Source organism: Paramacrobiotus metropolitanus, unplaced genomic scaffold (genome assembly GCF_019649055.1).
Source record: "Paramacrobiotus metropolitanus isolate TYO unplaced genomic scaffold, Prichtersi_v1.0 Parri_scaffold0000054, whole genome shotgun sequence".
In the NCBI taxonomy this organism is placed as follows: Eukaryota; Metazoa; Tardigrada; class Eutardigrada; order Parachela; family Macrobiotidae; genus Paramacrobiotus; species Paramacrobiotus metropolitanus.
The window spans coordinates 346,851-486,863 of NW_026570274.1; the positions used below are offsets into that span (position 1 = coordinate 346,851).

Genomic DNA, 140,013 nt, shown 5'->3' on the forward strand with positions numbered 1-140,013 from the left:
TAAATCGATGTGGGAAGTCGCCTTTCTGCACCTCGATTTCCAAGCCAACCGCTTTTGGTAACTGACTCAACTTCAAAGCCAGAAAGTTGAGGGTATCGCGTGACCGGATCCCCAGTTTGCGGTACCGCAATTCCAACAACTGCGTCCCACGCTTGATGACTTCCACTCCTTTCAAACCATTGTCCAACATGTACTTCAGGACAAAATGTCCATCATAGCCTCGAAAATTGTGTGCTACGATAGTAAATCCCCGATGCTTTTCTTGAAACAGCCAGCGCCCAAATGCCTCATCAACTTCCGCATTCATCGGCTGACCATCTTCCGGAAAACGTACTTCCGAACCATCAGCATATTGCGCAACGATGCATGTGGGCACGTGACCATTCACCGGATCGTTGTAGGTTTCGTAATCGAAGAAAATGTATTTCATTTCTTCTTGCTGCCATGGTGGCGGTGCCTTGAGTGGTTTTATGTAGCACAAATGCGTAGCTTGGAGAAAAAACCATTGCACGTGTTGCAATAAATTTCCCCGCACTGGTGTGTTACACGTTTTGCCACGACTGGACAGATTCACAAAACACCGCATGTCTGGCAGATGAACATTTGCTCGCAATAATTCTTTCCATTTTTCCTTTTCTTCTTATGGATATCGTAACACTGTTGGTTGTGGAACCGACGGCTGCATTCAGTGCAGGAGATTGTATTGTCCACCAGACAGTCGCTCTTGTTGCGGTAGCACGACCTACATTTCCCCTCGCAGCGATGACGTTCTTTATGATGATACGGTCGATCGCAATCATTGCAGAAGTAGGGTGAGCAGTAAAAGCCTGTCGCGGTTGTGACCAGGTCAAAATGCTCATTGTCCAGCAACAAAAAAATCTCCTGCATATCATGGGTTTTACGCTCGGGTACCCGTGCAATAATCATGTCGCCTTGATTGGCCGATATAACTTTAATTTGAAACTCGGGAAATTCATTTTCCTGAAGCACGCTTAGGGCATCAAGGTCGCAGTAATGGCCAGGCTGCAGATCGCAGTTATTCATTATCTTAGTGGCCTCCGCTTCCAAGTTCCGACTGCGGTTAGCGCGAATATAGTTTTTCCATTTACTCTTATGCGGCGCAACTTCAAGGTCATGCGTTAGCCGAAATTTCCCAGGAACAACGCGGCGGGCAAGCACAGGTTATTTTCTACACGGACGCTTACAATGGATTTCTTGAAACGATTTCTGTCATGCTTAACGTGCTGATGCCTGAGAAACCAGGATCCACCAGCCGGCATAATAGAGCGCCAGATCCGTATGGTGAAAGAATCGTCAATAACCAACTTTTGGCCGGAGTTCAGAAGCTCAATACGATGCATAAAAGCGGGTATGCTAAAGTCAGAAAGTTTTCGCATGGTTAAATAGAACGCTCTTTCAAGCCCATCCGATTTGAGAGCCACAACAACACGGTCCGTCGGGGCAAATTCTTTAAAGCACAAATCCATTATGACGCGCAAGATTTCTGGCATGATGAGCATGGTTTCTTCTTTTGCAAAAATTCGCGGTAGCGAGGCTATTTGGACACGGTATTTCTGTTCAGTGCTGTTGAAGGTTTTGAAAACGCGTTCCGATTCTTTGACCAATTGGAACAGACCTGAGAAATCGGGCAGCGATTCATCTCGGACCGCATTTCCACCAGCTTGCGGCGCTGGAGGATCTTCATACTGCCAGTCGTCCAGTTGCGCAAGAGCAAGAGCGGCAGCTAAAGATCCTGGGCTTAACCGATCAACCTGATCCAGATGCAGCAAAGTCGTTGCTAGAGTCTGTTCATCATGTTCGTTGAACTCATTGGGATTAGCAAGCATGTGATCAAAAGCTGCTTGATCTTCAGCGGTTAACTGGTACGCATCATTAACTTGCGGCTGCTGCTGCTGCTCATCATCAACATCCATCCACGGCTCACTAAGTATGGCCGCAATAGCCGCATGATCAGAAGCAGATAACTGATAAGTCATTTTCGCCAGTCGTGAAGGATTTAAATGAAGAAAAATCTCGTGCCGCGCGGCTTTTATACACGAGCTGAATTATTGCAGCGTGTGCTTATTGGTCTGATGTTTTCTGTAATGCGATGCAATTGGTTAACAGTGTTTAAGCCACACCTTTGGGCGTTCCAGTGGGCGCGGGTGGATACTTACCGGCGCTAGCAGCGCCGGTAAGTAACCGCTCGGCCTTTTTTTTCGACATGTTTTAACGTAAAAATCTAACGGAAAAGCGCCGCGTTGTATTATTTTCAACAACAACAACAACAACCATCTCCATCGAAAACAGTCTACACCATTACCACAACACTGTAATTCCGCTATTACTGTAACCATTATCCCACGGAATGCGGTATCAAATGAGAGGTATGAAAACTGTACTGCCATTAGCCCATGGTATGTATTGTATGTAAAAACAAAACCATAAAAGAAAAACACTACGACATTTTAGTTTTGCGTGTTCACCTCAGTCTCTTGCTTCTTGGCAGGCGGTTCCTCGGTGTCGTTGTTGTCGTCGTCGTCGTCCGAATGCTTTCGTTTGTTGCCGCCTTCGACAGTGTCCACAAGGCTCAGTGCCGTTCAGGTACTCGTCCAAGTCAATGTCTCCTACCAGGAGAGTGTCGTCCAATTCCTCTTCGGCTTCGGTCTCCGGAACCGCGTCGATTTCTCCTTCTTCAGCTTCAGTCGCCGGCTCACTCTCCAACGTGTCATCCGCGAGAACGTGTTCACCTTCTTCTTCTTCTTCGTTTTCGTCACGTCGCTTTCAGCTTCATCCGACGGATCGCCCTCAAAGAAACCCGAGTCAAGCGAGTTGTCCGGGGCGCCAGCAATGCGTTCGTAGTAGAAGTCGTGCAGCCGCTTCTATAAACATCAAGCATTGAATATAACTTAAATTATGCACAAAAAAGTACATCAACGGCGCGGGTTCTTACCATAAAATCAGTTAGACGGAGAAACAGGAGAAGGACGCCGGCATTGCGGGTGTAACGCTGAAGATCAAACCACATATTCTTGGCCCGCTGATAGTACGTGTAGTAGGTGTGGATCTGGTCAAACTCAGTACGTGAAGCCCAGTCCGAAATCAAGTCGTTGGCTTGCTCTAAAAGGTTAAATATGTTATAAGTATCGGAACAGACAAACACGAAAATCTTGACGAAAATGCAGTGGCTCACCAATGTACTGTGCAAGTTGTGGAAATTCGTCAGGCAAATCCGGAGTGGGAACAATGAGCCGATAGTAGAAATCGTGAAGTTGTTTCTACATGGAAAATTTTGAAATTAGCGATAAATCGTAAACCAAAGTCAAAGGAGAATTAAGAAATGCAAATCTAGGTGAAGAATAAGATTTACAGTGGCTGCTTACCAGAAATTCAGCGACATGGAGAAACAAGACGAGAGCATCATAATGGCGGATGTAGTAAGCAAGGTCAATCCACAACGCATAGGCTAGGTTGAAATAGCCAGAATAACGCCGGATTCTGCGGCAGTGGTTGAGAGCCAACCAATCCGAAAACAATTCATTTGCGATCTCTATAAGAAGCCGAGGTTTTCTTTAGGTCATGGAGCAATAATCGTGTTATAAAGAGCCTCAATCTAACTATGAAAGGTCACCATTACTAATGTTAGAAAAATAAATTTGACAGCTTTTGTAAATACATAAGTTAGCAATACATACTGTTTTAACTTACCAGTGTACTCTTCAAGCAGTGGAAACTCGTCCGGAAAATCAGGAATAGCCATGGGAGATGCTGAAAATCCAGTTGCAGTGGTGCGTAAAATAAAACTGTTCGAATGATTTGATTTTGTGTTAGAGAAATCGACTTATATCCTCTGGCTTGGAACTCAACATTTTTTCTGGTGTGCAACCATTGGCTGCAGGTGATTTGTAAACTCCCACTACCCTTGACCAGACTGATGTGGTCCGAAGCAGAGAATTTTTGGTCTGGTGGACACTGGTTCTCTAACGATGTGGGTTGGGCTGTATGATACGTGAAGCTACCAAGGAAAATTCCTTTTGACCTATTAGGTAAAAGGCCCGAGGAGAACCATTGTAAGAATCCGGAAAAACCGTGTTTTGAACAATGGAAGTCGCGACGGAATCCGGCTCGCAGATATCAAGCTACCAGACCAAATCAAAGGAACGTGTAACCCAGATAAACAGGATTATGTCGGTAGCAAAACAATGCAATCTTGGTCAGTGTCGCGACGAATCCGGGATATTAGCTAGGCAACAGGGTAAATGAACAGGAGAACGACAGCCATTATACCAAAAATCTCAAACAATAGAAACCAGGTCGCTGACGCGACTTATTCAGGATCTAAGATACGGATGCAGGGTAAATCAAACCGTCGCTTGACCCAGAAAAACAAGAACATAATGGCTCTTATCCGGGTCGCGAGACGGATTACTGTTTATTGCTTGCGCTCTAACCTCTTGTCATAGGTCTCCTCTCAACTTTCCTTTACTTCAACACATACCAAAATTCCACAGAAACTTGTCTTTTCTTTTAACATTTGTACTAAGAAACTCAACCGTACGCTTCGTGCCTTGTTGGTTTGAACTTTTCCTTACACGTATGTATGGAAACAGTAAGGTTTAGTCTTACGAAGGAGAAAGAGCCTTAACCAGACCGACTGTAAGGAAACAAAAGAACAAGTACGGTGAAAAATCTGGAAACCAAATTTTCGCTGATATAAACCAACTGCAGCCACAGTTAATCCATCAGTTGCTCGAGCAGCAGTTTTTGGACGCTTCTTGGATCTTTTACTGTTAGCTCATAACAGCGCTGTAGACTTAGTAAGCATCAGTTAACGAGTGACCTTTACATAATGTCTTCCCGAGCAGATTCAGTAGCATCTACCGGATCTTCTTCATCCTCATTGTCCTACGCATCATCCACTTCCTCCGATGGCGAGTATCGCCCATACAACTTGGTGGATCCTGGTTGTCCGTTTGCTAATGCTTGTCTGGAGATTGACCAGTTTTTTCATGTGTTCACTCGCACGCCAACGACTGCAGAGCTGGCTGCCATCTCCAATAGAGCATTCGGTAAGATAATTTTCCAATTGATTTTCTGTCTAATATTACAACAAAATTAAATTAAACAGAAATTGCTACCCGTATACGTCGTGATATGCTGGCCCGGCGTCCAAACGTAAGCGCCATGGATAATCTTCCTGATGCCTGGGTGCATGCTATCCATCTGGCTAATATGATTTTGGTAAGTTCCATGATAGATTTGGTTTTGTTTTTTTGCCCCACCTTCAAAGGAGTGATATTATTTGTTAGCAAAATATATTAGCCGGATTCTTTATATAGTATAGTTGTCTGCCTTTTATAGGGAGACATTCAGTTTTTCCATGACGCCCGTCTTATTTCCTTGGTTGGTCCGTATGGCCCTTGCGCCGCCTACAATTCAGTCTACCAGTTTGGCGTGACCGGCACCGTGCCGTTCATTGGTGAGAACCCCTTACCCGCCTCGCAGCCTTACGCACCGCCAAGCCCACCACCACCACCACAACCAGCTACTGGCTTCTACACTCCAGCCAATGACTATCCTCCAGACAACACCCACCACATCTACACTCCAATCAACGACGGCGGCGTCTATACTGCTGCTTACGGCAGCGTCTACTCTCCGTTGCCTGACGACCACGAGCAAGAGCTAGCATTTTCCCTGCCACAACGTTCTCGCACACCGGAACCGACCCAGATGGTGGAGTACAGTCCTGCTTCTCCTGACATGTCAACTTTGAGCCATTACCTTACGCAGCCAGCACATACCTCTCGTTGGAATGTTGCCCGCGTTGCCCGGGATCGAATGCCTTCACCGATTCGCACACAGCCCTTCAATTTGATTCGCTTGACGTCACCATCTTCTCCCAGCAGTCCATACCGCGCACGTCTTTTGGATGCGCCACGAGGTGGACGCCGCCGCTCTTCAACTCCACCGTCACCCACAATGCCTTCCACGTCTGATGCTTTTACTACACCGACTCGCAATCCATGCCGATCACGCTTTGTGAATGCACCGCAACGCCGCCGCCGCCCGCCAACACCGTTCCATTCAACGACTCCGCGCGCATCAACGCCAGTTCAAGACTATTCACCAGAGGACCAGACCGCCGTTGAAAGAATCAATAGCCTTCTTTCCCAACCTTTTATCCTTGACCAAATTAACCGCATCGCTAACTCACCCAGGGACCATTATCCGGAGGAAATTTACAGCCAGCCGACTACGCGAAAGCGTTCCACCGATTCGCCGAATGAATCAGACCCTCGCCGTCGCCGCTATAATTAATTAGCAATTTGCCTAATTTCTAATATTTCCCGTTTTTAAAAATTGTTTTGTTTGTTAGGAATCTCGGACTTGAACTATTGGTCACTGTCTTGTGTCTTTGTGGTAGAGGTTTAGCCTGGAACTAATGTTGTGGTATGTTGTACTACTGTTGTACTAATGTTGTACTAGCCAACTGTGTTATGTTGTAGTGGGTGGCGATTTGTATTAAACTACGTTAAACACAGTGTGTGGTGCCATGTATTAAACTATGCTGTCTAGCTTGTTTATAAGCACGAAGAAGCTCTGTCTAGCTTAGTCATTAAATCAAGTTTTTAGTCTATCTGTATTGGTTTAATTGTAACAAGGATAGGTCCGGCTGTATAGGTTAAGATACTATTACATTTTGTGCCCATTCATTAAGTAAAAGAATGTCATGATTAGCTCCGGTTAGCTTTCCATGAATACGGAACTACCGTATTGTTTTATGAGATGAGTGGCATCGTTCTTTGAATATTAAATGCTTTTAATCCGGGTTCAACGTGTTTGTAGTCGGGAGGTTATTGTATATCAAATTATACACTAGCGGTCTATGGGTCAATAAAACAAAACCCTTTTATCAACAGAGGTTTCATTAGTATCCGGGTTAATAAGACAGCTAGTGACGTAACACAGTGGTCTGAGCGAAGCGAGGACCACGCGCGCCCTCTCGGTGTGTGCGCGTGAAGCCGATGCCCAATTTCAAGTCTGTGTAATAGCTGGCTGTTGTATCAGTACGCTCGTATTAGTTTAAGCCCACCCACATGGGTTCTCTCTGATATTAGCGCGTTTCAGTCACTCATTGTTTTAGGAACGGTTTTTATTGGTTGATTCAAAACTGAAGTACGCCAACGTAGGTTTCTCTCTGATATTAGCGCGTTTCAGTCACTCATTGTTTTAGGAACGATTTTTACTGGTTGATTTGAAACTGAAGTACGCCCACGTAGGTTTCTCTCTGATATTAGCACGTTCCAGTTACTTTCTGTAATACAAGTAATGGTGGTATTGTTCAGTGAAACGTTACGGTTGGTTACTAGTCTAAACGTCAATTTTTAGTCTGGTCAACAGAGTTCAGTTAACGGGTGGCGTAGTACAAGTAACTAAAACAATAGTTAATACGTTGTTTTAAATTTTGAGAGTTGAAACCTACACTTTTTTGAGTATAAAACCTCAGCGGCCAAGCAAATTTTTTCATTCCAAAGTTTTTTTTAATCCAATCCACCTACCTTGGAATACCTGCCTGGATTTCCTCATATTTTCAGTTAGTTCAGTTTATCTTTTACTCCATGGCTCCCTTCAAGTATCTTGCGGATTATCAGGAGTGGTGCCGCCAGCAATGTGGTAAGTCTTATCCCTTTTTTAAAAATCTTTATAATTTTTTAATTTTTTATTATTAAAACTATTTAATATTATTACTCGCTGCGCTCGGCCGCGGCTTTGGCTTTGCGCGCGCGCGCTTCGAGGGCGCTTTATAATGGACCTATGTTGCACATCATTATAAAGTGCTTTTTTGTGTTTCTGCGACAAATCATTAAACCCGTATATCTATTTTTTTAAAAACAGTTTAATAGACCGACAACAGATTTCATTCAGAGTTCACATCTAAAAGTTATTGTTAACATTTTTCTTAACAACATTGCACCCATCAACCGCAAGTTACATAAAAGCCATCATTAGCAAAATGGTTTAGCTAAGGTAACAACATGAAGAAGAGAAAACAATTCATCAGTCTAAGTAATAACCAAATGCGTTCAACCAGCCCTCCACTTCGGTCATACCAACTGTGTCCTCCATCGCATTGTTGTCCAATGAATACTGAGTAGACGTAAATGGCGGCTCGAATGCATCTTCATCGATGTCTCCCAAGAATCCGTCGTCCATTTCATTACCGCCGTCTTCGTCATTGTCCTCCATGTCGGTATCCTGGCCTCCGTCCAAAACGACCGCTTCACCCCCATTATCCGACTCAAAGCAAAGCGTTTTCATACCTTCATCCGAACTGTCAGAGTCATCCAAAGTAATGACGGGCGGCTCTTCTTTGTCTTCAATGATGATAGGATTTTCGGCACTGCCAAGTGGATCGTCTTTCACGGTAATCACGGTTTGAGTGTTCGGGAACGTAAACTTCTGCGGAACGAGGACGCACTTTTTCACTGGCAATGGCGCCTTGAAGTGTGGAGACGGTGGAGTAGGCATAGTCGGAGGAACAGGCAGGGTGTCTTCAATGGTCGTACCGTCAGCGAACGTTGCCTGGAATGTAATAGTACCCGAGGAAACAATGGCGTGCTGGCTAACAGGAAACTCCATATGCATAGTAGTCGGCTGGTCAGCAGAGACAGATACTGCCAATGGTTGAGTAGGCTCAGTGATGACAGCCGCCGGCAATGGTGGAGTAGGTTGAGGTGGCTCAGTGATGACAGCCGCCGGCAAAGATGTAGCATGTTGTGTTGGCTCAGAGAAGACAGGTGGCGATGGTTGGGGGGTGGGCTCCCGCTGCCGGGTAAAATCGTAACCGCCAAAGTCCGGGGTTGGAGAACGGCTTGACGGTGGAGAGGGTGTTGGTGACTGGATTACCCGCTTGGCTTGGTTTTGCTTCTTCTTCGGCTTGGCTTTGGAAGTACATGGCTTCACTGATGACGAAGACTTGGCCTTGAGCTTCTCTTTCTTCTTTCGGTCACGCTCCACACTGCCTGCCATTATAATGGGGACCGTATCCAGTTGTAAGTTGGTACGACGCGGATCGGGAACAATGTCACAACTCAAGAAGGCAACCGACCACTAAACATATTATACGGATGTACCATTAATTTTGTGAAATGAAATAAAAAATCAATATACCTCCAACCGGTTGACCGCATGTAGCAAACGGTCTACCTCCTTTCCCGGCTTACTCCATGTACAGCTGCCGACAAACTTCTTGACACTTGCACACAGATCTAATAAATTAAATTTTCATTGTTTAAGTTCAAACCTTTTAACAAATAATAACGAGAACGTACCGATCTTATACTGGGCACACTCCCGTTGCTCTTGCTCCGAAAAACCGTCCCACTGGGTTTTCAACCCCTTGATTATACCTAACAATATTTTTTTCTTAGAACAATAATATTAAATAGTTTTAATAATAAAAAATTAAAAAATTATAAAGATTTTTAAAAAAGGGATAAGACTTACCACATTGCTGGCGGCACCACTCCTGATAATCCGCAAGATACTTGAAGGGAGCCATGGAGTAAAAGATAAACTGAACTAACTGAAAATATGAGGAAATCCAGGCAGGTATTCCAAGGTAGGTGGATTGGATTAAAAAAAACTTTGGAATGAAAAAATTTGCTTGGCCGCTGAGGTTTTATACTCAAAAAGTGTAGGTTTCAACTCTCAAAATTTAAAACAACGTATTAACTATTGTTTTAGTTACTTGTACTACGCCACCCGTTAACTGAACTCTGTTGACCAGACTAAAAATTGACGTTTAGACTAGTAACCAACCGTAACGTTTCACTGAACAATACCACCATTACTTGTATTACAGAAAGTAACTGGAACGTGCTAATATCAGAGAGAAACCTACGTGGGCGTACTTCAGTTTCAAATCAACCAGTAAAAATCGTTCCTAAAACAATGAGTGACTGAAACGCGCTAATATCAGAGAGAAACCTACGTTGGCGTACTTCAGTTTTGAATCAACCAATAAAACCGTTCCTAAAACAATGAGTGACTGAAACGCGCTAATATCAGAGAGAACCCATGTGGGTGGGCTTAAACTAATACGAGCGTACTGATACAACAGCCAGCTATTACACAGACTTGAAATTGGGCATCGGCTTCACGCGCACACACCGAGGGAGCGCGTGGTCCTCGCTTCGCTCAGACCACTGTGTTACGTCACTAGCTGTCTTATTAACCCGGATACTAATGAAACCTCTGTTGATAAAAGGGTTTTGTTTTATTGACCCATAGACCGCTAGTGTATAATTTGATATACAATAACCTCCCGACTACAAACACGTTGAACCCGGATTAAAAGCATTTAATATTCAAAGAACGATGCCACTCATCTCATAAAACAATACGGTAGTTCCGTATTCATGGAAAGCTAGCCGGAGCTAATCATGACATTCTTTTACTTAATGAATGGGCACAAAATGTAATAGTATCTTAACCTATACAGCCGGACCTATCCTTGTTACAATTAAACCAATACAGATAGACTAAAAACTTGATTTAATGACTAAGCTAGACAGAGTTTCTTCGTGCTTATAAACAAGCTAGACAGCATAGTTTAATACAAGGCACCACACACTGTGTTTGACGTAGTTTAATACAAATCGCCACCCACTACAACATAACACAGTTGGCTAGTACAACATTAGTACAACAGTAGTACAACATACCACAACATTAGTTCCAGGCTAAACCTCTACCACAAAGACACAAGACAGTGACCAATAGTTCAAGTTTAATACTCCTAGTAATGCTGTACGTGGGGACGACGAATCCGACCCATACGATAATATCGCAGTATAACTAGGGGTTGGACTACACGGTGATGAACCAATAGCTGGCGAGCACACTGTGCTAGGGGTTTTACCTTGAGTTGACACGACTAATAGATACTATATAAACCCTAGCATTTCAGTGCGGCTGTTCAGTTGGTAGCCAAAATGGATATGACACAGATGAGCAATCGCTTCGGGAGTTTTGAAAACTGGCCGGATCAGTCCCTTGCCCCTGAGGAACTGGCAAGCCAAGGGTTCTTTTATCAAGGGCAGCATGACGAAATCCACTGCGCGTACTGTGGCTATATTATGGGTGACTGGGTGAACTCACGGTATAAACCATACTACCGACACCGTTTAGCACGTCCAGACTGTGTTAGGGCTATGGAGGAATCCGGATCAAGAAAACACATTCCGCACTCACCGGCAATGAAAGACTATAAGATACGCTTTGCTACTTACGCTGAATGGCCTGCTAACAAACACCAGCAACCCAGAGATATGGCTGCAGCCGGTTTTTATTATGAAGGCCGAGATGACTGTGTACGCTGCTTTCACTGTGGTGGTGCACTTTATGCTTGGGACAAAGATGATGTTCCGTGGGAAGAGCACGCTTGGACTTACCCGAAATGTCCGTATCTTGTACAAACAAAGGGCTCAACATTCATCAACGATGTTCGTAAAAAACGCCAAGAAGCCGAAACAACCTGTTGTGGACTAACACGAAAAGCTCAAGCACCTACAACTTCTGAAGACCACAAAGAGAAATTACGCTGTAAAGTCTGCTATGAAAATGATTCGGAAATCATGTTCAGACCATGTGGTCATTTAGTTTGCTGTGCAAAATGTTCAAGCAAGCTGCTGTTGTGTCCGATTTGTCGGGGTGTCATTTTCCATAAGTGCTGGGATTTCTTCTGTTAGTTTTTATTGTCTGTATCATGCATGTTCATTCATGTTCATAGAAAAAAGAGGGTGGGGAAAAATAAACCAAAGAAAGGGGAACAACCGATTAAAAACCGGCTAAAAACCGAACCGATCACGAGCCGAACCGCAGACCGGTCGAAAACCGGACCGATTCGGAGCTGACGCTAAACTAGCGCTATATCTTCTACCGTTGCATCAATACAAAAATTTATTTGTGTGACTGTACAGATAAGCTAATGCCCAGGTTACAGCTGCTACGTTCGTAAAATTGCAGTATTATAGATACCCTTTTGAGAAGTTAACAATGTTATCAAGTGGGTCTCGTTTCAGCGCTTCATACGGATTTATAGTGGACTACAGCGATTCGTACCGGCTAACTATAAAAGCAGTCAAATGGGAAGCCGGATCGGATGCCTTCGAAGCTAATAACATATTGCTTAAATGGGACAACGAAGAAGCGCGGAAGAACATTTGAAATTCTGGTTATCTTTGCCAATGAAATAAAAGATGCATGAATGTTGTCATCTTAGTAAACATTTACGGAACGAAAATTCTCTTGGTAAATGCAGCAGTTTTTTTCGCACGACACTTTCATGAGTCGCGAGAGGTGTAATCGAAGTTATCATAACCAGCTGCGAAGCAAAATTGGTGTATACAGATTACAGAAACAGGCAAACCGTTATTTTTTCCAGAACTGGTAAATGACATCACGTAATAACGAGCTAGTAAAAGCAATTCGTGACGTTTCCAGGAAGCTCGTAAGTCAAATCGGAAACGATTTACTGCTTACAAAGTACAACTCAACAAGTGAGCGCATACACTGACAAATACCCTTGCAGTAATTCGCGAAAAAAAAGACTGATGTCAATGGACAAGTTGTATGCTTTTTACTGCTTCGATTTTACCAGTTTCCGGTACGAATGCTTACGTTAATGAAATCACAGCTGGTATTTTGGTTCTTCAATCTTCGATTTTACTTTTTTTTACTACGGACTATGGTTCTTAACCTGTGAGTACGATTGGTTCACAAAATTGGTCTTTTACTTCTTTTGACTTTTATCGTTCATTAAAACTTAAAAGGCATCATACAAGAGCGGCGTCTTCCTCATTACGTATCCAATTCGCGACTGCTTGAAGTTTGAACGGTGCTAATTTCGGATACGATGTCGAAGCGTGAAGATCCTCCTGCAGATGATTGTCCCGCTGACGCTGTCGAGTTTCTGCGCGGACTACGTGATCTGCAGTCGACGGACACCTTCTGCGACGTCGTCTTGAAAGGGAGCGACGAATCCTGGGTCTGCATTCCTTGTCATCGCAGTGTGCTCAGCGTGCAGAGCCCCTATTTTCGCGCGGTTTTTTCTCTGAATTGGAAAGAATCTTCTGAACCGGAATACAAGCTGAAGCCTGAACAACATCGACAACCGCACGTTAAAAAAGTGAGTACCACTGTACCAGCAAGTCAGCAACTATGTAACACTGTTAATTCTGCTAAGTTGGATTAAGGATCAGTCATAAGTCTCGTAACACTACACAGCTGTCTTTAGAATATGAAATTTCCCGGTTTAAATTATGTTTTTCTTGACCCACTTGTGCAGATTGGTGAAGTTTGCTTACACTATGAATCTGAGCCTGAGCGATGACAGCGTGGTGCCCATCTTGATTGCGGCACAGTTTCTGCAGATGACTCCAGCGGCCCGAATGTGCTGGGATTACGTGGAGAAACGCATGTGCCTTGCCAACTGTTTGGCCGTCCACACTCTGGCTTCTCAGCACCACAATCCCCGTCTGGGCGACGCAGCTCTGTGCATGATTTATCCACACTTTCTGCGCTTTTCGCATAGCCACGACTTTCTGCAGATGGACGCGCAACAAGTACATACTAAGTCTGACTGCCTGATTGAAGATGATAATTATACAGTTTGAGACATTACGCGCGCTTTATCTGAACTCAGATTCACTTGAAGTTTGCATTGTTTTCTTTAACCAAAATATGTGGCACCAATGCCACAATTCGAATACCACAGTTCGCATAGGTTCATGAATTTATTTGCAGTTGACTGCTCTGATCGCGTCGGATGACGTAGAGGTATTCAGCGAGGATCACGTGTTAGATGCGGTGCTGCGCAGGTTAAATTACGACCGTCCCGGCCGACTAGCGCACGCGCAGACTGTCCTGCACATGGTCCGTGTTGCCTTTTCCCTCCCTGCCCCCCCTGCCACTCGCGAATGCTGCTCACTCGCGAATGCTGCTCACTCGCGAATGCTGCACACTCGCGAATGCTGCACACTCTCGAATGCTGCTCACTCGCGAATGCTGCTCTGAGCTGGCTGACCGAGTTGCTGTGTAAAAGTCCACCTTACACAGCGGTTATACTAAAATCTGGCGTTTTCTTTTTGAAAACTGCCGTATATCATCTACCAAAATACGGAACCTTTATCTTTTGCCATCAACAACATCACCGGATTGTTTAACCATGAGTGATTCCACCCGAAGTAACGCCCGTCCAATCCGGCAGGAAGAACGGCTGACGCAGTACTTACATGACGTGGTATTTTGTATCGTACAAATTGATTTAAATACTATTATTTCCGCTAATACTTCTCGTATGAAAATACTTCCTCCTAAATGGCATAAGCTCCATCAGTCCGCACCGGTTCGTTTTCACTCTTTTCTTGGCGATTTTTGTAATCAGCTTATTTCAGCATGCGACCGTGGTTTATGGGCAGCCCATGAAATTTTAGAATTGTTTGCATGGGGATTAGCAGAATATGCGTTAACTGTGTTAAATTGCCAACAGTCTACTGGCAAATTTTTCAGTAAGAATGCTAAATTCGCAGTACCAGCAGAATTAATCAGGGAAAGGGAAATGGTGTGCACTGAAATTAATAAGCTTAAAAGGAAAAAGCGTAGGATGAAGGTGTTAGACCGGGAGTTTTTGCTTTCTTATGCAGAGCGTCTCCGTTATTTAAAATCTATCAGGAAGACACTTTCCGCTGAAATCGTTCAGCTGCGTTTTAGTGCCGAGCGATCAGAAAATGACAGCTGGTTTAAAAAGCGCAAGTGGAATTTTATTAATGTTAATGTAAAATCTTCATCTTCAGCTCCTACTGATGCGTTAAAGATGGGAGATATTGAAAGTTATTTCGAGAATATCTGTAATCCGCAAAACCTCTCTCCTCTTGATTTTTCTTGGATAAATAAATTAAAACTCAAACCTATAAACACCGGCTTTGTTGAGGCAGATATTTTACCCGGAGATGTAAAAGCTATTTTATCTCATAAGGATGCATCGGCCGGTTCCGGGTTAGACGGTATTAACTATTCCTTTCTTAAGCCGTACCCGGAGGTTCATAAATGTTTGGCTGCCATGTTCAATCGACTATTGTTATCTGGTACAGCGTGCAGTTCGTGGAAAGTAGGTAAAACGGTCTTGCTATATAAGAAAGGGGACTTCGGTATGCCGGGAAATTATCGCCCAATTACTTTGACTAGCTGCATCGGGAAAGTCTTTCACTCTGTTATCTCCAGTCGCTTAATGTCTTATTGTGTGAAGAACAAAATTATTGACACGGATGTTCAGAAGGGCTTTATTGAGGCCACGAATGGATGTGGTGAACATTCGTTGAAATTGTTAAAACTGATCGAACAACAAGGATCGAAAAGGCATGCAATGCACGTGGCCTGGCTTGACATCGCAAATGCTTACCCTTCTATTCGTAAGGAAGTACTTTTAGCAGCTCTGCGTCGATATAAGGTACCTGAATATATAGTTCAGTATATCGATAACTACTATACCGGCTTTTCTGTTAAAATAAGTTATAACGATAAATTTTCAAAAAATATCCCTTTCACTGTTGGACTGTTTCAAGGTGATACAATGAGTTGTGCGTTGTTCCTTATTATTTTTAATTGTATTCTTGAATTTCTTGAAGAAAATAAAAAATGCGGGATTGCTTTTGATTCTTTACCGGAAAAAAAATTATTGACCTCGCTTTCGCTGATGATTTGACCCTAATCACGAATAACAAATCTAGCATGCGCAGGCTTCTTCGTGAAATTACGATTCGGGCAGAATCTATCGGCCTTAAATTAAATGCTGATAAATGTCGTTGTTTCTCATTATCTGACGGAATTTCTTGTGAAACCGCTTTCGAAATTAATGGAGAAAAAGTTGCGAATATAACCGAAGACCCTATGAAATTTCTCGGTGTTCACATTTTTAATAAAAATCAATCTTCTGCGAGCGGCAATTTAATTAATGCGTCTTTTAATTCTTTGATGGAGAAAAGTTGATCGTCTTAATTTGCGTAGCTTATTCAAAGTTCAAATTTACGATGAGTACATCGTTGCTTGCATGCGTTTTGTTTTGACTATGCATGACCTTTCTCTTACTGCAGTGAACGAGCTGGAGGCTACAGCTAATAAATTCCTTAAGAAATGGCTTGGTCTGAAGCAGCCTGCAAATTGCGATTATTTGTATGTAGGGCTGGAGTTGAAATCAGTAAAGTCGGTATATCAGCAAGGGCACGCTGCATTTATTGCGGATGCGCTGTGTTCCACTGACCTTGTTGTGGCGCAAGTAGCAGGCGACCTGTGAGTTCGGCGTGTTTAAATGATACAGCTGTCGTGGACATAGTCCAGACTACTGTAGCTGCAGGTAGAGAGCGAGGGGCAAATAAATCCGCAATCAGAAAGCTGGTAAACAAAAAAGTCAAGCAACACGTGTCGCTGGCAAAAGAGAACAGGCTAGAGTCGTTGATTCAACAGGGCGCATGGCACGAAGTAACAAAAGCACAGATAGCTGATAATTTCTGGAAATCTGTTTTATATGACTTGGCAGAGAAAGTAGTAACTTTTATGATTGAAGCGGCTCTTAATATCTCTCCCTCATTCACTAATTTACTTAAATGGGGAAAAATTGTCTCTGCTAAGGGTGACTTGTGTGGTGCTGATAAAGGATCTCTCTGTCATATTATTAACAACTGTCCGGTTTCTTTGAATGGTCATCGCTACACCTGGCGTCATAACAGTGTATTGTCTGCTGTATTTCAGTTTCTAACCGGTGTGGCTGATAAAAATAAATGGGAAATTTTGAGCGATTTAGATACTGATAAATACGAGAACCATGTCAGTACTATTCCCTTAGATGTTTTGCCCACTGCTTTGTGCCCTGACTTATGCTGTATTAACCGCATGGAGAAACGTATTGTTTTAGCTGAGCTGACTGTTCCCTATGAGACTGTTAACGGATTCGTCAATGCGGAAGCGAGGAAACGTACACGCTACGCCTCCCTAATAACTGAATTGAACAATGCCGGATGGCGGACCGAGTACTATCACCTGGCGGTAGGCTCGCGGGGAATGGTCGCCCGTGATGCTATGACAAACATTAGTAGAATCGCCACCACCATCCGACAAGCTACTAAAACTCTCCAGCTTAAGCCTTTGTTTAAAAATTTGGCCGCTATTGCGTTAAACTGTACTTATATTATTTTCCTTAATAAATCTAACAAGGACTGGATTGCCCCAGGTCCGAATAAGTTGTTCACGTCTTGTTTGCGTTAGCCGTTTACCTTCCTTGCCGGTCGACCTCAGCACGGTCGATAACGATGCTGTCCTACACTGATGCTCATGTTATCCACTGATGTTGTTATGATATTGATGTTCCGTTACACCTTACCTTATTGCGATTGTTTAGCTATTTCCGTGTTAAGTGGGTTGTTTTGCGGCAAAGTCTGGACAGGCCATAATCTAAAGTTTCCCCGACTTTCCTTTTTGTGGGTTTGTGGGTGGGTTTTGTGGGTGGGTGGGTTTGTGGGTGGGGGGGGGGTGGGTTCAGTGCACTGTGAAAACATTGAAAAAGTTTTGGCATTGCCTCGTGGCGGAGAAAACTCATTATTACATTAAGTATTATGGATTTCAGGTTCCAAGGAAGTGATACTGTGCGTGGGCCGTAGTGCATCTAGCGGTTACGCTGATGCCGCAACCACCGTGGACATCTTCAGCCCATCAATACCGGCCGTGTGGCGCTTGAGAAATCTGCCCATTGGCACGTACGCGACAGTGCTGCTGAATACTGGCACAATCATGATCCCTCACCTTCGTGGCCGCCTTCTCATACACCGCGAAAATCATTACCTGGGTCTACGTGACGTTTGGTACAAGATAGCCGAAATGCGGATACCACGCTGGCAAGAACGTTTTGGCGCGCTAAATGGTCGCATTTACGCCATCGGTGGCTATAGGGATACAAATCGTTACGATGGAATCTGTCCACAAAAACCACTGACATCCGTGGAAGTCTACATTGCCAGGACCGATACCTGGACCGCGGTGGCACCGCTCCCCGTTGCTCTGCTCCGAGTGGGGGTGGTGACGGGTGACGATCGGTTGTTTGTGTGCGGCGGAATGAGCGGCAAGGATGTCAGTAATTATGCTTTCTCTTACGACCCCGCAGCAGATGCGTGGACCAGACTGCGCGAGATGCCGACCGCACGCACCTTTTGCACGGGGTGCGTGGCGGCCGACGGGTTGATCTTCGGTGTGGGTACGGATCGTAACTTGTAAGGACTGCATGGCGTGATTGAATATTTCTTGTGATATTTATTACCAAGGTGGCGAATATGATGCGGAACGGTGTGTGCGAGTGGATGCGTATGATCCCGTCAACGATCAGTGGGTGAGGAAAGGTGCGTATGATTGTCGTCGTAGATTAATAGTGCTTATCGGTGTAAGGGGGTAGATGTACAATGGAGATTGTGATGTCAGACTTGTCAATGTTGCTCTGGATCACAGGTGATTTAATAAGAAGTTGCGATTTTCTCGGATGTGCATGGCTGGATGGAAAGGTGTACGTTCTTGGCGGGGATGAAGAGGAAGGGGACGGTGATGGCAGTATCGAGGTGTACGACGAAGATACCGACAGCTGGGCCCTGCACGAGTGTCGACTGCCGCAGGCCAAGCGTTGCTTGAGCAGTGTTGTAATGAAGTTGAAACGCGGGTAATGCGAAGGTCTCAAGGCCGTAATTGCGTTTTAGACAAAACGTTCCGGTTTTTCTGTTGGAAATTTCTTTGAACTGGATTCTGTTGGAAAGTGTTTTCGACAGTTTGCTGTAGATAGTAATTTTTGCAAAATGCATAAAAAAAGGAGTGAAAAGACGATGCTTTAAACTGGTTTCTTTGTGAAGTGAAAGGAAGGGAAACAGTAAGCTTAGCAAAGACGAGGCTACTCGTAGAAAGCAGTACGACCAATTGCGAAGACGTGCATCAAAGCCAGTATCTGTACAGTTTGGTGCTTGTTCGAGGTACGCACGAAACCCTGCAAATAGCTAAAGCAGCTTTCAATAAAACTGATATAAAAAATCTTCAGATCTAATTTTAATTTTTGACGTTTATTTGCGATACTAGCACGGACGAGCCTCGCTCACAAAAATGCGATCAAATGAAAAATTTGCCCCAGTTGGCACGAGAAGGAACAAACTTTTCAGTCGATGATTCAATTGAATGGTATCACATGCGGATAATAGCCCCACCCGAGGGCGACAGTAACCCCTTCACCGCCGGCATCCCGAATATATTTTCTTCTCGCCGCTCTCCTCATACTTCGACCGAGAAATTCGGTTACCGATTAAATAATTAACTCCAAGTGATTAAACTTAAAAGTAATAACTGAACTATACAAAGCAGAACAACTGTATTGTACAGCGAGTTATTCTTGTATCAAAGACTTACCGGTAATGTTACATAATATCATCACAATTAAAGCCGCATTTTATCAGTTCGCATCAGGCTGATAAAATCAGCGATAATCTTGAGCCGCCATTACAGCATTGCACATATGTGCTGAAAGGCGGTTTGGTTTTCCTTTAATGCATGGAAATATTTTCTAGCACGCCAGTTCAGCCAAAACTGCAGTCGCTGTAGCAGTTTAGGTTGCCGAATACCGGTTAATTTTGAGCGACGATTCTTCCTACTCGTAATCTGTGGGATATAGATATCCCGAGAACTTTCCGCCAAGCGGTTGTTGTGCTTCGAAGTAAACAGAAAAATTTAACATCATTTATTGCTGTTTGCATTTCCGAAAGCAACAACACGGGTCAACAAATTTGACGGATTTTAGAGAGTATTTGAAAGAAATCTTGGCAAAATGGACATGAGACAGGAGCTGTACGAAACCGATATTTCAGTGTTAAAATGCATTTCCATTTCGCAGATCACACTAAGCATCCTCCTTCTCGGCCTCAGCATGTTCAGTAAGTGCTAAAGTCTTAATAAAATTATTGTTAAACTGCTTCGTAGCTTTTAAGTGCAGTCTGTACTGTACATACTCGCATTCTCCTTTCAGCCGCGACTATCGACCTCGTGACGCAGATCGGTCTTGGTTTCGCGTACCTGTTGTGGTACATCCTTCCCGCCGAGTTCATTCTCGGCTTCCTGACGCTCTTCCTCGGATCCTACGGAGTATACATGATCCGCAATGAAGTCCGTATCAAGCGACAGTTCGATATTTTGTCGGTCACCAGCATCATCAACTGCATACTGTGCGTCTTCATCTTGGTGTTTGACGGCTTCACTGTGGCGTTTCGCCTGATCGCCTTTATGCACGGGGTCTACTTGTACGGAATGGCCCGTACCTCGTCGTTTCTGGATATCCTGGTGCAGTCGCTGGCGATTGTCATACTGGTCCTGAGTGCCAAGACCGCGCAGATCACTCTCTTTCATGCCGGCATGCTGGCGGGAGGACCACAGGTGGCCACGGAGAATGTCCGTTATCGCAACGAGAAAGCGTCGGGCGCGGAAAAGCCTCTTCTTGAAGTGCCATAAAGATGAATTAATATCAGTATACGTAAATTTTCTGGGTGCGATTAAGCGAAATCCGTTGCGGTTTTCTCCTTTATTTCGAAAAACCGTGTTTAATAAAAAAGTATTAAAAAAATAACGATAGACAACGATTTTGCTGTGAGCGGATGCTAGTTCATAATAAAAGCAGGATTTATGAGGTCAAGTTAAAGTATCGCGACCGTTTTTTAGAATTTGAACACTGCATAGCGATTTTCAGTTTAGATGCTTTCGCAACATTGTCATATTCTGCTTGTCCCCGGCAACGTCAGTTGCCTCACAATCTGCTTAATTGCTGGTCTTCGATTTCTGTACCCTTCAAAAGCATTTCATCGGAGTTTTCTCGTGCACGCAATTGCAACTGTGGTTTAACTTGTACCGTTTCGGCCGTATCCTCGTTGTTTCTGGATGATACCGTAACATAATACGAACATGTTACTCGTGCCTATGAATTACAGTACTGTCTGTAAATCCCGTGTTGCTGCACGTGAGGATGCACGTTTCCTTCCATTGTAGTCACGACTCACGAGTAACGTGCCAAAGCTGTAACCAACAATCGCATATGCTGGTTGGTCGCGCGATTGCTTCTGCTGTGGTTTCGAAAACATCGCGGGGATTTTACGAGTCACGAATGATGGTAATATGAAAATTATGATTGCATTTTTAGACAAGCTGTTTGGAGTTGATCCCCACAATAGCGATCACCAAAATACCCACCGGAACCACAGAACCACGATGTATGTACGTTTACGTCATATTTTTTTCTAAATCACTTATCACCTTGCAAGCCATAGGGCCGTTGTTGGTCGATGTAACGCACTCATCCCATTTTTTCACAAACCAAGCACACTATTATTACAGTCACTTTTACCGGCACAGTAAGACACTTTCTAGCATAGAATCTTGACCTCTTCTCGTTTAGCGGCCATCCCACTAATATTTCTAGCTTGAACAGCCACGTAGATAGTTATAGACATCAACACTATGGGTGGCAGAAGCATAAGCAGACCGAAAAGCCAGGCTTCCCAAGATAGCGGGCTTCGTACCAACAGTGTGCCCAAACCCAGGATCTGGCAGCCCAGTGCCATGGCCGTCAAACAGGAGCTGATGATATTCAGTAGCGCCAAGATTTCCATGTAGCTGCTGCTCCGAATCCGGCGGAGAAGCATGTGAAAACCGAGAGACGCTGCGGTTATGCTATACAGGCAACTGACCAACAGTAACAGCATCGTGCGTCCAAACAGGGCATACCGAGTGTAGATCCGAGTCAGAATGCCAAATGAAGCACCTAAACAGATAGATAAAAACTTTATACGCAGCACTTTCGGTTACCAAGAAACAGTTTTACCAGTAACAGGAATGAAGAAGCCCAATATAAACTGCAGCACAAGGCAGCTGATTATCGCTTTGGAGGAATTAAGTGTTTGTGTCTCCATCTTCCGCAGGTCTTTTTTTATCCGGACAATCAAATTGCTTGCTTTAACAAGCACAGTGCAGTAATTATACGTTACAGTGTGCGGTGTTTAGTAGCCCAGTTAAAGACTTAAAGTAGGCAATAAAATTCAGTTTGTAAACATATACATCGCGTTGGTTGCGGAGAATCTTTCCCAGTGATTGCATAACGGTTAAATCATCGCATGTCTTTTGCGGTTCTTCACCGAATGAAAGCCGCAGATGAACTGTAATTTTAATCTGTTTAAAGGATCTTCGCTTGAACATCGCGATCTTTAGAGGTACAAAATACGGTGTGCCGGCTTTTATGCAATCATTAATCTAATGTATATTCTACAGTTCTAACCGACATGTACGGTTTTAACAACTACAGTATTAATTAACTTGTAGGTACCATACTTGTGCTTGTAGATTGAAACGTACACTGGTCGTAATCTGCGGATATTTATTTACTTTCGCGTCCCGGATTGTTTGCTTAGAACCTCGAAAGTTTTAACCAATCGCAAAATTTTAACTGTTCTACATCCGGCGATCACTTCTAATAAACTCAAAGAAGTAGGAAATTTGTTAGAATGCAATTACTTTTGATTCTGTTTCTGTCATTCATAGCATAAATCAAGGCTAAAAAACATCAAAATCATGGCACTCACATTTTGACTTAACGAAAAGCCATTTAAATAAAATATCTGCCGAAGCTTTAATTATTAACTAAGAAATAACATTTCGCAGCGAGTGATGAGTTTAGAAAAATCTTTACGGTGCATTAAATAACCACATAAATTCAGCAAGAGGATTCGCGATACTGACTTCTCTGGAAATTGAGAAGCTGTGGCCTTTTTGTTTCCTTTAAGCTTATGGTATTTTGTTGTGTTGAGCTTTTCTTGGGCGGGATGACGGTGTGCTTGAAAGAAAACAATTTCAGAAGCATCACTGTAACTGCATGCCGGTAATCTTTACACATGATGAGGAAAGTCACCTAGAACGATAGAATTTAATTCGAAGGCTATCAAAGACATTCAATAATTACTCGTACCGGTAATCCAGCGCATCCAGTGTAATAAAGCAATCGGAGCCACAGTACAAGGGTTGGATTTTGCGCATGAATTCCTTGAAAATATGTAAGACTGACGATATACGGCAGATAACTAGCTGTGAACCACATCGTAGACGCAAACAACATCTTTACAATTATCAATCGCCTTTTCATAAGCTTTAAATTACCCACTAGGGCCACCTCGTCGCTGTTCCCTACCTTACGACCACCGCAAAACCTGTTGCGAATTTCTACCAACATAATTGTGAAGTAGCACAGAAAGGTCAGGCCAATCGGCAAATATAACCCAATCGTAAACAAGATCATCGAAGCAGCGTTCAACGGATTGCGATAATTACATCCCCGCCATGGGGCAAAGGTCACGACGATCTTTCCAACAATTTCCAGGATTATGGGAAGATTGGCCGTAAAGGGAACCAACCAGCCGAGGACTATAATTAAAATGATAACACGGCGCGTCCTCCAGGCGGCATACCTATGGGGATTTACAATGGCAATAAGGCGGTTCACCGCCAGGAAACACTGCGACCACTGACCGGCATCCACAACCCATAATAATCCAAAGTAAAAATAGGTACATCCGGTTGGACCAATTTGGAGTCCGGGAAAGTACATTGTGAAGGATAGGGTTATGACGAAGCCTCCACAAGTTATAGCCTGGATCAGTAGCAAATGAATTATCAGCACTTGGCAGCCCCAGTGAACTTGTCGATGAAAAAATATCGATGCAGCTAGGATCATGGAGAGAATACCGCCTGATAATCCCACAAACAGATTACTGGCAAACCAAGCCGTAAAGGCTGAGTGATAACGAATCCATGCCGGGGACGCACCGGGAAAAGATCCATTTACAGAAATATTGGAAAAGTTCATGTTAATTGTCAGTTATTACGGACACTTTATAAGGGAAAGAAATCGTTTTTATACCGTAGATAAATGAAACCTCATCTGTAATTCAAAATTATCGGAATAAGTGACTCCGAAAGACACAAAGAGGATGCACATGGAAACTTGAAATTGTATTATATCTGAAGATCTATATTATGGTTGTTGTACTAAATGTCGACCATGACGATAACTGCGAAGTCGAATGGACTGCAAACATGATCAAAATTTGCTACATGACAAAGCGATGAAGCGCGTTCACAATACGAAACGCCAATTAATCACAGGTGTATGTGATTAAAGGATGTTGTTCAAAGTTATTGTACCGTTCATACCTCCTGGAAAAGATTTGTGAGCACAGCTATTTTCTGCGTTCTGGGAAAACTCATTCTGAAATATATTATCCATACGTGGGAGCCGTGATGAAATACGCAAATCCTCGTCCAATACTGTTCTTACGACAAAGAGAAACGAGAAATATTTCTTATAGTCAACCGGCATAGCAGAGACATTTTGATGGAAATCGAGCAGGTAGGCGTTATCTGGTTTCGGAACAACAAGACATACAAAAGCTTGACGTATCTTAAAAAGAGTCTTCTTAAAAATGTGGAATAGGGACCCCCATGGGAGAATCTCCGGTATTTCGGCCACATGTCGTGTGGCCGTCATTCAATTTGTCCGCCAGCATCGGCGTTATTAAAGGAGGTGGATACTGTAATTAGCCATATGCATTACGAGGTGTTTGCGTTGTCTCTTTCAAACCCTTTCGTTCAAACAAAAATCACACAGTTGTATTATTTTATTAAAACATGATGAGCTACTTGGCAACCGCTACCGCCATTAATTTTTATGACCAGCTTCTCTAATGACCTTTCGCAAACCATTCTTGCGCTCCTGATTAAAGGCTTCAGGTTTTAATTACTTTCATACAGCCGCAATGTATTCGTTGTGACCAAAAGCGGATTACCAGGGTCCAGTGTAATTTTGCTCGCTAATTGCGTACCAGCTGGTGGACAAATAGATTCACGTTTGAAAATACGTTCAGTCAACTGCATTCTCGTCGATCTATCGACATTTTACACTATATGGTGAACAGTAGCCTGTCACACAACAGTCAGACATCGTAATTTAGTTACTGTTGCTCTCATTCTTGCTATTTTTTAAAAATTAAAATAGACCAACAGTTACATAGTACGTCATGCAGAAGATAATCTCGAGCAGCCGCAGCGGAGAAAGCGCAGCATGAACTATACCCCTACGTACGGAACGCGGCAACAGTGATGTTAATAATTAATAAAAGTCAAATTAATATATCAAGCTGTTATCAACATTTGTTACTACCTTTGTAATCGGGGTGGAAAAGATTTACGTATTCGAAAAAGATAACAAGAAATCGTGGTGCCAAATTTATTATATTTCATAGCAGTGTTTGCTTTGCATCTTATGTGTATCAATAATGATAATAATTCTTTTTCAGCTTAGAACGCATGTACACCCGGCTAGTACTTGTACAATACCCCATGCCAACACAGGTACAATACATACAAAAACAATGATTGGTCGTCGACAGAATTATCTTGCGCCTTTCTGAAATTTATTCAAGCCACCACTGAAATAAACAATTTCGATAAACAGTGTGTTTTGGTGTTATTTTCGAAAATCATCATCCGTGTTTGATTTAGAGTTCTTTTCAGTTCTTTTCAGTAAACATCTGTACAGAATCGATAGTGTAGTGCTGCATTTTACGCTACCCGTAGGCATTGCGCTATTTTGTTTGCAGTATTTGAAGTACTGCAGCACCGGTGCGGCGGTGGCTATTTCCGGTAAAGGAGAAGATACACGCGTATGCTGCCCCTATGTCCAATCTATGTGTACAGATACATGCGTACTGTATGTGCTCTATGTGCTGCACCGATAACGCTTTGATCGCATGCTCATGAACTGAGACGTAGTGCAAAGAAAAATGCAAGTGCGGCACTTGCCGACAGTACAATCCGCTACAAACAAACTGGTTTTCCAAAAATGAAGTTGTTAAGTTGTTCGTTTTTGAAGTTCTGTGGTACGCTAATCCATCATTATTGTATACACCATAGTTTCTATCCCGAACAGCAATTTTTCGTAAAATAACTTGGTTAATCACAGATTGATGGAAACGCCAAAGATTAAAGCTAAAGTGGTGGTTGTTGGAGCAGGCGCTGCAGGAATCGCAGCTGCTACGCTACTGTTTAAAAATAATTTCGATGTGATCGTATACGAAGCGTCTGATCGTATTGGGGGGCGGATGCGCACTCACAAAACGCCGGAAGGTATGTACTCCAGGTCGTATAAAACTTCTGCAGTACGAGTAGAGTTTGGTTTTAATGAATGAAGTTTTAATGTTTTAATGAATAGAATGTTTTAATGAATGCACTTTGTACACACAGAATAATGCTACTTACTTGTTAGTATTGTACTTACTCGTAGTCTCATACTAACCATTATTCTGTATAATTATAACATCATCCTGTTAATCGCCTGTAAATGCTATTAAGCCTTGAACGGCTCCGGGCTATTCAAGTAAAGAAAAAAGCAAATTTCCTTTCTAAACCTCAGAAAGTTAAAAACTCTTGTTGGGAATACCATAACATTGGCAAAATGCTTGCTAATTAACCAGCGCGTCACAATACTAACTTACAAGTTATTACGGAATAGCCAGCTGTCAAGTACTGCAAGATGCGAGCAAACGTAAGCAACCTTGTACGAATATTAAAAATATTGAATTACAGAGAAGATCGGCCAGTTGACACAAACTCGTAACGGAAAAACTCTTAACTGGTTGGTCTTATGGGTGGGACAAAAGTAACCGCTAGTACAGTAAATTAAAGGCCAGCGTCCAGCAAATTCTGCATGCTCGCTACGTGTAGGGCAGTTTGTTTACTGTTGTGCTATAATAGCAAAGTCTGGAATCTACTGTAAAAATAGAAAAATAGTTTTTCTTGAATTTCTTTGTTTGTGCAATAACTTTTCTGCCGTTTCCCGCGTCATTAATTATCCTTCTCGAAAAGTACAGCAACCTTTATGTAAGTGAACAGTTTATTGCGTATTGTTAGTGCTGCAGCGTGCGATCACCTTTCTTTGACTTTGTTTATCACAGGATGGATTGAACTAGGCGCGCAGTGGGTGCATGGGGAGCAGCAATGGCTGTACGATTATGCTGCTGAGCATGGTCTCCTAGGACGATCGGTTGTGATGGCAGAAGAAAGTGGGATACTTCAGGAAAGCGGCAAGCAGGTGCCAAGAGTTGCCAGATGTTGCCATACATCTCTTTACCGCATTTGCTGTAAAATGAAATCGATGCAACTTTGTAGGTGTCAGTAAGCGATTTCGGCAGGTTGTCAGAAAAGAGCAATGTTTTTGGCGATATGCTGTGCAAGGATGAACTGCGCAAGGTGGACAAACTGCAATCTGTTGGCGAATTCCTTACAAATATCTACTATCAAACCAGCCAGGATCTCACCGACCTAGAAAAAGCAGAGCTGGAATCTGCTTATGATTGGTTTATCCGGTAAGCAACCTGTGGCTGCTACCTGCTAAAGCGTAAACTTGTGACCTTGCTGCGCAACTTAATTGTAACCCAGTAGTCCAACTGTATCAATAAATAAAAGTATAAATAAGGTAGCGAAAAGGTTTGAGTAATAAGCGCGTTTTTAATCGCAGAGTTACGAAAATGGATGCCGGTTCGGATACACTGCACGATGTCAACGTACGCAACTACATTGACGAGACATGTATCGGCAACTACAATCACCAACTGAACATTCCCTTTGCTGACCTGTTTGATCACGTCCGCAATTATCCCAAAGAAGGAAAGGAGTTTCCATTAGAAAGGGTAAAATTCAACACAGCTGTGGCCGCTTTGAAATTTCTACCGGAAAATAAGCAAGTCCAGGTGACCACGGCTAAGGGAGAGGTCATCGAAGCGGACCATGTTATTGTCACGGTTTCTTTGGGAGTACTCAAAGCACACCAGCATACGCTCTTCCAGACACCGCTTCCTGCGAGAACAAAGCTGGCTATCGACCTGCTGGGTTATGGAACAGTCGGGAAAGTGGTGTGTTTCTATGACGAACCGTTTTGGAAAGATTGGAAGTTTGATTATGTGCGGGGTGATGTGAAGGCGCTGTCGTTGTTTTGGAAAGGGGATCTTGATGATTTCCAGAATGACCCGGAGAAGCGTTATGTAAGACTTTTTCTAAGTGCTTCTGCAACGAATTCCATAAATTATTCTGTGAATCGATAGTGCTCATTCCGTATTATACAGATACGATTCTCTAATGTGTGTGCAGTACCAAATTCCGTTTTAGTGTACAATGCACCCCCAGACAAAATCACCGACGTTTTCTGTAGGATAATAAGCCCTGGTACCGAGCTATCCGCAGCTTCGTTGTTGCTCAGTTTCATCCGAACGTACTGGTGGCGTTTTTGGCGGGATCGCATACGAACACTATGGAAAAGTTATCAGAAGACGATGTGTCCAGGGATATAACAGCCCTGTTACGTAGATTTTCCGGCCGAAATGTTCCCGCACCAAAGAAAATAATTCGGTAATCGCTCAGCTGCACGGTACATATTTTTTACAAAATGATACTTCTAGGCATTGTTATTATCGATACGTTGCGTTCATCATCTAACTGCTACGTTCTGGTATCAAGCAGTTCAAACCGATTACTTAATATTATTATTTTTGTGGAATGTGCTCAAACGATGATTCTGTGGATACTGCAGGAGCTCATGGTCGTGTGACAAAAATTTCAACGGAACGTACAGTTATTTGTCACAAGCGGCACGGAAGGCCGAAGTATCAGCCGAAGACCTTGGACAGCCAGCGTGGAAATATGAAAAACAGTTTAATGAAAGAAACGTCCAGGTAACATGCGCATTATTTTGTTTATTACATATTAATTACATGTTTGTTACACCGCGAATTCAAGGTCCCGGGACTCCTCTTTGCTGGAGAAGCCACTCACACAAAGTATTTTTCCATGGCGCACGGTGCGTTAATGTCCGGTTGGAGGGAGGCGCAAAGGCTTATTGACGGCTATTCCACAGTGCACATCTAGCGCAATCCTGCTGGATTAGGTTTTTTAATCGGATTTCCTGGTGAAGGGTGATTTAACACAGAAGGGCGGGTGCTAATGCGTGCTTTGTGATTCGATATCGCTGGAAAGGTTTCTCTTGCGCTAAATTTGTTATTGTTGCGCTAAATTTGTTATTTGCAGATTTTTTATTCAGTAATAAACTATGGTTTACGCGTAATACTCGCACTGTATAAAATATTACAAGCTGCCACGATCTCCCTACAGATACTTACAACAAGAAATTATTATCAGAGTACAATAACTGGCTCCGTTTTGCAAAGTGCGTGTTGTTATCGCCCATGACGGCACTTGTTAGATGTAATCATGTAAAAATATCCGTAATGGTGGCTCTGTTACGGCTGCGATGAAATTTTGGCTCTCTTGCTTTCCCGACTTAATATTTAATTTTTAAGACGGGCGGATGTTTTAATTTAAGATCAGCAATCGTATGTCGTAAAACGTAAACTGGAAATTGTCTGTCGACGTTGTGTACCAACCTGTTGTACTTTATACAGTACGATCAGGTAAAAGTATTGTACAAAGTGCTGCATGGTAGTTTTGCAGATCACAGAATTAAGCGCTGCAATTTTTGTATAAAGTACAAAAATAATCTCACATTGAGATTTACACAATAAACCGATGAGCACGCGGAACTTAAGATTTAACTCGCACATAATCAACATCCTCTTGGAACGATTGTCGCAGATGATGAGCAATTTCCGATGACACGTACGGAGAGATCGGAGAAAACTCGGAGTTGGGATAAAACTTCAAGGCGTCCCGGTACAAGTATTGTTTTGTTCTCTTAAATAACGGCTCGAATGACTCCTCCTTCTCCCATGAGCAGTCATCCAGGGCAAATGAAACACGCTTCCTGCTCTTTAACCACAACTCTGGCGAGGCCGGTGTCACATAATAACACAGATCCTTCAGCGCGACAACGGCAGTTGTGGGCTCGGGCGACGGGCAAGTCTCCGGGGAATATTCAAGGTCATCACGCAGGGTTTCTTCTCGGTCCACCGGATCCAGGTCATCCGGGACGTCCCTTGGATCGGCATTGACGTGGGCGGGATTGACAAAGGTCTCATCATTGTCGCTGGCGCTTCCTGATAGTTTTTGGCCACCTTCCTCGTCAAGCCTGTCTTCTACGCTAAACTGTCGTGATGGGTTAGAGAGAAAGTCATCCGACAGCAGCCTCCGATTACGGGATTCTGCCACAAATAATGCTGCAGCCATGGCCGCATTGTCGTTGGGGCTGGCGCGAATTTCGTCAGCCGTATCCGTAGCAGGAAGTGGCGACTTTTCACTCTCACCTGTAAAATACAGATTACTGCTCTGTAATCTGATTAACCACAGGGACATGCAGAGAGACATCAGAGTTTGAATTGCATAGTGAAATGCAGGAAATTTTGTGACTTCTAGTACAGGATCGAGTAACACCAACAAAATGCATGAAGTACGGTGGTTTTTAGTGGAAGTGTTGAAACAATTCTGACAGCAGTGATTAGTTAATTAATTATAAAATTTAATTACGCCCTTATTATTATGTATATTTCAACGACGACGATAATGAATACGTAATGCACTACACCCATTTTCGGCCAATGCACGTTAAGTTCAGTAATAAAAAATACTGTAAGCGAATAAGTGCAATGTAGATTTTGATTAACACAGTATTGATTAAAGTGAAATGTACCAGATGTGGACATGTAAATTACCATTGTGTCTTGTGATTGTTAATTAGATGTACTCGTATAAATATAATACAATAAGCCATAATCTCATTCCCCTACTACTCGGTAGATCCAGGTTTATTAACACAAATCGCTTATAAACATCATAATTCCTCAAATTTAGTACGAGTACTACTCTTTCATGGTTACACCGGTGCGTTTCTTTCTTACCTGGTTGATAAACATGCGCTTCCATCCAGTCTTCCACCAACGCGGACACATGAAACTGGTCTTTCCCACACGTTTCGCCCACAGTATTTGTTCTGACGCTCGGCGATTCTACCCGGTGATTACAGGTCTCGGATGGCGCGGCCTGTCCCTCTTGACTTTGCGGTGCAGTAACGGGGTTCGCTACGCGATACACGGTGTCTCTCATTAAGACCGGCTGACTTCGTCTGATGACAGATACCTGAGAGAACCGACTACTGATCGCCGCATCATGCTTCAGGGGTATGGCATTAATGTTTCCGGTGGATTTACCAGGAAATATTTGCGGATCTGCTGGCATTTTTCCCCGATGTACGTCATTCAACCTGTTTAGCAACGAGGAATTTTGCCCGTTTTGTCTTTCCAGGAATCGTTTGTCTTCGTTGCTTTGATTGCTGGCTTGGCCACGGAAAACCGTGCTGTACTGCTGTTGGATGACCTTTGACAAATTGCTCCATAATTCTTTATAGCCGATCCATTGGTTTGGCAAGAAATTATTCGGGGTGGTATGGTGTGTTGCACCAATAATAATAACGGAATCATCATCGTCTTTGGCTTCTTCTCCATCCGAGAGTTTCTTAGGAGCGTTGCGTTTCTTCGGAACCGTTTTCTTCTCTGTTCGCCGGAAGGAGAATGCGCTTCGCGGGCACTTTCCACGAGGTACCGGTTTATTGTACAACAGAGGATAAAGATGAGGGTGTTGCTTGATGCACTCAATGTGCTTAATATTCTGCAAGTACCCGTTCCTGGAGAGGGCGGTCTCTGGTACGGTTGCCGCATGCGACGGAATCCGCTTGGGCAAATTAGACGCTGCAGGACTTTTTGAAGGTTCTTCCACATGATTTATCATGGCTCGCTTACGAACACTGGCATTATACTGTTTATGAAAGGTCACCGGTGGCACCGGAAGTGGGTGCTTGAATACCGGCGCTGGGTTGCAAGATTCTTGTGGAGATTGTGGCAGATATCCATCAAACGTTCTGGGAACCGGTTTCAGGCCATCAAAGTTCCTGGCACTATGCGACTGAAATGGAAAAGCGTCACGTGCCGCTCCGGCGTGGACGATGACGGATTTCCTTGCTCCCGGGAAATCATCCATATTATACTGCGTGGGCGGAAGCCCAGTGGGCGAGGAGGGAAAAACAGGATACATGAGAAAAATCTGCAGACAGTAACTTGTTAAAAGAGGATGAAATGCTTTTTTATTGAACCGCACGGCAAAAAGAATGTGCTCGTGCATCTAAAGTAATTAGCATGGTAATTATTGCGTAAGTTCTAAACGCATGTCAGGCGGAAACACTGCCGTTCGATGTATTCATAACGTTGCAAAAAACCGAGCAAAGCGGTACGGAAAAAGCGTTCACAGATTATACAAACAGATACAGATACAATGGAAGTCCCAAGCAGTGTTGTTCTATGCTCGTGTCTCGCTTAGACGATGCCTGGCCCAACTGATTATTGATTACGAGCTTTATGCAACTTGCACCGGCCTCACTATCATAAACCGCAGATTAACGAGACTTCAAAAATTCACCAGAAACTTTCACGTTAGGTAATTTCCCAGAAAACCATCATGTACAAAATCTTATAAGATTTCCGCACCCGTCGACGGAAACAGATCACATAATTTAAAGTGATAAAGTACACGTACGTGCAGGGTACGTACGTGCACGTCACAAGGCACACTTTTACCAACGACATCGATATGAAAAAATCATTTCGGCAATTCTGCCACCGAAGCGGGTGAATATTACAAACATCCAACAGTTTCTTCAAAAGAAGGAAATCAAAGATGATTCACGATGGTGCGTGTTTAATTAAATGCCAACGCATCTGTCTCGGGTAAATGAATAATGCTTTTAACAATAGCACAGTGGTATATGCAAACGATATATAGAGCATGGGTCAAAATATACCGGTAAGTAGTAAGCGGTTAACCATCGCAGAATTAAAACTGACAAACCCGTGTAAACACAGGCATGTCACCGTATATGCAATCTCACTTCAAGTCATAAAAGTGTGGAAATATCCACTGAAGCAGCGTAGATTGCCGCTTGTACGACAATGTACAGTATTTGTACATGCATGGCGTTTCGCTTAGTTTGACAGGCACTACCGTCACAATGCGTAGTGCATTTCTTCGTAATAATCTACGGTAGTAAGATAGAAACACTACACTGTCGACTACAGCACCAATAATTTTTACTTCTCGGTTACCACAATATGTCACACTAGGCCGCAACTGACAGGAAGTAATCTGCCAAAAGTGGACAAAACCCAGATTACAGTATCACAGCTGGTGATTTCCCAAGCTGATCGATCTGTCTGATAAAAACTTTTACGACTGCATATTACCGGTACAGTACCTGTTCAGCTACAGAAACATTCCCCCTTCATAACATGTGATCTGCAAGAATAAAAAATAATTATTACTTTGCCGGAAGGGAAAAAAATATAGCAAAAAAATGTGTTAGTGCAAAATATATCAGTGTTTATCTGCATGCAAAATATATCAGTGTTTATTTACCCAAAAAATTAAAAATTATTCCCGTGTGACATTTCGTATAAATAATCATAAATATGGCATCGCTGTACAGAAAAAGCGACCATGTACAATGTCGTACATCTGCGCGATATCATATCGCATTTCCGCTAATTTTGGTGCAAAGTTTTCTTAGTACATTGGCCTAGATTGAATACACAATTGAATTGTAAAAACGGGCACAATCATGCATATATCGCAATGACTGGAAGTACTGATCGTAGTCTCCTTACCGCAAAACATAATCGGGAATTTCCGTAACAGCGGAAGGAAAGTCTCAACAAAATTTGTGTTAGTTTATGTAAACAGTACAGAAACACCGCTCGTATCCGCCATACGCAACAAAAACATCCGGCGTCGGGAGGGAAAATCTGTCAGTCGAGGGTTCAGTTTTTCCGACTATTTTGCCACATCTCGCAGAAAACGGCTGCTCTTTGAATCATTAATAATCGGTCTTCTACCATGAAACAAGCAGCTAGGGGCGCTTTTACTGTTCTGCTTAAGCAAACCGTACGAGGACCGGCGCTATTTACCGGTTAAGTGAGACAGCTGATCAATAAAATGAAAACAGCACGCAAAGGCTTCGCGTTTTGCGCATACTTCTATGTACAGTACGGTGGAGCCGTTAATACTATGCGGTTTGATTCCACTTGAAGCTGACATATTTTAGCCGAGCATGAAATGCATTCGTTTGTTGGTATATGTGGTTATAAGCGGTAGCAGCTCAAATTTGACAGGTCGCCTTTCCGCCTGGCTTTTGTCTGATAACATATGCAGTATCATGATTTTTAGCGTTGCTGCGTACTCGCAGAATGCCGGCCATGTCATACTGCTCGATAAACGCCGCACGCATTACGGCATGATGCATCAGCTGCCGGTAACAACGGTTACAAAAACAGAAAAATAGCGGTTGTGCTGCACCCCATAAAATAATTCGTTTACGAGGTCGGTAAGCATGGCGGCGACAGACACGGAAAGCAGGGCAGTTGTGGCAAAAATCATTAAATCTTAATTGAGCTGGGTGCAGCGGTGTGTTTTGCATGAACTATATCAGCTGTGTCAAAAGTTGATGAAAGTGGCTCGTAATACAAATTACGATACAGATTGCACAGATACTTATGTATGTGTAGTAAGATGTGACAATCATTTTAGGCCGGGCACGTTTTATGAATGACAAACAAAGATAGTATTACCAAATCGTCCATAATTGAATGTTCCGTAACCGTCATGTCTGTAGTCGTACTGAGAACGTTTTTTATACTCAACTGCATTTCAACGTGTTTATCCCGCACCACGTCCGCTTTCCAGCTAGTTAGTAGGCTGGTCAAGCCGTAAAATTATCAATGCCGACAACTGCAACGAAGGGGCTAACGTCGGACCGTGCATAGAGGGTGAAATTTAATTTCATAAAAATTCCTGGCACGAAAACCTTTGTTAGGATACAAAGGGGTCCGAAACGGCGGGTAACCTTTGGGTTACTCCAGTGGGTGGAAGGAAAACGATTGAGGCACTATATGTTGCAAAGCAGTGGAATTTGCAGGCTACTTTTTATAGGCGCCACTGGATTCGGCTTAGTTCGCTCCGCCACCGCGGCAGCGCTTCCCGATCACTGCGACAGAAAGTGTGATTAGACTCTTCTGGCCAATAATTAACCAATTCTGCGTGCAAAATTATGTTTTTCAGTCGTAACAAAAGTCGCGCGTGATGCAGACAAATGTATGTGTGCGGCGGATAGAAGTGAGTGATTTTAAATGAAAAATTGCGACCAGCGTTACTTTCAAATGAATTCTGACACTGAAATACTTACAAGCATAACAACGGTTGGCCGTGCAAAAGCTATCGCTGCCTATAATTATACACGTATAATGACGTACTTTGCCAGATTTCGTTAGAAAAAACGAGCTCGTTTCCGTGTAAATTCTTGCCGATAAAAAGTTTGCAATCGACTATAAATTCCCCCCGGGCAAAATTCAATCGCATAGCGGTATCGCAAAAACTGCCAGCAAAAGCCTAACTAACATGCCAACGATCAAACCGCACAGTTCAATATACTTCCGGCAAGAAATTTAATATTTTAGCTGATTTGACTTTGGTTTACATTTAAAAGCGTAGTGAGCGCTGAAAATAAGTAGATTTATAGTTTGTTCTTGCTGGGAGCACTCAGTACGCGCGAGCAAAACTTTGTATTTTGCTTGTAAATTTTTATAACAGTAAAACAAAAAAGCCATCTTCGCGTTATCAGATATCGGTCATGGAGCAGCGCACGAGTGAAAATAATTCTCTTCTGTTCGTTAAAAATTTTTTTAGCGGCATGATGTCGCGTGAAGCGACATTACTGCCTCACGAAGTAAAAATGCTGCAATAAATGCCATGATTTTGTATTCTGCATTAAATACGGATTTCTGTACATCTGTCATCTAACGAATACGCTACCATATACCGTAATAATACGGGTACACGTGGCAAAGTGCCCAAAACTGCCGCCGCATTACCACGAACAACCGCAATGCTGAAGCCCTTCACACGTCTTTTAAACACTTCTCCCAAACTAAGTACTGGCCACAACGTACAGTAACCAAGGTGACACCAGCTGCAGGTTATTCGGTCTCTATGGACATTCCCGGAGGCTCCAGTTTACAAGGATTTCCAACGATTTTTCCACTTCATTTCACAGTGCCGCCTCCGTCGCCTTTTACTCACGTTTACTGTGCAAGCAAGAAAAACTTGCATGATGTCCATTAGGCTGCACTTTGTTTCGGCAACTCATACACTTATGCTCCCGGACAAGTCTATGCCAGATCGGAGGCGGACAACTATACGCAGCTGGTACTAGTAATCATTAAGGAAATTCGTATAGGTTGCAAGTGCATTGTTCTAGCATTCTATCCTTGCTAGGTTTTGCGCAACTATGAGGTCATGCTTATCGAGTACGTGAATTAGTATCATAGACTTCCAACATCAGGTGAAAGTAAAGTCTGCAACTCTACACTAGAAGAATGTAGCTTTATACATTGATTTGACAAAGAACGAAAATCATTCTCTGGAGTAACCAAATTAAAGATAATATGGCTAACCCCGCGTCACTGAGCAGGGCATAATCACTAAGCAGTGAGCGTCCTTTATATCCTTTTTTATATCCAAACAAAAATGTATAGCAGACATCAGTTTCATTCCAAATAGGAGAATAGAAGAACACCTAACTTACTCTTAATCAAAACAAAAAAAAACCTGACGTACTCCAAAGGCTCGAGTACTTTCCATTAGAGTGCCGTGTGCTCATAGACTATGAAATTCAACAACATGCGATAATGCTGCATGACCTTGTATTTTTTTCTAATGTGACTTCTACACGTCGTCGTTCTTAACCAAGAATAAAGCCGTGTCCACATCAGTACCCCGCAGGAATGGTCTCCTTCAATTTCTGCGTAAATTTTTGTGCTTATACCAAACAAAAATGGAAGTAGAATAGCATCTCTGATTTAAATTGGCGTTAACGTGCGGTCCAGATGATAACAAGAATTTTCATAATGGCTCGACTTCTTCACAAACCTTGACAATTATCAGCAGTGACAACGTGGTTTTCTAAGTATCGACAATAAGCGTACTGCAGGACGCACCCCCTTTGGAAAGTTAATCCGGACCCATAGGGATTCTTAAGTCAGTATGTGCGCAGATTCCATGCAGATTCCTGCTATGCACTCAAAACGAACACTTTCGTGTTCACATAATTGCGTACAATCATATGGAGTGGGAGTATGATCCGTGTTTTTAATTTTTCCGATTAAACGAATGACATAAAAGCCATAGCGCAATAAAATGTTTCGTGGCTGTTCTCAGCGATTATTACTGACTCAATAATATTGGGTAATACATTAGAAAAATGCAGAATTATAGTTTGGCTATGGCCGAAAATTCGTCTGCGCAGAATTCTAACGGCTCGAATTCCAGCATCTCTAACGCTGAACTTCAAGCCGTCAAAGTCGTGTATCTGTCGCTGAACTATGTTGCGGCTTTGAGTAATGTGCTGATGATCATCGTCATTCTCCGCAGTCAACAGCTGCGCCAAGGCTGTGGTTGGCTGATTGTGCATTGTCTGATTGGCTACAGTCTGCTGTGTGGCGTATGCTTTCCCATCTTGCGCATCCTCCAAGACAAAATATCCGATCACCTCTACAATCCGCCAAGCACGTACTGCAGTAACTTCCTAGTCGTGCAGATGACCGTTCGTTACTCCATCAATATATTCGAAGTCGCCATCAGCTTCAACCGCGTAGTGGCCATTTGTTGTCCCCATCAATATAAAAATGTCTCCTCGCGATTTTTTGTTATCGGACTGATTGTAATGGTGTGGTTGAGTGCGTTCTGCTTGGCGCTGCCGGGTGGATTAGGATTCGGTTTGAAGTTTGTCTTGACTCCTCTGGGCAGCTGCGCGTTCATTCAGCTAAATAATCTTGGACTGGTTAATTTAACTTTGGGTTTCTACTCGCCCCTCGCATTGGCGGCTTTTGGGTATTTTTTGGTTTACGCTAAAATCATGAAGGCAAACTGTGGAAAACCAAGGGTGTATCAGAGCGGTGCACATTTTACTAGAGCGTATAACCGCCGGCTCGCCACGGCCAACATGATGTTTGTTGCTTTTCTATGGAATTCGGTATTTTATCTCCTTATTCCCGTTTTGATGATGACGGCGCCGCAGATATTTTCGTCGGCGCCCAAGCTGCATCTCTGGATTACGACGTTGCAAGTTTTCGGTTACATGCTGAATCCCGTAGGTGCACGATGCATTGTAAACATCACGTTACTGCACCATGGGCTTCTTGGATCCATATTCCAAATTCGTTTGATTTCAGGTCATATTTTGTCTCATGAATCGTGACTATAAAGCGGCTTTGAAGCACTTGCTAACATGCAAGGGCTCCCCTGCATTGAGAGGATCACGATCACATGGCCAGTCGACCCGGCGTTCAGAAGGACTTCCTGTCTCCGGGAAGCCAACAGAAATGTCTGTACGCAGTAAACATTACTGATTCGCAGATCGGTACAATTCCGACCTTGCCGGCAAAGCGGCACGCCGGCTTTAAATAATATTTGTAAGGATATGTTGGGAAGGAGTGATAAGTTTACTTTGTTCATTGTGTTATTACTAGCCCAAGGAGCGTTGTTAGTCTTTAACTACTACCATACAGATAACGGGCACAGTCACAGATCTACCAGTATTTTCAATAAACTGATTTCACTGCTTTATAAACGATTTTTCTTTCGCAAGTGATATTATTTTTTCATAATCGAAAGGTTTCCTGGTATGATCAGCGACCTTTGTTGTAGTTGTTTAAACAAATACCGGTATTTGAAATTGATACAGTACTGTGCGGTACGCACTCACCACTGAGCGATCGAACGTTGTAGGAATTTCTGGATCAATGTAAGAAGTTAGAAAATGATCGAAACTAAAGCAACGATTCCACTAAGCATTCCAATATTATTGCGCGAATTTACAGATATCTACAGTACAAGCAACTATCTTTACAGGATGATTATTTATATTATGCTAACGAGGCTTAATTTTCAAAATATATTGTTTCTGTTTTCTTTTTGCTTTACTAGCATACGTTGCTTTTAACATTATCTTATGGCTAGTACTGTTTTCTCTTTGCGTTAAAAACGTCTGTTAGATTAACTGCACAGAAAACACTTTGAAATTCAGAAACAGTTAGAAGCTAGCTTTTTAATATCCAAAACATAAATGGCTCCCCCATTTTATGAATAATTAAGCATCATGATCATGATAACACAACTGAATGATGCACTACGAATTCCATTTAAATTTTAAATGTCTGGTATTTTCCCCAATTAAAAACAACTTCCATAAAGAGTGTCCAATGTTTATCATAACAGTTCAGAAAGCATTTGGCAAAGTTGTGCAAATATTATTGTGTGGATGCATCAACAGTTCAAGTGACCGATTCTTTTATGGTGGATACCGGGGTCAGTGCCGTTTTCTCTTTGCCAGAATCATGCAGCGATATGACAGTCGCAGTGCTTACAGTTTTCCCCACTTCTTGCTTCCCACCAGTCCCGCCGCCGGGTTTCCCGTTCTTCGCCACCGATGTCGCCGACGAAGGCACGCCTGCTGCTTTGCTCCTATTGGGTCTCACTGTAGTGTTAATCGAATCCGACATGCTCTTCCAGTGCTTCTTGGCCCATGACGGACAAAATATTGGAGCAAAAATGCGCGCGAATTCCATCCGGTACTTTTTGCTAACCGTCAGGTACAGGAAGAAGTTCACTGAGTAATAAAGGAAGGACATTATTTGACAGGGAGCCGTTGCCACCATTTTAGCCGTATAGTCAAAGTTGTACATGTGATAGATGTCGGATATCTCCATGCATTTGTAAACAACGCTAGGAAACCAGGAAATCAAATATAATGCCACACTGGAGAGAAGGAGAACGTTGCTGTTGCGGTATTTTTTGTCGGAATTGGCCCGCTGCGCAGCGCGCATTTTGCCGATTTCGGAGTTCTGTTGGCGTTTGATAGCGGCGATCAAGATTAGATTGATAAGGAGTAGGCCGAAAAATTTTGACAAACACATGATCAGCTGTAAATTAAGTTTCAATGTAAATGCTCGCGTACCTTCCAGCAGTGATACTAAAGGTCATGCTCATTACAAGAGAAAACGTTTACCTCTGCCATCTCCTGAATGGGATACCATTCTTTCAAATACTTGGGCCAATATTTCCGCGTTCTTTTACCATCCTTCACACGGTTTATTTCAAGCCAATACGGAAAATTACAAACGGCAAACATTGCAGCTAGGACGAACAGAATAATGATGATAATTCGGGCTGTCAATGGCCGCTGAAGCCACTTAAAACCAAACGGTCTGATTACGGCCAAAAGACGCTCAATCGAAAACACGATTAAAACCCTGAAAAATCATGCAGAATTTGGCTGTTATCCTTTCAAAACGAATTTTAAATTCTTGGCAAAGGCTTGACAAGTTGACAAGTTAATTGTGATTAATCGTTAAAAATAATTATAATTCAGTTAACTACTTTTGATTTTAAAATAATAATAAATACGTTATAAATTACAATTAACATTTTTAAATTAACTATTCATTAATATTATTTTTTAGTTTTCCCTTTGCTGGTTAATGCTCCTTACTTATATCTATAAAATAATATGTAACCAATAACAGAAGTATGCACATATTTAAAAATGCGCATCATGTTTGTAACAATATTCTGTACAATAATACGGTAACTGAATTATGTACAATGTCAGCATAAGTGTTTAGTGGCTTGTTAACATACCAATCGCAGAACTCCAAACTCCACTCCTGCCCCCATGCCATATATGGTAGCACCGCGTATGTGGTCGCTCTGGTCGTATTATAATATACCGTCCTATACGGTAGTTGAAATGAAGAAGCTGTATTCCACAAATAGAGCGGAAGAGCGAACCATCTGAAATTGTAATTTTGTCACCAAAGTACCATACTCGCGATAACAGACGCAACTGAATGCACTGGTCAGGTGACCAAAAGTAATAGTATGTGTTAGCAACTTAGCATCATCGTTAACTGTTATTTTCTTACAGTAAGACCAAATCGGCAACAGCCACCGCTGTCATGTAGCAGTTCGTGGTCGTTTTTCTCTTTCACTGGCCAGCACAACGAGGTTGAGTCCATTGCCGATGGTACAGAAAGCCAGTAGGATGGGATAGCAGACGACACCGAAAACATATGAATCATGCTGCTGCTGCTCGGTCCAGTTGCCCGACCAGGGTGCGGTTTGTCTCCATTGGTCCGGATCGGCTTTTTGCTTCGTGCCGACCGCCGAAGCTAGCGTGGTGTTGTTTAAAGCCGTTACAACATTCGCCAGCGTTTGGTTAAATAATGAAGTGTTCATGGATGCTGTCGGCAGTCGTAAATTGTTCAAGATTCAGTGGCAGTCGCTAACTTGTAGCCGGAGGAAATATTGCAAGAAAATTCGAGGTTGTTTACAAAAAAACTCTTGTACGAGAAGCTGTTGATTTAGCACTTTCCGATTTCCAGTTATACAGATTGGCTGCGGACCAACATTCTCACCCTGGAAGAAATTTCTAAGCATCACTTGCATCACATGCATTAAAGCGTAATCATAATTTAAGTAGTTTAAGAAATTCCTGGCATATGTACGGATAAGGCATGCTCGTAATTAGGCGTCTTGTTCAATTGCTGCTGATTATTACACTTCAAAATGAAACAATCTAAAACCCTTAAATTTAGATATTGCGCAAAATGCATACGAGTAGTGTTAATAGTACATTTTCTTGCACTGCAGCACATCTTTGCGTAAAAAGTAACAATATTTATAGTTTGAGGATCCGATTTTCAGGATATCAGAAAAATACGTTGTAGTAGACCCGTTAACATTACGACGATTACGTTGACTTTGTCATAACTCAAAAGCATTTGAAAGCTCTTTTTGGTATTAATTATTTTAATAAAATATAAGATTGTAGCTAAAAAATAAATAACTAAAAAAATAATAACTAATAAAATCCATTATAATAATAAAACAGCTTATAAAATACAGGAAGTAACTGTAACTCTGTAAATTAAACACAAAAAAAACACCAAAAATAAACACATTATCAAACACCAGAAATAACTGGTAGAATAATTTGTAAGTTTTTTGCCATAATTATGCAGCTGGTTAATATTTTTACCTATCCCTGCAGAAGACGAAGAGACGAAGGTGGAGGTAAATTGTTTCTGCAACAGTGAATCAGACAGCACTACAGTATTTCCAGCGAGACGTGAAGATGATCCAGTTCCATTACGGCATGTACGTTATGCTTTCACACGCATCTGAAAGTCGACTAACCAGAATGCAAACGTGCTGCTTACTTTTGGTAAAAGAATGTGTGATAATAACAATCTGCAGTACCGTTGAAAATCAACACACAACATAGTATTCTGCAAAAGCATGCTGTTTTGCCTCCGGGGCCGAAAGCGCCGAAGGACCGACAGAGTACAAAGAAAACCGTTATTAAATTTTCATGTATGCTCAGAAAAGGCGCGAAAATGGCAATCTGAAAAAGATTTACCGGCAATGCGACCGGATGTTCATAATAGCCGTATTCTGCACGCAACATCGGCTTAGTGTTTTCTGTAAATTCATCGTCAAATGATGCTGACTTATGCCCATGTATCGGCCGTATAATCGATATTTCGGTTGGTAATTAGACTTATGGTAGCATTATTTGCATTACGTTATGTTTCAATGTGCGTGTTAAAACAAATATTTTACGCAGTATTATTATACGTACTCAATATATCGGCCTGCTTGATTTTTTTTAGGAGACAGAAAACTCTTTGGTAAAATGTTTGTTGCTAATTAGGGATCCAGCGGCAGTTTATCCTGAATAATCATGGGCACAAGCGAGTCGATGATCGATCCAGATATGCAAATTTTAACGGCAAAGTAACAAACCACAATCTGGCTGAATTCAAGGTCAGACGTGCAGACTCGTCTTGATCAAAAACCACAAGATGCATGCATTTATGTAGAACTAAGCCAATCTTGTCCTATTCAAAGGCTTTGAATGAAGGGGCAACGAGATAGTGCACCCCAAGAATAACAAATTTAAATAGTACTCGCTTGGCTTGGTTCATTTGTAGCTGCGAAAACTCGTATATTAACTAAGTAGCTGTATAATTAGGATCATCAATACAGTATATGCGACAAATAATTCCGGATTCTATCCTAAATAATTTTGAGCGCTGCTGAATCACATCAGTAATCCAGATTTCCCCGTATAGTGGTGCCTTTGTTTTTCGGATGGGCTTGTACATGCAATATCCAGTAAAACTGCCAATAGCATACTCAGTAGTCAAGGGATGCGGTTCCGAAACATGCCGGCTTTGAATTTTTCAGCAGAAGTAAAAGACCCACGGGACAGACAGTCTATGAGCGAGAATAAATTTAGCGGTAACGTCAACAATTGCAATAACCGTCATTAATTATATTTTGCGACGCGGCAGTCGGCTGTTGATTGGAATAGAATATGACGCATTATAATAATCGCTGGGTTCTTATAAATAGCAGGATTACTGCCTTTACTGGACCGCTGGCAATAATAAGAGCATCTTGTTTAGGATGCATTCGAGGGCCATCCATTGACACAGCCTTCTACAGCATAATTGAATTCAACTGTTAAACATGCCCTTCATGCATCGACTAGCCTCCCTGCCTTTTCCCTGGATGTAACGATCTGTGCTGCATTAATGGACTTCCAGTAGGGTTCTCCATGGAGCGATTCCCTCAGCTAGAGCAATTGTTAACTAGCCACGAGGCATGCCATCAAGGATGTACTTATCTCTATCTTCCATTATCAGGAATGGTCGGATCCGGTATGACTGTACAGATTCAGCCATGGTGGAATCTTGTTACATTCCTCACTTGTACACTGTGACGCAGCCGTGAATGTTTATTACGGTGGAACCACGTTATCAACGCTGCGGGATAGTTATTGATTGCGATACAACTGGGAAGAGAGGAAACTGGTACACGCTTAGAATTTAGGCCTTTGCCTTTGCCTGTTCTTGCAATAGTAGCATGAAAGGGCTATTGAAATCCGAAATCCTGGGAAAACGTTAGTTTTCTTTTATTAAGTACTACAAGAAGAGCTATTAACGATAAATATGCTGTACGTAATACTCGCAGTGAAGTCTGAGGTCACGCATTGGTCAGCGTTGCTACTGTAGCGTGAAACGTTTCCATTTTAGCGTCAGTTATTTAGCGCGTTTCGATTTTCCCGTCCGGTTCTCTTAGCGCAATAATCCAACCAGCTCAAATTTGTCCTAACCAAATAAACCTCAATAGCTGCTCGTTTTCGGACTTCAACTTCTTTAAGACGTTTCAACCGTGACCAAGCAGCGTACAGATGCAATGCACCGATGGCAGTATCGCAATTTCACAAACACAGTCATAATAAGGGAAGTACTGAGCTTTACGATAAAAAGTGACACCTACCAGAAACTAAAGAAATAGTAACTTCGTGCAACTTTAACTATACATGCTTACTATACTCTCGCTCAGTTATTTCGGCATTTCGGTTCCCGCTATACTGCGTATAATTGCAGTAGTTGACACCGAACAAAAGCACGAGAGCACTGATGCTCTCGTTTTTACCAGTAATAAGTTGCGAGGCTCCAGCATGTTTCTTATGTTTACTGCTAATCTGTGTTTTACACGTTCGGCAAATTTGCGTCGGCGTTTATGGTCTGATTGTTCAAGTTTATCGGTTTTTTTCGCTAGCCGAGCCCCAAGCGCGAGTATTTTTCCGCCTTGTTGAACCGAATAAATGTTTTCGCGGTTGAAGCGATGGTAATAATTGTTTTAAAATTGCAAATGTTTTTACTTTTGTAAAAAAATGAAAATGGCAACGCTTTGCTGCAGTTTGCAAGAAGCCGGCTTGTCAATCATAACCACATAAAGGCGGATTCTTCAGCAATACAGTGCCACATTCTCCACTCGCATATTTTGAAGAATGGACTGATATACAGAAAACTAAGCGCAACCTTGAATTCAACACGAAAAATAAAAGCCTGCCGAAAGAAAATAAAAGCCTGCCGATGATAACAGTTTAATTGTGGTCATAAAATCTACAGATACACAAGGCTACTAAGGCTCAGACACTGCGTTTGTGTTCAACTTCGTTCACAGCCAAAACTGACTGCACCTAAACACAGGTGCTGGATATTTTGCCGACATCTCAACATTATTCTGGATACTACGTACTGTCTGCTCGCGCAGTGCTGCAAGTTTCAGGTTTATGGAGACTGTACGATAGCGAGCCTTTCCAGCAGTAAATGCCTTGACTCAATTTTTATCAACTCCGTGCATGCATCTTTTTATGTGACGGTATGCGCAGAGAATATGGAAACAGAATCCAGTCAATATGCCGACGATCCGCCACCATCCTACGAGGAAGTCATTAAGGACTCCTGTGCGGTCAGACGATTGGAGCAGGAGACAACAGAAGATGACCAGTTAACGACGAATCTACAGATGTACGACGAGGAGGAAGTGTCCAGAAAAATTACAGCTATCGAAACTGTTTGCATTCGATTTCGCATCCTCTTATTACTGTTGATAATCCTGGGTTCTGCATTGTGTGCATGGGATGCTGTATTCCGGTACGATGAAAAATGCTTTGAATGCGACTCTCTCGAAGTTGACGTGTACCTGGCCTGGGCAGCACATGCGAGATTAGTTAGCGGTAGTTTGATCCTTACAATCAGTTTGTTGCTGCTGTTGTTATCATGCTTGTTGTTATCAGATGCTGCTACATCTTGCCTGCATTGTGCGTCCAATAAGTAACGGATGACGACTGCTTGTTTCCACATGAGTCTGGAATTCCTATTACTCTTCAGAAATTGGTTTCCTTCTGACCCTTTTTTGTCTGCATACGTGTTTTGATTTGATATTTAGCAGCGAAATAATTGTTCCGGATTAGTTCATCCACATGTCATTGTTTATAAAAGAATAAGTGGAATAACCACGTTTCAGTGGAATAACTGGGTTGCAACTGGAGCTAAAAAATTCCAGTGAGGGCCTCTATTAATTTTCCAGGCTTTTTCTTGTCTCTGGCAAAAAAATGTGTACCACGGTAGCCAATAAGCAGCATTCGTAAGCAGTTATCCCAGACAGTTTGAGAATGTTTGTGTCGCACAGCGTAGTACAACAAATGTAGTTTCCGAAAATTTCATCCTCAGGAAAGCGGAGAACAAAGCCATCACATACTGTAGCCAAGAAAAGTGCTAGTGGTTAATGTGGTAGCAACATTATACTTGAAAATCAGTTCTATTTTAAATAAACTAAGGTACGCATACTCGTACTCAAAATTTTGCTGCAGTTCAATGATAGTGCAAAACTAAAAACACTGTGCACTGTAAAATGATTAATTTAACCAACCCGTATGAGACGTTCATTGACTCGGGATTACTTATTCTCACTTTCCCGACCATTTTTTGGCACTTCGCTTTAATGTGTCCTGCGCAACACATGATGTTCACGGCGGCTCCGGTCCTTATCTTCCACCACATTGGCGCTCATCATTTTGGTGATTTCGGGCTTGTACACAGCAGCTTGCGGATTTCTGACGGTCGTAACCCAAATGCTGCTGATGTCTCTGTATTTATGTGCGTTTCTCTTTAGCCATTCCGGACAAAAAAACCGGCAAAGAGACAGACGAACTGCACCCTATATCTTTCGCTGACGGTTAAATACAGAAAGAAATTGATAGAATAGTTGACCAAAAGGACGTTTGGCAAAAGGGCGTGGCGAAAGTTTTGCTGACTTGTCGAAGTTGTACAAATGATTGGTTTCGGCAATGATAAGAATCTTGTATACGAGACTAGGTAGCATCGTGAACAGATAGAGGCAGGCACTGCCTATTAACAGATAGTTGCTGTTGCGATAGCGCCATTCATGACCGCCGGTCTGTGCGGCACGCTGCTGCCCAGTGACAAACAGATGCTGGCGCCGGATGGCAGCACGCCGGATGGCAGCGATAACCAGAAGGTTGATGATCAATGAGCCAAAAAACTTAATGAACATCACCACCACCTGCAGACAACAGACAAGGTTTATGCACATACCTGAAATTTTAAAAGTTTTTTCTAAACGTTCTAACGCATCCGAAGCGTGCTTACAGTTCAAGGAACATCTAAAAGTAAATGATGCAGCTGGGCTTATTGCAGTCTAGGCATTAATGCATTTGACTACATTGCACATTTCGGGCAGGTAACGTGTAATTTTGTCAGTGCAACTCAGCCACGGCCCACGACCATTGGAGTAATACAATAGCTCTTCTAAACCAGACAGAAAATACTCCATGAAAATGCCTCATATATACGATTTGGTTTATAGCACCACACCACTCAGCAGGCACCAGCAAAGACACTCAAGCCATGCAAACTGAAACAATTCCGCCTCACCATCAGTGTCTTTGTGCTCCATGCTGCGGTCACGTAATGCAAAGCAGCATGATGAGAAGGTCAGCTGACGGAAAAAATGCTAAGGTAAGCAATAGGAAAACGGTGCTTTGATTACTCAGTTACTATTGTATTGTCATTGCTGGTGATTTTAGTTCATGAGGAGCGAAAGAGTAAAACGTTCGTTCCTTCTCACTGTGACAGTTTTCTAGCCTGACTCCACAGAAACGGCTCAAATTTACCTCTGCCACATCTTGTACATCCGACCAGTTCTGCAGCCATCCCGGCGTCTGTGAGTACTTCCAATTGTACCAACCCGTAACAAAATTGCATACAGAAAAAACTGAGGAAAAGAAAAACAGCGCCACGATGATGAGACGGGCTGTTGCAGCAGCTTGGAGCCGTTTGGTGCTGAATGGTTGCGTGATGGCCAACAATCGCTCCAAAGAGAACACTATCAGAACCCTAAATACCACAGATAAAGACCGCTGATTTCGATCGGCAGTTCCTTATACGTTACAACTAAAAAAACTTTATTGCAAGAGTTTTTGTTTAAGATGCTAGAAAGGTATGTTTTACCAGTCACACAGATGCAGAAATGTTTCTCGTATCCATACAACATACGGCACTACCATAGCCACAATTGCTTTGTTTCCGGGATTTTTGTACGGTAGCTTGAAGTTGACACTCGTGTTCCAGATAAACTGCGGCAACATCGACCACCTGCAAACATCATCGATAAATGTAGCGTTCTGAAAAGAACATTGTCTTAAGGAGTGGCATGGAATATGGTGCCAGTTTCGTGCACAGATATCTGTACATCGATTTCGCCCGTAAATTGCTTAACTTGTAAGCTCACTGTACAGGTCAGCTGGTTGCTCACTCACGTAAAATGGAGTTAATGGACATCAGCACATGGCTAAAGCCGCAAAACCGGTTTTGCGGCTTTAGCCATGCGCACCTGATCGAGTGAGCGGAGACACAGAACAGAGACAGCGGCTGTTGCTGGTGAGCAAGCTGCTGGGCCCGTAAAGCGAGCTTGAGCAATTTACGGGCGAAATCGATGTAGTGCCACTTCCACTTTCACGAACTCCCATACACTTTTTTTACTGTTCCATGAAATACGACAATTGTATGGGACTCAATGACAATGACTTAAGTCCACTGACATGAGAACTGTTTCTGTTGGGCACGCAACGTCCAGTTGGGGTGTTGCGGAGAAATAAAATCCATAAGGTAAAATGGGAATAGGTTTAATTTTCTAACTTGAAAGTTGGAGAAAAAAAACCTGCAACCTTGGATTCCATGAAAAAATTGTGTTTATGCCTACCTGCATCCATGTTCAAATTTTTAAAGCCTCGCTCTAAAGGGAGACTAGGCACATCTGTTAAAGTTTAAAATTTTCAAGTCTTATGTTAATTGATGCAGCTTTCCGACCGGAAGTTGCACGCACAAGCGGTTTTCACCTGAAGCTTAAAGTCCGTTGCCTGCACTCTGCGTAAATGTGTTTGGGAGTGCGTGAAAACAAGCGTTCCTGTGCTGGTACACGAAATACCATTTTCGGCAAACTCGTACAATAGGACCAAGTCGGCAATGGCCTCCGCTGTCATGTAGCAGTTCATGGATGTTTTTCTCTTTTCACTGATGAGCACAACGAGGTTGAGCCCGTTGCCGATGGTACAGAGAACCAGCAAGATGGGATAGCTGACGGCTTCGAAAATATAAGCCTGATATATCTGGTTTTTGGTCCAGTTGCCCGATCCGGATACGGTTTGTCGCCACTGGTCAGTATCAGCCTTTTGCTTGATAGTGACAACCGAAGCAAGCGTGCTGTTGCATAATAGGGTAACGACATCCGTCAGCGGTTGGTTAAATAAAGAACTGTTCATGGATGATGTCAATTGCCAACAGTTTATGCGGCACTGCCAAAGATACGGTTGCAGTTCCCTGGCGTATCGACTTATTGTACGAAAGTTCGAGGTTGTTTACCAAAAACAGGTTGACTGTTGTCGTGGTCAGCTTTCTATCCGTAGTAGCACAGAATGGAAGTCGAGCAACAGTTTCACCTTAAAAGAATTCAACTGCATCACATAAAACGTACACTACGAGTACATTGACGTCGACTCGAGTCTCGGGTAATTAAAATATTAATATTATTAAAACTGTCTAAAGGTTTAAGAAAACTTTTGCACTCACGTTTATTGGAGTGACACAGTAATAAGATGAGAATTAGGATAAACTAATTCTAAACAACGTCACACTCGTTGTGATGTTAACGTTTTTTTATTAATTATACTTATTATCAATGCTTTGGCACGGCAAAAGGCTGCCAAAGTATTTTTACAAACATTATACTGTTATTTAGATTTCAGGATCTTATCAAGCAGTAAGTATTTTATAAGATTTCTTATCAAGCAGTAAGTATTTTATAAATCATAAAAGCCATGCTGTAGCAGATGCGCTGACGTCAGGTCGACTTCATCGTACTTGAAAATCTTGGCAAACTCTCTACAAAATTAAAAAAAAAACAAAATTTACAGACGAAAATTCTGCTGCTTATCAAGGCTATCAAGCCACAAAAACGATAGAAACCTAATTCATCAATCAGCCAAGCAATTCGCAATAAATGAAATGTATTTTATTTTCTAAATTTAAGAATGAATGTCGTACAAGAACGACTGGTAAAAAGCGCCATTTCGAATAATTATTAACATCGTTAGCCAAAATTAAACGACTCCAGTATGATAGTACTTTTACATACCAACCGATGATGGAAATAATGAAAATGAAGCTCAGTTATTATGTACTTCTTTAATACTATGAGTACAGCAGCCAACATCACATTAGTTCCAATGGAATCTACAGTAGCAGAGATCCTCTACAGTCCAAAGACAGAATATGCCGTAATATTAAAGATATAAAGTAGCATGGAAATCCACACGCACCTACCACTCTGTTAAAGCACGCTGTTTTGCTTCTGGGGTCGAAAAGCCCCGAAGAATCGGCGCAAAGTAATCAATTCAACGTGAATAAATTTTGACGTTTATACCCAAAATTTGCCGAAAATGCAAGCAATAAATAAAGGTTTACCGGCAATTCAACCGGTTTTACCTGCTTAGATTTTTTTCAAAAAGATTTTGCAACACCAGTAGGTTTTTTGATGAATTTGGGAAAAGTCGTTAACTGGTCGCTAATTTAACTGTTTGTGAATTGTGATTAACTTGATAACATTTTAATTACATATCATATACGCACATTTCTTGTGTAGAGCAAAAAATGCATTGTAAGGTGCTGAATACTTTCAAACGCCCCTTTTGTTCGTTTGTTCTCTTTAAAAATTTGGAATAAAATAAAATGCATTTTGGCAGAATTCTAGTGTTCAACTTCGAAAAGTGTTTTATTTCAAAGGAGAGAGGCAATACAGTACAGTATATGGATGGATGAACCGCTAGAAACTAAGTCTTAACGTGTTTGTTAAGACTAGAGCACAAAAACACAAATTAAAACAAGCATTGTGCATAGTAAAAAGATTTTGTTGCGGCGAATATCAGATGTGTGTCAACTCGGTATCACTTATCTTCACACTCTCGATCATTTTTATGCATCTCGCTCTGTGTCCTGCGCATTACATGATGTTCACGGCTATTACGGTCCTTATCTTCTATCGACGGTTTTCAATTTGGTGATCTCTGACTTGTACACAGCAGCCCGCGCATTTCGGGCGCCATCCCGCCGGAAAGGTCGCCACAAAGTTGCTGCTGGTATCTTTGGCGTTTACAGCGGAGTATCAGTTTTCAGAAATTTTCTCTTCATTTAAAGCCGGGAACGCAGCCATACAAGCAGCAAAGCGCCATTGGCATATATGGTAGCATTCTACATATTTGAAAGCAAGTAAATCTTGCATGACATAATACACTCGTACTCGAAATTTTTGTTACCGTATTATCTGCAAAACCAGAAACACTTTGCCTGGCAAAAGGATTCAACAACCCCTATGAGTGGTTCTTTAATTCGCAGTTATGTGCTCTCACTTTCCCGATAATTTCTTGTCATTTCGCTTTGTGCCCTGCGCAGAACATCAAGCTCGCAGCGGTTACGGTCCTCATCTTCCACCGCACCGACGGCCTTCATTCGGATGAGTTGCGGCTTGTCAGCCGCAGCCTGCGGATTTCTGACGCTCGCAGCACAAATGCGGCTGCTGTCTCTGTATTTATAGACGTGTCTCCTGAGCCCTTCTGGACAGAAAACACCAGCGAAGAGGCGGATGAACTGCACCCGATATCGTTCACTGACGGTTAAATACAGAAAGAAATTGATAGAATAATTAACCGAGAAGAACGTTTGGCAAAATGGTGTGGCGAAGCTTTTGGCTGACTTGTCGAAGTTGTACGAATGATTGGTTTCGGCAATGATCAGAATTTTGTACACCAGACTCGGCAGCGTTGAGAACAGATAGAGGCCGGCACTGCCCAGTAACAGGTAGTTGCTGTTGCGAGAGCGCCGTTCCTCACCGGCGTTTTGAGCGGCACGCTGCTTCCCAGTGACCAACAGATGCTGACGCCGGATGGCAGCACGCCGGATGGCAGCGATAACCAGAAGGTTGATGATCAGTAAGCCAAAAAACTTGATGAACATCGCTACCATCTGCAGATAACAGAGACACATTTTATACACATATCTGAAGTCTTTAGAATTGTTTTCGACACATTTTGACGCATCCGAAGCGTTTCTTACAGTTCGAGAAATATCTCACAGTAAATAAAGCAGCGGGTCTTATTGCAGTTCATGGTAAGCATTAATGCATTTATGATTAACTACACTGCATGCTTCGGGCAAATAACGGGTGTTTTGGCCAGTGCAGCTCAGCCACGAACTTTGCAGTAGTACATGCTTTTATCCAGGCAAAAAAATAATGGTTAAAATACTTCGTATGCCATACAAATGCCTCAAACGATCTGGTTAAAAGCGCTCAGCCACTCATAGGCAGCAACAAAGAAATTTAAGTCATGCAAACTGAAAACATTTCCGGCCTCACCACAAGTGTCTTAATGCTCCATGCTGCGGTCACGTACAGTAATGTAACGAAACATGATAGGAATGTCAACTGACGAAAAGAAAGCTGAGGTGAACAATAGGAAAACGTCGCACTCTGATTATGTACTCAGCTAATTATTATCAGCAATTGTAATCCGCATGGCGTATGGCAGTCTATGGCAATGTCGTGGCCTATTATGGTGTTGTCATTGCTGGTGGATTTTGGTTTATGAGGAACGAAAGAGCAGAACGTTCGTTCCTTCTCACCGTGATAGTTTTCTAGCCTGACTCCACAAGAAACAGCTCAAGTTTACCTCTGCCATATCTTGCAGATCCGACCAGTTTTGCAGCCATCCCGGCGTCTGTGAGTACTTCCAGTTGTACCAGCCCTTAACGAAACTGCCTACAGAAAAAATTGAAGAAATGAAAAACAGCGCCAAGATGATAACGCGGGCTGTTGCGGCTGCTTGGAGCCGTTTGATGCTGAATGGTTGCGTGATGGCCAGCAATCGCTCCAAAGAGAACACTATCAGAGTCCTAAATATTACAGATAAAGACAGTTAACTCCGGTCAGGATTTCCTTACACATACGTAACAATTAACAACACCCCTGTATTGCGATGCGAAGAGTCGCCGAGGATTGTTTTTATTTAGGCTACTAGGAAGGTTGTTTTTACCAGTCGCACAGATGCAGAAATATTGTATTTTTTGTATCCATACAGTATACGGCACCACCATAGCTACAATTGACTTACAGTATTTCCGGGATTTTTGTACGGTAGCTCGAAGATGACACTCGTGTTCCAGATAACATACGGCATCATCGACCATCTGGAAACATCACCGATAAGTGTCATTATATAAGTGTGTAACTTTCTAAGAATAAACTTATCTTAACCTACCAACGCCGGGTACTAGAAGGAGTGGGAATACCGATCTGAAAATTGGTATTCCTCGACAAAAAAATTCAATTAAGGAAAATTATTTTTCGTGAAATTTTTCTGACCATAGGTCAACCAGGACACCACGATGCCAAAATGGCACGGATGGTAACTGAGCCAATTGGCACGGTATAGGTTTACTCAAATAGTAATTCACAAAAAAATCGCACAGGATCCGTAAGTAGCTTAAGTAAAAGAGCATGACGAGGGCTATGCAGCTAGGTAACTTGATTGGTCAAGATGACCACTGGTCAGCACATATGAAAATACATAAAACCACCAATCTGAGCCGGCATGACATAATGTGCTTGGCAAATAGTCAAAAAAACTTTGAAAACGCTTTGTGATCTAGGAAAACAGTATCAGCTAGCACCGCGTTTGCTATAACAGAAAGTTGTTTCTACAGAAGATGCGTCACATGGCACATAATCCTGCCTTGACCGCCCTGACAGATACGGTAATGCTTGCATTAATCCCTGTGCGCTGTTTGGACCAGAGCTGCCATGATATCGGTAGGGAAGCCATGGTCAACTACAGTCTGCACTACCTCGTAAGAGCACCTGCGTCCCGAAAGGAAGGCAGACGTTGCACAGTGCTATGTTAGGGATGTGTTAACCCTTTTACGATTTTATCAGAGACCAGATGTACAATTACATACGTATCTTAGGCCACCTTTTATTACAGTTGCTGTATCCATGTTGTTCTTGTCATTATTTTACCGCAGCAGCTAGCAGCAAGACTGATCTAACGCAAAAAGCACATTTTTTCACCACTACTGCAACCACGATTGGTCACAGAAATCGACGCTACTGGTGTACTGAAAGCAAGTTTTCGCATGTCTTCCATTGAGTGCTTCTGAGTGAACTGTAGGTGTATATCTGTTGTGTAAACGCTTCAGCATTCACAATTCGTACACATCAGACGTAACAGAAGTGACGGAAACACAGGACCGTGACCTGGTCTGCAAGGCGCCTACTGTCTGCCTGTCGGTCATGTTTGCGCCAAACGCCGATAAGGCATTAACAAGCCATCTATAACATTTTAATTTTTACACCCCTGTTGCACCTTTTCTGCACATTACAATTTGTGCAGGAGAGATGCATGAAGAGGTTCTATTGACACCGTATTGGTATAATACTTCAGTTTTCGCGCTACTGGTCTTTTTAGCAAATTTTTTTTAATTTTTTTGCCAAGAGTGACCAGTGGTCACTTTGATGACCACTAAATCCTTATCATTGAAAAGAGCTGATCATGTTAAGTTTTTTTATTGCACCTGCTGAATTTTACCTTTCTCCAAGATTTTTTTGCAGAATTTTAAAATTCTGGCATAAAATAGTATCAAACCCATGCGTGTCAAAATTGGCACAAAATTTTTCAAGGACCGTAGTCGGACGGTGTCCATCTACGTGTGTTTGACCTGTTCTTCTTTGGATGAAGTCCTATGAATACTTGAAGTGTGATTTTTTTCTTAATTATCTGATGCGGGACTCTCTCAGCCGGTAGCCAAGACCTCTGCGAACCATTTTAGCTCCGGTTTGGTGGACTTCAGTCGACCACCGGCCTCAACCAGTATCTGAATATTTAGTGTCATAATTTGTGACCGGCTCTTTAACATCTCTAGTTCACAATAAAATCATTAGTTAGGCTCAAGATTCAATCACGAAGATTTCAACGAACGAAATCTGTGACACACGCTTAAAAAAATCGCACTTTGAACCTTAACAAACAGCAAATAACTGCACGGCAATGATGCATCACATATCTGCATCGAGCGGGCAATTTTGAGAGCGGCAAATCGTGCAGTTAAGAGAAAGCGCAGTTTTGTTTTCTATGATGGCACAGCTTGCATTGGACTTATTACAGCAGAACAACAGCGCAGAAAATTAATTTAAAAATGTCGCGAGTTAATGAACGCCTTCCGGCTATCAAATTACTTGAGCATATTATATTACGTGACTACTTGGATTACTTTAATGATAGTAGTAGTGAGTCCGGAGACTCTGATAACAGTAGCAGCGATTCCGATAGTGAAGACAGCAGCGATGATGAATTTTCTGATTTAATTTCGCCTTTGATGTTGCGTTTCTACCTGGATAATGTACGGTATGTTGCGAGGTCGTTTGTACCAAAGAACACCGCCTTCTACGATGACCTTCTGTTCAGCCTGGATGAAAGCCGGTTTCGACAGGAGATGCGGATGTCGCGAGCAACGTTTGATGCCGTACTTGGCCGCATCATCGACCATCCAATTTTAAAGGCAAGTCCAATCACTGCCAAGCACCTGTCGCCAAACAACTCGCAGTAGCCCTGTGCCGGTTCGGTTCATGCGGAAATGCCGCTGCTGTCGCAACTGTGGCTCGCAAATTTGGGATATCGGAAGGGGCTGTCGACTGGTTTACGAAGCGTGTTATTGTTGCGATTGTATCCCTAGAAAAGGATATGGTACGGTGGCCAAGCACAGCAGAGAAACGGATAATCAAGAAACGAATTAAAGATAAGTGTCATTTTCCCAGCTGCATCGGCTTCGTTGACGGTACCGACATTGTCCTTGCCGCGAAACCTTCCTTAAACGGTGAGGACTACTTCAACCGGAAGAAGCGGTACGCTTTATCTGCCATGATCGTATGCGATTATTCGAAGCGAATCATTTATACGTCATGTGGCTTCACCGGCTCTGCTCACGATAGCCGTGTTTACAAGAGCACTGACCTGTACCGGAACCCGCGCAAATATTTCAGAAAGGATGAATACATTTTGGCGGATAGCGCTTACGCAATCAGCACAACAGTTTTGCCGCCATACCGGAAATCGGAAAAGCGCAAAAGTTTGGCTAACCGGCGCTTCAACAAGCAGCATTCAAAGACTAGAGTACGTGTAGAGCACTGTATCGGCATGTTAAAAAATCGTTTTCAGTGTTTGAAAGGACTAAGAAATGTAATTACTTGTCAAAATGACCACGCTCGTGCTGTTCTATGGTTCCGCGCATGTGTAGTATTGCATAATTTTTGTATCGAAATGAGCGATCCATACGAGATACAGTGGGGGCAGCTGCCACACGAAGCGTCGAACGAACCGGGAAACCAAGCACCAGATTTAATTCCTGAAACAGAAGAAGGGCCGCAGAAAAGAGAACGAATGAAAAACGCGGTTTTAACTAGTATGGCAGAATAAAATAATTATGTATACAGGTGTAATTTTTAACCGCGATGCAGTGCTGATGGAAATAAAAAAGTGGAAAATAATTAAGCAGTTGTTCGGTATTTAATTAAAACAGCAAATTTATTCTTACAAATCCAAACCAGTTTCTCTTGACCTTAGTCGAAGTTCCATACGTCTGTTTTCTGCCTCAATTAACCGGATCTTTCGTTCCTCCGCTTCTCCTTCCAGTTGTTTTTCTTGCAGCTCCAACCTTTTTCGTTCAAGTGCAGATTTTTCCATGGCGCGCATGTTTGTGGATTCCATTTTCTTCTCCAACCGAGACGATCGGCCCTTATCCAAATGCATAAGCGTTTCCGAAAACAACATCGTAGCTTTTGCAGCTGGTGGTTTCTTCAACATTTTCTTTTGCGGTCCATTAATTTCTTTTATATGACGGGCAGAAATTTCTCCGTCAGAATCTGAACTTGCGTCGCCCTCCAGACGCTTGTCGGCATGGCTGCGGTGATCTTCATCTGGGCTTGCAGTCTGTTTGGTCGCAGTACTACTGCTGGACGATGGCTGTGCCGGCGGCGTTTGTGGATCCGCGTCGGCGCTATCGTCGATGTCAGCATCTGTCCCATCTGCTCCAGGGTACATAATTTCTTGCGCGCTCACAGCTTCCACGCCTGTCTCTTTTACATATGGCGGCTGAAACGATGCGCGAAGGCTGAAGACCGGGTCGAGGTCGTAAAAATAAGGGAACATCTTGATTAGAACATCTGCAATTATACATGCTATTGCAAATGATGCGCACGTGAATGTATGAATTAATGTGCCTGTATGTATTTATTTAAATTCTTTATTCTGTACATGTTCTGTATGCATACTGTGTATTATTCACATAATTATACAGTATACTGTATACCTGAAGTACTACGCAACCCTGCATGTACTATAGTATGTACTATCATGCTATGTACAGTATTTAAATGTTTAATCCGTAGTGTCAACGACCATTAATGAACACTGCAATAGTTAACAGCTCTGACAACACATTTGGTGCTATCAACAAAAAACGTTGACAAGTTAATAAAAAACAATTTTTTTTAAAATTTAAATTTCATTCATTTTGCTTCATTTCCCAGTTTTATGGTTAGTTTAAACTGTCTGCTATAGCAGAAACAAATTTTAAAGTGATGACATTTTAAAGTTGTTAAAAAGATGATAAAGTGTGTTGCAACACTCAGTCAGACAATAATAAGCCCGAATTCAGGAGAAACTTTCATTTTTAAATTTTAAAATTTTTTAAAATAAGTTTTTGCGTTTGTTTATTTACCTTTAATTTTGTTCGACTGCAGCCTTCCTGCGCGATCCAGGTCTGGCTCGATGCCTGCGCCGGTGTTGTTTAACCAGTCGTTTGCCGCTTTGTATCTTTGCTCGAACCATTGTATCTTCAGCTTGAGTTTTGGCCATCGATCCGCTCCTTCTTACAGGCCGTAGAAATATGTAAGGAGATGGCACGTGCTACAGCTATCTTGGTTTCTCCGCTGGTCTTCTTTGTTGCATTCTCCGGACCAGCAGCCTGTCCAGCTGATTTCCATCTTTCATAGTTGGTCAAATCAGTAAGCCAGTCCACCAATGCTCTCTCCTCCTCCCTTGACCATCTTTCATAAGCGCGCACGCCGGCATCATCTGATCGAGCGGGAGGATTATCTGGCAGCGCCGGTGAAGCGGAGACTGGGAGAGCAGACTGGGCAGAAGTGAGAAGCGGAGCTGGCATGATGCGTGGGGTTTGTGCTGCAGTCGCTCTGGCCTTCTTGCGAGCTGGTTGCGATACTGTTGCTGGTTTAGGAGGCATGGCAGTAATTAGATAATTGTAAGCAGCAATTTTGGCAGTAGTTAATAATCCAGTGAGAGTGAGTGAGAGTATTAATGATCGTAATTAATTTCTATAAGAAAGTAAATACACCAGAATACAGTTTACGTAGACTGCGTTTCACTTCTAGTTTGGTGCGTGCTTTTGTTGTCTGAGAAAATTATCAACTTTGGCGCCTTTGACGCTCGAATATGCTACTCTCGAGTAGCTTTTTCTAGAGCAACATTTATGAATATTTGGGGCGTGGATACAAACGTGCAAAAGACACATCATCGCAATATGGACCAGTTATGAGAGCTTATCTTATCTCGTGCGTTACTCAGCTTTTGCAGAATTCTCACAATTGCTAGGATTTCCTAAATTTCCGGTCTATTTTGAACCGGACTATTCAGACTTTCCTTACTGCATATTCTACCGCTACAGAAATTAAAGTTCGCCACTGTGCCAATTGGCATGCATGGTGTCGACCGGGTTAAGGAAAGTGACATGGATTATGGTACCAATTTCGTGCACAGGCAGTGACACCTCCATTTTCACGAACTCTCATACACTTTTTTGGGTTGTTCCATGAAGTCTGGAAATTGTACAGTAACTCAATGCCAAATGACTTATAGACACTGACAAGAGAACCGTTTCTGCGCGCAGGGTCGAGTTGGGACGAAATGGGGAACATAAAATTCCGTACGGTTAAAATTGGAAACGGCTCTAATTTTCTAACTTTGAATGTAACTTACCGAAACTTTGGGTTCCATATAAAAGTTTTGTTTACGCTTACGTGTGTTCATGTTGGAAAGGTTTAGAACATGGTATAAAGTGAGGCTTACACATCTGTTAGAGTTTAAACAGTCAGGGTTTCATTAAACATCTGGTAGGGTTTAAACTTTTCAGGTGTGTTGTCATCAATGTTGCTCCTTACCGGAAGTTGCACGCAAAAACGGTTTTCACATTAAGCTTTTTGTTAAAGTCATCTGCCTACACTATGCAGAAATATATTTAGGAGAGCGTGAAGCGAGCGTTCCTGTGCGGGTACACGAGATATCCTTTGGTCGATGCTGCGTGCACGGGAAAACACGGGTGTTGGTTGCTTGCACGGGTGTCGACACGGGTGTTGGATGCGTGCACGGGTGCTGGCTGTTTCAGGATACTCATGGAGGCCGTTTTAATGTACATTTTCGCTTCTAACATGCATGGTCTACGAAACTACTGTACTTCCGTATATTATGGCTTTTTGGAACTCAAAAATACCCATATAAATGGACATCTTTTGGATGAAGAAAACAGGAACGTTTTCTTTCTCGAATGGAACCGGGTACCACTTACCTGTATTTCTGTTAAAAAAGTATGGATTTTGTGACGAAATTCTATAGCGATTATATAAAAATCCGAAGTAAAGGAATATAAAAACGTTAAAGCATTAGTAAATAAATTTTAGTTTAAAAAATTTAAAATTAAATAAACTACCCGTGCCCACAGCCAAAACCCGTGCGGACCCAAAAAGGTCACCCGTTCACGCAATCAACACCCGAGTTTACCCGTGCACGCAGCCATAATGATACCATTTTCGGTAAACTCGTACAGTATGACTAAGTCGGCAATGGCCACCGCTGTCATGTAGTAGTTCATGGATGTTTTACGATTTTCACTGATGAGTACAACGAGGTTGAGTCCGTTGCCGATGGAACACAGGGCCAGCAGGATGGGATAACTGACGGCTTCGAAAATATAAGCCTGACATATCTGGTTTTTGGTCCAGTTACCCGAATCGGATACGGTTTGTCGCCACTGGTCAGGAACTGCCGCTTGCTTGGAGCTGGCAACCGGATCAAGCGTGGTGTTGTATAACACGGTAACGACATCCACAAGTGTTTGGTTAACTGCACTGAAACCCGAACAGAGCGTGTGCTGCATTTTAGAGCTGGATACGTGGTGAGATTCTTTAAAAATGCCACTTTTTCAAAACAGTGAATTAGGAAACAAAATCAAATCAAGGAGTAAAACTACAGTGGTAATGGATAATACAGAACTCGCAAAATAAATTTATCAGTGTAATGAGTAATCGGTAACACCATATGCCCAGCAAGACGGCAGTACGGCAACACATGCAATAATGTCAACCGTTACTTAAATTCGTGTTTGGCCACGCCCACTGGACCATTGCCGATGAAAGTATTTTTTTAAGTGTTCCCCATACCTATTGTGTCTTCAAACAAAAAATGAGATTTTTCTGAGGGGGGAGGTGGTGACCGAGCCCTGGCAAGTCGTATAAGCCACGCTGTAACAGAAACGCTAATGTCAGGTCGACTTCATCGTACGTGAAGGATCTTAGCAAGCTTTCCTCAAAATTAAAAAAAAGTTACAAACTAACATTTTGCTGCAGGTTTAGCAAGCCACAAAAGCGCTAGATATTTTTAACAAGTAGACAAGCACTTCACAATTATTATTTCATAAATCTGAGAATGGATCTGGTACAAGGATGGCTGGCAAAAAGCGCCATTTAGAATTGATAACATTATTAGCCAAAATTAAACGACTACGGTACGTATAATAATACTGTACTTTCACTTACCAACCTATGATGAAGATGATGAAAGGAAGATTAAATACTTCTTTAATAATATAACAGCCAAAATGACATTATTTCCAACAAGATCTACATACATAGTAAAGACCCTCTAAAGTCTACTTAACGCCTTTGAGAAAGAACGTACGGTGATATTAGGGATCTAAAGTACTTGTAGCATGAAAATCCACACGCACCTACCAGTCTGCTACAGCACGCTGTTTTGTTTCCGAAGTCGGAAAGCCCCGAAGTATCAATGAAGTAATCAATGCAACGCGAATAAATCTTGACGTTTGCACGTTGCACCCAAAATTTGCCGAAAATGCAAGCAGTAAATAAAGGTTTACCGGCAATTCAACCGGTTTTACATGCTGTAATTTTTTCCAGATAGAAAGAGCTTGTGAAAAACCAAAATATTTTTTGATGAATTTGGAAAAAAATCGGTAATTGCTGGTCAATATAACTGCAGTCCGCGATAGTACCTTCGCAACGTTTTACTTACATACTTCTATCGATGATATCTTATACGCATTTCTTGTGAAAAGCAATGAGTGCGTTGCAAGGTGCTGCATACTGAATTTAATTACGTATAACAACTGTGCAGCTATGTACGGTATGATACTGATATTCTGGTATCACGGTTAGATTACAGAAATCAAATTTCCGTGATAGTAGTACCGCGTTTCCATAGTTCACTTTTCGAAAACTGGGAACAAAATGAAGTGCATTTTGGCAGAATTCCAGCGTTCAACTTCGGAGCATATTAACCGAAAAGTATTTTATTTCAAAGGAAATAGGCAACAGCGCACACAGATGGATCACACCGCTAGAAACTAAAAATTTTTATAAAGGTCAGAGTACAAAATCAGAAAAGAGAATCATTGTGCATCGTAACAACTAACAAGCATTTGTTGCAAGGGATATCCAATGTTTGGCAACTTGGTATCACTTATCTTCACACTCTCGATCATTTCTAGGCATCTCGCTTTGTGTCCTGCGCATTACATGATGTTCACGATGATGACGGCCTTTATCTTCTATCGCGTCGACGGTCTTCATTTTAGTGATCCCGGGCTTGTACGCAGCAGCCCGCGCACTTCGGGCGCCATCCGCCGGAAAGGTCGCCACAAAATTGCTGCTGGTATCTTTGTATTTATGGGCATTTCGCTTGAGCCATTCCGGACAAAATACACCGGCGAAGAGACGGACGAACTGCACCCGGTATCGTTCACTGACGGTTAAATACAGAAAGAAGTTGACAGAATAATTGGCCATACTGGAGCTCAGGCAGAAAGGTGTGGCGAATAGCTTAGCTGTTTTATGGAAGTTGAACAACTGATTCGTCTCGGCCACGATCAGAATTTTGTATACAAGACTAGGTAGCATAGTAAACAGATAGAGACCGACACTGCCTATTAACAGGTAGTTGCTGTTGCGATAGCGCCGTTCCTGACCGGCGGTCTGCGCGGCACGCTGCTGCCCAATGTCCGATAGATGCTGGCGCCGGATGGCAGCGATAACCAGAAGGTTGATGATTAGTAATCCGAAGAAATTGATGCATGTCACCACCATCTGCAGATAAGCAAACCAGTTCCATGTGCATACTCGTATTTCAAACATCATATTTCGAGTCAGCAGAAGTTTTGATTTTACATGGACGCCGTAATCGGTAAAGTAATCGCCGCATTTGCCAGATAAATGAAGTTCAGAACCACGTCGGGTTTATCAAAGATCGTAAAGCTGTGCTAACGTATGGGAAGAGGAATGCAGAGCGCAAATTATACAAACAAAATAAGGAATGCGTATTGTGTCCATAAAAGATCGCTCTCGTATGGACAGCAGTGAGGCGCTCCAGCAGTCTGAACTAACAGAAATCTTGCCTCAGTGTTGTTATTTTTTTACAGCAGCCAGATAATGGAACCCTACGCGGCGGCCTGATCTCTTCTGGTCTGGTGATTAAGATTGGGATGAAACGATTATGCATACCTCTGCCTTGTCTTGTACGGCCGACCAGTCTGCTAACCATTCAGGCATTATGGAGTACATCCATGGATACCAGCCCGCAACATAATTGTTTACCGCAAACGCCATTGATAAGACAAACAAAACTACGATGACGATGCGGGCTGTTCTGGCTGACTGGAGCCATTTGATGCTGAATGGTTGTGTGATGGCCAACAATCGCTCCAAAGAGAACACTATCAGCGTCCTAAGTATTACAAATAAACACGGTTATTTCCGGCTGGTAACTCCTACACATACTTATATTGTATGGCTGTTTATATTAGGTTAGGAAACTGTTTTTTCACCAGTCACACAGATGCAGCAACGTCTCCTGTGCCCATATGGTATATGGTAGCACCATAATAAGGATCTTTTTATTTCTGGGGACGTAATGCGGAAGTAGAAGAGTAGCGCTCGTGTTCCAGGCATACAGCGGCATTCCCATCCATCTGCAAACATCATCAACAAGTATAGTTTGTTGAAAAGCAACTCTGCCTTAAAGCAATAAATGGAGATGAATAAATCGATGAATGAATGCGTAGCGTGCAAGATAATCGTAGTACGGATACATAGTAGCCTGTTTAAAAAGCCGTCTGACGTTCGTTTTTTTATTGATTATCGTTTACTCCGGACACTACATCGCACGGTCTTTTTGCTGTTTAATATTTATAGCTTATATCGCGAAAGTCAACAATAAACAAGGAAGAAACAACCGCGGCGGTGAAATTACATCCCGATTAGAGGAAGCCAAGATATTACCGGCCTGTTTCACTGGGATGGCCGTATATGCATTCAAAAGAGCCATCTCCCTCAAGGGAGCACATGATACATCGGCAGCTTTAATCGGAGCAAACCCCGAAGATGCCGCTTCTAATTACCATATAAGGGTAATCAGGCAGTGGTTACGGATAAATGTGCGTGCTTTCTAATTAGCCGGGAACGGGCAAACCCCGATAATTAACTGTCAGCAATTTTCAAAATCTCGTTCAAGGGCACTAAGACCGTTAAGATTTTCAAGGCCAGATTTAAATGAACAGGAAGCACAGGGAATTTCATAACAGTTTACCCTAGAGCTGGTGAAAGATTAAGAAAATTAAATTAAATTCAAAATAGTTCAACAGAAAAAACTTTTTCTACGTATATATGGTCCAACAGATTTTCGCCGAAAATTTCAGCATGTTTTTTGGAGCAATCGATTTCAGCAGTTTTGATTTCAGCATGTTCTGGGCACCATGGGTTTGACAAACTATGAATCGAAAATTGGTTAAACGTAATGTTTACATATAATACACTGCGTGGACAATCTCTCGATTTTGTAGCGGCAGGTACGGGATAAGAAAGAGGAATACTGGGATTTAAAATAATTTCGGATTTGTGTATATAAAAGGAATAATAATACGAGGGTTACTCGGAAAGTAATGATAATCAGTATCAGTTAATAATCATAAAATTATGCACTGATTTTTTAAAAACTGTAGCATTCATAACTAGATCATAGGGCAATGGCCGTGGCCATACCGCCTAAGGTTGGCGGCTAGCAAGGCTCTGAACATGGCTGGGTAGCGCTGATTTTTCACTGATCACTGAAAGCGTTGCCTTAATTACTGGCCAGTTTTCATGATATTATTTTGAAAAATTGATTTGCAGAGAGAAGTGTAGAATTTTTCATGCTGTATTGCCTGTTCTGTCGCCTTAATAAGGACCATTCTTTGCTGATGTTGCCAGTTGGTTCCAGCGAACTCCCACCGAGCACTCCGTTTTGACAACGGTGCTCAAATTTTGGAATATTTTTTGAGTTTCCACTTTCGAAAAGTAATCATAGTCAAAACCCTGATCGAGAAGGATCCTTTTCCGACCCCGAAGCAATAGCAGAGGGTCTAATCATTATGGAAGGAAAGGTGTCGAGAGTGTGCTGCAGCTGCTTACTGATAACGCAGAAGAAAATGGTTTCTGGCACGGTATCATCCGTGTGGTGCAATATCGCGAAAATCCACAGATAAGCACCCCGTCCCTGATTTATTTTTTTTCTCGGCCTGGAGTAAAATTATCGTTCCACATTATTTTTCTTAGTTTACCTTAGTCCTTTATCTGTTCCAAATATTTCCTGGCTTGAAAAAATTGTTGCGGGGCAAAAAGTTTGAAATTATGAATAACTGGAAGAAAATATCAGTACACCGATCTCTAAGATACCGCCTAATTTCTTTTCGAAAACGTTTGATGAGTGGCTGTTTAGCTGTTTGCGTTGTATAGAGATTAAGGGACATTGTTTTGAGAAAATACGAGGAAAGCGCTGATGCAATAAAAAATCGTGCGATAGTTATCATTACTTTCCGAGTAACCCTTGTAGTAGGGGAAAGAATTTTGTGAGTGTATGAAGGACATGAGAGGTTGTGGGTGTTTCTTTACTACAGTTGAGACCTTGAAAATTGCGCGTTTAATCTGTAACCTTCCATAGGTTTACACAGTCATTTTGGTGGTAGTAATTTGTGTAGTAGTAATTTGTGTAGTTAAGAAAGTTGATTGCTTAATGGAGCGAACTATTATGTTTTGCACTGATAGTCTTGGATGTGTAGTAACAGGTAGTTTGTATATGGGATGTAGGCTGGGACGCACATTAAAAGGTTGTTCGAGAGAATGTTTGGTTTAATTGGTTTGTTGACTGGATTTTTTAGTTCGGTGGGTATATTAGAAGTTGAGGAACGTTGTGTTTGAGTTATTATGGATTTGACGAAGTATATGCAGTGAGGAGAATGTTTTTCTTGTTGGTTATTTTCTGGTGGCCGGTTTAGATTTTCGGAAGCGTACTGATTCAGGCTGTTGTGTTTTGTTTGGCTTTGGTCTTTTTAGGTTGAGTATAGTTTCGTAAGTTTGCTTTCATAGATAGTTTCTTTTAAGTATTGTTTTTTTTTAATAAAATAATGGAAACTGGTTGTGATCGCAAGAAATACACGCGTGAGTATGAGCGTGATTATAGAAAAAAAACCGCAAAACGGAAACTGATGGTAATTGTAGCAAGGAAGATAATGAAGTAGTGATGATGTTAGACATGAAAATGTGGAGTTAAAAACAAAAATGTAAACTTAACAGGCTCAACAAAACACAACAATTCAGGACAAAATCGTAAAGTAGTGCTTAAGAAAAGATCCGGACAACCATGACACATTACCATACTCCGCAAATGTCGTTTAGCATGTTCCCTTTACAAAAATTGTCCAATAATTGTCCAAAAATTCTCCAATAATTTTTTCCAAACATACCAGAAAACACACCACCTGTAGTATTCCGATTACATTTTTGTTTTTTAACTTTTACATTCTCATATCTAACATCATCACCACTTCCACATTATCCTCCCTGCTACAATTACCATCAGTTTCGATTTTGCATTTCTTTCTATAATCACGCATATACTCACGCATGTATTTCGTACAATCACAACCACCTTCCATTATTTTATTAAAAAAAGAATTCTTAAACGAAAATAATGTATGAAAGAAAACTTACTAAACCATACTCAACCTAAAAAGACTTACCAAAGCCAAACAAAAGACAGCAACCTGAATCAGTAAGTATCCACAAATCCACACCGGCCACCAAAAACTAACCAACAAGAAAAACATTTTGCTCACATATACTTCGTCCACTCCATAATAACTCAAACACAAGATTCCTCAACTTCTTATATACCCACCGAACTCAAAAAATCCAGTCAATAAACCAATTAAACTATACATTTTCTCGAACAACCTTTTAATGTACCTACCAACCTACTTCCCATATACAACCCACCTGTTCCTACACATCCAAGACTATCAGAGCAAAACATAATAGTCTGCTCCATTAAGCAATCAACTTTCTCGAAATTTCTTGAATTTTTCACAATAATCCATCACTATCCACAACCCGCAACACACTCCACTTCCTGTAACACTTCATTAAACACTCAAATACGAACAACCAGAAAGTCGAATATATTTATACCCTACTATAGTAAAAATCCCTTTATCCTCACCCAAATTCAATGTAGACCCTTTTTTCGCTACACTGGATTAGTACACCCTTTCTTCATTATCACTTTTCGTCAAACATATCACCTTTAATATAATTTACTATATTATTAAATTCTCTATTCAGCACTTTATATTCCTACCCCTTATAATCTCCACACACAATATGCTTCTGCATTGTGCTCCTACATATGTAGGAGCACATATATATAGGAGCACATTGCAATGTGCTCCTACATATGTAGGAGCACATTGCAGGAGCATATCGGATTACGTTTGTTTGGGTGCTACAATTCCGTTTTTTCTCCTCCAAGAACCGATGAAACCGATGCAATGTGCTCCTGCATAATGTACGAGCACATTGCAAGGTGCTCCTACATAATGTAGGAGCACATAATGTGACCTAAAAAAGATGCCGAGCTAACAACGCCATCTACAAGTTTCACGCATCGTTACTCGACGCATGTCACATGACTCATGCCACATGACTGTTAGGCCCCACCGCTTCCTTCAACCGGCCGGACCCTTCCGTACTCTACGGGCGCCAAAAATTACTTTTGTTTACACACGGATATCGAAGACCAAAAACCGAAACTACAGTTTCATATATGCTACGACTGATTCTAGTCGTATACCGCATATAAGAACCTGTCACGGTTCAATGAACCTGCCGCAAAATCTTCTTGTCTCAAAGCATCAGGAAAAGCTTGTGGACTCATGAACGATAAACTGACTCTACAGATTACAGTACAGCGTGCATACGGCCATCGATCGCTTGCACAGATAACTGTCGGCATGCGTACCAACATTTTCTGTACACATGCAACAACGCACAAATAGATCATTTAAAAAGCTCTTTATTATTGAAGCAATTACTTCTATTATATGGGAAATATATTTTATATATTAGTTTTTAGTGACATACATACAGTATGACAATATCGGCAAGGGCCACCGCGGTCATATAGCAGTTCGTGGACGCCTTGCGCTTCTCACAGATCAGTACAATGAGATTGAGCGTGTTTCCGATGGTGCAGGACGCTAACAGCAGCGGATATAAAACAATATACAGCATATTAGCGTCGTCGCGTTGCTGTTTGGTATAATTCCCTGACCACGGGGCAGTCTGGCGCCACGCCTCGGGGTCATTAACCGGCATCTGGCTGGCCGAACTATTCAGTAAGGTTGCACCAAATCCGGCTGATACGTTCTGCTGCCATACGGGATGGGGCATGTTAGTCCAGTGCGACAATCCCGCGGTGAGGTTGGCAAGGAATTCCCCGGCGGTACCGTTATTAATAGTAAATGCCATGATTTACGTCTGATTGCGACGATAGGACTGATTACTTGGGGAATGTTGTCGGGATTCCCGTGTGAAGAAGACCCTTCCAGAGTGTCAATCACCTAACGCAGATGCCGGGTTATTAATTTTTATAAAGCGTACAGACAAAAGGACATCACGCTGCTACTGTATATATGCAGACTAAAAAGCGGTTTGGCGTGATGTGTAAAACGCTGCATCAATCAGCCCGGCACTGCGTGGCCGTAGTATACATAAAATGTGTGAATAGTCGGCACTTACCCGCAGCGATAAATGGTCGCTAATGAGCGTGCTGCATTTCCATATTCCAGTTTTATCAATTTTCATGAACGATTATCCTCTTAATTGTATCCACCGGCTAGGGTAAATCCCCGCAAAATGACACCGCAGTGCTTACTTAATAACGATGCTGCAGAACCAGCATATATAAGAGTGAAACCAAGCCATTCATTTGAAATTTATTAAAAAAATTATAAACTTTCTACGTATGAAAAAACGTTTCTGCACCTTTACAGGCGTTTAAGATGGGTACTTATAATCGTTAACCAAGTGCCTAAATACACAATAATACGCTCAGCTTGCAGAGGGATGATTAAGCAATACAAAGAGACATTCAGTGAGTTCTGCCGGTTTCTTGATCGTGAGTCCGTGACGTATGTAGGCGGAAGTGGCGGTTAGGCCTGGATCGATCAGAGGCGGAGTCCAGCCGTGGTCATGCCAGAACTGTGCTATTGTGCCGATATTCAAAGGAGCCCCCATGAAAGTGATGCGGAAAAACTATGCTGATTTGGTCGTGTTTCCGTATATTTCCAATTAAACTTTGCGCAAATTCGAGTGTTGCTATTATGTAGTTAGTTGGTCGTCTCTAAATCGCATCCCAGGTATGCGCTCAGATACGGACGTTTCATCGCTTGCGCACATTTTAACAGCACTTTGCAGAACGTCCAATTTTCCAACGGCGCTGGCGCGAAATCCGATCGACTTCGACCATTGAATTTCTAGCCAACTAAGCTTTTAATTGAAGGAGAAAAATATAATAGCATAAATTTTTTAAAAGTCGTTAGTTTCAGAAATCGTGCAGAATAAACGAATCCAGAATGCGCACGTTCGCATTCTGACCGCATCACTTTCGTGTGGGGAGTATAGTCGTTCGATCATTATTGCGCCGGTCAGCGTAGGATGAATTGTGGTTTTTATGCAAGTAACACATAAAAAATACTCTACGTACCTTTGTCTGTGCTACAACTAGTAACTGCTCTGCGGGATGGCGATATTGATGCGGTCCTGTGCTGTCGGTTCATAATTAGTGCACACATTTGAAGGTTATGATATTTCGTGGGATGATCGATATTTATTGTCTGCGTCTCAAACAACCCACTCTAAATTTCTCAGCATAACCGGAAATATCCCTAAACAATACAATATACACAAGTACAATAGCGTCAACTGCCGGAATAATAAACACCAACATCATGCACCGGTGCTCTTACGCTGTCTTTATTCTCCGGTGGAGACGTTGGCTTATTAGGCACCACTTGCTCGCACTGCCGGAAATAAAAATATTGAAAGAGCGAAATATGCTGGTTTTATTTCTAAGGCAGGCGGTAACGACAAGGAAGCAGATAAAAATTAAAACATTTGTGCATAAATATTAATTTATTCCTTTTCATTTTCCTACAGAAGAAGTATAATACCTACTGTAGTAAAAATAACAGAAGTATACGTGGGTGGACTAACATTATTTTTACAGAACAGTTTCTGGATCGAGTAGACAAAACTCAAGCCGCACTTCGCACTTATTACTCCGTTTAAATTAAGACCTGTCGGATGTGCAAAATATCAGATGACCTACGGTAAAAATTTTTTGTTCCACTAGGAACGTGCTGAGTAGTCTTTGCTAAAACTAAATCCGTTAGTTTGGGGGATGTCGACACGATATGCAGAGATTCCATGTGCATTGTACAGTACCTTGTGATCCCTACATTTATGCAACTGCGAGGTATACGGTTGCAGCTGCTGAACAGACATTTGTGGATAAGAGGCGGAAGCACAGCATAATATCTCTAACCACTGTTAATTTGTGCTGTTTGCAAGTGAAGCTTTCGAAACATCGGGTGAAGTGGCGCTAACTTTGTTACAGTGGCCGAAAAATGTTCTATATACAAAACCGGATCCATTCTTTTTTGTTTTTCTTTCAACCTTTGGCCTTGAAATGATACAATTTATCCAACAAAGCTCCAATCCAACAGCTTTTTTTAGGACATTGTACTTGTACACTGTGCAGTACTTGTTTTTGAGCGACACTTTTATGCTTTTGAGCGTTTTTGAGTGCTACTAAAGAAAAAAGCTATATACATACGGGGTATCATGGTTTTGATCATTTCTACGTGATCGGCAGTTCGATTCTCAGATGCTTCCATTTTACTTTTCGCACCACCCGCCATACTGTATATCAAAACCGGTCTGTGTTACTGTATTCTAATTAAATAAATTATTAATTTTGGTACTACAGATACAGTACATAGGTTTTGGCCTTTCAAGATAGATGTCCACCGATATCGTCAGCATACAAAGTGTGGAGCAGCCCAGTACGTGAAAACATCTTAGGTAACTGGTAACCTTATTTGCTGCAAAGTGTCTACGCATAAATGATTAACCAACAAGAAAAAAGAATTGCTTGAAGACAAAACTGCGCACGGTCGAAGTATCTTTTGAAAGCTCGTGCGCCAGAATAAACAGCTATAAAGTGTTAGTATAATTGCCGATGACACGATAACAGCACGTGAAACTAATGGATGGTGTTTCTGCATATCTATATTATTAAGGGGAACTGTCAGACTATCCCTCTGCGTCAACCGGGGGGGACATACTTTACACAAAACGGAAAGATGCCGAATAATCCGTCTCATCGACATATTATTAATTATGTACGAGCGTCTAATATCCATTGCGTCTGCGTATGCCTTTGCGTGCGCGCAAAGTCTGCAAGCTGTTAACATTTATTCGATCCAGGAAATAATCGGCCTCACAAAATCAGCAAATCAATAGGCGAAAAATGTCCAAAATACGTAAAATCGAACTGCAGCAGCGGTGCAGATTCTGGATGCTTAAAACTGCCTTGATACTCTGTAAAAGTTAAATGGGAAATCAAAAGTTGTGGGACAAACGTCAGTAAAGATGAAGAATGCCCGGTCAAGGAGAGTTATCTCCACCGCGGCTGCAAAATAATCATATGTTATCAACCCTTGCATTTTTGCAAAGGTGTATCGTGATAGCAGATTCCATGTCAAGATTTAGACTGCTTGGAGTTGTGGACAAGCGGCGTGCTGTTGATATTTTCGAGTAGAGGCATTTCGGGCAACGTACTTGCGAAACACTGAAAGAAAAGCCATATCGTTACACTGCGAGTGAAACCGACGTTACTCTGGATGGAAATTAAGGTCATGCCGCGCCATCTTTTACTCATTGGACGTTGAAACGCAAAAACAGCAGCCGAAAGTTTTATTTCACCAGTGGGCAAGGGTGGCATAGTCCCAAGTACCAAATAAACCAATATGTCGTTGGTATTCTTACTACGTCATTCTTACATTTGCACCCCTTATTGATCTTTGACTTATAACTATAACGTATACAAACCTATTAAATCTCAGTGTAATTTACATTAAACCTTGATACTTCACCTTTGTGCATTCAGATGGCGGGCACTGAAGAAGCACTACAGACTACAGTGACTACACAATGTGCCTCTTTTGCTGCTGCATGAAGCATTGGCTGCGTGTCACCGTTTGGGGCTCAGGTTCGAAGCGAATCTCGCTATGGTACGGTTGCTCAACCGCACGAGGTGGCTGTATGCAGTGGCCACGCCTACAGATACGGTACGCGAAGCCACCGCCGCGAGGTTGGATTGATGTATCGTAGCTAGATTTGCTTCGAATCCGAAACCCACCCTAATACTTAACTAGACCGATTCGCGACGTTATGTTATCCGGTTCAGCCATCGAGGGCAGGTCTTTCGGTATACACAAATATGTATCTTAGCTCTCCTCGCTGAGAATTAATACTGAAGTGCTGCCGGTAGTGCGTAGTGGGTTCCACTTGCATCCGTATCACATGCAAGGATCTACGGTTCGTCGGTAATTACCTAGGTCTAAGTTAATCAGATTCTCCCTAGCGTATGATTTCCACATAGTTGTACTGTAATTCCAACACAGAAGGGCACGAGCAAGGGCAGGAATAAGGAGAATGAAATCTATCTTTTTTCATGCGCAGGCAGCGTGGACAGGGCTATCGATATCACACCCAGAAGCGCCAAAAGATTTCAAAATATACAAAACTGCTTTGGCTCAATTTTAATTGTACAGGCGGTTGCCTCTGCAACTATTATAGCTTAATTTCAGTGATTGTCAACTGCAGCCAGAAGATTTTGTCGGCAGTATCCCTGGGAGAGCTTTGAAAAGTATCTTCCTCAAAAGCTAGTCTGTACTTTCTCCTACCCTCGGTATGCCTTCCTCAAGTTCCGCTTTAAAAAATAAGACACTTTATTAATTAAATGCTTTGCAATACTTGTACTCTCAATACTGCAAAATGACCATCCTGACTCACGTCAGCAGAATAGAATCCGAACTATTTGTGGAAGTTACGCTAATATTACCAACCAACATGATCCGATCATGATCGCGATTTATTTGGGATGGAGACTGAATCTGACTGAAAGATCACATTTCCAGTTTAATTGCTTCCCGACCTATATTGCGGCCGCTCCCTGTTGTAATTGCGCAACTACTGCAGCACATGACGACAACTAAATTAAGGTCAAAATGCTGTGCTAGGATAAGGAATTCGCCGGTACAATATTATGTACTTGTACTGTTATACATAGAATGTTTATATACCAGCTGAGCACGGATGAATATTGGCTTACGACGATTTTAAAAACTTATTATTTTCTTTGCAGTATATTGTTTAGCATGTAATTAGTTTCTCGAAAAGTCAGAATGGCAAAGCCAGACAACTGCTCAGGATGGTTGTCCGCGACGAGCGTACTGCGTTGTTGACCTTTAACCCTGGAGCTTGTTTTGTTTTTTTCTCGCGTGCTAGGTTTCTGTTCATTCTACTCAAAATTACCAAATTATTAAGCTATTGTCTGTTGATCGAAAACTTAATTTTAAAGTTAACAGTGAAAATGTAGCAAAAAAATGTAACCAAAGAATTGGCTACATTAATCATGTTTTTCGATACACGGACTACGGGGCTCGCATTCGGCTTTTCGAATCACTCGTCCTCTCAGTTCTCGATTACTGCTGCTCCCTAACGCATCCGGTGCTGAAACAGTCAAGAAAAATAATCGAACGTTGTCAAAGAAGATTTACCAAAACCCTACGCTTAGGCAACGGTGTCCTGAATTACAACAAACGGCTAAAAGAGCTAAAATGGGACGATCTAAGCATACGTCGTTTGAAAAAAGCCTTGTTGTTTATTTACAAATTGGTGTTCCAAGTAATTCCGTTGGGTGACCAAATCGTATCACCGCTCACGCTCTCGGCTGCTGTGCTTGAGTCTGTTGCAGGTAACACCAGAACATCTGACCGTCTCCTGAAGCATCCATGTCCTATCAAACCGGCTCCAACAACCATTTGTGGTAGAACAGTTCCAGTCACCCATGAATCATATCTCAACAGACTCGTGTCCGTCTGGAATGACCTTCCGCTACAATCCATTGCGTATGTAACGCTGGCCACCTTTACCGAAGCCCTGAATACCGTGAAACTGAACAATTTGCCATCAGTAAAGATCTTGAAAGAAAGTGTTAAAAAGTGAAAACTCTTGTTTAAATGTTTTTTTACTCGAATATTTATTGTTTGTGAAGTTACTTAATGTTTGGTGTTAACTTCTCTTTCTTTCCTGCAATTATTTCACGGTTGCGATATAGTTGACAACGATAGTACAAGGCGATTACGTGCGTAAGTGTCGGTGCTTTCCTTTTCCCCACGGTTTTCTTTTGAAAATTTTGAGAAACTTAATAATTACTTTGTACATTTCGTGGGTTTCGGTTTTACGCATCGACCCCAGCGCGATCGTCTCCTCCCTTTTCCACATTGGTAAAACGACTTTTCGCAACCGCAGTAAAAGTACTCACTTCCTTTCTGCCTATTCATGTGCTAATGGCCAACGCGTGTTACTTTGCTTGTTTTGTTTCCTGCTTGTTTTAAAAGACCTTCATGTTTTCATGTTTATATTTCTGGATATTGTTTCTACACTCTGTTTTCTTTCTGCTGTCTGAAGCCTAGAGGGGGCAATCGCCTCGTTGCAAGGACAATAAACTTCACTTCACTTCACTCTAGCAGATGCAGCGGCCGAAATGATTTGTTAACTCAGTCCATGAACAGAAGAAACGCAGAGGCCGAAGCTTTTCTTATTGTTTGAGTGTAGTACTTTGTATATAATGTGCCCGTGGTAACCGGCCAGCCATGTTAGCTCTATGGCATCCATGGTAACAAGCCTTTCAGTGACCACTGGCCTTAATCATTTGATGATAGCAAGACAAGACTGGCCTTAGATCACCCGCAAGACTGAGAGGTTTTCAAAACATTTTAAAGTACGCAAATTGGATGAGTAGAAGCGGAGATTACCGCGGTCTAACAGGAGAGGCCAAACACCTGCAAGAGATGTTTAGTATTCATATAACCAGTTTACGGGATCTACATCCGTACACAAACTTTTGCGGCGCAAATTTGTTACGAAATGCACACTTCGCAACGGTTGATCGCATTGGTCCCAGCCGCTAAGAAAACTACGAAATTTAAGAAAGAGAAAATCTTAGAAAACTTGAGAAACCCTAAGAAAGCCTAAGAAACCTAAGAAAACTAAGAAACCCAAGAAATCTAAGAAACCTAAGAAACCTAAGAAACCTTAGAATACCTAAGAAAACCTAAGAAACCTGAGAATACCAAAGAAACCTAAGAAACCCAAGAAACCTTAGAAGCCTAAGAAACCTGAGAAACCTAAGAAAACCTAAAAAACCTAAGAAAAACCTAAGAACCTAAGAAATTTAAGAAATCTAAGAAATCTAAGAAATCTAAGAAATCTAAGAAATCTAAGAAATCTAAGAAATCTAAGAAATCTAAGAAATCTAAGAAATCTAAGAAATCTAAGAAATCTAAGAAATCTAAGAAATCTAAGAAATCTAAGAAATCTAAGAAACCTAAGAAATTTAAGAGTCCGAAGAAATCTATGAAAGCTTAGTAAACAGAACCTTAAAAGGATTAGGTAATTTTAAACGCCAGGTTCTTTATTATGTTATTATGTTGCGCTTCTACAATTTTTTGTGAATTGTTAGCGAAGCGAAGCTGAAAGGCGCTGTCTGTCTTTGTCGTTCCGCATTAGCCCATGTATGTCTATGGAGGCCCATAGCAACAAGCCGTTTTTTGGGGGTTGCCTTGCTCTCTTGAGGCGCAAAATATTCGCAGTGCCCCTATGTCACTCGCGACGTTGCGACGATTCAGGTGCACTTTACCGCGTCAAAATCGCACCATCCGTTCGCCCGATCATCGCGAACATGTGCTAAGCATGTATAAGAGGTTACGGATGTAGATAATAAAACAGCGGTGCACGCGATGTACTTCGGCTGAATGATTCAGCATAACTATCACTGGTAAACTGGCAATTACTCGGGAGCTCATTGAACTATGTAATAACATCCTGAGAAACCTTTAATAAATAAAGCTAATATAAATCCTCATATTACAGCCAAACTGTCATAGACATTTCGTGCACGACTGCAGTAGTTTCTGCCTGTGTAACACTCCGCTAGACGCATAGCGCACGATATACAAATGAGTTTTGCAAACGGTACAAACTTTTCTACTAGGACCGTCCAGCTGGAACCATATTTTGTGGCAAAAACATGGGATTCTCTACAGTACATAAGCATCTTTTTGTCCCTTTCCGCCATCGCAACCAATTCCTTTCTCCTCCATCTATACCGAATCTGTCCCATTTTATTCACGCCCTTTGGCATATACATCTTTACATTGTCCATAGCCAATACCATCCAAGCGACGATGCAAAACCCCTTGTTCCTCGCTATTAAGGACCTCATTCCCTTAAGATACGCTGGTCCTTTCTGCTGCTTGAACAATGCTCTACGTCTGTCATCTGCTACGTGTTTACCAGCTTTGCATCTGTTGATTTGCCTGAACCGCGTGTGGGCCATCGCATATCCGTTGTCGTACAAAGCCCGTCACGGCCATTCGCAGGCGGTTGGTGTCTGCATATCAGCCATTGTGGCGGTTAATAATTAATCTATTTTTTTCCCGCCGCGGCACCAGCATTCCAAACAATGACGAGCAAGGCCTTTCAAAGACGCAACGAGCCTTTCAAATGAATCAACTTTTTTTTACTGGGTTCTACAATTGCCCCCGGATGATTAATTTCCTTCATCCGTGTATTATGGGTGGCTACGGGACCTAGTCCGAAGGATTTCTTCGGAATCCTTTCGGAGGCTGTCGTGGCAGCTTGTCCCGTAGTTATCAGGCCCCCACCGTCCAGTACTACGTAAGTTCCTTTCTCCTGGGTTTTGCACTCCCTATTCTGCCTTGAGTTTTTCATCCATAGCCGCGATGACGTGGACCTGCCCCGACTGTCAGCTTATCTGCAAGCGCCAGGGCAGCCATCTAGGCAGTGGTAATTGCCTGGAGCGCCAAGCGCAGAGACTCGGGCACGCTGTTGGTCCTCCACAAGCCCCAAACCAAGCGCACCGTTCCCCTCTCAGTACAGCCGGGATGCTTGCCTCGCCTTTCGTCCCCGCTAAGAGGAAAATTATGCGGCGTATACCGAAAGCAGCACGCGCCTCCGTAGCCATAGCCCTGACAAAGTTGATGCGGAGCGCCGTATCTGCCAATGATTCCTCTACATGGCTGAAGCTGCTATCGGCCCCCTCAGCGATACTCTCCCTTCCAGGTGCCAATAAAAAGTCACGGAAAACCTCGATCACCACCCACATCCGTGACCGGATCGCCAAATTTGAGAACGGGGAGCTCGACGGCGAAGAATCCGATGCGCGTGGGAAGCCTCGGCACGCTACTCCTGATGAAGAGATTGCCCGACGCGTGGGTATTCAAATCGATGACTTTAACGTCACCGGAGCGGTACGCACTTTGCTTTCGTCGGACTCTGTAGCTGAAACAACTGCAGCTGTGATAGAGGCCATGAAGCTTAAACACCCAGCAGCTCCGTTACCTACGCCCCGACCGATCCCCCAGCCTTATCATTTGTCCCGCTTACTCCTGCAGAGGTTTTGTCTGTTCTAGAGGCGATGCCACGCGGCAGCGCTGGAGGCCTAGATTACCTGCGCCCACAACATTTGCTGGACCTTATCGGTGCAAGAATGGATGACGCCGCGTCCGATCTGTGTGATACCCTGACGGACCTGCTCAATGTCATCCTTGCGGGCAAAGTACCACAGGACATTGTACCACTGCTCTGTGGCGCTCGGCTCGTTGCCCTACGAAAAAAAGACGGAGGCCTGCGCCCAATCGCCGTCGGAAGTTAGAAGCTGACACCGACGAACTTCAACCGGAAGCTTTCCGCCACGTCCAGAAAGCATGGGACACTCTCACAACCCTGCAGACGTTTTCAAGACTTACCGCACTACGGACATCCCAGGAGGAAGTTGCCCATCTAAAGGCGGTATCAGTCCCGGAAGCAGGCGTGTGGATCCATGCATTGCCGGCAGCCTGCCTCGGTAATCTGTTAGATGACAACGCTTTTCGCATAAGTGTCGCGCTGCGTCTGGGAGCACCGATCGTCACTCCACACGTATGCGTTTGTGGTGGGCTGGTCGACGAGTTCGGCCGGCACGGACTTCGTTGTAAGCGGTCTGCCGGAAGATTGCCACGACACGACGGAATCAGTGCGGAATTCACTCGGGGCCTGAAATCAGCTGGCTTTCCTTCGAGAATGGAACCAAAAGGTCTATCCCTGAAAGATAAGAAAAGGCCGGATGTGATCACCCTCATCCCGTGGAAGCGCGGAAAACCGCTGGCAGTGGATGTGACCTGCGTGGACACGCTGGCGGCCTCGTACATCGACCGCACTTCCGTGAACGCCGGCGCAGCAGCCGAACTTGCTGAAAGAAAGAAACTAGCGAAACACGCTTGGATGCAAACAAGATACGATTTCGTTGCTGCAGCCTTCGAAATTTACGGACCTTTTGGAGACGGTACTAAAAAGCTAGTAGAAACGGTTGGAAACGGTATAGCGACTTCAACTGGCCAAAAGCGGGCGAAAGAGTTTTTTAAACAGCGAATATCTATGCAAATACAGCGGGAAACGCGATTTGTGTAATGGGTACGATCCCCGATCAGGATAGCATAGAGGAAGTGTTTCTTTTGTAAACGCTGTTTTGTTTTGTTCTGGTGCATAGTTTGTACTCGTACCATGATACTTATTAAAGGTACTTATATGTTAATGCCATTGTCATCCCCGGCGTCGTTTTAGATGGTCTGTACTATCGCACACCGATTCTCAACCGGCATTGTGTGACAAACGTTTTAGCAATTCCTGTATGGGCGACTTTTATCAGTATCTTCTGCTACATCCTCCCCGAGATACTCATTTTTGCCTCGTATCCGTATTTTTTCATACGACGATTACAATTTCGCCGACGTATTAGAATCGCCGTGGTGGCTGTGTCAGTGGGCGATACAGACGCTTCCCCTTCTAAAGTTGGTGTGGAACGGGCTCAGCGCGCGCGCTCCAAAGCGTCGGCGCATTCTTTTCGGATTCTGACGCTGCTAACCGTTAGTGTGTTTGTATGCTGGACACCGAGTAACCTGTTCTTTGTAATGGCTGGATATCCCGGTGCGGATCTGCTGCTGAAGATCGGAAACGTAACCAAAACCGTGCTGACTATTGTGGATCCGGTGTTATTCATCATCGCCATGGCGGATGTTCGAGCAGCTTATCGAAGCGTTTTATCCCGTAGAGCTTTCAAGTCTTAAATGCTCTCACGCGGTATCCATTGTGTGGAGATGGTTTTGAGAGCTAATTGGAGGAATGGTTGATTTGAACCAAAAAGGCATTCGGAAAACACAATCGTGGATGCAAATCATGCATTTATATCTCCTATCCATGCAGAATAAGCAAATGCGTCAAGGTCACTTGAAACTCGAGCATTATGGGTTTGAAAAACGTTTACAAACGTATTGATCGAGTACTAGCCGTTTTTGTAATTGAAAACAGCACAAAGTAACCGTTTACGTATCTGGTATTTTTTCAGGCGATGCTTCTCGAAAAATACTGAGAAAGCTAATTATCCACTTTTTCACGACTCAATAAGAATTCGTACTTGACCTGAACGGTTTAGTTAGTAATCGTACACTAACTTATACTATGAGTACTTGTCACTTTTTGGAATTAATGTGGCTATGGTATGTATTTGTGGATATGTGACCTTTCCATATCTTTTCCGATGGTAATACGGTGAACAAAGATCCGTAAAAAAAGCTCGTGACTGTTTTCCATGCCATACAGAGGGTGATTTCGCAATATGCTTCCAGCACGGACACAAAGTTGCAGTAATTCTCTCCCTTGTTCTTTCCTTCAATTTTTGTCGCTTAAAAATACTTCAATAGGTGCTTTATAATTCATCATTAGTTGAATTCGAAAAAAGAAGTAAATGGCACTCAAAAGTGATTTTAAAGTGGAACGCCCAGTTTTCCAAACTGGAACAGATTTTTGACGAGGAAATCTTTTTTCCAGTTTCCTTATTTTCTGAAATTTGACACAGACCGTCGCAATCGGTGAGGCGCAGATGTAGCTTCTTTATTCGGACGGGAGATACAAAATTCCGTGCTGCCACTTTTAAATATCGTAATATCAAAAAATCAAAATTTGGTAAAAAACGGAAACGAATGATGTTTGTTTTCCGAAATTATTTACCGGGACAATAATGCAGCGCATATAATTCCTTCCAGTGTAAAAAGCACCGTAGATGTCTATACTAAAAAGTCGTTAAAAAACTTCTCAGGAAAAACAATCTAGAATTGGAACCCCCGGGAGGAACGCAAGGGGAACAGTCAAAATGGCTATCTTCCAGTTCACGAAGCTAACACGACGTACCAGAGCCTAGAATCTCACGAAGCCAGATGTTTTCTGAAGGCCACATGATGTGACAGTTCACTAAACCTGGCACCCATAAATTATGAATTGATGACGATTTTTTAGCTAATTTTTAATTGAAAGCATTGGAAAACGTTTTGCGAATTGTTACAGTGTTGCGCACAGACCCTTGTCGGTTTGCAAAATCCCACCGTATTCTAAATTGTTTTCTGTTTCTTAAAATTAATTTGTTATGATCGCTAAAGAAAGGGCTTTCAAACTTAACGGCTCTAAGAATAAAATATGCACGGAGAGGACGGCAATAAATTCATAAAGAAAGTGGAAGCATATTGCAAAATCACCCTCTGTACAAGTTTAAATAACCAGCTGCTATATCGTGTGCCCCATTGGGACGCAGCAAAAAGTATCTGGACTCGTTCTATTTGAGAGTACAGTGGTTGCGATAAATTCTCGGATATTTTTCCGATTCTTCCACTTTGAAAGGAAGATTCTGGCAACTGGTAACTTAATGCGCTTAAGGCTGATGGGATGGGATGCCGGTTGTTACTCGTTAATACCGTGCTCTGACTTGCAGTTACGGAATTGCAGCGGGATGCTGCTACTAATGCTTTCACTGCGCGATACTATAAATATTTGTTCAGAAAATAACGGTGCTTGGGAATTTCAGGAGGAAGAGTTTGTAACATGAAATAAGGCTGTGAACACAACAATGCAGATAGTTAACACCAATCGTAATTTGAAATAATCAGTTTGCATGATATATTCTTAATGCCTGGCTCATGAAATTAGAAAGAATCAGCGACTTGTACCGTAGAACAAAACAATTTTCTTATTACAGTTCCATTTTTTTTACAGCTGCGTTCAAGAATAACGTTTCTAGAGCTGACGTTAACATTGTGTTATACAGACTACAGAAGACTGTTTTGATTAAGCTCACGGGTAACTATACAAAAGAGAGAAACGTGAAAAAGGGGTTGTTTTACGGTACGTGCTGGATAGCGGTGCGGGATTGTGCAGTTCTAGCAAAAGCCCCGTGCTTGCAGCGTTACCTTACGACGCCCTTGGGTACATTGTTTAGTTAGGTTTTTCGATTGTCCCTTCTGCATTTTGCTCTGCAACCCCGTTCACAACCTTTCGTGGTGCGAACACATGCACCATCTACGCCCGTAGATGTGTGGCTGATATGGTGTCGTACGCATCCTGGGATGGAATCAAGGATGCCAGTCCGTTTGTGCAAGTTGCTGGTTACATCCAGTCGCAAACCATATTGGGCCGGCTTTTACTCATATCAGTTATCGCTGTAAAAGATTTCAAAACTGTCTGCACTGTCTTTGCAAAATCGTTCGATAACGAAAACAACGATACGATTTCGAAATGCCGGAGCGCCATTTTCTGGAAGTTCGTGCCGCTGGCGCTGCTGTGCTGTTGCCGGTTTTCCTGCGAGATCGGCATTTACTATTTTATTCCAAGTCCTATTTTCACGACTATTGCCATGATCCAGTTTAACGGTATATTAGCACAGACCGCTTACGCGATAATTCGGTTTCTGGGTGGAATATTAGTCTACAGTGTTGATAGGGTGTTTATGTTCTTCGCACATTTAATATTAATGAAAAGTTCTATTAAAAGACTGCGACTTTTGAATTACAGTCTATACATCATGAATACTTGCCGGCAAAATCTCAGAAAGAAATGCCTCGAGAGATAAATACAAATGTTATGTCATTCATATAATATTATCGTTTTTGCTAATGAAGTACACCGAAAGCGAGAGGAATTCTCAACCATTTCGCTTATACAAATTCACTGGAAGTGTTCTGGAACTGCTATTCACTCTCACGCGATTTTATGCAACATTTGGATTTGCATCAGTCAGAAGTGGTGAGCTTAATTTGGTTTCTGTTCACTGGATCGTCCGAGGAACGTGGAATATCTTGCTTATTCTTGTGGAATTCTTTACGGTTTTTGGTCTTGCCTCCAACATTTATTGTCAGGTGAGGACACCAAGTCACCGTCACCAAGTCGAGCTAGCGTCTTGCTAAACCTTTTTAATAGAATCCTTAACCCTCGCTACTTCGTGCACTCGCTCGACTTTGTCACAGTCGACCCTGAGTTTGTCGAAGCAGTGTCGGTATAACATGAAGCCTTACTAACTCAGTCAGAAGCATGTTTATTACAGTACCAAGTATTACAAAAGCATCGCAAACATTGTGATGGGCCGAAAATTTTCTGTATATTTATATTTGAATGATTTTAATATTTCACGTAATACATAATGTCGCAGCATAACGAGATCCTGGAAAATATCGATAAAGTTGGATACATTTGGACAAGGGATACGGCAGTGATTCCAAGTTTGGAGGTGGAACTGTGATTCCTAAATAAGTGAACATAAACATATCCTGAGAGTAATGATCACTTCAAGCCTAAACAGCCTTTTATTAGTGTTTATGACAGAATAGTAGTTTCATGTGTCTTCTAGCCAAACCAAGACGAAGCGACTAGAGAAAATATGGTGGATGTCATGCAAATGCTAGCAAAATCTAGTCGTTCACATGGATTTTCCATTGGAGGACTGCTAACCATCAACAAACATGTGATTTTGCTGGTAACCAAGGCTTTAGCACTTTAGATCTAAAAATGATGAGCACCTACAAAGTACTATTTAGACCGCAAGCTATTACCTCGTATTTCCAAATTACCCGTAGAAGTACTTAATTTGTGTTGCAGCTCTTAGTACGTGTTTCGGGTTATTTGACCTTTGCGCCGACCGAACCGACCACATGCATGAGCACAATGCTTTTGCTCGTGACATGCCACATCTGGATATCTCCGACTGTCACCCAGGAAATGCACTGTATTTGAATTTGTCGTCCACTGCTCACAAATTCTAAAAGATTTAGTTGTTCTAAAAAAGACTGTAGTAGTTTTGAAAGTAATTTTTAGTCACTGTATACTGGCGCACGCTTGCTCGTATTATAATCCGAACTTTCCCAACTTACTAATGGCAAGACCAAATACGAAAGGCGTTGTAACACCTTTTATGTTAGTTTCTATTGCAAGAGCATTCCAACAAAGGGCACGGCGACGAGAAACTATAACTTCCCCGTGGTGGTTGGACAGCTGACGGGCAGGGAACGGGCAGTTGACAGATGACACTGGAAGAGAATATTGCGGATTCACGGTACTACAAGAGCAGTGTCCGTATAAGGTCAGCCGCTGCTTGATCTTCACAATACAAACCAGGGAAACGGATTATCTTACCATAAACTGCAATGACTTCATCGTTATTTACGGAGGTTAGCGAGACTGGGGGCTGCTTCGTATACCGTCGATTTGGCCCGCCACTCTTCTGAAAAGATGTTTTTCGTGTCTGCATAGCTTTCTAATGGCAACGGGAAATGCGAGTTTGCGATGAATTGGTTAGCTGTTTTATTCTCGTCGTAGAACTTAATTTATTTATGAACGAAACATTTTCTTTTCTTAACTGTTTTACAGAATTTATTCACAATATATACATATGTTTATGTCTAGACGAGCTTTGCTGAGTAAATACCCTCATGATCAAATTAAAAGTTTCTGCTTGACTTCTGCATTACACCTTTCAATGAGGGCTGATTCATTAACTGATTCATTATGGTAAAACTGGTACACATGCACTACTCTCACACTTATAACTGCATCATATACTCAAAACGATTGTTTGCACCGTGTCGGGTAGCTCAGCTTAGCGGTAGATAGCGGGAATAACTAGCAAAGCAAGCAGACGATTTCGGGCAGCAGCCGATACGAGGGCGATGGCAGGCTTTCCATAGGTCAGCTTGACTGGTCAAGGTGTTGGAAGCCGATTAGACCACGACACTGAGTGACGTGACCTTCGGCTTAAGATCAGTAAAGCTGACGGTAGCATCCGACAGCACCCACTTATCCTCCGGACGCGGATACAATACAATATGCATGCAATATGGATACGGAAACGTACAGTCGGTGATGATATTTCCGGGAAAGCGATCTGGAATGGCTGGTCACACGCGCTTGAATTGTATGCTATAAAATAAAATCTGATGGAGCCTGACCAGTTGCAATAAATACGGTGACTGCAAAAACAAGTGCGATAGAATACGTACAGATGCGATAATCCATTAATTTTTTCAACACAGCTTTAAGACAAGGGATCATCCTCGGTTGTATGAAATGTCTCTACCGACAGCTGAGAAAGGCCATCTGGAGCAGTCTCCGATTCCGGAGGTGCTGGCACTGGGCGCGCCAATCTCCCGTAAGACAGCGCGATGACCGGCGGCCCCGATCCGTTGTTCCTCTCTGCGCCCAGCATCCGCTGCCAAGAAATGAAAAACTGGCACGTTATCCAGTTCCATCCTACCAGTACATATCGCCAAATATTCGAAAGCAGCAGCTTTAAACAATTCCAGATACGAAGGGAGTTGGTTCTAATCCATTTCCATGCACACAGCAAGCGCCCATTATTTTCCGGCGCCGAACCGCTTATTTGGAGGCGAATTTTGTACCTTTGATATGTGAGGTACACTTGGACCACAGCGGCAACAACAGCGATGCTTTTACAAAGTCTGTCGAAAGCTAATTTTCCAAGAGATTTGCTCCAGCCGTTATCAGGGCAATCAGAGTCGAAATTAAGGGTTGGGGTATCAGGGCCAGGATCGCGTGCTACACTTTCCGTTCGATCTACGGAAAATGCAATTACAACAGCAACAATGCAAGAAACCCAACCAAGTTCCATTTTTGTCGTGAAAGAATAGACTTGCAACTATTTAAGAACGAAGGCTCGTAACGGTTAAAGAGTAGAGGCTACATCCGCAGTGCAATGAGCAGAGCAGCGGTTATAGTCTCTCCCGACAATTGGCAGCAGAAGGATGAATCATTTTGGTGCAAGTACACGCAAAAACGGAAGCGGACGCGCACCATAATTATTGATCGGAAACGCCGCATCCAAGATGAGTACAACTGCCGCTACCCCGAATGATCTATTAATCGGTAATTGATCCGTTGTCCATGTTTAAGCTTTCTTCGACTTCGTTCTGGAGGCCTGTACCAGGTAAACGTACCGATACCAGGTAGACATAGATCAATTTTTCGGTGATTTAATTGGTCATAATATCGACGCCGGCATAGGTGTTACCTGACTGAACAGCGATTACAGGCTAAGACATATTGTATTTCAACCACTGATCGAGGGTAGAAAACATGGAAGAGGTTTGCCATACTGTGTTGGTCATGCGGTTAACACAGTATGGTAAATCTTCACGCACACTGAAACAAAAATTTTAATTTAATCAATTTGAAGACTCAACGGCGAGTCAAATTAATTTTAATATCGGAATACTACGGTAGTTGTGAAAAGTGTAGAGTTGGTGAATTTCACAAGGTTGCAACTTGTCGCTGCTCAGCTTGAAAGTACATGATGTTAAGCGGAGAATGCACTCGTACATGCCGGGTTTTCTAATACATACAATGTACAATAAAGGGTTTCTTCTATTTTGCTAAATGTTCGCTGCAGCGCAGGTGTTGTCTACCGGTAAATGCGCGAGTTGCTTGACTGTCGGATATGTAATTTGCACCGTAGTAAATGCAATCGCTATAAAATAAATATCGCTGTTGTGGTACTCGTATCAATGTTTGAATGTTATTTACCTAAGAATAAAATTTTACCAAAAAAATCGTTTCAAACAATTTTATGGAAGTATCAGTTTTCCTGTGTGCTGTAAAACTTGTTGTTTGCGTTCTATTTTTTGTATTTACCGCTCTGTGACAATAAAGATTGTATTTTAAAGAATTTGCAACGTACTGCAGTTCATGTCAAAATTGTAAATAATACGAACAGTAAATAGTATTTTACTAGTAAGTGCTCACTGCTCAGCAAGTAAAAAGAAAGTAAGGCTACGATGGAAAAGTAAAAAGTAAATATAAATACTTACGAAAGGTTACGAAAACCAGGTAGTAAAATCAACGGCAGGACGAAAAGTAAAAGGTAAATAAGCCGCTTAAACGGTAGTCAATACAGCACTGCTGGCGAGGCAATACAGTATAAAATTACAGGCACACCTGATTACACAATTCTGGACTTATAGACACAAAATATTATGGACAGCTTGCGGGATCGCGCCACAAGTCGAAATCGGAAATACCAACTTTGAACGTTTTGTTGGCTTCCTTGCAGAGAAACAAACCCTATTGGGGCATTCGGTTTTTCTACCGTTTTTCGTTTGTGAAAAACCTTTCCATGTCAGAGCGTATATGACTCGTTATGCGCAGCATAAGCCATGCATTGCTTACTGGCTTGGGTTGCTTTAATAATTTTTAGTGTAATATCACTGACCTTTCTGGCATTTGATGTTGGTGACATTGTGTCATTTGCGACTGAAGGATTTGACGGCGCCAATCCCTTTGTGCAAATTATAGCATATCTTCAAACCCAGATCCTGCTTGTTCGCTTTTACGTTGTTTCTGTAATTGTCATCTTTCGTTTCGAGTTTGTCCTTGCTGACTGCATCAAAAGCGAGCCTGCGTCCACTATCTCAACAAGTAAAAAAGCAGTCATTCTACAGTTTTTACCCTTAGGAATTTTGTGTATCGGGCGATTTATGTCTGAACTTGCAATATGGTCTCACATCCATGAACCAAGCGAAACAATAGCAAATATTGCATTTAATGGCGATTTTGTTCGGATAATTTACGCTGCTACTCGCTTTGTCTATAGTGTTTTGCTGTATACAATTGAGGGAATCTTTGCTTTTTGCGCAAGATTGACAATAAACAAAGGTCAGCAGCTTGCATCCAATACTCAACTAATTCGTGTCCATTCCGGCGTTTTTCGATTTCAGAACGCCGGAAACTTTGAGCATTTTATCTACGAAACACACATGATTATCCTGTCTTATGTAACGTTCACTAATGAGATACTTCGAAGGCGAAGCTTTTTTCTACGCTGTTGCTTATCGAAGTTGTAGGAAGTGTTTTGGAATGCATGGTAGCCATATCATGGTATGCCATGTTTGCCTTTTCGCCGGAATTGCGGGATATTAGCTGGGAAAACACGCGGTGGATTGTGAACGGTGCCTGGACGATTGCCATTATTACAGCGCAGTTCTATATTACTTTTGGAACGGCCATCAAGATGCATTGTTGCGTAAGGCTTATTATGACAAAGTGACTTTATGAAAAGCATGAAATACGTAGTCCTGCTGTATTGGGATAATGGTTTTTTTTCAGCACGAGGAAATTGTGAAGAGATTTCGCGTCGTACTTATTGAAACGACAAGTGCGAAAACCCTGCTTCAAAAGGTATTTTGAAAAGGTTGTGAATATTGTGTGTTTTAGACTCTATTGGCGGATTTTGCTGTATGTTTAAGATTGATGTGTGTTCAGAATCAGAATCAGTTGGTCGCAGCTTATTTATGTCTTATGTTGCTGTATAAAATGTGTGCAAGCTATATGTCCAAGCTTTTTGTGCTGTATCTTGTCAATTTTCTCTTCGACAGGCCATGAGCACTGTTGCTGCAAGACAATATAAGTGCACACTTAAGATTCTGCGGATTCTCATTGATTCCAGCCGTCCATATGGTTTTACTGTTGGAGGAGTTGTTGATCTGAACAAAAGAGTCATGATGTTGGTATGGTTATGATTCTCATGAATTTAGTAATGTCCGTAATCTAGGCACATCAAGCCAAACGCCTGTCAGTCTGCGAACTTGTGCACTATGGTGAACACTGAACAGTATGTATTGCCACTAAACGCCACCGTACCATTCTACAGATAGTCACTTCCGTAGCTAAAAGTATAAAAATCGGTAATTTATCGGTGATTAGTGTTCTCAATTTCTCGGTGCCGATGCAGCTGTTGGTATGCGTATCGGGATACATAACTTTTGCTGTCGATCGCATGGAGAGCAAAGATGCCTACAGAAGCTCGCTACTGACCAGTCCAGCTGTCACACAAGTTAACATAACCAACTGTCAGTCCTCGCCTTAAGCCACATCGGGAAGCAACAAAACTGAATAATGGGCTCTCCTGTTACATCGATGATCCTGTCTCCTGGCAGCAGCAACTTTGTGCTAAGGAATGCCGAGGAACAAGTTAATTGTACTCGCTGTTTCGTGTCCCGACCCACGCAAATGCAGTGACGACACGATGAAATGTCGGTGATGCTTGTGTCATCATTTTATGCAATACTGAAAATGTTGGTTTGAAAAAACAAATATTGTACTCGAGGGATACGAATACAAACACAGCTATTGGTATTCAGGACCCTTGTTCCAATCACGTATTCCTGCACCCATATCTATTCCCGTATTCCGTAAAGAAAAACGCAGTATTGCGTTCCTGTTCCTCTCGCTTGCACAGCCCTGTACGCTTGCTTGATCAAACGCACTTATTCTGCACAAAATAATGCACATACTGTTGCATTAGCCTTTGAGAGATAGTTCCCGAACATCATTGCGTCAGTTTAAAAGTGGAGTATGAAAGATATTATTATTTATAGGCGCATAGGCAAATCGTGACTTTTGTATACACCCAGGCATTTCGACATGCATTTCAAAATACGTCTAGTCTTGATTTTCTGCTGTGTGCTGATGACAACCCTCTTTGCTTTTGACCTGGCCGATATGGTATCGTACGCATCCTCGGACGGAATCAGCGATGCCAGTCCGTTTGTGCAAGTTGTTGGTTACATCCAGTCGCAAACCATATTGGGCCGGTTATGTTTCGTATCAATTATTGCTGTAAAAAATTTTAACATTATCTGCGCTGCCTTCGCAAAATCTTTGGACAATGAAAACAAGATTACAGTTTCCAAATGCCGGACTGCTACTTTCTGGCAGTTTGTGCCGCTAGTGCTGCTTTGTTGTGGCCGGTTTGGCTGCGATATTTGCCTGTACTGCTTAATTCCGAATCCTGTTTTCACAACCATTGCAACGATCGAGTTTAACGGCATGTTTGCCACCACCATTTACGCGATAATTCGGTTGTTGGGCGGGATATTAATTTACACTGTTGATATGGTTTTTGTGTTCTTTGCGCATTTGACACTTACCAGCGGAGCCCGGCTTCTAAACTACAGTTATCACTTCATGAACACTTGCCGGAAAAATCCGAAAAGGCTTGCGAGCGAAATACGCATGTTCTGTCATTCGTATATTATTTTCGCTAATGACGTACAACGAAAGTGCGAGGAATTCTCCGCCGTTCTGCTGATTCAGGTTAGCGGAAGCGTTCTAGAACTGATGGCCACTCTCACGCATTTTTATGCAGTATTTGGAACTGCAACAGTCACTGATATTGAGCTTAGTTTGGTTACTATCCTCTGGATCGTCAGAGGAACGTGGACTATTTTGCTTATTATAGTGGAATTCTTCGCCATTTTCGGTCTCGCCACAGACGTTTATCGTCAGGTGAGGGCATGCCGTATCAAGTCAATAAGAAGCGCAGTTTGTTTCAATACCCCAAAAGCGTTGCAAAAATTGTGACAATAAGACGGTTTACGTATTAATTCGTGCAGCTTCGCGTTGGTTTTATTTCTTACGATATATATACGAGTATATTGTCGCAGCATAATGATATTCTGCGAAGGATTGATCATACTGGATACATTTGGACGAGGAATACGACAGCGATTGCGAGCTTGGAGGTACAACTACTTGCATAACTTTTTTGACCTTCGATTTAATTTTTGATTCACATATGGATTCAATAATGGTAGTTACAACGGAAGTCGAGTAGCGATTAGTATGTATGACAGGATTTATCTAATGGTGTTTATTAATCCTCAAGCCAAGCGAAGACGAAGCAAATAGAGCAGATATCATGGATGTACTGCAAATGTTGACGAAATCCAGTCGTCCGCATGGGTTTTATATTGGAGGGCTGTTCACTATCAACAAAAGAGTTATTTTGCTGGTAACCAAGACATATCATCGTAGGGCTTATAAACATGCTACTCATCTGCAAAGAACTGTGTAGTCCGTAAGGTAATTTTTATACTGGCTGTAATAACTTACGTTGCAGCTTTTATTGTGTATCTCGGGTTATTTGACCTTTATCGCCGACCGCACAGACCACATGCATGAACACACGGCTTTTGCTAGTCGTGAAGCACCACAACTGGATATCTCCGACTGCCGCCCAGGAAATTTGCTGCATTTGAATTTGAATTTGTCGTCCACTGTTCAGAAATTCCAAAATACTATTTAGTTTTTCTACAAAGTACAAACTAATGGTTTAGCTGCTTTTTCACTGTTACAATTTTCAATAACTGTATACCAGCGCGAGCATGTCATAGTAATAGTTTCCTGCGGCCAAATATAAAGGCGTTGTGACACTTTCAAATCTGTTATTAGCGAAAGCGCATCGGCATCCCAAAAGGTGAGCACCAGCAGTAAGGAAGCATGAATCATAATTGCCAAATAAGACTGTAAACACAAGCCACCAGGTGTTAACTGATGCCAAAAACCGAAATATTAACTGCAGACGCGTACCACTACTACCTAGTACTTACCTACTGCCGCTTCGCCACTAAACAATAAAAATAACAAACTTACACCCTTCCTCGATTAAAGATACTTCTATGCATGCTCCTTGACAAGGGCGTAGCGTTGCCTTTGACAGCTAAATCGAAACACTGTTTATATAGAACAACTTAAGAACGCGATCATGTACACAATATTTTCGCTTCATTTTACAAATTTATTGGCTGATGGATAGAAGAAACGCTTACGGTCGGCAAAAAACTGTTAGTGACTCAACCAACAAATGCAGATAGCGGTGCTAAGAAGGTCTTTAAACCATAAAGTCGTAAAACTACCTATCGGATTCGCCAGGTTAGTTAATGTTTCAAGCTTCCAGTCGGGTAAATGAAATGACTGAAATTCGACTACCATCCAAATTCCAGTCAAATATAGGACAGGTGCAAAGTACCGCAAATGTCAGATCCGCACAAGGGATCACGGGAAACTGCGCAAATGCACGCAAACACACACTGCCACTTCCACACGACACTGCATAGTGAGCCATTTTATTGCGAAGGTCATCACTTTAAGATTACAACAATAGTTTGAAAAAGCTTTCTTCAAAAAATACTCTGTCGTGCTTGAGGTTGGTGTGTTGATAGTTGACATCGGATCTCCACAGATGTACTTGTGGGGGATAAGGCAGGACAGAACCTGCCGCATTTCAGTTGTGTACTCCTAATTGTCAGCGTTACGGAGACAGTATTACGTTTCATATTTCACAGTGCCACAGAGTAGATGCATGGTCATATATATAGTACACGTGTACACATAGGATCAGGCATCCATTCTGTCAACTAGATTTTTCGATGTGCCCCGTTTCCTTATGCAAATTATAAAGACCGTCGAACTAATAACGTGCTGCAAGGTCTAGTTATCAGGATATTGATACGTAGTCTAAAGACACAGTGGAAGACACAATTTACCCTGTATTTAGGATGCTTCTGATACAATCCTTGTAGCCATACCAACACAAGCCAGTTTGCATGACAGACCATCACGGAAATGGGGGATCTCAAATGGTTACCGGTAGCGGTAACGTTTAGTGTGCTAGTAACAATTCTGTTTGCAGTTGATTTGGTTGATCTTGTCTCATTCGCCACTGCTGACGGAATGGGTGATACTAGTCCATTTGTGCAAGTGATCGCTTTCCTTCATTCCCAGTCTATACTTGGCCGGCTTTCACTTATATCTATTGTAACAGTAATAAATCTCAAGTCTATCTACATTTCTTGGACAAAGCACGCCACCGGAGGCGCCAATCAGACGACCTCCAAAAATCGGACTCTACGGAAGTTAGCACCTTTAGTTTTTCTGTGTTGCTGTCGGTTTGCTTGTGACATTGGAATATACTGCTTTATTGCGGATCCCGTTAAGACGACAGTTGCCACTATCCAAATCAACGGAATTTTCTTGCAAACATTTTATGCTGTAATTCGGTTCACGGGCGGCCTACTAATCTATACAACCGATATGGTTTTTGTGTTTTTCGCCAATGCGATGCTGGTTGAAGGAAAGCAGCTTTCGAATTACGCTGACAGTCTTATGGCGCGAAGCCGACAAATTTCAATTTCTCGCTTTATCAAAGAAACGCGCTGTCTATGTCGTTCGTACGAGTACTTGGCCTTTGCGAACAATCTACTTCACAAATACAAGGAATTTTCTATGGTTTTGCTTATACAGATCAGTGGCAGTATTCTCGAGCTGATGGCTATTGTTACGCGATGGTATGCGACATTTGGAGGCGTAACGGGAGCAGATGTTGATCTCAGTCTGCCCAATATTCACTGGGTTGTCAGAGGAGCGTGGACTATTGTACTTGTGCTGTTGGAGTTAATTACAATATTTGGCCCAGCTGCCGGTGTCTACTCTCAGGTAAACAACTCGCCGGCAACCGCAACATTAAGTTGGGTTTCGTTTTCAGTGCCTCTAACAAATAATTCCAAGCTTTTTAGAAGGGTCACTTGTGTTGCCCTGCACGGTTTACATTGTAATTAAATGACTTTGATGAACTTTCAATTATGTACAGCACGACGACATCTTGAATAAGATCGATAAAATTGGATTTTTATTGACAACTGTAGACGACGCACCGACTCACCACATCGTAGAGGTAATTTTTAGGCGCCACAACCTTTTCCATACGGCCCAAGCGCATCCTTATTAGACTGTGAAATGATTGAATTATGTGAATAATTCTTTTTATTACATCAGATTATTTTATTTTAGTCCGATGAGCATAATTATGCGAGCGAGATGGATTCCTTAAAAGTCATGCAGATGCTTGCCACATCCAATCGTCCTCATGGATTTTCTGTTGGTGGACTGATAACCATCAACAAGAAGGTTATTTTACTGGTAAATACAGATAGTTAAAATGAAACATTGTAATCACAGGTTACGAAAAGTAAGACTGCTACCTGGGCGATCTGTGACATATAAAATTACGCGCATTTGTTTTAGAAGCAAAAACTGTCACGCAATACTTCAAATATCTCCTTTATACTGAAATTTTTTGTTACAGCTTCTAGTATGTTTTTCTGGTTACGTGACCTTCGTCGTCGATCGAACGGACCACGCGCGTGAGCACACCAGCCTTAGTGGCAGCGAAAGGCAGCCAAATATAACAAACTGCTATCCAGGAAATTTTCTGCAACTTAATTTTTCATCTGCTGTTTCCGCTCGCATGTAACTTCGCAACACCCCGAATGCGGTGTCACGTGTAGCTCTATATTGCTTGCTGGTATAAACCAGCGACCGCCATTCAATTTGAAGGACGTTCTGCCAGCCAATACTGTCAGTTAACGTTAGTGTCAATTCTCATAAAGTCCCATCAAAGAAGCCCGTGAAATCGTTATTCGGATATTGCGACCATATGGGGATTCACCAGAACGAGAACAGTAGTGCGCGGCAAGTATTCACATCATTCTCAAAGCGTGATTGTTACTGCAATCCGCAACTTAGTGAATTATCCATAAATATCCGAGCTTTGCGATAAACTTTGCGATAAACAATTTGACAGGTGTCACAAGTCCAGCTTTTCTTAACGCGATGTTTAATTTGCTGTATCACGGAAGCGGGTCAGTTTTGTTCTAACCCTAACACAAGCTGACACATTTCCGAAGACACAATTTTTCATCTGACTAACGGCGATAAAACGAATATTTCGTTCAAAATTTCACTGCAGGCGCCTTGCAAATCAGGCAACACAATAAATACGGAGGTGCTGTATCAGATTTAAGAAGTGTGTTCGGGAGGTGTTAGACTTTAGTGCTAAAGGCTACAACTTTAGTGCTAAAGGTATAAAATATTGCCGGCGTAAGTGATACACGTTGTTCGGGCAGAAGCTAGGCTAAGGCGACAAATACGTCCATGTACATGTACATACGCACATGTAGTCATGTATATTACTACATTGCGACAAGAGCCAATGTACAAAAAAATATTCTAGCAGATTTAGTGGAATGACTTCGTTAAAAGTACACGCTGGAAATGCAGTTACCCTGCCGTAATTTGAGTTGATAAATACAATTATGGTTAACCGCAAACGCGGCCCCTTCCACTAGACCATGCTGTCGATCAGACAATTAACGCTAAACTCCAGAAAAGCGGCAATGTATGCTTTAAGGTCATGGTCAACGCTTTGACGAAATTGTTCTGCAAAACATTGGAACTGACACCAAAAATAACGTCAACACTGAACGGAGTGCGTAAGGATTTTTTGTGCGGTAAAGGAAAATCCACGAGACACGACCTATGACTAACAGCAAGGACCACGTAAAACGGTACACTGTGAGATTCCGCTTCCATGGAACCCATTTTGTTGGTTTTTCAAGACAAATATTCCCAGTTTTGCAAGACGCAGTGGTGCACAATGGTAAAGGTAAGTGTTTAGGTACAGTAGTTAGAATACAGAATTAATCTAAGTTTGTGTATTTGCTAGCGCTACTACCGTGTTAATGGTCTGAGAAGTATGGGAATCATCCTATTCAGTCGTGCCAGAGGTGCAGTTTAAGATCAAAATTGCGTCGGAGAGGGGGCGCTAATACAGTCTGCCTACACTGCTCAAACTAATGAGCTTTCCCCGTAAATCTCACTGCCTTTAATGGTGGTATAAAGCTTATTAGTTTACTTTTACAGGAAACGAGTCGACATCGTTTTTGTTATGCAGACGGAATCACAGGGACTTTCCAAGGAAGCGAGCAGAACATTTCAAAGCAGAGTTCACTTCTCCAGTCTCATGCACGGATCCCGAAATTCCAAAATACGTTGTATAAAACCTTAGTAAAAAAGGAAAAATTTCGCAGTTGTTAGTTGTCTATGGCAATAAGTAATGCAAGTGGTACGGTATCTGCATATCAGCAATCCTAATTTTTTCATTTATGCAACGTTTTCATAAAGGTACTGTAGCGGCGGTTTCAGGTTAGACCACAGAGTGTGTTTACCGGAAAATTGCGCACTGGATATACCCACGCTGCACGGGCAAAATTCACGAACCAAATCCCGTTTTACATTTTCTTATTTCTGACAGCAAATTTAAACGTAATTTTAACTATTTTTTCACCAAAAATGTTTTGTAATCACAGCTCTGAAAATCATTCCCTTTCTGCGCCCATCCTGTGAACTTGTTCACCGTCCATCAATGGTGATTAAAAACCGTCTCCCCGTGCAGGGGCACCCCAAAAACCACAACAAACCAACATGGCCATCAGAGGTCTGCTTTGTATTACTTACTTTTCAGCCTTCTAAAATGCAGATTCTATCTGATTTTTCGTTTTAAGATATTATTAATTAGTTAAATGAATTGTTAAATCATGAACGTTGCTCAACAGCTCAAGGAACTCCGATTTTGATTTGCTGGTAAAATATCGTGAATTTTGCCCCTGCAGCGTGGGTATGTCCACTGTCCAGTGCGCATTTTTCCGGTAAACACACTCTGTGGTCTAACCTGAAACCGCCGCTACAGTACAATTTCACCGTCTAATGTACCAAACCGATGTCACAATGTCAGCATAAATAAAGTTACTGGCACGAAGCGTTAATGGAAAACTTGATACCGGTACGTTCTTCATTGTCTTCTTTCTCGATAAACAACGCCGGCGAAGCGCAGTCAACGGCATAGAATGCTGTCGATGTCGATAGAATGCTGTCGTCACTCAGATGGCTGCCGATGACGTATAATTCGCCTTCGTCCCGATCCTCAACAGAAAGATACGGATGGGCATCCAGCCAATTGCGCACCCAAGCATATTCGCAGTCACAGTGGATCTTGCGAATTGCCGCGATCTTTGCCACAGACTCCGATGTATTCTTTGGGTGCCGCGGAAACATCCGATCCTCCAACAAGAGCGATTTCAGCTGGGGAAGATCCGTAAAGGTATTCGGCTCAATGGATGCGAAGGTGGTCTTGTAAAAGTCCAGAACTTTTCACATGTTTAAACGAGGCAAAGTCACTCGTCCTGACATTCAAATTCTGAAAGTTGCACAGATATATCCGTAGGTAGATACAACAGATTCACCAAAGGTAGTGCACCAGTGCGGGATGTGCTCGACTGGTCTTTGCAGCTCAGGAAATGCAGTTCAATGATTCGTTTCTTAATAGGATCGGCAGCCTCAGGAGACAGTTTGTAAGAGTCGAGCACTTCGCTGTAAAACACTCTCACTGCGCGGTTGGGGTTTATGCGGGAAATGGCTGTGGCTGTGTCCAGAAACTCCTGTAAAAGTAATACGGATTGTCAGTATTTAAATTTTTCTCCGGCACATATCCGCTCTTTACCTGATCAGTTGTATGATTGTAGCACTCTAATCCCAGAACACTTGCATTCATTTTTCTCATTCCAACGTACGGTTCGCGACAGCTTTCCATGTCTCTCCAGCAGTTGGTAGTCGGTAATCTATTGCAGAACACAAGTACAAGTACAAGATCTATACTATACATTATTTGAATTTTTCCCAACCATTCTTCCTGCGATGAACGCCATGGCTCCATCATTTTCCCATCTACACTTTTTTATGGCGGACTAACAATTTCCCGCTGAGGGTGGCCCCAGAATCTGCGTGGCCGTTGAGGAGAGGAGAGAAACCTCTCCAATATCTCTGATGATACACACGTAGCGGCGGATTCTGGTGAGCATCGAGCGAAGCTGCGTTCTCTTATTTTGTGAGTACTCCTTTTTCGATCTCCGACATTCAGATCTCTTTCTGGCCCCAGTATTTTTTAAAGGGAAGACGATGCCTAACAATCTGCAGTGCCCAAAGTGTCGGACTGTTCTAACCTCGGAACATTATCTGACAAAACACCTCGAGAACCAGCCTCAGTACTGCAAAAAAGCCCAAGCACGTCAACAACGCTTGGAACCAACACAATCATCGGCACCTGTCGTCACCGATTCAGCCCCTAATCGCGATCTAGAATCCCGCCTTGCAGATCTGCGCAAAACAGTCCACCTACCTGACCACATACCGAAGAGCACCCGTGCAATCGTGGCAGATGCACTGATTAAGGTACTGGAGAAGGTATCCAGTGAAAACTCTGTTTCGGCCTGGACGGATCTCCTCATCTTTAGCTATGCAGCGCTCGGGCAGCCAAAAGCAGCCAAAGGGAAAGATCCCCCTTATCCTTTCCCAATATTGTGCGTCGCAACCTGCTGAACGCCACCACCCCAGAACAGAACTGTGGAGCTCCGGCTCGCCACCCACCCCAGCCTACCTCCCGCGAAGATCCATCCCGGATACGAAAACTGGTAAGCCGCAAGCTACAGGACGGAGACGTATCAGGCGCTGTCAAGCAGCTGATCAGCGAAGAATCCGTGATGCCTCCCACAGAGCAGACATTCGCAGCACTGTTGGAAAAACACCCACCCAACGTGCCTATCAACCGCCCGCCCCCGGGTGCAGCAACGCCACTGCCCCCGGAAGTTACCCCTACCGAGATATGCGAAGCCATTCGTGCCTTCCCCAACGGCTCTGCTGCAGGACCCGATGGAATGAGGCCGCAGTACCTTAAAGAGTTAATCGGTATGAAGCACAACGAACAATCCAAAAAGCTTACTGATTTATTAGCTGCCGTTGCGAACATCATGCTAAAGGGAAAAGTTCCCCAGGAAATTGCAGATGTCTTCTATGGTGCCAGCCTCTTTGCCTTCAAGAAAAAGGACAGCGGCATCAGGCCTATAGCTGTCGGATTTTGTCTTCGGCGAATAGTGTGCCGCATCGTGTCATACAGATGTACCCACTTGAATGACGTGCTACGGCCCGTGCAGTTAGGATTTGCGACAAAAGGCGGCGTTGAAGCAGCAGTCCACGGTGCACGGTATTTTATCGAGCACGCTCTTCAAATGGAATCCCCACAAGTCTTTCTAAAGCTGGATGTGAAAAACGCATTTAACTCCCTCGATCGAAATTGCATTTTAAAAGCTGCGGAAGAACATATGCCGGCGTATTACCACTTCGTGTGGCAGTGCTATGGAGCCCCATCAGTGTTGATGCACGGATCCCACCAAGTCCTTTCCAGGGCGGGCATCCAGCAAGGAGACCCGCTCGGCCCGCTACTGTACTGCCTGTTTGCGGTAAAACCACACAAGAATCTGAAGTCTAAGTTGAAATCCAGTTTCCTTGATGATGATGTACTCGGTGGCGACCCGGACGATGTTTTTGATGATTTGTGTTCGCTAAAGGATGCACTGCGGGACTGTGCACTGCTGCTTAACATCAGTAAATGCGAACTAATCGTTCTGGGAGGTTCGGAAGAAGACAAAGGAAAGGTGACAGCTGCATTCCTTGATGTGTTTCCTGATCTACAGTGTCCCAAATTACACGAGCTACACTATCTGGGCGCACCGCTACACGACGATGCTACGGCGGGAGCTATTGTTAATGCGACAGAGGTTGCAGAAAAAATGACGCAACGCTTGCAAATGATACCAGCACACCAGGCGTTGTACCTCTTAAGATGCAGCATGGGACCAGTCAGGGTGACGTATAAACTACGTACGGGTTGATGCTACATGCATAGCGGCCTTTTGCAAGCATTCGACGCGGTAATCCGGGAAAGCCTTTGCACGATTACAAACGTTGCCATCAATGACCAAATGTGGACGCAGGCATCGCTGCCGATCTCCGAGGGCGGTCTTGGAATTCGCAGCATTGAGAAGCTAGCCCTTCCGGCCTTTCTGGCCTCGGCTTACTCAATCGCGACGCTGGCATCCGAGACTGCGGACTTTCACCCTGATGAGTACTGCAGCGCGGCAGTAGAGCAATGGCAGGCAATTACAAAAAGGGATGCGCCGGATGTCAATATTCGCAACCTACAGAAAGTGTGGGATGAACCTCTAATCGCGGAAGCTGTGGAAATGTTGCGGGTTGAAGTCCAGGATGACCTATCCAGTCAAGCTCGGCTGCGCGGCGTGAGAACAAAAGAGAATGGGCTTGGCTAGAGGCGTTACCGGCAGCATCACTTGGTAACCTGCTGACAGATTCTGCCCTGAGAATCGCTGTTGGGCTACGCCTTGGAGCTGCTATCGTCACTCCGCACCGTTGCATCTGCGGGGACTGGGTGGACGCCCGAGGCTACCATGGCCTCAGCTGCAAGAAAAGTCGAGGCAGAAAGCCCAGACACAGCAGCTTGAATGCTGTCTGTAAACGAGCATTCGCATCAGCCGGAATTGAAACAGAGCTTGAACCAGTGGGCTTATGTCAGACAGAATGGCCAACGCCCGGATGGCGTTACGTTAGCACCGTGGGAAAGAGGAAGAATGCTAACGTGGGATGTCACCTGCGTCTGTACGGTGGCAGTATCGCATATCGTGGCAACATCCGAGCGAGCTGGTGCAGCGGCGGCAAAGGCTGAACAGGATAAGGTAACCAAGTACCAGAACATCACCCCGGACTACCTGTTAAGCGCTCTGGGCTTTGAAACGCTAGGACCAAACGGACCGGAAGCTTCCCGCCTGCTGACGGAAGTGGGTAGAAGGGTACGGCAAGAAACTGGCGAGGCAAGAGCACCGGAATACCTGCGCCAACGTATCAGCATAGAAATCCAGCGCGGGAACGCGGCCTCCGTTCAGGGAACAGCTCCACCGGGAGCAAATTTAGATCAGTTGTTCTCTGTTCTTAGACCTCCCGAGGCTGTTTTCTGCTGATTGAGTGTACTGCGTTGTGATGTTAACTGTCGTGTATAAGCTAAATGTACGTTACTGTTGAAAAACATAATTACATCTATTGCATTCCGCTTCGCTTATGGGTAGGCCGTCGAATGCAGGGAAGTCACCTTGAGCTACGACAAAACGAGCTACAACTTTCTATCGGTAAAATCTTGTCGCGATCGCTTCTGCTGGTTTAAAAACGAACACCCGGACCAGACCCGGTTACACGACTGACCTGCTGAGAAATTCCATAGTAGGTGTACACTGACTAGGAAGGGCAGCAAGCGCGATGATAACCTCCTTTCCATAATATTGATGCAAATTAAAAGTGTTACTCCGTTTCCGGCTAGGCACTTATACCAGCCAAAGAAGGAATTCTTTTGAGAGGGAAGGTGCGAATAAGCTCCGTGAAGAATGCAAAATATGTGGTTGTTGTATCGTGGTGTAATTTGCACCGAGCGCGAAACGCGAGGTGTTGCAATAAGTCTTCGTCAAGAGCCTAAAATTGGCGCGCGCTCAAGCTCTGACTCAGACTCTGACCGCTCAAAGTCTGACTCTGACTGTCCAAACTCTGACTCTGACTCTGACTGAATAACCTAACCTAAGAATAACCTAAAAAATTTAAGAAAACTAAGAAACCTAAGAAACCTAAGAAACTTAAGAAACCTAAGAAACCTAAGAATAACCTAAGAATAACCTAAGAATAACCTAAGAAACCTAAGAAACCTAAGAGACCTAAGAAACCTTAGAAACCTAAGAAACCTATTAAGAAACCTAAGAAACCTTCAGAGTCAGAGTCAGACTTTGAGCGGTCAGAGTCAGACTTTGAGTAGTCAGAGTCAGAGTTTGAGTGGTCAGAATCAGAGTCAGAGTCAGAGTTGGAGTCTAGGCCCATAAAGGCCCCCTGATGCCACGAAGAGCGTACGTCACGCTTTTCCAATTCCACAACCCCAATACCATTTTCCAGTGGTATTGGCGCTCGCGCTCGTGCAATAATGTGGTTCGCAACCACCGCTAGAAGTAGTTTTAATTCTATACTGCAATCTGTGGAAGCTGATTGAAACTGCTTGTTGTTGCACGATAAATCGGTTAAACCTGTTAAAAACTTAAAATCAGTCGTATCTGTACCCTCTGCTCGGATCGTTTCTTTGCTCGTATCTGTACAAGTCTTGCAAAATATCATTCTGTGTTCGTACATTACTCTGTAAAATGTGCACGTCGTGCATACAGTGCACAAATTACAAAATTTATGCATTCACTAAAAGCTTCTATACATTTACCAGTTCTGTACAGATAGGTAAGTAATAATTAAACGCCACTCTTCTAACGTTTGTCAAATGACTCTGTATTTATTCTGTACAATTGCTCCCTGGGTAAGACCAGAAGAAGGCAGATCATGCAATTTTGTTATTTAGTTATCCACCAATGCTCTACAGCTACTTCGTTAGCGACGAAGTAGATATTTCGCATTTCCAAAAATTTCGCTACAAGCAAAGCGCAAATCCGGTAGCGCTATCAGAAACATAACTGGATCGAATATAGCTTGGACCAGCTTAAAATAATTACCAATACGGAACACGATATCATTACGAAAATATCGAAAGAACAGATAAAAAACATTATTCGGCGTCCACGATACCAGTATGCTTAACGTCAGCAAGGTCAGTATGCGAAAAGATCGCGATGATATCTTAATATTAATGCGCTCCACGGCGACTTTATTTGTCGGCGGCGTGCTCAAGTCGCGACAAGACCGATCATCCAATTTTTCCAAGCGAATCTTCACCTGGATACGTCGCCGCCATCGCAGACGCCGGTAAACGAAGAACGGATACGACAAAACGATAATAAACTGCGGTGTAATGAAGAACGTTATCGACATGCAACTGATCCACGTTGTAACGACTGGAGAAGTACTAAGTCGGCACATGGAATTCAAATCCTCGGTGCGATGCAATCCATCAATAGCGATGCCCGGCAAAGCACAAATCCCAATTAGAATAAATGCCGCTGAACAAAATATCCCACCAAATTTACTGGAATGGTGTCGTTTGTAATGCACCGGAAATGCAATGGCCCAGCCGCGATTCAGATTAATAAACATATGGGTCACCGGTAATGCGGCCCCTCCCACCACACCCAGATAGTTTTTGATCAGACAAAACGCCGAACTCCAGGAAAGCGGAAAGGCGTCCTTTAAGGTCATGATTACTGGATTGATGATAATATTCTGCAGGATGTTGGCGGCAGCAACAAAAATGACGTAAACACTGAACGGTGTCCGCAGTGAAGCCCTGGTGCGGTAAAGATGAAGAAGAAATCCGTTGGTAACGTATACCATAACGCATAAAGTGCATGTTGCAATTTGGATGGAAGTCCAGTTGTTATATAAGTAAAATCGAGTGCGGAAAGGCACAGTGGTGTTCATACTGTCACAAGAATTGTGGGGCATTTTCGCACGTTGATAAAAGAATTTAAACTTGGTACTGGGGACTCTCATGGCAATGACGGTTTGATCGACCCACTGTTATGCATGAAAGACGCCGGCACTATCTTTTAATAAAATAATCGTCATGATTAAAACCATGATTAACTTAGTTGGACAAGACAATGCAGTACTTCGGATTTCATAGGGAATCAGAGTCCGGATTACGTCAAGGTTAATGTGAGAAAGGTCTGCGTGGGCGCAAAGTCATATGCGGGCACGGAATCAGGATTAATCACACGACATTAGCTTTATGCAGCATTCATGCTCCCGCAGTGTAAGTGCTTGTGTCATGTGGTGTCACTGGTTTGCGTGAAAAGTTGAGTTTGGTATATTAGAGGTATTCGGGTTTCAATAATAAAACCGTAAAATCATGTGAATTATTAGCAAATTAAAGTACGAGTTAAGTTTAAGCGCGGCTATGGGGTCGTAATGTAATTTCTGTGAAACACCATCTTCTTAATTTTGCAGAATTTGTGGTCGTATTTGTGCATGTCAAAATAACTGGATTAAGTATTGATTATCCTGGTTGATGCCTTTGACAGCAGCGCAGCCAGACTAAGGACCCCAGAGAGGCCGCGAAGGTGCAGCTGGGGAGTAAAATGACGTCGGAGGGCGAGTGGTCACAAGCTAATTAATATCTATTTAAGATTTATTTACAATAATGTAAGCCGAACTGTACAGTGTCACGCCCATACCGTTACTTTGACCGTGGATACCGGTTTAATATTAAATTAGGATAACCTATTACCGAATAAAATTTGATTAATTACTCAATTTTCTGTGTTAATTCAAGCTGTGTAACGCCCATTAAAGAGACTAACGTTCCAAGGCAACAATTGTTTTCTTTCAATCGTGCACACGCATTCCGGACAATTAATTAATTTTTTTAATTTTGATCGCCAGCAGCTGGACTAATGCGCAGAAATGCATGTATACTTCATATGGCTAATAAGGAGCTTTTGCAGCTGCTACAGTATCTGGATAATCAGCCGCAATAATTACCGTACGAGGATGCACGCAGTCAAACCGACAGTAAATTTTTTCGGCGAGACCAACCGACAACCGTGCACATAGTGCAAGCGACTGCCAACCATCCACGGATGGCTGTCACCTGTATCACGCATACAGTGCAAACAATACGTCCCTTCCACGGGTGGCTGTTATGTGAAAAAATAATCCACTTGTGAGCGTGGTTGTCGGTTGGTCTCGCTGAAAAAATTTACTGTCGGTTCGACTGCGCGCATCCTCGTATGTATGTAATCTGCTTTTAATCTCATGGCTCTTAAGCTCAAGCTTTATTAATTTTTCGTTTAATAGTATCGATAACGAGAAACTGTTAACGTTAAATCGTACCAGGTATGAGTACACGTAAGGTCAATATACCATATTCCAAGTTTCTGACCTTATTTGCAATGAGCGTTAACAGAAAATCTGAGACCGGTTCTGTCTTTAAACTCTCCCTGCTCGATAAACAATGTCGGCGAAGCGCAGTCAACGGCATAGAAAGCTGTCGATCTGAATACGCGGTTACTCAGACGGTTGCCGATAACGTACAGTTCACCTTCGTCCCGATCACTGAGCAGATAAGGATGGGCGTCCAGCCAGTTGCGCAGCCAGGCGTAGTCGCAATCACAATGGATCTTGCGGACGGCCGCTACATTTAAATCCGAATCTGAAGCATTACTTCCCCGTAAGGCATTCGCACCAAGCCGGTTCTCCAACGCGAGCGACCTTAGTTCGGGAAGATTCTTAAACGTATCAGGCTCGATGGACGCGATGGATGTCAGGAAGAAGTCCAGGCTTCTCAGATGTGTGAAGGGCGCAAAGTCGCTTTTTTTGACCACCAAACCGTCCTTGCAGCTGGAGATTTGTAAGTACAAAAGGTTCGATAAGGGTAGTGCGCCAATGCGGTATGTTGTTGACTGGTCTTTACAGTTCATCAGATACAACTCAATGACTTGTTTCTTAATGGGATCGACAGTTTCAGGAGACAGTTTGAAAGAATCGAACACTTCGCTGTAAAACACTCTGACTGCTCGGTTTGGGTTTGCACGGGAAATGCTTGTGGCTGTGTCCAAAACTTCCTGTAAAACATACCAAAAGGTTTCGAAATTTCGTTAGTTACCCAGGTCCGATTGTGAATTATAGAATTTTTCTTCGAGATTGCTAAAGAATTTCCCACCTGATCTGTTGCATTGTGGTAGCATTCAAGACCCTTAACACTGGTATTCACTTTGGTCATCCGTGCATACGATTCGCGGCAATTTGCCATTCCTTTCCAGCAGTTGTTCCTCGGTAAGGTGTTGCATTCCGCTTCGCTTACCGGCTGCCCCTCGAATGCAGGCAAAGCACTTTGCCCTACAAAGACAAACGAACTTTTTGCCTACTTAGCCATTTACCTTTGAAATTTTTTTCGATTCGTTCTTGTTGAGACCGCTCTAGTTGCTTTAATACAACAAATACGACTTTTCGTGACAAACCTGCTGCGAAATTCCATATTAAATGTAAACCGACTGCCAGGAGTAATAATCGTAATAAGGCCCTATTTTCCATGCTAATTCGCAGCGGGTTGTTCTGCTGTTTCCCGGTCTATGTTGGATCAAAAGTGTAAAAAATTTATCGGATGTTAGCTGGTAGCTTTTGTTGAAACCTGTATTGCGAAGACAAAGTGTGATGCTCATCATTCACTTGGTTTCACCGGATTCCACACTAGCCGTAGGGAATGCGTGATTAAGCTTTGCTAACCAACCTATCAATTTCGGCGTACCTTAATTTTGATTGTTTTTCTAATTGCCTTTCTGGCTAGCTGCCGAAATTAATCATCATGGCATGGTTTATTCTCCACACTAATGTGAACAGTAAGTACCTGCTACATGTTAAAACGCCAAAGTGCAAGCAGACCCGCAGGATGCAAACGGCCGCATTCATATTGTGATTAAAAAATAATCGTTTTATTAATTACTATAGGTTGTTTTATTACTATTCAAATGTACAATATAAGCAGGATTTAAAAAACAACCCCAGAACTTGAACTGCGTACATATTATTTCTTATGCAACACCGCTTTCCTGTAATTTCAAACGTGGCTTCATCTGTATGTATTGTACGTCTATTTTAGTATCGCTTTGTAAAGCACATCAAAGAAATCTGGCATACGTATAATATAGCATTTATCCGTCACTCTGCAACTAGTCGTAAAATACCGTACATGCGGCTGTAAGAAAAGATTAAATTGCATATTTTACTTCACCCCCTGCATATTTTACTATCACCATTTTACTAATCTTCCAAAACTTTTACTTACTATTAACCCAAAAATTTTTGAAATACTTACTATTACTTACTATTCCCATTTTTCCCAACCAATTACTTACTAATTATACTAAATAAATTTAATTTAATTATTAATTTAATGTTATTATCATTTTTGGGACGCTTGTGCATTTCATGAAGGAATCAAAATGTACTTACTGTATTTTATGCGAATCTATGGTGTAAAGGCAGAATCTAACAGAACAACTATCTGTATGCTGCACAATCTGCTTGCCAGGCTGCTGCTGCATTGCAGTGTTTCAAATCCTATAATTATAAGTACTTTACGTAACCGCAGTTTCGGGTCGGCGGTACATTGCGTTTACGTGAGCAGCATACCACCGTCTGTTAAGGCACCAACTTTAGGCTATGCATCACCGTTAATGATGAACCTGCCCTAGTACATCAATGAGTCTTCTGGTTATTCGAAAAAATTCGATTAGTAAATGAATTAGTAAATAACTTTTTTTAGCGAAAGCCAAATCTTACTATTTACTTACTATTTACTATTGTAGCTGAATATTTACTTACTTTTACTAATCTTGCTTGTAAAACTTTACTGTTTACTACACATTTAATTTTAGGGAAGCTTTTACTAATTAAATAGCATTTATTTAGTTTTATTTAGTAGCACACCACTAATTTACTCCAGTCCGGAAATTCCGTCGAAATAATTTGTGAAGGGCGCTGCGGTATTCTGCACTCATGATTAACAGAAAAACCTACGGTAAAACCCATCATTTCATAATCATATATACAGAGAACAAGCATATTGATCGCCGCAATGGGAAATCACGAAAATTCCATAATGCTTTATGTACTTACCGGTACCGTAAGAAATCCAAGCGGAAATAAAACCCGTGAGAATAATTGCAGTGGTACCGATGTAAAGAATACTTTGGGTGCCACGCCTAGAATTACCGGTATGGGCAGGAAGGAAAGCAGACTGACAAAGAAGATGACGAAGGACATTTTCGTGATGGCGGTGGCTGCTCTTTCGGTTGACATGCCGGATATGTCCGAATTCTGCTGTGCTAGCTTTTTGATTCGCAGCGCAGAAGACAGGACAAAGTACGAAACAACGGTTACCGCGATGGGAATGAATACACCAAGTGATTATTATTGTTGTGCATTTCCAAATGGTCCAGTAGGCGCATAACTACATCCTCCCAGGGAGTTTTTGATGTACCCTCCTGCTAATCCGAAGCATCCAGGTAAAGCGAGAAAAAACCCGAAAATGGTGGCAAATATTATCTGGTAGCTATTGGATTTATTGGTGGTAAATGATGCGTAGCAGTGGGGCAACATCAAGGCAGCGAAACGATTGATGGCAACCATGGCATCCAGTAAATTAAGAACCTACTTTTAAAAGTCGATCAGTCACCGTACCTCAGCCACGTGGTATAATTTTGCTTGATGTCAGATAATAATTTTCGGTGCTAATTGTTACAACATGTACTACTGTACATTTACGCTGTCTTCACCAACACCAACTTCTACTGTCAACTTGCTGCGTTTTGCTGTTGGGTGCGGACTTACGTGTATCAAGCTTTGAAAAAGGTATCGTTCGGCAACGCAAGCGGCTGGCGGCAAATCCCACTTTTTTATCTGGCTGCCGTACACATAAATGGCTGATAATGAGAAAGGTATCAGGTACATTAAAGCCATTACGAACAATGATGCCGAAATGAGAAGTCCCACCCCGGTTCGAAGGCTTTTTTTTATGTAAAATAGTGATCACCAGGAGAAGATTTCCGGCAGCCCCGACAAAACACAGTAAAAGCAAACCGGTAGTCCACGCAAAAACTGTCCTTGGCTCAATGAACAATAAAATCACGATGCCAGGCTTTGGACCTGTGGAATTGCGGGTCAGATCACTGTTGTAGAGGGATGAAACATTCATTGTGATTTTTTATATATCCAGTCAGTCGCTTACCTTAAGAATTCTGGTGGTCATGGCTGCTTGGCAAAATAAATACTGCGCTTCGAAAAATTTTGAATCTGAATGCCTATGAGTGTCGCAACCTGCTTATTCTTTATGCTCAAATTAATTTCCGATTCGGTTATTATTATCTGCATGTCCGGTGAGGGAGTTCCTGTGGATGTCTTGCGAGAACACGTTTACCAAAAAGGATACGCCTTGTTTCTGTGAGTTGTATTCAGTTTCTTTTCGCGCATTACGGTTTTAATTAGAGGTTTTTAAAGGTGATGGATGTATGTGATCGTAATTAGTAACCGATGATTCTCCATCTTTCTCTCGTCTGCTTTCTGTTGTTATTACAGTACTTATGTACCGGCTGCAGAAATATTACGTAATTAACCATGTGCCACGCTCCAAAAAATGCCTGTATTCTCGTCAGGCAAGCCGCAAATCATAACCAATTCAGTCCAGTGGTGTTTTTTGGCCCTAGGTGACTTTTATTAACGTAAAACGTAGTAGTGAATATTGTTCTTCGCCACTGCCGATGTTGCAGTGAAACGGCACCTCATTTTGCAAATTCCGGGAAATTACTCTAAATATAAATTTCAATAGTTCTTTAAGCTTTATGAAGAGGTTTTAAGCATAAAACATCAACCCACTTAACTTCAATAAAAACGGGTGAACCTTTTTTACCTGTTTTGCAGTGAAAGCAAATAAGTGAGGCATGTCCGAATTACAAACGCGTTCACTAAAACTTCAACCATGTCTGAAAGCAGCTTCTCAAACGGCTGCAACAGTGCTTGTCGAAAACAGTTTTGTGGAAATTTATATTTTATCGTAGAATTGTGAATCAATTCGGATGGCTTTTTGTGCAAAGATCACCTTAATACGTCAGCCTAACGATTTCAAAGCTGTAGGTTTGGCAGCACTGGATGCCATTGTGGAGGGCTGCACTGACGCGCCAAATCTGCCATGACAAAGCATTCTGGCAACGCCACTCCGGTACTCCTTGCTCATAGCGAATAATAAAATCTGCAAAAATAATGTCATACCAGTGGCCCATAAAATATGTAGCATTATGATGATCAATTTACAGAAGAAATCTCATCCGCACAGTTATATGTATATCCAGACTATCAGCATTACAGTCTCTTTAAAATTAGCTAGATCTATATATACCGGTATGAAAAGAAACCCAACAGGATACAACACCCGTGACAGGAGCTGCAACGGAACGGATGCAAAGTAGACTTTCGGTGCGATACCCATGAAAACCGGGACAGGCAGAAAGCACAGCAGGTTGACAAAGAATATGAGAAACGATATCTTCGTGATTGCGGTGGCTGCCCGCTCTTTCGAGGACCCCACGGCCTGTCTCTCCTGACTGGTGCGCTTCCGGATCTGCAGGCTCAGGGATAAACTGAAGTAAAGCACAATAGTTATGGCAATTGGAATGAATACTCCAAGAGATTGTTGAACGTCTCCGATTTTTCCGGATGCCGGGTAGCTGCATCCACCTAAACCGTTTTTTATATATCCACCAGCTAGGCCGAAGCAGCCAGGTAAGGCCAACAGACACCCGGCTACAATGGCTGTGACCATCTGATAACTGTTGGATTTGATGTTTGTCAATATATGGTAGCGGTGTGGAAATGACAGGGCGACGAAGCGGTTGATGGCGATCATGGCGTCCAGCCAATTCAGGATCTGTACAATTGGTTTCCTTAGTATCATGGAATGCTTACAGTAAAATTAGTCGATTTTAGTTTTCATTAAGAGCTTTCTGAAATTGTGAAACCTTGAGATATTAGCCGTATTCGTGCTTACCTAATTGCACGATAAAGGACATTACAGAATTTAAACTGCAGAATTCTGTATTAAAAAATTCTGTATCACAGAATTTTTTAATTTAAAATTACATCGCATTTTTTCTCCGAGTGTTTAACAATGTTTCCACGTCCAGGTAGATGCAGAACAGGTGGGTGAACCAATAAATAAAAGTCTAAGACATACTTGTCACAAACTCAAAGTCCAGTTCTTAGAAATTTGGCTAGTCAACGTTGAATAAAACTGAAGGAAATTACTGACGTACGTGCAGTAAACTTTGGAAGATCAGTCGGTCAGCAATACAGGCAACAGGCGGAACATGCCACTTATTAATTTGACTTCCGTATATGAAAATGGCGGACATTGGAAACGACACCGAGCACAACAGAGCCATCACCGAGAGTGATGCCGAAATGAGGTGTCCTGCTCCAATGCGCAATGATTTCTTTAATAAAATAGTTGCTGCCAAAATAAAATTTCCTAAGCCTCCGGCAAAACACAAAATCAGCAGACATATTGTCCAAACGACAACGCTGGTTGGGTCAATCCAAATAAGGCTCGGTGGATTTGGCTTGGTCGAATTCCCGGCCAGAGAGCTTACGTTTGTCAAAAAAGTATTCATAATGACAGCAATTTTAATGGTCGAGCCGAATTAACTGCACCTTCATTCCTGACCGTTTCTGGAACCGTAATTTATAGGTAGAAAGGTGACGATGCGTATTTATCTACGTAACAGATACACAGTAGTACACTGCAATACGTGCAGTCTAATGCTCTTTTAATGCTTTCAAATACTGTATGCTTTGGAAAACGGCTGTCACATGCACACGCATACAATTTTATAGGCGCAATCGGTAAAATATCAGCTCTCGTTGTACATATCCGATTAAAAATCCACTTTAAATGTCACTTCGTCCACTTTTTCCGGATATAATGAATCTGCGCGTTGTAGTGGTACAAAATTGAGAACGTCATGTGCTGGTCTTTCAATATTTGTTACTGGTGTAATGCATGTATATACGATCACGCGGATATGATCATAAGACAGTATGCTACATCAGGGGAAATTTCAGCCCAACATTTCGAACAATCAGCGTAGGAGTTCGGCTATTCCAAAATTTCATTGTTTCGGCTTGAATTGGATCTCGAAGTGAGATGTTGTATATAATGTATGAGTACATGATGATTTCTTCAGCAAGAGCCAGTACATATACAAAATGCTTGCGCTGAGTACTGATTAAAAATGGTATGAGTTTGACACGAGTACATTATTCTACTGTCATCTCGGAACACGCTTCTCAGGATATCATTTACTTCTTTGTTTGATTATTATATTATGTTTAGACTGGTGGATGACGAGATTTCATCACGGTGACAGGATGAAACATGATAAACGGGGAAAGCCGGTCGACTTTTTCTTCTGTGTCAGCGTCTAAGTTTGGAGATTACGCGAGGAAATTCACTTTAATAAATGTCTTTGGCACCGTGACTACCGTCCCGTAACATGTTCATGGGGACAATGTATTCCTTTTACTTCGAATGCTCTCAGTAAGCGGTGCCGGTCACATTTAATGCAGAGTAAAGCTAAATGTCATATACTTTGTAAAAGATGACCATTTTCATACAATATCCCGGTTAAAATTTAATACTTTGATGAAACCTTTACTAGTAAGCGCAGGTGTTGCTTCAATTTGTACTGCAATCCTTTAATAGGATAATAAGTTTTCCTACCGTAATCAAGCTGATTAAGGAATTAGTTTCATCTCTTCTGTCTAACATTAGAAAATGTATGAGAAAAAGGATGTTTGTCGCGCATTCAGTCGAAATTTTCTTAGTTGGAATGCAGGCACGTATGATCTTTAATAAGAACATCTCAGTATTAGAAAAAGACAAAAGATGCTATGCTTATTATGAGAAACATGTGATTACTGAACCCTCTATTAAACAGTCTCGTGTAGTGTTTGTACTAGTACTACGACATCTCGCTGGTACTTATAAGTTTTCTCTTTCATTATTGAAGCCACCACAATAGAATTCCCATTAGCAGAACTCTTACGCTAATTACTAAAATTACTGATTACTGATTACTAAAATTGTACACTGAAATTTTCTGGATGCATGTATGTGTAAGGTTCAAAACGTCAGTGCTCATAAATTGGAGTAAGACACTGGAATTCTTGTATCCTACAAACACATGCATTCAGAAACCTCACATTTAATTTCAACCGTAGATTATACGAGTGTCAGGTCTAACAAGAGATGCAGCGATGATGTTGTGATTAGTCTCATTAATTATACCACTGCCATGCACAAACTCATTAAAATCTCGACGATGTCGGCAAAGTTTAACACCCTGATGACACGACAGAGCGTGATACTGTGTGGTCTTCATTTGATATGTGTCGTGTAGAAACTACTCTAGGAAGGGCGCTAATGTCTCCGGCTGCACCCAGTATATGCGTGTGCATTTTAGTACCCGTTTAAAATGGCATATTACTGTAGCCGCCCGCACAAGTTGCCCCACAGAGTGAGGTATACGGATATTTGGCCTCACATTGCTCGCTGTTCAGCGCAGTGTGTGCAGGGAGAAGGCAGCGGCCGGATCTGCCAATGGAGCAACTTGTGCGGGCGGCTACAGTACCTTGATTTTCTTGTTTGCCGCTTTGATAGAGCATGGGATTGCATATGCTATTACAGAGTGCAGTTAGAATGCACAATTACCAGTTCATCGACAACTTATGCTCTCCGGGATTTCAAAAAGGTTAGGATTGTGAGCTCAGTAATTCTGTCTCAGCAAATAACCCGCTAGGAAGGAACCCATTAGGAAGGAACGCTTTTTTGACCAATCGAAGCACCGTGGCAAGAAATTATACCAAAGTAAGTCCATCGAGCTTACCAGTTAGTTTGGATTGAACGAACTACCGTTGCCGCTCACATAATATGGCACTTGTTTTGTGGTTTGTTGGAGATTTAGACATCTTAGCTTTACAGTTACTATATTTTTATCTAGCAGTGGAGCAGGATACCTGATTTCGGCATCCTTCTCGGCGACGGCTCTGTTGTGTGAGGTATCGTTTATTATATTTTATTTTATCCATTATTTTCATATACGGAAGCCAAACACATAGTTACTGGTGTCTAATGATTTCCTGCCTTTTGTAGCGATTATAGTATATGCGTCATAATCTAAGTAGGTAAAACGATAGAATTACTGATGGCAATGTAATAATTTGGCACTAGTGCGTTAATCAATTTTATGTTCCATACAATAGTGGTTCGATTTTCTAAAAGCTGTGCATAAAAATAATCTTGCAGTAATGTAACGACAATTTTGATCTTGGTGCGGTAAATTACATGTACAATAGCTTCCGCTTGCCGGTTACTGTTTGTGCGTTAATATGATTAAACGACGGAGATTTGTTTATTTTAAACCTTTTACGAGTATATTCAATTTTCAGACAAGATTTAGGAAAGCTTATTTTCTTATGCGGCAGTATTTTCTTATCCGCATCAGCTTTCGAAGATTTCTGTTTCTCCAAAAAAAGGAAGAAAAACATGGGCCAGCAGTTATAATACAGTAACCTTACTACTAGCCACTAGATACATTCCGTATATAGAACTACCGGTCATGATTACATACTTACAGATACATGACATTATTTAAAAAATTTGATCAAACTTCTGTTTTCGGAGACAAATGGGACAAAGCTTACATAAATAAGCAGCACCATACGAAGGTTGGCAGATTCCTTTGCAACATCCACAGGAGTAAGCGAAATTCTCACACCGGCAATGCAGATACTGAACCGGATAGCCGTAAATGTAATACCCCAAGTTGCGGAACCGTCTATTATGACAGTGACACGAACTAGCAGTGGTTGTCAGTTTTCACCCGGGGTAATTCGGGTTCTCGGAATAGAAGAGGATGTATACTTTTCATGTTACCAGGTTGGACCGCATCCCACCAAGCATATCAGCTCTTTTAAGAACGTGACTACAGAGTACTTGGATCTGACCTTAACACAACGGTGATAATGAACTATTCGTCCTTAATCTACAGCAGTAATTCGACCCTCAGTTTGACCGGCGCGAAGTCTGGCGTCATATCATTATTGTTCATTGCACCCACGACCGTTTTTGCTTGGACTATCGGTTTGCTTATACTGTGCTTTATCGGAGCTGCAGGAAACGTTCTCTTGGTGGTTACCGTTCTGCTCCAGAAAAGTCTCCAAGCGGGAGCGAGATTTCTCATATCGGCATCATTGTCCGTAATGGGTCTAATGTGCTTGATACCGTTTCCGTTATCAGCCATTTATGTGTACGGAAGCCAGATAAAAAAGTGGGATCTATCGCCCGCCGCATGCGTTGCTGAACGTTATATTTTCCAAAGCCTTTTACACGTAAGTGCACCACCCACAGTAACGCCCAACAAGTCAATGATATACTTCATGATAATTATTTACTTACAGATATATTTGTTTTGCCTTTGTCTTCTGCTAAAGGGAAAAGTCTTTTAACCGTTTGCAAGTACTCTTGCCTGAACTGCTATTCTAGTTTGTGAGATAATTAAATCCAATAAGTAAGACGCTGTCACATGGCTAACGTCACTGATCGACTTTTAAAATTAGGTACTCAATTTTCTGGATGCCATGATTGCCATCAACCGCTTCGTTGCCTTGATGCTACCACATTACTAAGCCGTATTTACCACAAAAAAGTCCAGTTGTTACCAAATTACATTTGCCATAATTTTCGGTTTGTTTCTCGCTTTGCCCGGATGTTTTGGATTAGCAGGAGGATATATAAAAAATTCGGTGGGCGGGTGCACTTATCCGTCAAGTGGACCTGTAGGAAATGCTCAACAAGCGCTTGGTGTATTCATTCCTATCGCGGTGACCGTTGTTTCGTACTTTGTTTTGGCTTCTGCCCTGCAACTCAAGAAACGAGTTCCGCGGAGCGCTTACACTTCCGGCGTTACGACGGATAGAGCAGCCACTGCCATCACGAAGATTGCCTTTTTCATCTTCTTTATCAGTCTGCTGGCCTTCCTGCCATTTCCGATAATTCTCAGAGTAGCACCCAAGACATTCGGCTCGTCGGTTCCACTGCAATTATTCTCGCGGTTTTTATATCCGCTTGCATTTCTTGCAGTACCAGTGAGTAATGATCAAGCAGTGATCAAGTAATGAGCAGGCGATTGGGATGTTTAGGATTTCATTTTGCTACGATCGAAATGTTGTTTGGCATTTGTACAGACTGTATACAGTATCTCAAAATCGCTGCGATCAGTATTTTAGGCAGAAAAAAGGTCAAAGGATTGCTGGTTTTAGGTATTCCTGTTGATCATGAGTGCCGAATATCGTAGCGCACTTCGTAAATTGCTTCGACGGAATTCCCGGCCGTCTGGAATTATAATGCCACTCTCAGCTCCTGTTGCATCCGGCAAGCCAAAACCATCAAGCTCCAATCCTAGACAACCTGCAAATGAGTTTGGAGCAATGGACTGCAATTTTGAAATTGCGGGGAGTTCCTCTCGCAAGCAGCATAAGAACTGCAATCTGTAAAACAAACCTTGCGGCATGGTACTGGTACTACTTGCTTTCAAGATAAGTGCCGTTGCTGCAACGAAGCCAAAAATTCAAGGCGAAATTCGACGCAATTCCCCTTTCGCCTTCTGTCGGGAATGCAAACCAGTCCAGCTCCTCTCTGTTCCATTATAGGTAATCCACAACACCCTTCGTGGCGTTCCGGACGACTTCCCACTTCCTGTCTAATTCCAGCTCATCCTCCGTTCGCGTTTCTAACGACCCGGCGAACCCAGTGGAGTTGTTGAGGCGAAATGTAAAGCCCGAAAGATCACTGGTTCCATCATCTCCAACGCATAAAAAGTAACTTGTTCACCGCATGTTCCTGTTCTAGCACTAGTGTGATCTTCTAGTATACAGTTTAATCGTTTAACGTCCGCACACAATCTGGATTTAGACCCAATCCGGGGCAGCAGATCCGTCATAAAGAAAAAAACAGAACAAGAGTACAGCAGCAGCAGGCTAAAAATTTCACAAATATTCACATTTACCACAGCGACACGTGTTCAGGATGGTAAAATTTTTCAACGACACAACGGACTTCCGGTCAACGCGATTCAAAGTTTCTGTAAATCTACCAAATTCTCATACGCTTTTGCTGGAATCTGCAGGCAATTCCAAATTCTCGCCATCCGATAAGCAAACGATCTGTGCGATGGAGGCAGTCTGTGACCGCAGAAGTTTGATCCAGTGGGAATAATCGGGCAAGGGTGTTTAACCGTTCGTTGTTGATGACGCGTTGCACCTGCAACACCGGAGCGCACGGCAGTATCTTTAGAAAATAACTGGTTACAATTGGAATTAAGATTAAATTGTATATGAACTAATAAGTCAGCTGAAGGCTGCGCTTTAGATTCGGCAGTACGATTGGCTCTCGCTCTACTGGGTAATTCTCTTAACTTTATCAATATAGCTGCCACTGTTGATTCTGATTTTTGAGATGCAACGACTGATACAACGACTGATGATTCTTCTTTGAGCGTTTTCAATATTATCGATTTGTCTTTTCTGAATAGATATGTTACGGATGCACAGTAGTCAGAGAACAAGACTGGTATGCAGCACACAGCTTGCCGACAATCGCGAGAGCAAAACAATAGTGCTTAAATATCTCAACCGCTTCCACATTCTGCCAGATACAGATCCGGACTGCAGTTTCCACCTGTGAAATAAATGCCAAATACTGGGTCGAATCTACTACAGGCCCCACATTTGCACAATATCTTATCAATGGAAAAGCACTGGCAACCCTTCCAGTACGTGTATAGTATCATGTTTATCGAAGGGAGGTTGGAGATCACAAAGCGTACCCTGATCACGGGATAACAGAAGGATCGGGCTTTTAGTTTAATAAGTGCTTTCCTGTCCACTGGCTTGGACATGGTTTGTTTTCACAAGAGAAATTTTATCCGCCCGAGAAGATATCCATGACCATTGAAATGCTACTCTGTACCATTATTCTTATTCACGGAAGAAGACTACGAACTGAATTTATGTATAATATTTCTATAAATGCTGTGCGCCGTGAGGTCTTGGTCAAGATTGTAACTTGTGACGGTCCCAGTACGTTTTCATATACTACTAAAAGTAGATGTCTAATAAAAGAGATGGTTCTACAATAGAATTATCGCCAATCGTCAGGTTAGCATGGTGAAGAAAACGCATATGTATAATGTGTTTGTATATATAGGCATCCTTTATGCAATAAATGTCTGCCAGTGTCTACTGTAGATACGTACAAGAAACAAAAGAATAACAGTTCACTCAATTACCAACACCTTCCAAACTTGGCAAGTATAGTAACTACTACTTTACTGACAGATATGGTAGTATTTAAAATCTGTTTGTGGATTTCGCTTAAACTAATGAGACGTTCAAGGGCGGCCATCGTTTCGTACACCGTGCCGGAAGAATAGTACCTACATACCAGGTATTGATATTACAAATCAAAGTGAAAATAGCAGGCCTGCCTGCCGCGGGCTCTAGGGGTACAGCACAAGAAGAAGCCAGAAATACTGTAAAAATGGATCCGTACTTTTGTTAATTAAATAATGTTTAATCTTTGTGGACTTAAAGGGTATGCATATTGCGTACTAGCTGGGAACGGATGAACTACGACAACAGCAACAATTACAACAATTTGAATTACAATACAATACTTCTGTATGTACTGTGCTGCCTCTTCATTAGCGGACACAGATAGAATTTGAAGACACGAAACTGCTACATGGATCCGAATTTATTTCCTAAATTTAGTATAGCTAAATTGATTTGCAAGTGCTCTATGACCGGAGGTTAATTTGTGGGGCTTTACAGGATGCAACTGTGGCTGAGCATGGTAACACTATTCCAGTCCGGGAATTCCGTCGAAATAATCTGCGAAGCGCGCTACGATATTCGGCACTCATCATTAAGAGAAAAACCTAAAACCAGTAATTTTCTGCGTAAAAACACTGATCGCAACGAGCCTGAAGTATACAGAGTTGAGTTTGAGGTTAATAGTCTCTACAGATGCCAAACAACATTCCGATAGCTGCAAAAGGACATCCTTAACATTTCGCTTGTTCGATCATTACTTACTGGTACTGCAAGAAATGCAAGCGGGTATAAAAACCGCGAAAATAATTGCAGTGGAATCGATGAGGCGAAGACTTTGGGTCCCGCTCTTAAAATTATCGGAAATGGCAGGAAGGCCAGCAGACTAATAAAGAAGATGAAAAAGGCAATCTTCGTGATGGCGGTGGCTCATGGCTGCTCTGTCCGTCGAAATGCCGGAAAAGTAAGGGCTCTGCTGAGCTCGTTTTTTGAACTGCAGCGCAGAAGCCAAAACAAAGTACGAAACAACGGTCACCGCGATAGAAATGAATGCACCGAGTGCTTGTTGGGCATTTCCCACAGGTCCACTTGTCGGATCCACCACCCGCCCACCGAATTTTTTATATATCCTCCTGCTAATCCAAAACATCCGGGCAAAGCGAGAAAAAAACCGAAAATGATGGCAAATGAAATTTGGTAATAACTGGACTTTTTTGTGGTAAATGAGGCGTAGTAGTGTGGTAGCATCAGGGCAACGAAACGGTTGATGGCAATCATGGCATCCAGAAAATTGAGTACCTAATTTTAAAAGTCAATCAGTGACGTTGGCCATGTGACAGCGTCTTACTTCTTGGATTTGACTATCTCACGTACTAGCAACTCAGGCAAGAGTATTTGCAAACGGTTAAAAGACTTTTGCCTTTAGCAGAAGATAAGAGGCAAAACAAATATAATACAAGTATTATGGGTAGGAAGTATATCACTGACTTGTAGGGCGTTATTGTGAGTGGTGGACTTACAAATAAAAGGCTTTGGAAAATATAACGTTCGGCAACGCATGCGGCGGGCGACAGATCCCACTTTTTTATCTGGCTTCCGTACACATAAATGGCTGATAACGGAAACGGTATCAAGCACATTAGACCCATTACGGACAATGATGCCAAAATGAGAAATCCCGCTCCCGCTTGGAGACTCTTCTGCAGCAGAATGGTTATCACCAGGAGGAGGTGTCCAGCAGCCCCAACAAAACACAGCACGAGCAAACCGACAGCCCAAACTAACACTATCGTTGGATCAATGAACAATAAAGTCAATATGGTGCCGGGCTTAGCGCCGGTCAAAATAAGGGTCAAATTAGTGGTGTTGTGCGACGAAGAGTTCATTATGACCTTAGTGGTAGATGCAATTAATCGCGTTCTTTGAGAGCGCTGAAATGATTGGGGGGATGAAACCTGCACCTAAAATAAAAAGCTGCACCTAAAATAAAAAGCTGCACCCTGTTCATTTGAAGAACCTGATCTCTGCGAGTGACAACAACTGCTTGTTCGTGCTCAACATAATAATTATACGAGTACGATTCGGCTATCATGGCTATCCGATTTATTACGTATCTCCCTTCCGGTGCACGAGTTCCTTTTATAACTGTGGATTTCTTGAAAGAACCGCTAATCTTATTTGCGGCGCTCCTGTTTTCTGTGCGTGGCATCCGGTTGTCGTCTTGGCAAACAAGATTTTAATTATGGTTTTCGAAAAGGTCATGTACCGAATCTTATGTATTTGCAGGTGGTACACGATGCATTATACAGTACTGTATAATATCCCTAAAGACAGAATTATGGTTGGCCCATGCTATCTTATATTTCTTGTGAAAACGCTTGCAGTTGTCGAAATAAAAACCATGGTAAATAAAAATACTAGAACTGACCAGATACCATATAAGGTAAAGCACAGGCATATGGTATTTTCACGTTTCAAGCTAAAACTGCATCCGTTATACGTCAGTCATGCTGCGGAAATATTAGTTGTAGCCTGCGGTAACGCGGATGACACAATTCACAAAGATTCAGCAATTTATTTCAAACCATCACTTAAACACGTGTTAGAGAAACAGTTACAAAAACAACAGCTCGTTAAACATTTCGGCTTTCTCCACCGTGCCCAAAACAGAAACCGCATTACCACGCTGTACCTCTATGGACAAACGTTGTCGAAGAAATTCGTGCGAGCGGGCTTCTCCTGAATGAGAACGTAATCTTTTCCCAAGTTCTTTTATGATGGCAATGGCCGCTGGTCCCCACGGGCCCATAGTTTCAAAAGCGATAGGTGTGAATATATAGCGGCCGTTTAAATAAGAATAGAACCTAGACTTCTTCTCTTCAGCCTGCAACGCGGCCGATCCCGCAATTGCCGAAGTAGATTTGATGTGGGAAGCGGCAACAGTATCCACGCAGGTGACATCCCATGCCAAGCACATTCCTCGCTGCCAGGCGAACGTTGTGCAGCCATCGGGGCGTCGTTCGTTGGTGTGGGAAGTGCCTCGGGGTTCAAGTTTAGCTGGGATTCCGGCTGATACAAAAGCCCGACATACGATACTGTTAAGGCCACCATGTCTTGGGTGTCTGCCGGCGGAGAAGGTACAGGAAAGACCATGATGAGCGTATCCGTCGACCGGCTTTAAACATTTCGTGCAGTTGTGAGGTTCACAAATCCTGGCGCCGAGTCTAAGGCCTACTGAGATTTTCACAGTGTCGTCATCGAGGAGGTTACCTATATGGGCGGAAGGCAACGCGTTGAGCCAAATGCCGGCTTCTGGTCTCGACTGGGCAAGCAGACGCGCCTTATTAATTTCATCATCCCGGTATACTTCTAGCAGGGCAGCCAGAGATACATTACACAATGGCAAATCCCATGCCTTCTGGGAATTGCGGAATTCTGGAACGGGCAGTTCTGTTAAACGGGCTTTGCCTTCCACATTTCTAGAGCAACGGTAACGTCTGAAGTCTCTCGACTGGGAAGCAACAAAGACACCAGGTCGCCGACGGAGTGAATCGACGTGAATTCACAAATAAATTCTGCAGATACATATATATAAATTAATTAAAGTAGGCCGCTAATCAACAGCATCCTGGAAACCGCTTGCTCTAATCTTACTAATTTTTTCACTGATTCACTTAGTAAAGGGTACAAGCCCAGCACGGATGAATAATGTCTTAGGATTTCGAGCATGTAAAAGGGTTAAGAGCATATGTATTAAATAATGGCACGATGTTTATTACATTAAGGAGGCACGAACAAAATAAACAGGCGTGAGCAGAACCTGTTATTTTTGCTAATGCGCAGTTCGCTAATTTCAATGACAATTCGATATAATAACACATAGTAACAATCTGGGGATTTACAAACAGCCCATGTTAAGCTAATGGCCACCATGGTAACAAGCTTTTGAGTGACCACTGGATTGTGGGTAGTGGGCATTCCAGAAAATTAATGATGCAGGAACACTCTCGACACTGAGAGGATTCTGTAGCACTTTAGAGCGTGCAGATTGGATGTGTGGAACGGGAGAACATTCGAGACAACGGCAAAGTGTCGGGGACCCTTGTCACGTAGTTAGTATTCATATAACCAGTTTACGGGATCTACATCCGTACACAAACTTTTGCGGCGCAAGTTTGTTACGCAATGCACACTTCGCAAGGGTTGATCGCATTGGTCCCAGCCGCTAAGAAAACTACAAAAACTAAGAAAGAGAAAATCTAAGAAAACTTGAGAAACCCTAAGAAAGCCTAAGAAACCTAAGAAAACAAAGAAACCCAAGAAATCTAAGAAACATAAGAAACCTGAGAAACCTAAGAATACCTAAGAAACCTGAGAATACCTAAGAAAACCTAAGAAAACTAAGAAACCTAAGAAATCTAAGAAACCTGAGAAACCTAAGACTACCTAAGAAACCTGAGCATACCTAAGAAAACCTAAGAAACCTAGGAAACCTAAGAATCCTAAGAAACCTAAGAAATATCGTATATGAAAGAATACGAGGTATACCGATCACGCTGGTGGGATTGACTGCGATTAATTTTTGCACATGTTTCTTAAATTTTCAATACTTTGTAACGTGCCGATGCCGAAGGCCGCGGTCTGTCTCGGTTTTTCCGAACGGTCCGCGAATAAACAATGCATTTACCATTTATGTCTATGGGGGCCCATGGCAACAATTTATTTTTTGGGGCTACTCCTTCCCTTTTGGGGCGTATCGATGGCGCAATAGCGTAAGAACATTCGCGCCGTTGAGGCGAATTTAACGCACTTGGCCGCATCGGAATCCGTTCAGCCGTTCGCCCAAACATTGGCTACATTATCAATCGTGTATACGTGGTTACGGATGTAGATAACCAGTTTACGGAGCACTACATCCGTACCCAGTTTTGGGGCGCATTTGTTTCGAAAATATTGTGAAAAGAAAACGTAAGAAAATATAACAAACATAACGTCGTTGCGGCGATTCTGCCATTTTTGACCGCGTCAAAATCTGCCTACCCGTTCAGCCAAACATTGCTTTTTTAGGTTTGAACGTCACGGTTGTTACGGTACAGTTCTGTGGTATTTTTCCTAATATTTTTCGAGCCGAGGCCGAGAGGGCCGATCTGCCGTGCAAATAATGCTGATGCAACCCGTGTGCCTATACTTTATGTTAACCGGTTTGGAGCGAGGTCGGAAGGCGAGACTTGCAGGCACATGGCAACAATTTGTTTTTTGAGGGCCGTGCTCCCCCCTTGAGGCGCATCGGGTCGGCAATAGCGCAACATCACCCGCTTCGTTGCGACGATTCTGGCGCACTTTACCGCGTCAAAATCGGCCTACCCGTTCGTCCAAACATAATTTTCTTAGCAAAGGCCGTCATGGCTGTTACGAATGTAGTTAACCAGTGTACGGAGGACTACATCCGTACCCAGTTGTGTGATATTACGGCGTCGGACGCATACATTATTAAAATTTGTCGAGGTATTCCGGATAAAAACTTTGGTTTTTTACGCATGGAGGCCGGTGGCCGAGGTGCGTCCTGTACTTCACACCCGGAAATAATAAGCAGTAAACGTTGTTTACAGTACTTTGCTTTAACCAGATGGGATCGATGTCTGAAGCCGAGGCTGACAGGCCCATGGCAACAATTTGTTTTTTGAGGCACCTGCTTTCCCCTCGAGGCGCATCGGTTCGGCAATAGCGCAACATCACCGGAGTCGTTGCGACGATTCTGGCGCACTTTACCGCGTCGAAATCGGCCTACCCGTTTGTCCAGACATAATTTTCTTAGCAAAGGCCGTCATGGCTGTTACGGATGTAGTTAACAAGATGAGCACGGATGAATATTGGCTTACGACTAGGTACTGTAAATAAGTGAGTTAGGATTTGTTGTTACTAGTAGTCGCAGAATTACGTCGTAGTATTACTGTTTAGTGAACTGGGCTGCAAGATTGACCGAACTGTTGATACAGCTCAGTGCATTGGGCCGCAAGGTGCGACAGTGTCACAGTGATCAAGTGAAATACTGCAAGAAACGCAGAGGCGAAGCGAAAGCTGTTTCATGTTTCAGCTGATTGAGTAGCACATACAGTGTACTGTGACCGTGGTAACAGACTAGCCCATGTCACATGATGTCAGCCCTATGGCATCCATGGTAACAAGCTTTCAAGTGACCACTGGGCTTGAGGTTCTGCATATAGCAAACAACGATTAGTTTTAGATCACCCGCCGGGCCGAGCGGTTCCCAGAACATTTTAAAGCGAGAAAATTGGATAAGTGGGAGCTGAGATCATAGCGAACAAAGAAGGGAAGCAGAAAACCTGCAAGAGATGTATAGTATTCATATAACCAGTTTACGGGATCTACATCCGTACACAAACTTTTGCGGCGCAAGTTTGTTACGCAATGCACACTTCGCAAGGGTTGATCGCATTGGTCCCAGCCGCTAAGAAAACTACGAAAACTAAGAAAAAGAAAATCTAAGAAAACTTGAGAAACCCTAAGAAAGCCTAAGAAACCTAAGAAAACAAAGAAACCCAAGAAATCTAAGAAACTTAAGAAACCTGAGAAACCTAAGAATACCTAAGAAACCTGAGAATACCTAAGAAAACCTAAGAAACCTAAGATATCTAAGAAAAATCGTATACCGATCACGTTGGTGGGATTGACTGCGATTAATTTTTGCATATGTTTCTTAAATTTTCAATACTTTGTAACGTGCCGATGCCGAAGGCCGCGGTCTGTCTCGGTTTTTCCGAACGGTCCGCAAACAGACAATATATTTACCATGTATGTCTATGGGGGCCCATGGCAACAATTTGTTTTTCGGGGCTACTCCTTCCCTTTTGGGGCGTATCGATGGCGCAATAGCGTAAGAACATTCGCGCCGTTGAGATGAATTTAACGCACTTGGCCGCGTCAAAATCGGCCCAGCCGTTCGCCCGATCATCGCGAACATGTGCTAAGCATGTATAAGAGGTTACGGATGTAGATAACAAGATGAGCACGGATGAATATTGGCTAACGACTATTTAAAATTACGTCGCGTCTGCATGTGTTGGATTGTGGTGCAAAGTCAGAATGGCAAAGCCAGACAGCTACTTATTCAGGATGGTTGCCTGCGGTGAGAGTCGTGGAGTATTGACCTTTTGCCCCTAAAGTTTTTTGGTTCATGGCTCAGCTGCTAAGTTTCTGCTTATTCTACTGAATTCTACTGAATCTGAGAAGCTACTGTAGTGGCTTATCAGTGGGCGAGGTGATTTGTAAAGTGTTTACTCAGCCAGGGGAGCACAAGAAACGCAGAGGCGAAGCCAAAACTTTTTCTTGTTCAGATTTATCATGCCCGTGGCAACAGAGCTGCCCATCTTAGCCCTATGGCATCCATGGTAACAAGCTTTTCAGTGACCGCTGGGCCTACCGCGATCGCGATGGCGAAAGGTCAAGGGTCTAAGAACACTCCCCGCACTGGGAGGATTCTTGTGCAATTTGAAGCAGAAAAATCGAGTGAATAGAAGCAGAGATCATGCGTTACATTCAGAAGAGGCCGAAGGTCTGCAAGAGATGTTTAGTATTCATATAACCAGTTTACGGGATCTACATCCGTACGTATTGTCGCGGCGTACTTTAGTTTCGAAGGTTTCGAAATTTTTTAGTTAATGCAATTAGGACTGTCAAATATCAGCAGCCCGCTTGTATCTACGGCACGACTGCTGCGCACGTATCGGTTACTCATTTTTCCGCTATGACTAAGAGAAAAAAAGTGAAACATGTTCCCACCACTGGTAACGGATACACTCGTAGAAACACACACCAAATCTGACAGCACCGTGAATTCTGCAATAAATCTGCATTCAGTGCCATTCACTACTATGGACAACGCAGCACAACTAGCGCAAACTTGTTAAGAAAAATAATCTCACATAGCTTAATGACATGTAATTAAATTTTCTTCATGTGTAATAAATTTTCTAATTAGGTGCTAAAAAAACCAGGTGCAAAATTGCTAATTAGGGGCAGATTCGCTAATTAATTAGCTGCTAAATGTATGCCAATTAGGCGTGAATGACTCTAGTTAGTTCATATTTTTGCTAATCGCTCAGTTACTAATTATTAGGTTAATTAATTAAACCTTATTATCCTAAAAACTTAATGACGAACTACAGTAAGTACAGCGTAATTACATACAGTTTAATGCAGCCTGGGTCACTACGAACGTTTATTAGCAGCGCAGGATAATTTTAAAGAGTTGACAAGCGGTCATGAATGTGAGCGCGAATTATAAAACCGAGCTCAACAGCTCGGTTTTCTAATTCAGCAACTGATTCTCCAACTGACCAATGCGCGCGGCGTTATCAGTGAATCTGTCTGACTCACAAATCAGTGCGCGAGTTGTTGCGCACTCGAGAGTTTTGACCTAGATACAATTCGCATCAGAGTCCCAATACGTAGCATATTTGACAGCAACTAATATACGAATCTTCTGCATTCACAAAGTTTTTTAAGCGTAAGAATTGTAAGACGCCTAAGAAACCTAAGCAACCTAAAAAAAAAACATAAGAAAACCTAAGAAACCTAAGAAACATAAGAAACTTAAGAAAACATAAAAAAACCTAAGAAAGCTTAAGAGACCTAAGAAACCTAAGAAAAATAAGAAACCTAAGAAACCTACGAAATCTACGAAAGCAAGAAAGTTAAGAAAGGCAAAGAATACAGATTACGCTAATCGCCAGTTTGATCATCATTATTTATTTGTCGTACTTTTCCGAATTTTTTTAATTTTTTTCGCCGAAGCGATGTCGAAGGCCGCGGGCCGCCTCTGTCGCTGCGACTGTGCAGATTATTAGCCCACGTCCGTCTATGGGGGCCCATGGCAACAATTTGTTTTTTGGGGCCTTTGTTTCCCCGTTGGGGCGCATCGGTTTTGCATTAGCGTAACATTACCGGGGTCGTTGCGACGATTCTGGCGCACTTTACTTCGTCAAATTCGGCCCTGCCGTTCGGCCAATAATTCGGAATAAAGCATATTCGTGTATAAGATGTTACGGATGTAGATAACAGTTTACGGGATCTACATCCGTACACAAACTTTTGCGGCGCAAGTTGATTGCATTGGTTTGACCAATGCAATCAACTTGATTGCATTGGTCCCAGCCACTAAGAAAACTACGAAAACTAAGGAAGAGAAAATCTAAGAAAACGTGAGAAACCCTAAGAAAGCCTAAAAAACCTAAGAAACCTAAGAAACCTAAGAAAACCTAAGAAACTAAGAAACCTAAGAAACCTAAGAAACCTAAGAAAACCTAAGAATAACCTGAGAATACCTAAGAAACCTGAGAATACCTAAGAAAACCTAAGAAACCTAAGAAGCCTAAGATATCTAAGAAATATCGTATATGAAAGAATACGAGGTATACCGATCACGCTGGTGGGATTGACTGCGATTAATTTTTGCACATGCTTCTTAAATTTTCAATACTTTGTAACGTGCCGATGCCGAAGGCCGCGGTCTGTCTCGGTTTTTCCGAACGGTCCGCGAACAGACAATGCATTTACCATGTATGTCTATGGGGGCCCATGGCAACAATTTGTTTTTTGGGGCCACTCCTTCCCTTTTGGGGCGTATCGATGGCGCAATAGCGTAAGAACATTCGCGCCGTTGAGACGAATTTAACGCACTTGGCCGCGTCGAAATCGGTTCAGCCGTTCGCCCAAACATTGGCTACATTATCAATCGTGTATACGTGGTTACGGATGTAGATAACCAGTCTACGGAGGACTACATCCGTAATAGTAATCTAGTAAATACTAGGGTGGCGTCTGGTTTTGCCTTTTTTCGTATTTTTAGCGCTTCGATTCGGTGGTCGAAGCGCGTTGCGTTGTTTAAATCTTAATACGAGTATTTTGCATTAACTACTACAAATACTTAGTTTGCAGCGAGGTCCGAAGTCGAGGCGTGTAGGCCCACATACACCACTGCAGGCCCACCACCATATTTTTATTTCTGTAATTTTGAAGTACTGTATTGGAAAACAGATGAATGCTGAATTTAACGGTAGTGGACAAATAGGGGGTTATTTTATGTCCTAAATTATACATTCGTTAAGAAGTTCAATAATAAAGGGACAATAACGGTAGTGACAAATAAGGAGTCATTTTATGTCTTAAATCCGCAACCAGCTTTGTGGCGTTACGGCGCATAATTTTATGACGTTTGTGGAAAGAATTTGCTTTTTTTACGCATCGAGGCCGGTGAGCGAGGTGCGCCCTGTACAGCATGGACAAAAAAACGCATAATCCCACCCACAGCATTCCGAACGCATGCGGCGCAGTTGCGCTGTACAACTCAGCTAAAATATCCGGTTGTCGTATAAGTGCACTTGCCCCATGCGTACGGATATCTGGGTGTGGAGTTATGCGTCTTTTTATAGTCCTCACACCGGAAATAATAAGCAGTTAATATTGTTAACAATACTTTGCTTTACCGAAATGGAAGCGATGTCTGAAGCCGAGGCTGTCAGGCCCATGGCAACAATTTGTTTTTTGAGGCACCTGCTTCCCCCTTGAGGCGCATCGGGTCGGTAATAGCGCAACATCACCCACTTCGTTTCGACGATTCTGGCGCACTTTACCGTGTCAAAATCGGCCTACCCGTTCGTCCAAACATAATTTTCTTAGCAAAGGCCGTCACGGCTGTTACGGATGTAGTTAACTATGTATCATAGCTTTCATTATGATAACAGTAAAGAAGAGACATCAAATATTCAGAATGTCTCTATAACATATGATAGATAAGTGCTCTAATAAGGATGGGTTTTGACACTTCGTAAATTTTGTCGAAATTTTCCAAACAAGAAGTTTGTGTGTAACTGTGCTTATAAATCTGACCCTGTTAATTTACGGTTTCCGGTTATTTTCAATGAATATGTTTTCCATGGATAATTGCGGATCAGCAGCACGCTAATAGAATCAGCTGGTTAGATTTTGGTGTCGTGGCAGTATCTCCGACTCCACTAAATGTCGACACTCCCTGGCTGCGGCCACGTAATGCTTCAAATGTACAGTTAGAAGTTATTAGTTATTGAAAACCATTAAACAGTTCTCGGTGCTTCTTACCGAGCATGACAACATTAAGTGAATTACAAAGATCCAGTAGGGAACGCGCTCATCCTACCGACGCATACGTCGCAATCATACTAGCGCTGTCACCTTCGGTCTATCTTTGCTAAAGTGTTATGGTACCTTTATTAAGTATCATCGTGTGAGTACAAACTAAGTACCAAAAGAAAACAACATTTATAACAGAAATACTTTGCTGAAGGCTTCGTCGAAGCATTTACCTTCAAGCAGACTCTCGAGCAGAAATGGCTACAGATTTAGATTTAAAATTATCGCACTACGGTAAATGCGCTGTGAATTAATGAGCATGGTACAAAACTAAAATGCCAGTGCCTAATCTATCGTATTCTGTTGCTACCGAGTAGTTATCTATCTGTACAGTACATTAAAGTTATCAGTTCACAACTGACAGTAAACTTAGGAAATCATTTTCGTCTACCACAAAATACCAACATTGTATTCACTTTTCTCGTTAATATTCAGTGTTAAGCTTTATACCCGTTTTCTACCAATTAATTTACCCAAGGGTAACAACGCTGCTGCCCAGAAGTGTCGGGGAAACTTTCGCCGCCGTCTCGCCAATCCTAGTCATAAAGTGTGAAGCCATTACAGTGATTTGAGAATATTATAATGCGAAGAATTTGCTCGAAACCCAAAATTGCACAAAACTGAAAGCACTTAGGAGTTCTGCAGGTTTATCTAATTTTTGAGGAATTTCTGCGAGCCTGCAATTAATTAACCACAACCGATACTTTTCTGTTTTATAACCATCGGGTTGGATTTGCTGGGGTGACCTTTGCGAGCGGCGTATCCGATAAAAACAGATCTCTCGGATTGGTTCTTGCGTAAATATGTGTTTTTCCCAAATAGCTAACGTCAAAATTTAATGTTGAATGCTCTGTGCACGCGCGGCAAATTTAGTTGAGTAGTTGTGCATGTTAGCTAAAAAAGTGTTTCGAGCCTTTACTTGACCATGGCCAGGTATGCGCTTGAAGCAAAAGGGTACGGTGTCTCCAGTTTGCGTATACTCTTTGGGCAGTTCCGGGCGATCGCTCATATTCACAGTCTGTCGAAATTCTATGATTGGAAAGTGATGCCAAAAGTTGACCTTTAGCCCACGCCATGGCCATGGACGCATGCCAGCCTACGCAGCGTATGTTTCTTCGCCTTGCGGGCAAAACAGCCTAAACTGGTGAATTTTGCATCAAGGCCTAGGTGCGTCAGGACAGTCAGTCGCCACTCTTATTCTTTCGAAGTCGTGTAAACCTGTGGGGTGATCTATAATGAAAGAAACTGCACTGAAGGTGACCTATAGCTATCGATCGTCAGGACAGGCATAACCATGCGAAAAGGTGAAATCAAATAACCCCCTGGTAAGATGCAATTAGCAATAGACATTTCAATAATGCAGCATGCTGTCCGCCTTTTCTGCAGAGCGGAATTATCGGCGTTGCAGATATACCGGACCCCATATCGGATTTCGGCATTTACGCGGCTATTACGGTATTTCCTATCAAAATTTTTTGAATTGCGACCGGTTGGTGGGTTTCATTTACGCACGTCGAACGATGCCTGGATTTAACCAGTTTTCGCGTTATGCATGCGGCATAGAATTATTGATAATAATTGTTTCACCGTCGTCATGACGCATAAGTAAGATCAACCGGTCGGCTCTGCATGGTGCAAGAAAACAAATCCAAAATCATGTTCACCATCTCGAGACTAATAATTACTTATAATCACTAACGTCATTGGGAACATTTCGACATTTTTCGTGGATTTTGCCTAAAGGTGAATCCGCTCTTTACTGTATCCGACGAAAGGTGATCTGGCATGACTGCATATTCTATAATCTTCTACTTCTGCTTTGAACGAAACATCTAGCTAGCTACATGAAAAGAAACACGCAGACTGGTGAACGTGTATTTTGCTGAAACGTACTGCCTATATGTGACCTTGGAAATGGCTTACAACAACACCACAATTACAGCCTTTAATATAACCCGATCAATTAGCCGTTTTTTCCTCTACGGCAACTGGACAACTTTGGATTCCATAACCTGTGTATTATGCTTTATGGTGTATTTCACCAACGGATTCCTCCTCCATCTCTATCGGACACGTCCAGCATTACGCAGCCCATTTGGCGTGTACGTCATCCTCATTGCCGTTGTCAACATCGTGCTCAACATATCCGTCAATCCGCTCAGCCTGCTACTCAAGGACGCCTTTCCCGATTTTGCGACATCCACATTCTGCACGGTTCACGAGTATATCGGTGTGGTAGTCGGTGCCGCATTACCGGTAACCCACATGCTGATCAGCCTCAATCGCGCCTGGGCCATCGCCTTCCCAGTACACTACAAACGTCATCATTCCCACACAACGGCCCTTGCTATTTGCACCTTAGCGCTCTTAATCATAAACATCTGTGTGATACCCGGCATCGTGATCGACGGAGTATACAGCCGCAACGAAAATTTAAACCAACGCTGCAGTTTGAGCCGGGACCCGGCAGTGACCACCTGGATCAGTGTTATATCCGCGGTGTTTTTCATCGTACCGGAATGCGTCATATTGGTGTCGTATCCGTTCTTCGTTTTTCGACGGCTGCACCATCGACGACAGATCCGCACGACAGCCAGTAGTCAGGGAAAAGGGGAAGATACAACGGCGCCGGTCAGTGGGATGCAGATGCAGGCAGAACGGGTCAAGACGACAACATCGTCGCGTTCCTTCTTTATCCTAACCTTGTTGACGCTGAGTGTCCTGCTGTTCTGGACGCCTAATAATATGTTTTATTTATTAATTCGCTACCTTCCCAATGTGGCGTTGGCGCTCCGTATTGGAAATTATTTGAAATTAGTGCAGGCCATCTTCGATCCAATCCTGTTTCTAGTTGCGCTACAGTATTTACGGTTTGTCTGCATCGAGATTTTCCATGATCTTCGAGAAATTTTTGTGTAGTTAACTGCTGAATTATTCTCAATATTTTCTGTGTATAGCTGAAATGAGAATGATTTCGACGATAGTTCCGAATATCATAATATATGCATATAGGTATTCCAGTGGGTATCTTTTTGTCTGCAAGTTACTGTAGTTTCAAGTCCCGTTTGCTCTGCGCGTTGTTTGGATTTGCCGCTCTTTTATCTATAAACGATAACTCTGCAAACGGCGCCGGTTCTGCATTTTTCCGAAGAATCGTACACTCGTATCTGTACGTTTATTTATTGATCTTTAATTACTCTGTCCGTTAACCCAAAAATACCCGCTCACCTTCATAATAAATAAAGCTTGTTTTGAAGAAACAAGGAAACTGGCTGGTCACGTTTATCAGCTGATCTACTGTACTTCTATCTACAACAAATACTTAAGTACATGTACGGTTATAACTAAAATTCGCCGCTGGGGATTCTCATTAAATTGCGGTTTCTGACGCATAATACTACAAAAACGACGAAACACACATTATATTGTACCACGTACGCAACTTCATAATTTACTTAATTTCCAGAAGTCATAGCATGTTAACATAATACTTGTATTAATGCAATGGATATCGTTGCAGGCAACTACGGTAGCAATTACTGTACATGTCTCTGCATGCAGAATGCAAAATTAATTAAATTATGTAAACTCGTATTATTGGATCATGCAGATTAAGTAATTTATTTATTTAATTATATTATTGATTTTTTCGAGTTAATAGTAGCTATTCTAATAATACTACATAGTTAATACCAGACTATTATACAGCAGCAACAGTAATTATTGCATTAAGTAAACTGATACAGTAATTCTCATTAACATTAAAAGCTGTAAGTATTATGCCGGATATAGCCTGAGCCGCGGTAATCAAATTTTATATAATAATTATATAAATTAAAATTTGATTACCGCGGCACAGGCTTTAATTATTGTACTGAAGTATCTACGTGGATGTTGTACTGGTACATACAGATACACCGCACACGGCTGCACTCACGTATTATCTTAATACTGCATACAGTGTCATATTATAGATATAGATATTAATTTTATTTTTATTAGAAGTGTGTATCTGCGAGTACAGGACTGTTTACAGAAGTACAGCCTGCAGGTAAGTACAAGTACATACGAGTACGTGCATACGATGACTCAAACGGATTTCAGCGGCGAAGAACACGTGAGTCGACTGTTTGGCCAGTGCACAACCGGTTTGGCCGAGTCAGCTTGGACGATTTTATCGCCTCCGCACTGCAACTGCAAAAAAACGTAAACAGCTGACTTTTGCTCCGTCGTCTTGTGATTATTTCATGTTTTTTTTCGCAAATACTGTCATAGCGGGTATTTTACGAATCATTCAACGAATTTTGCGTGTATCAGGATCAGGAGGCAACAGCAGAATGGCTGCGGAATCATCGGCTGCGCGTTCGTGGACGATCGCCACGTTCCCCGTCAGCGCGGGGAAGGAAGTGATGCGCAATGAACCTTGGGTCTATTCGCTGCATCCCCGAAATTTCCACTCACTGTGCTATCGCTGCTTCACACCGCTCGATCCCTCCAAAGCCGTCCGTCCCGATCTGTTCGCCACCGTCAGTTGCAAGTTTCTTCGCTCCTTTCTTGTATGAAATTTTTTCGTGTTTGTAGACGTATCCTGCTCCAGGTGCGGTGAATACTGTGCCCTGCCCAGACTGCAATGTCGTCAGTTATTGCTCACCGGAGTGCCAGGTAAAAATGCTACGGATAAAGTTTGCCGGAGAAAATTTTTTTTAAATTAATTTATTAAATAATTACTGCTCCCAGTAAAAATGCTGCGGAATGGGGTAATAATAATGTTGTGCGGAAAATCCTTTTAACGGAATAAAGAAATAACTGCCCACAGAAATCCTGGTTGGTATTAAAAGCATTCGCGGATTGACATTTGACAGGATATGATAATATTGTTTTTCGGGAAATTATTTTGATTCAATGAAAAATTACTGCCATAATTTTTCTTAAATAGTTGCAGGGTTTGATAATGTATGTTAAAAATTAATTAAATTATTTAATTTAAAGGGAAAAACAATAAATTTAATTTATTGTTGTTAATAATTACTATTTTTCTTATTTCTGTTGTTTAGAATGCGGATAAGACAACGTGGCGCCACGGTATGGAGTGCAGTTTACTGAAGAAATTAACCGCCACAGGCACAACACCGCACCACGACATGCTGATTATTGTGAAGATTATGGCGCGTCTGCTGAATGTACGGTGACACAAAGTCACCCTGGGTGTCATTGGTCCAGTGATATGTTGTGTCATTGCAGGACGATGGCAGTAGTACCCGCGCCAGCAGCAAACCTTGGATCTACAGTGGCCGTGATTATAACCGGCAGCTGTCGCATGCCGAGGAGATCCTGCAGAATGAGGTGTGGATGAAGGATGCGCAGCATCTGCGCCACCTCCTCGAGGCCGTCATGGACGAGGCCGACATCCCGGATCTGCGCAGGCAATTTTCTAATAATTTTTTAAATCATCACAGATTTTTTTTTACAAATTTGTAAAATTAGTCATGTTTATTAATTTCGAAAAAAGTACATTTTTAAATTTTATTTACATTGCGTATTGTCGCTGCTTGAACTTTGATTATAAATGGTGTAGTTTGGTGGAGATGTACGGGAAGCTCAAGGTGAACTCGTTCGATATTCGCGATCAGTATCTGCGCCGTCTGGGAGAGGGATTCTACTTCGAAGCGGCCAAGTTTGACCATTCCTGTCTGCGTAATGCGCTCTTCTTTTTCGATGGACTGACGCTGGTGATTCGGGCAATCGAAGACATTCCGGACGCCTTGAAGGTCGGTAATGGTTTGCGAAATGATCAAGTTCATAATACCTACGAATGTACTCATATCTGTACGTGCAGCAGTGTAGTACAACGGCTGCTTGGTGATGAATCCGTTTCGAGCATTCAGCGTTGATCTCTTGCAGTTTGATAGGATAATTAGCAGTTTTCTTACGTAAAATTCAGTAAGTTTTTCTTGGTCTGGCGTGACATTCTTTTCGCTAACCATTTCGCAGTTAATTACTCGACACAGTTTATAAGGTAGACGTATGTTGAGCGCAGACAATGCCACACCTATCGTAACTGAACATTCAACCATCTTGAGTCGTATCATGAAATGCAGTATGAAAGTGTATGATGTCTGTATGACTGTATCTGCAGTATTAAAACATGAAAATATATAAAGTGAGATTCTTCGTTCATAAAAAGTTGCAACATGGACCGGAGATCTCGAATTTTGCAGGTGCGGGTGTCGTACATTGAGCTCTTCACCACGACCAATATTCGTCAGAAGAATCTCGAATGGTTCTTTTTCCGCTGCAACTGTCCCATGTGCCATGATCCCCAGAAGGTTGGCATTTTTTACTGGATGTATCCAGTAAAATGTACATACAAAAATAAAATACATAATACATAATATAAAAATACATATTTTGTAATATATATGAAAAATGTACAATATATGTAGCCTATAATTTTGTCTACGTTGTGCTTTCTTCTCCTGCTTGACGGGTGAACAGAAAAGCATTATTGCAGAACGCCGACATGGAATGCATACGCTGCTGCACCCCGGCCTGCCCCCAGCCCGTCCCCCTGGACATGGACACCCGCAACCGCGACCCCTGCCCCACCTGCATGGAGTTCATCCACACCCAGCTGGCGCAAGATCCAAACGGCCGTTGGAAGGATTTTAATTGGCACGACGAGATGAGTCAGCGCTTGAACGCGGCGCATAAGCTGCTGGAGGAGCACAGTAAGCAGCACGACGACATCTTCCGCGTGCTGGATGACGCGTCGGCCACCCGCCCCGGGAATGAGGGCCAAGGGGAGGGGGCGCGGCAGACGCGGGAGGTGCTGGCGGATGTGGAGCGCCGCTGTGAGAAGATGCTGGAGGAGGGAAGAAGCTGCTGCATCCCAGTAATTGGACGCGCTGTGTGACGCATACGGTGTTGGCGCGGGTGCTGTTGGCCGGCGGGGAGGCCGGGCGGCGGATGGCGGCCGGGGAGCATTTTGCGCTGGGACTGCCCGGCATCAAGTAAGTGGTTGCTTTTTCCTATTAATGTTGATATAATAAAAAATAAGATATCGTTTTATCTTAACTGGAAAACAGTACTTATAAATTGATTGGCATATTGCTGTACTCGTATCCTATTAACTTCAATAAAATGCAAAATAATATGTCGTTTTATTCACGGCGTATATAGTTTTGAATTTGTCTTTTAGCTGGATTTTTGTGTTACGTCTTATTGGTTTTTTGACAGGCGAGGATTGCGAGCGAACGATACCCGAGCTGGAGTTCAGACACTCATGGCCGCCTTACTTCCGCTGGCGTCGCCACAGTTTACCAATGCGGTATGGCTGTGTTTAATAATACCAACGTGCGAAAGAATTTATTTTTTAAAAAATGGGATTTTAGGGGAAATCGCAGATGCAAACTTGCATGTAACCAGTAATTAATAATGCAGTGCACTCTGTAGTATTTTTAATTTACCAGCAGGCAGTAGTGTTTACAGGAATGTCAATATATACGGCAAAATTGAAATCTTCACTTCAATACTGCAGCTGTGTAACGTAGAGTAGTGGCATCTTAAATAGCTGATGCAGTTACGGAATGAATGGACTACTAAGAAATTAATTATACATTTAAAGGTTGCGAAAAAGTTTTGAATTGTAATTTTTAATTTTGCTGTATTATAATTCGAATGGTTTTGTAGCTGGGCGGACAGGGCGCCGAAGTGGACCGCAACCGCTTAGCGGAGGTCAGCCAGTATGCGGCGGAGGCCAAACGGATCTTTTCCATCAGTGACGGCAGCGATCGCGGTCTGTACCGTATTGCCGACAGTCTGGCGGGATTGTGCGATCAGCTGGCCGGGAAATCCACGGAGAAGCCGGTGGTCGAGGCCCGCCAGTGGTTGGAGACGATGGTGGCCACCTTGAGCGATCTGGTGTGCCGCTCACTGTTCCCGGTGGTCTACTGATCCGTCACCGGCAGAAATCTTGTTCAAAAATGTTCATATTTTTTCCGGTGTTTGCATGCAGTTGCGCTGTAGTCACATTACGTGTTAATTATTAATTATTGAATTTGTCTGGTGTATTTTTCTGATAATGTTAAATGATGGCATGACACGTAATTATTGTATTTAATATGTAACGCCATTCATATAAATTTCGTAAATTGCAAATTCATATAATTTATAACTGGTTCATATAAAATCTGGATTCATGTAAAATTCAAATGGTTAGAAAATCGCATTTTGATAAATTTACTCGAGTTGATTCCAGGTAAATATTTTAAAATGGTTAGAAAATACCGGATTGTTTTAACTGTCTATTTAATCAAGCCGGCATTTGCCGAGCCTCAAAAACGGTTTCACTAAAGTATTGCGTACGTACTTAACAACAGTCGTTATAATTGGAAATATTTATTTAACTGCATCAGTATAAAAACATCAGCGTTGATGTAATACGAGTACAATTTGTTGTGATGAATGATGGTGCGTGTTTCCTCACCAGAGGCACACTACCGGAAATTACACAATCCGGATATTTGTTGTTATAAAAGCTATAAAAATTCGTAATACTTAAGAACGGAGATAACTGGTAACAGATAATTGTGATCACAGAAAGGTAGCGATCAAACAAAAAAACGTAGCTGCTGGTTAGTTCGATAGGAGAATATCCCACGATCCAGTGAATGACTTAATATCCCCGATATGCTCGACGTGCGCTATCTGGGACGGTTGACCAGAACCGCAGATCTGGCACGAGTCACGTGGACTGAGATAGAAATCTGCAAATTAATAACATAATTGATACGAGTATTAATCGCGGAATTTATTTGATAGTTACAATGAGGTACATATAGAAGTATATATAGTATATGCTCGTAATTGGTAACTTAATCTGCATACATACAGTTACAGTATATCATTGTACATACCTTCGGCAAAATACAACTGCGTGGTCAGTGTGGTTCCGGTGGGTTGATTATTTCTGTCCACCGGCGTAATCATAAAATGAATATGCGCTGGACGATAACCTCCGTCATCGTAGCGTCCCGGGAAGATGGATGTCAGGGAGAAAAATCCATTATCATCCGTGAAAAAGCGAATTCGGCACGTCTATATAAAAAATCATTCTATATTAATTATAAAAGAGCAAATGTATGTCGCATATCTAGGAGTACAACTGCGCGAAATCTAAAGGATTTTATATATTATACTTTGGAGAACAGCTAATAAAGCGGAAGTCGCAGAAGAAAAACTAAAATTGATCAATACAGCTTTCATTGACCGGAAGTGGGAAGAAACGTACATAGTCCTTGGACTGCATGGAAGTACTGCTGTATACTCCATCGGAATTCGCTTGCCAAATATCCAAGAAAGCCCTTGTACCCACACCGCAGTCGGAAGCGGATTTCTGCACCCGAATGGTGCCATTAAGGAATAAGCGATCTTGTGCCGGGGTGTTAGCGCAGATTTGCGGGATATTTCGGCTATCGAAGGAGACAACCGGCGCGTTGCGTTTGTAATACGGACCCAGTATGTCCTTGGTCGTCACGCGGCAGCTTCCTGTAATCAAAAACCAATTTTTAACCATGCGCAGAATTAACGAACCATCGAAATCTACAAAATATATACGAGTACTTCCATATATATCTCTATTAATTCATGCAGTAAGATTAAGTAAGTATACAAAATGCGTTACAATTTGTTTTATACTGCTACAGCATACATTTATCCGATAGATCAAAATACTTTGTATTACCATTAGGAACACATGAAAATTTGTTACTTACTGTCCGCCGCGGTAATTCCACAAACCACTGCTAGTATAAAAACTGTAATCGCGTACATCGTACAGCCGGTAATCGCAGTGAAAACCCAAGTTAAAATGAAAAATCTGAGTAAATTCTGCACTTGTAAATTGTAAATACAAATGAGTGATTTCGCACTTCAGTTAGATTTTGCTTATATAGATATACAAGCGCTGTACATAGATCGCAATAAGATGCTCGATGATATGATCACTATCGACTAATTCACCGTGGAACGGAGCCGGTGAGTAACGCTGGTATTTTCAACATGTACCACGGCATCAGAATAGCCCGGAGAATCGTTTGCGATCAGCGACATGATTTCTGTGAAACTGTATCGGTTGTTTGCAATTAAGTCGAAGGAAAACGTGACATTTACGCGCAATTTGTATCCGGTATTTTTTTGGCTTTTTGTATTCGTCAACATATATACAGCGTCGGTTTTCGCCTGACGCATGTACGTCATAGTGGTCATTAGACATTTGTGACGAATGCGGATTATACGGTTTGTACCTTAAAGCGTGACTTGCGCACACGATCAACAAGTTCAATCGGTGAATTTTGGTTTTCAGGAATTCCCGAACAAATGATCGTCACACTTAATAAAACTGTACTTTGTTTCAAGTGCACATCCAGGCAACTTTACATACGGTACATGAGTATGAAAATTGAATTTTCGTCGTTGTGTTTTTCCCGGTAGCGCGTGACGATAAGCACCGTTTCAGCAAATAATCGACCGATGTACGGCTGTATTATGTATATCTTTGCTTATCGATCAGCGGTGACAATTAAACATAAGACGAGCACGATCCCTTGCTGACACGGCATTGTTTTAACAGAGAATACACACTCGCCACAAATCACACTGTGACTGATAGCACAGCGAACTACATAAACTTCCGCAGTGAAAGATTTTATTTTCGCTGCTGGCTTTAACTTTATTGCGTTTGGAGTAAGCGTGAATTTCGGCGCATAATTAATCACAATGTTGACAAAGGTCATTCTGCTGGTTGCCGTGCTGGGCTGTGTCCACGGCGGGAACTACGATGCCACCTTTTTGAAATCGGGTGAAACCTTGCTGCCGAAAGGTATGTATCTGTATTAGCACAGATTCGGCTGTTTATTTGCTTATTTATTATTTTGTTATTATATGGACATGGTTTCGTCCGGTGAGTTTTATACAAGTTGTTCGTTGTATAGCGCTGCAAGTGAAAGCCGGTGGATCGTGTACCCCAACGGCCAAGGATATCCTTGGGCCGTATTACAAGGCAAACGCTCCTTTACGCCCAAACAACCCCGTTCCCTATATCTGCAACAATTTGCCGGCGAATGACCGTTTGTTCTTGAACGGCACTATTTCCCTGCGCAGCTCCGCCGCCCAGTGCGGTAAGCCTGTCCGCGCCCTCCTGGACATCTGGCACGCCAATGCCGATGGGGTGTACAGCGACACTGCGCCCACTTCCAAGGACTTCGTAAGTACTACGAATACCGCAATCGTATGTTATCCTCAGTACTATATGTCGATTCTTGGCTGCCTTTAATTTACCAGTGCGCATATATTTGTATACAATATAAATATATCGTAATTTAGATCTGTGTATAATTAATCACTGTACTCGTATTATGTACTCGTTATAATTAAGTACTCAATGTGCTCGTATTATGTACTCGTATTATATGCATATACTATGTCCGGCTCCATAGTCAAATTTTGATCACATCTGCGGAAAACATTATTGTATTTGTATATTCCAGTTGTGTGTGTCTAAATAAGGTGGTATTGTAGTTAGCAAGTATCATCCAATCCGTACGAATATGTACATAT

The 140,013-nt window shown here is 42.5% G+C and overlaps 17 protein-coding genes across 25 annotated transcripts in view; 8 read left to right on the forward strand and 9 right to left on the reverse strand.

The window, feature by feature from the left end:
* Positions 1-12,742: 12,742 nt before the first annotated feature.
* Positions 12,743-18,802, forward strand: LOC129592604 (kelch-like protein 1). Its single transcript, XM_055488678.1, has 5 exons — positions 12,743-13,195; positions 13,355-13,631; positions 17,684-18,307; positions 18,375-18,449; positions 18,556-18,802. Exons 3-5 carry the CDS (start codon positions 17,848-17,850, stop codon positions 18,762-18,764), a joined length of 744 nt encoding a protein of 247 aa, XP_055344653.1. The 5' UTR covers positions 12,743-13,195; positions 13,355-13,631; positions 17,684-17,847; the 3' UTR covers positions 18,765-18,802.
* Positions 12,923-14,082, forward strand: LOC129592620 (kelch-like protein 7). Its single transcript, XM_055488695.1, has 3 exons — positions 12,923-13,195; positions 13,365-13,631; positions 13,813-14,082. The coding sequence occupies exons 1-3, from the start codon at positions 12,923-12,925 to the stop codon at positions 14,080-14,082; spliced, it is 810 nt and encodes a 269-aa protein (XP_055344670.1).
* On the forward strand, positions 14,092-17,511 carry LOC129592603 (uncharacterized). The gene is made up of 2 exons (XM_055488677.1): positions 14,092-15,514; positions 16,976-17,511. Exons 1-2 carry the CDS (start codon positions 14,234-14,236, stop codon positions 16,982-16,984), a joined length of 1,290 nt encoding a protein of 429 aa, XP_055344652.1. The 5' UTR covers positions 14,092-14,233; the 3' UTR covers positions 16,985-17,511.
* An 827-nt stretch (positions 18,803-19,629) lies between the features above and the next one.
* On the forward strand, positions 19,630-20,809 carry LOC129592679 (uncharacterized). Of its 2 annotated transcripts, XM_055488770.1 has the most exons (3): positions 19,630-19,795; positions 19,880-20,012; positions 20,105-20,809. In XM_055488770.1, exons 2-3 carry the CDS (start codon positions 19,907-19,909, stop codon positions 20,581-20,583), a joined length of 585 nt encoding a protein of 194 aa, XP_055344745.1. In that variant the 5' UTR covers positions 19,630-19,795; positions 19,880-19,906; the 3' UTR covers positions 20,584-20,809. The 2 variants fall into 2 exon arrangements, with proteins under 2 accessions (XP_055344745.1, XP_055344744.1); XM_055488769.1 differs by having other exon boundaries at positions 19,630-20,012; positions 20,105-20,805.
* Positions 20,810-21,377: 568 nt separating this feature from the next.
* LOC129592682 (uncharacterized) lies at positions 21,378-22,250 on the reverse strand. The gene is made up of 2 exons (XM_055488773.1): positions 21,947-22,250; positions 21,378-21,886 (listed from the first exon to the last, which is right to left on the reverse strand). Exons 1-2 carry the CDS (start codon positions 22,032-22,034, stop codon positions 21,489-21,491), a joined length of 486 nt encoding a protein of 161 aa, XP_055344748.1. The 5' UTR covers positions 22,035-22,250; the 3' UTR covers positions 21,378-21,488.
* Positions 22,251-22,831: 581 nt separating this feature from the next.
* LOC129592621 (somatostatin receptor type 5-like) lies at positions 22,832-24,245 on the reverse strand. Its single transcript, XM_055488696.1, has 2 exons — positions 23,084-24,245; positions 22,832-23,026 (listed from the first exon to the last, which is right to left on the reverse strand). Exons 1-2 carry the CDS (start codon positions 23,975-23,977, stop codon positions 22,832-22,834), a joined length of 1,089 nt encoding a protein of 362 aa, XP_055344671.1. The 5' UTR covers positions 23,978-24,245.
* Positions 24,246-25,972: 1,727 nt separating this feature from the next.
* LOC129592673 (peroxisomal N(1)-acetyl-spermine/spermidine oxidase-like) lies at positions 25,973-29,272 on the forward strand. The gene is made up of 7 exons (XM_055488764.1): positions 25,973-26,295; positions 27,123-27,259; positions 27,337-27,533; positions 27,686-28,208; positions 28,376-28,572; positions 28,754-28,895; positions 28,960-29,272. The coding sequence occupies exons 1-7, from the start codon at positions 26,136-26,138 to the stop codon at positions 29,086-29,088; spliced, it is 1,485 nt and encodes a 494-aa protein (XP_055344739.1). The 5' UTR covers positions 25,973-26,135; the 3' UTR covers positions 29,089-29,272.
* Positions 29,273-29,528: 256 nt separating this feature from the next.
* LOC129592645 (uncharacterized) lies at positions 29,529-34,879 on the reverse strand. 7 transcript variants are annotated; one of them, XM_055488723.1, is made up of 4 exons: positions 34,855-34,879; positions 33,413-33,453; positions 31,011-32,208; positions 29,529-30,419 (listed from the first exon to the last, which is right to left on the reverse strand). In XM_055488723.1, the coding sequence occupies exons 3-4, from the start codon at positions 32,197-32,199 to the stop codon at positions 29,761-29,763; spliced, it is 1,848 nt and encodes a 615-aa protein (XP_055344698.1). In that variant the 5' UTR covers positions 32,200-32,208; positions 33,413-33,453; positions 34,855-34,879; the 3' UTR covers positions 29,529-29,760. The 7 variants fall into 7 exon arrangements, with proteins under 7 accessions (XP_055344698.1, XP_055344697.1, XP_055344696.1 ...); XM_055488722.1 differs by lacking the exon at positions 34,855-34,879 and adding an exon at positions 33,822-34,249 and having other exon boundaries at positions 33,402-33,453; XM_055488721.1 differs by lacking the exon at positions 34,855-34,879 and adding an exon at positions 33,822-34,248.
* Positions 34,880-37,489: 2,610 nt separating this feature from the next.
* On the forward strand, positions 37,490-38,753 carry LOC129592622 (olfactory receptor 6C6-like). Its single transcript, XM_055488697.1, has 2 exons — positions 37,490-38,356; positions 38,736-38,753. The coding sequence occupies exons 1-2, from the start codon at positions 37,490-37,492 to the stop codon at positions 38,751-38,753; spliced, it is 885 nt and encodes a 294-aa protein (XP_055344672.1).
* Positions 38,754-39,288: 535 nt separating this feature from the next.
* Positions 39,289-42,514, reverse strand: LOC129592656 (uncharacterized). The gene is made up of 5 exons (XM_055488744.1): positions 42,305-42,514; positions 41,190-41,682; positions 40,906-41,058; positions 40,274-40,517; positions 39,289-40,187 (listed from the first exon to the last, which is right to left on the reverse strand). Exons 2-5 carry the CDS (start codon positions 41,222-41,224, stop codon positions 39,540-39,542), a joined length of 1,080 nt encoding a protein of 359 aa, XP_055344719.1. The 5' UTR covers positions 41,225-41,682; positions 42,305-42,514; the 3' UTR covers positions 39,289-39,539.
* Positions 42,515-46,235: 3,721 nt separating this feature from the next.
* On the reverse strand, positions 46,236-50,476 carry LOC129592676 (uncharacterized). Its single transcript, XM_055488767.1, has 5 exons — positions 50,341-50,476; positions 49,155-49,645; positions 48,159-48,302; positions 47,822-48,044; positions 46,236-47,211 (listed from the first exon to the last, which is right to left on the reverse strand). The coding sequence occupies exons 2-5, from the start codon at positions 49,466-49,468 to the stop codon at positions 46,846-46,848; spliced, it is 1,047 nt and encodes a 348-aa protein (XP_055344742.1). The 5' UTR covers positions 49,469-49,645; positions 50,341-50,476; the 3' UTR covers positions 46,236-46,845.
* Positions 50,477-51,366: 890 nt separating this feature from the next.
* Positions 51,367-60,834, reverse strand: LOC129592666 (uncharacterized). Its single transcript, XM_055488755.1, has 4 exons — positions 60,760-60,834; positions 60,326-60,442; positions 52,928-53,016; positions 51,367-52,223 (listed from the first exon to the last, which is right to left on the reverse strand). Exons 3-4 carry the CDS (start codon positions 52,934-52,936, stop codon positions 51,597-51,599), a joined length of 636 nt encoding a protein of 211 aa, XP_055344730.1. The 5' UTR covers positions 52,937-53,016; positions 60,326-60,442; positions 60,760-60,834; the 3' UTR covers positions 51,367-51,596.
* A 1,067-nt stretch (positions 60,835-61,901) lies between these two features.
* On the reverse strand, positions 61,902-68,954 carry LOC129592670 (uncharacterized). 2 transcript variants are annotated; one of them, XM_055488758.1, is made up of 5 exons: positions 68,722-68,954; positions 68,069-68,543; positions 63,438-63,581; positions 63,115-63,337; positions 61,902-62,700 (listed from the first exon to the last, which is right to left on the reverse strand). In XM_055488758.1, the coding sequence occupies exons 2-5, from the start codon at positions 68,449-68,451 to the stop codon at positions 62,074-62,076; spliced, it is 1,377 nt and encodes a 458-aa protein (XP_055344733.1). In that variant the 5' UTR covers positions 68,452-68,543; positions 68,722-68,954; the 3' UTR covers positions 61,902-62,073. The 2 variants fall into 2 exon arrangements, with proteins under 2 accessions (XP_055344733.1, XP_055344734.1); XM_055488759.1 differs by lacking the exon at positions 68,722-68,954 and having other exon boundaries at positions 68,069-68,564.
* Positions 68,955-104,041: 35,087 nt separating this feature from the next.
* LOC129592684 (uncharacterized) lies at positions 104,042-105,395 on the reverse strand. Its single transcript, XM_055488777.1, has 3 exons — positions 105,231-105,395; positions 104,933-105,108; positions 104,042-104,834 (listed from the first exon to the last, which is right to left on the reverse strand). The coding sequence occupies exons 1-3, from the start codon at positions 105,301-105,303 to the stop codon at positions 104,154-104,156; spliced, it is 930 nt and encodes a 309-aa protein (XP_055344752.1). The 5' UTR covers positions 105,304-105,395; the 3' UTR covers positions 104,042-104,153.
* A 27,173-nt stretch (positions 105,396-132,568) lies between these two features.
* Positions 132,569-135,724, forward strand: LOC129592587 (histone-lysine N-methyltransferase SMYD3-like). The gene is made up of 8 exons (XM_055488656.1): positions 132,569-132,923; positions 132,979-133,059; positions 133,452-133,577; positions 133,639-133,820; positions 133,973-134,165; positions 134,616-134,723; positions 134,909-135,407; positions 135,634-135,724. The coding sequence occupies exons 1-7, from the start codon at positions 132,645-132,647 to the stop codon at positions 135,308-135,310; spliced, it is 1,371 nt and encodes a 456-aa protein (XP_055344631.1). The 5' UTR covers positions 132,569-132,644; the 3' UTR covers positions 135,311-135,407; positions 135,634-135,724.
* A 1,001-nt stretch (positions 135,725-136,725) lies between these two features.
* On the reverse strand, positions 136,726-138,398 carry LOC129592588 (uncharacterized). The gene is made up of 4 exons (XM_055488657.1): positions 138,171-138,398; positions 137,687-137,943; positions 137,313-137,493; positions 136,726-137,162 (listed from the first exon to the last, which is right to left on the reverse strand). The coding sequence occupies exons 1-4, from the start codon at positions 138,226-138,228 to the stop codon at positions 137,032-137,034; spliced, it is 627 nt and encodes a 208-aa protein (XP_055344632.1). The 5' UTR covers positions 138,229-138,398; the 3' UTR covers positions 136,726-137,031.
* A 682-nt stretch (positions 138,399-139,080) lies between these two features.
* Positions 139,081-140,013, forward strand: part of LOC129592602 (chlorocatechol 1,2-dioxygenase-like) — a 2,151-nt gene continuing 1,218 nt past the window's right edge. Inside the window, exons 1-2 of the mRNA XM_055488676.1 lie at positions 139,081-139,276; positions 139,389-139,660. Of these exons, the coding sequence (XP_055344651.1) occupies positions 139,174-139,276; positions 139,389-139,660 (375 nt within the window). The 5' untranslated portion in view covers positions 139,081-139,173. The remainder of the gene's footprint in view (positions 139,277-139,388; positions 139,661-140,013) is intronic.

Bases quoted from the DNA above. Each gene is read 5' to 3' on its own strand.
- LOC129592673 (XM_055488764.1), top strand. From the start codon at position 26,136: ATGGAAACGCCAAAGATTAAAGCTAAAGTGGTGGTTGTTGGAGCAGGC. The intron at 26,296-27,122 runs GTATGTACTCCA...TGTTTATCACAG, and splicing joins CACTCACAAAACGCCGGAAG to GATGGATTGAACTAGGCGCG. The intron at 27,534-27,685 runs GTAAGCAACCTG...TTTTAATCGCAG, and splicing joins GCTTATGATTGGTTTATCCG to AGTTACGAAAATGGATGCCG.
- LOC129592588 (XM_055488657.1), bottom strand. From the start codon at position 138,228: ATGTACGCGATTACAGTTTTTATACTAGCAGTGGTTTGTGGAATTACC. The intron at 137,944-138,170 runs GTAAGTAACAAA...TTTTGATTACAG, and splicing joins TGGAATTACCGCGGCGGACA to GAAGCTGCCGCGTGACGACC. The intron at 137,163-137,312 runs GTATGTACAATG...ATTAATTTGCAG, and splicing joins GCAGTTGTATTTTGCCGAAG to ATTTCTATCTCAGTCCACGT.
- LOC129592676 (XM_055488767.1), bottom strand. From the start codon at position 49,468: ATGAACAGTTCTTTATTTAACCAACCGCTGACGGATGTCGTTACCCTA. The intron at 48,303-49,154 runs GTACGAGTTTGC...TGATGTTTGCAG, and splicing joins ATTGCCGACTTGGTCCTATT to GTGGTCGATGTTGCCGCAGT. The intron at 47,212-47,821 runs GTAAATTTGAGC...TGTTGTCTGCAG, and splicing joins ATGTACAAGATGTGGCAGAG to GTGGTGGTGATGTTCATTAA.
- LOC129592604 (XM_055488678.1), top strand. From the start codon at position 17,848: ATGATCCCTCACCTTCGTGGCCGCCTTCTCATACACCGCGAAAATCAT. The intron at 18,308-18,374 runs GTACGGATCGTA...TTTATTACCAAG, and splicing joins CGGGTTGATCTTCGGTGTGG to GTGGCGAATATGATGCGGAA. The intron at 18,450-18,555 runs GTGCGTATGATT...TCTGGATCACAG, and splicing joins CGATCAGTGGGTGAGGAAAG to GTGATTTAATAAGAAGTTGC.
- LOC129592621 (XM_055488696.1), bottom strand. From the start codon at position 23,977: ATGAACTTTTCCAATATTTCTGTAAATGGATCTTTTCCCGGTGCGTCC. The intron at 23,027-23,083 runs GTACGAGTAATT...CTATCGTTCTAG, and splicing joins CTGGATGCGCTGGATTACCG to GTGACTTTCCTCATCATGTG.
- LOC129592620 (XM_055488695.1), top strand. From the start codon at position 12,923: ATGTCGAAGCGTGAAGATCCTCCTGCAGATGATTGTCCCGCTGACGCT. The intron at 13,196-13,364 runs GTGAGTACCACT...AGATTGGTGAAG, and splicing joins GACAACCGCACGTTAAAAAA to TTTGCTTACACTATGAATCT. The intron at 13,632-13,812 runs GTACATACTAAG...ATTTATTTGCAG, and splicing joins TGCAGATGGACGCGCAACAA to TTGACTGCTCTGATCGCGTC.
- LOC129592603 (XM_055488677.1), top strand. From the start codon at position 14,234: ATGAGTGATTCCACCCGAAGTAACGCCCGTCCAATCCGGCAGGAAGAA.
- LOC129592622 (XM_055488697.1), top strand. From the start codon at position 37,490: ATGGCCGAAAATTCGTCTGCGCAGAATTCTAACGGCTCGAATTCCAGC.
- LOC129592679 (XM_055488770.1), top strand. From the start codon at position 19,907: ATGGACATGAGACAGGAGCTGTACGAAACCGATATTTCAGTGTTAAAA. The intron at 20,013-20,104 runs GTAAGTGCTAAA...TTCTCCTTTCAG, and splicing joins TCTCGGCCTCAGCATGTTCA to CCGCGACTATCGACCTCGTG.
- LOC129592684 (XM_055488777.1), bottom strand. From the start codon at position 105,303: ATGGAAAATAGGGCCTTATTACGATTATTACTCCTGGCAGTCGGTTTA. The intron at 105,109-105,230 runs GTTTGTCACGAA...TTGTCTTTGTAG, and splicing joins AATATGGAATTTCGCAGCAG to GGCAAAGTGCTTTGCCTGCA. The intron at 104,835-104,932 runs GTGGGAAATTCT...TATGTTTTACAG, and splicing joins ACCACAATGCAACAGATCAG to GAAGTTTTGGACACAGCCAC.
- LOC129592656 (XM_055488744.1), bottom strand. From the start codon at position 41,224: ATGACAGCGGTGGCTGTTGCCGATTTGGTCTTACT. The intron at 40,518-40,905 runs GTATGTTAACAA...ATGATTTTTCAG, and splicing joins AGTTTGGAGTTCTGCGATTG to GGTTTTAATCGTGTTTTCGA. The intron at 40,188-40,273 runs GTAAACGTTTTC...CTTAATTTACAG, and splicing joins CCATTCAGGAGATGGCAGAG to CTGATCATGTGTTTGTCAAA.
- LOC129592587 (XM_055488656.1), top strand. From the start codon at position 132,645: ATGTTTTTTTTCGCAAATACTGTCATAGCGGGTATTTTACGAATCATT. The intron at 132,924-132,978 runs GTCAGTTGCAAG...TCGTGTTTGTAG, and splicing joins GTCCCGATCTGTTCGCCACC to ACGTATCCTGCTCCAGGTGC. The intron at 134,166-134,615 runs GTCGGTAATGGT...CGAATTTTGCAG, and splicing joins ACATTCCGGACGCCTTGAAG to GTGCGGGTGTCGTACATTGA.
- LOC129592670 (XM_055488758.1), bottom strand. From the start codon at position 68,451: ATGGCATTTACTATTAATAACGGTACCGCCGGGGAATTCCTTGCCAAC. The intron at 63,338-63,437 runs GTGAAAAAACAG...TGTAATACTTAG, and splicing joins TTGCTGCATCTGTGTGACTG to GACGCTGATAGTGTTCTCTT. The intron at 62,701-63,114 runs GTATGCATAATC...GCTTATCTGCAG, and splicing joins CCGTACAAGACAAGGCAGAG to ATGGTGGTGACATGCATCAA.
- LOC129592645 (XM_055488720.1), bottom strand. The intron at 30,420-31,010 runs GTAAGAAAGAAA...TGTATTTTACAG, and splicing joins AGCGCATGTTTATCAACCAG to GTGAGAGTGAAAAGTCGCCA.
- LOC129592682 (XM_055488773.1), bottom strand. From the start codon at position 22,034: ATGGAGACACAAACACTTAATTCCTCCAAAGCGATAATCAGCTGCCTT. The intron at 21,887-21,946 runs GTAAAACTGTTT...CTATCTGTTTAG, and splicing joins CTTCTTCATTCCTGTTACTG to GTGCTTCATTTGGCATTCTG.